The sequence below is a fragment of the Topomyia yanbarensis genome, chromosome 3 (assembly GCF_030247195.1).
Source record: "Topomyia yanbarensis strain Yona2022 chromosome 3, ASM3024719v1, whole genome shotgun sequence".
NCBI lineage: Eukaryota > Metazoa > Arthropoda > Insecta > Diptera > Culicidae > Topomyia > Topomyia yanbarensis.
The window spans coordinates 160,046,503-160,190,681 of NC_080672.1; the positions used below are offsets into that span (position 1 = coordinate 160,046,503).

Sequence of the window (144,179 nt, forward strand, 5' to 3'; positions counted from 1 at the left end):
TGCACCAATTTTTCGCTGTTAGTTATTTAAAAACCACTTCACTCGTCTTTTTGCACTAGTTTGGATCGCGATGGTGAAAACACGCCAAAAGCACCGTGTAAAGTTAGAGAACACGCGCTGTTTAGACCGTACGGAACGGTGTTTCCAACTCAGATGAAGAAAAATTGTGGGATAATGTAATTCAAAGTTAAAAAAAATCTTAAAAATTCACCATTTTCAAATACTTACATACAAAAATTATCATTCGAAAAAACTGTTTTGCCTTTCCCCTACAGAAAGGTTATGCAATCACTCTGAACATCTACAACTTAATCTCGGCCCGGAGGGCCATGTATCATATACCATTCGACTCAGTTCGTCTAATACGACAAATGTCGGTGTGCGTGTGCGTATGTGTGTGTATGTATGTATGTGACCAAAAATGTTCATCGGTTATTCGGAGATGAGATTTTCTCAAAATTTGTCTTAAATGAAAGATACAACGCTCCCATAGGCTGCTATTGAATTTGTATTTAATTCCGACCTCCGGTTCCGGAGTTATGGGTTGAAGAGTGTAGCTACACAGCCATTTTACATTTTTGCCTTTCTCCTATACAAAGGTTATGCAATCACTCTGAACATCTTCAACTTAATCCCGGCTTAATTTTTTTTGACTTATATAGGTTTTCTGTATTTTGACAGGGGCGTAGCCAAGGGTATGCGGCGAGGGTTTGCACATCTCCCCACACATCACATACCACCCTTTCTTAAACCCCCTTCCCCCATCAAATCCCATCCCATCAAGCCTCCCCTAATAAAATTTCCTAGTGCCTCTAGAATAAGCTTGAATTTTGAAATGAACGCATTACGTAATAGGCAATAACCGCATTTAATAAAAACCAGTGAAAAATTTAGTTTGAAATGATTTTGAGTTTGAAACTATGTCAAAACTGAAACTAATTTAAAATTTCTTGGCAAGATGAATATTTTTGGCTGGGTCCGGACCCCTCTAACTCTCCTTCTGGATCCGCCACTGGTTTCATGTGTTTCAGCGTCGACACATAGCATCTCAAGTTCGTGGCTGTCGATCCGTTGTATGTATGTGCAAATCGTACTGAATATGTATTATACATTTCTACCATTATATTGAACCTAACCAGCCATGGAATCACAGTTTGGATAAATGAGAGTGGAACAATTGCACATCTAGGTGGAATAAACAGGTTTTTTCTGAAGTCATTGATTAGATTATGGTTTGAAAAACAGTTTTGTCCAAAAAATGATCAAAAACCCAAAAAATCATTTTTTGCTATTTTGACCAGGATTTGATAGTATTTACGCCTCTGTGCGTCGGGCGGTGACTTATCGGACCCTTGGGGAATCCTCCAAATCGGGTTAGATCTTAATATCGTTTCGGTTCCAATTTTGATGAATGCAGGTACAAAGGTGAGAATGGAGACAATTTCCCTAGTAGCGCTCTGATGCGAGTCAACACCACAAAGCAGTACAGGACACAACGAAGAAAACTAGAAAAAAGAGAAAGAGATGTGCTAAATTATTATATTGATTGATTTTAGGTAGAGATATATGAGGAATATATAGGTGAGATCGCGGCATGGTATAACATCTCGAACCGGGACATTGGGTGGTCTTCCTCGGGCCCGGAGGGTATCCGTTAGCCGAGACCTGACGTAACTGTACTCGGTGCACGCCAAGACAAGTTGTTAGATATCGTGATAGTGGTCGCCACAAGCGCAGATACCACTATCCACGAGTTCTAAAGAACCGCGGTCGGACGGGCTTCAACCATCGCTTATCAGGAATGATCTTCATCGCTGGCTCTACCGGCACATATACTTTTCAATCGTTCCCTTGCTGAAAATAGTTTTCACACTAAGTGGAAAGAGGTTTTGATTTTGCCCTAACCACATAACCATGATGTCACCAATTACTGAGGAATGTTAATTTAAAGCAGCCTTTCAAAAATCTTCGAGAGGTTGTGTTGTTAGATGTTATCTATCCCGCAGTAAAACACATCATCAGTTCGGACCAGCATGATTTTAATAGTGTTTTCGTTTTTTCCTGGTGCTACACCGGTGTAGTGCAAAAAAAGAGACAGACTGATTACACCCAAGTTTGAATGAGTGGCACCGACTACACCAGTGTAGTGCACAGTCAAAAACGAAAACGACATAAGAAACCCGCCGACAACTAGGCTTAACGAAATATTTAATTAATGTTATTGTTGTGTAATTTAATGTAACATCCGTCAGCAGTATTTTAACTTAACTTTAATTTAATTTATAATGTGGATCCCTTAACAGGAAATCTAATTCCACTGGGATTCCACCTTAGTGAATTATCTTAACTAAATTGTACACCAGAAAGATATAAATGTCTGTCTCAGCTCAGTTGCTTTATTTATTTTGTTTTGAAGTAGAATACTTCTAATGTTTCAATATGGGGTCCCGTTTCAAAAATTTCAGTTAACGCCAAAACAAAGATTTTTAGAAAATCCTTCGAAAACAGCGAGGAAACTGCGCAATTTGCAAGTATTTCTCACGCAGAGCCGTCAAAAAGGAGCATGTAAGCGTTTCATTACATACGGGAATGTTATATATACAGGCCACGCGAGCTTGTTTTGTATCAGTGGGTGCTCGCTTACCACACGAGCAGCATCCTCGTCCGGACGGTACAATGAGTGGCATCATGTTTGCGTTTCCGTACCAAGCGTCATCGCAAGGTTCTTCGTGTTAAAAACCAGGGAATCACCAAATCCGTCATTCACGGTGTAAAATGCATCTCCGATTTAATCTACGAATGCTGATGGTGTGCAGGAAAATGTCATCCGAGATGCCGTGACCTACACTGAACACGCCAAGCGCAAAACCGCAATGAATGTCGTCTATACTCTGAAGCGGCAGGGACGCATGGATTTGGAATTTGAAAAGGTAGAACTCACTTGTATCATTATAAAAAAGGCCCTTTTCAGGGCCACCAAAATCATTTTAAAGAATAAGTTTGCATTTTCTGTTTCATGGACTGTTTCTCCCTGGAGAGCAATTTGGGTTAAACCCTAAATTATGATTTATTTCAGTACGCAAATTGCAAATGTGGTCAGAAACAAACTGGAGTGAAGTGGAAAACATTTTTACTAGGCGCATTCAAAAAAGGTTTCAATTCTCAAACATTTTACCAAGGTGCCGTTACATTACTCTCTTTACCCTGAGTGTTAGATAATCTCCGTATTGGAAACACAATTTCAATTTTGTTCTTTATCAAAAATATGTGGTCGACCAACGAAGGGTGGAGCTACGAAGAACACATATTGAGGACAACACAAAAAAGGACGAGCTTACATTGTGCTGTAGTCAGGTATAAAAACTCAGCATGCTGTTGCTCACGCTCAATTCCTTTGCAGCATCAGCATAAAGCAGTTCGTTTGCAGCATCTCCCGCGAAATTCAAACCGCCGTTCGTTTGCTGCTGTCAGAAGAGTTGACCAAGCACGCCGTCTCAGACGGCACCAAAACTGTTACCATATACCCCAGCTCCAACTAAATTTCGAACACTGCCCAAACAAAAGGCCCTTTTCAGGGCCATCAATTTATCGACAAAGAATGAAATTGAAGTTTTGTTATTACAAGCATCAGAAAGTGGCTTGTCAAGAGCGTTGGATGGTAAGTGAGCCACTTGTGAACAATACCGTCGCTTTCACGTAGAATGGCACACAATCAAAAATTATGTGTGATTTGTAGACAGTTTAGTGTAATGATTCAATTTACTAAAATCGAACGTTTTTTAACGTTTCGATATAGGTGCTCCGTTTCAAAATGTTCGGCCAGAATGCTGCCTGTTTTTTTAAACGTGAAAATCTGCTGTTGTACTGAATGAAAACCGTCGATTTTTGCGCTGATTGGAAATAGTTGTGACTAATTCTGTAGAATGTACAATTACTGAAAATAATGGATTTTGTGAAAGCAGTGATTGGTCCGTACAATTCGATTCCAAGCGAGCCAGACTAGTTTTCGTTGGAAGGTCCACCTCTGACAATAGAAGTAAACTATTTTATTTTGAATTCAACTACAACTTCCTTGAAAACAGCACAGCTGAAAAACTTTTGGGAAAAACGCGCAGACCTAAATTTTCCACTATAATGGAAACTGCCTGTGCCCCCGCCGCACAGCATCATCAAGATTGATAATAAATCAAGCCGGGTGGAAAGAGAGAGGGAGGTTGTAAGGCAATGGAAAACGAAAATTTTATTTATATCTAACTGAAATATAATTGTTCAAATTTGCTCGATAGAAATGCAGTTCATCGATTAGCCCATTCAGATTCGCAATTTCAATTTTGTTCATAATCAAAAATGTGTGATCGTCCTGAAAAGGACAGTTTTTACAGCAATATGCATTTCATTTGCGAGTTTCAGCGTTCGATTTATGCTTTCTTTTCAACACTTTAACAACAAGGTATTCCATTACAGCTACTAAGTAAATGGCACTCCGACGCGTTCAACACAATTTGCTTATGTATCGACCAACGAAGGGGAGGAGCTACGAAGAACACATATTGAGGACAACATAAAATAAATCTTCTGATAGGTTGTATTAAAAGCAGTTATTTTGTTATTTCTAATGGAAATACCGAAATATCGATACACGTACATCGAAATCTAAAATATTCGAACATATTTATCTATATGGTAATCCTAAAAAGAGCATTTAATTAATGTTATTGTAAATTGAATCATTGCACGAAACTGTCAACAAATCACACAAATGATAACTTTTTATTTCGTGCCATTCTACGACATGCCGACGATATTGTTCACAAGGGGCTCACTTACTATCCAACGCTCTTTGCAAGCAACTTTCTCATGCTTGTAATAACAAAACTTCAATTCGATTCTTTGTTGATAAATGATGGGCCTGAAAAGGGCCTCTTGTTTGGGCAGTATTCGGAATTTAGTTGGAGCTAGTGTATTTGTGCCATCTGAGACGGCGTGCTCGGTGAACTTTTCTGATAGCTACAAACGGACGGCCGCTTCTTCTTGTGTCCTTTAACAATGTTCGGAAACATTTAGATCGACGTATATGGTACGACGATACAAACAAACTGATATTGGCAAGCAGCATGCTAAGTTTTTATACCTGACTACAGCTCAATGTAAGCTCGTCCTTTTTTGTGTTGTCTTTGTTCTTTGTTTCTTTGTATAACCAGTCTAAAGTGTATTCTACTTCACTCCGGTTATGTCTCTGACATTACCGCCCCATTTTTTTTTTTCTGTTGCCATTGTTCATGGGCTGAGACAAGTTGCGTCCACTACCAGGGGTCTCTTGAATGAGTTCTTTGGTGTGGCGGAGTGTGGTGGACAATTTATTAAAAAAAGCGCTTTCAATCTAACAGTGTGATGAGACATTTCTTATAACTCTTATCACTCTCTTCGGATATTATATCGATTGAGAACATTTAGAACTTCATGCTTCGCGATGTTTTTGATAACACGTACTACATGGGATAGTGGCAGGACTCAGAGTATCGCTCGAATCAGCATAGGACAACATCAGTGCTAGAAATCTCAAAGACTAAACCAAATCAATTGAAAAGTGGAAAAATGGCGTATAAAATAGACATCCACACGAATTATTGCTAATATTCTGTTAATAACATATCTAAATTCTTCAATCAATGCTGTGGTTGTGGGTTTCTCCAACTCTCAATAGCAAAACACGCGATTTTATGTTGTGATGCTTCAAGCTACAAATATATTTGGATAACATTTTGGTTTATGGCTAAAGAAATTGTTTACTTACAAATTTGGTGAAAACCTGGAACGATAGGTTGGGTCGTTTCAGACAACCAAATTCGCGGTGAAGTTCAATCCCTATTAGTACAAATTTGGCGGTTAGGTTAAGTTCAAACATATTCTTAGTTTATGGTGTATTATAAGCTATACTCACAGTAGAGTAGAATCCAATATTTTACCAATAATTCACGTTACAAATTCTTAAGAATTGGCATTTAAGTTTAAGTATAGAATTAGGTAGATCTAGATAGCAATAAGTATAGATTAAGTTTCGTATGTAGGTAATATTAATTTAGTTTTAAATTACTCACTCTCAATAAAGCACTTATTTATAATTATTAGGGAATATTTAAATTATAGAAATGGGATATTTATATGATAAGGTAAGGCACTTGTACCGATAATATTAGAATTGTTGAGATTAAGCACTGTGAACTAGCAACGTAACTGTCCGAGCAAACGTTCAATTTCGCTGTATCATCACCATTTGACGTTTTGGTCTTTCGCTCAGCCATGACAGTGAAGGTCTCGCTAACGGGGCACTCGATCCTCGCCGCGTCGTCTCAACAGGGAGTATCGTCGCAACAAATGCATTGCTTAGAAAAAACTGAATTGTTTAAAGGGGTTATATATGTTGTTCTGAACAAAAAAAAATAGAATTTTTTAAAATCAATTTAAAACTCATACTCTCAGTAGCGTTTACTCTAATTTCCAACGCGACTGAGAACTAAGAACATAAATTGCACGCCACCTCTGAAGTGCATGTGTGCATAGTTAAAACTTTACTTCGATATCGACTTTTTCTAAAAGTAACATCCCAGGCACATTTTCATATAAGGCTGACATAATCGGGGGTACAGAAAATCGGCGGCATATCAATTAGGGGGGTGATTAAATCGGGTCTTCAATGTATTTTAATAGATAGGCAGTTTTCGAAGAAGTTTCTTGTGGACGAGTGTAGAACGATATTGTTTCTACTTACTTGGAGCCAGCGGTGTAGTTAGAAATTCAGTTTGGTGGGGGTTTGGTGAAAATCGAACTCATTGTCCAAATGGTATAATTCCGAAAAGTTTTCTTTTTCCAAGTTTTAAAATTATGGAGAATTTTGTTTTAATAGTAACAGAGTTCGTGTCTTTAGCGAATTTATTGAGACTATCATTTAAAACAACTTTATTGCAGGCATGAATAGTATATCGAGTTTTAAAATGAGATTTCCGAAATGTACCTTAATCTATTTTTTTTTCTAAAATAACTTTCTATTGTAAGCTTCACAAACTTAAGCTTTGGATAAAATGTAAATTTTATTGTTTAGAAACAAGTGAAAAGATGTATCATGTATCATAATAATTTATTTTAAAGGTAATTTACAAATAGCATAAAATATTTGGATACCCTGAACGCATGGAACTTTCATGTATTCAACAAAATGGTTTGTAATAGCACTCCCCCAGATTTTGCTGAAGATATTAAGTTTCGAATTATTTTTTTTATTTTAACTATAGCGGTTTTAACCTTAGATTCATTCGCCTCTTTTTGGGTTAGAGAAATCTCTTTTGGAAAAATCTCTAAACCTTTGTGCGTGGTTGGGAATCGAACCCGCGTGAGCTGCGTACACGGCAATCGATTTACCAACTACGCTATGCCTCTAGAATTAAATTTGTTTGAAGAGTAGATTCTCCATAAATACTTCTGGGTGCCAAAATTATTTTATCAGATGATGGGCTGTTTAAAATTTACTGAAGATACTAAACCTCCGAAATTGGCGGTTACAAAATGATTAAATTGCTGTTTTCGAACATTTATTTTACTATGTTTCATAGACATTAAATCAATTCCAACTTCGCTTCCTATTAATAAAAAGACCCTAATCCATATTTCAAGTGCTTCCCTTCAAAAGTGAGCTCAATATGGAATCTTAGGAGTATGAATGATTTCAGAATTCTGGAATGAGTGTCTATTAGAATGTTTTCAGGCAGGTATTTGATATTGATGTTATTGGACAACTGTGAGATTACGACCAACAGACCAGTTACAGATCAGGATATTATTCCCACAATTTTTGAAAGGTCCTCATGATGTTTAAAACAACATGTTATCAATATACTGATCAGATAAATATTATTGTAATATTGCATTAAATCTGTCAGCATCAATAAATATTCAACTTTAATCCAAATAATTTTTTTGGTCTGGGGGGGGGGGGTGTTAAACCCCAAAGCCTCTTCTTGGCTACGCCGTTGTTTGGAGTTATTTATTTCGCTTTTCAATTTCCAAGATATGTTTCAGATCGATCCGATGGTTATAAGTTAGAAAATTTGCGGTCAGAAGGTTCGTGCAAATGGAAATTTTTACACCGATAAGTGATCAAGTTCCATCTAGACAACTTGAAATTGTTCGGTGGTTATTCTAGCGGTTGTAGATAGCAAAATGAAATACGAAATTCGTTTTATCGAAACAATATTTGGTTTTTTTAAATGGATTATTATCATCTCGATACAACCACTTCCAAGAAAATTTACAAAAATTAATCAGGAAACCCTAAAATACCAAAAGAAAGGGCATATCGCATCCATTAAGGTCTCCGAAGATACTATTCACCTAAAATTAGCCGTTTCGGTGTTAATAATAGATTGCATGTTTTTGGTCGTATTTCTAGCTATGGGAAATGATAAAAATCTTTCATCCTTATTGCATGTTAAATATCTCTTTCAATAATAGTCCGATTTTCACAATCTATAGCTCGTTCGAAAGGTATTCGTATAAGCTCTCTATCTATAAAATGTTTATTTACATTGTCAATTTCGGCAGTTAACCTTCCGGCAGTCGCGCTAGTGCACTGAGTGTACGCTGCTCTGAAAATCTAGCGAAATCGTCGTAGGGCACCAGCGGCTGCTCGTTCAGTGGGCCATATGCGCGACTTCCGGAGGGTTAATTTAAAAAAAAACTGCAAAAAAACCTTTTTTTGAAACCATAAGTTTTTTTTATCTTGAATTCAATAAAACAACTTTATTGTCTCCAGACCAATAGTTTTATTTCTTGAATTTGATCATTTCTATTGAACCTGAAAATCGTGCGTGCAGGTATGGGACAGAAATGCGATCGTATATTCGATTTTTCCTTGCCATCTTGTTACTATAACAAAAGCTAAATGCTCCAAGTTAACTACATATGGCACTTACATACATTATAACAGAAAAAATAGTAATCATATTAGAACGTGAATTGGCTTTGTTATAAAGGTTTTCTCTTCAAAGATCTGAGTTTCGTGGTGCTAGGCTATCATAACGATGTGTACAAATTCAGCGAATGACTGTTATCAGTGATCGCAGAAAAACTCTCTTGAAATCATCCAAGCTAGTTCTTCGTCCTCACTGCTACTACTACTACTACTATTGCTGCTACTGCGATTTACACTGCTCTCTTGCGTGATCATATTTTCATAGATTTGATCTTCAGTTATGTCTATTCCATCGGCGCGTGATTGATGAAGTAATTCATTGTATTTCTTTTTCTTCAATCCACACAGCAGTGCTTCATCTTCCAACTGTAAATTATTTAGTTGGAAGTCGTCAGTCTTTTTCGGTTCCTTAAATTGAAGGAACCACAAATCGTTGGCCAATTGTCGCAAACCAGGAATTGCGTTAACTTGTTCTAGAAGTTTGGGATACTTGGAAATTATCTTCATACAGCTAAACACGAGACTGTCGGCAAACGAAGCCGCGTTGATCAACTTCAGAGATGATTTGGCAGATGTGGAGCAAACCATGGGATATATGAGTACGTTACCGTCCCGGGGAATGTTCAGGTAAGCGTGACCTTGCGAACGACGGTTGAGATAAAACTCCAGTATGCCGCGGTGCAAATCAACGTAAACACCAATTATTCTACCTTGACTGAACTTTTTGCCATAATATTTGAGCTGACCATTGTGTTGGGTAAGGCCTCGATATGAATATCCCCAGGATTGATCATCTAAGCCTAGAACGCTGGAAAACTTGAATAAGTGTGATTGCAGATCTACATTCTCTGTTCCGATTCCAAGCATCTACAATGTAAATATAATTACAAATACAAGGTTTACAAGAACAGCAATATGATACTAACTATATCCGTTCCCGCTAGTGTACTGAGTATTTTAATTTCCCAATAATGGTGTCTTCCAGGCTGCAATGGCTTCATTCCACGAACTACTGCTGTTCCCTGACTGTACACCGGGTGGAAGATAATTTCCGTTCCGTTTATTATTCTGCTTTCTATACGTACTTCCTCTTCTTCCCAGGTCCAATCGAGCCGCGTAGAGGTGTCCTCGCCACACTTACAGCGTTCTACTTTTCGTGCTGTGTGTCGTGATCGTGTCACGGCTGGATACTCGCAGGTGCAAAATGGGACCGAACGGTTTTCATTACCACCAATCACCATCATGTTTAGATGTGTTGCACGTTTCTTGTATGCCATGGGTGCATTAATTGGATCAGATGCGTCTGCGTCTGAAATGTGAATTAAAGAAAGTCACTCAATAAGGTATGAGTGTGATTGCGCCTAAATAGCGATTGATATGAATAGTGACGAGATTGGATAGTGATCTCTTAAATAGAACAGAAATTTACTAAAATGGTAATATGATGGAAGAGTCTCAAAGGGACTATCAAGGGAGCACTACACAAATTTGCATGAGAACCAACATTCATTGATATTGTGCACTAAATGAATTATACCTGTTATATATTTTAGGAATAATAAATGCAAAGGACAAAAAGCACCTTTTCGAGATATTGTCGTACGCAATTAACACATGAATTGAATTGGAAAAAAACGCATTCGGCTTTGGAACAAAAATATAAAACCAAACCAAATATATATGGAAAAACACAGTTCTTTATCTCTTGGAGGCTAACACACAACTACTGTAAAATGTTTGGTTTCAGCTTTCAATCAGATGTTCGGTGAAGCGCATCGAGAGAGACCGAGAGAAACGAGATTTGTTACCTTCTACACTACAACAGTTATATTCATATGTAATCTTTCCATTTCTTGTCCGTTTAATTCTGCCGATTTTAGGACAGTGAAGACCCGATTTTATCAGTCGCAGATGAAATTTTCATCAGTTTTTACCCGACTTTGTCAGCCTAATGAATTCAATCAATTTTGATGCTCATGAATTTACAAAGTCAAGACTTAATAAAATTAGTGTGATCATAGACTGTTATTTCCCGGATAGAAATTTACAACAGCATTTGCCCTACAAACAATCATGAAACGATGGATATTATAGTTATTACTGTTCCACGCAGTAGATTTACAATAAAATCTCATGTAACAATTAATTTCATTGTTAAGCAAAAAATGGTACAGTAAAATTACATTAAATATTACTGTTTTCGAGAAAAAAAATGTATGGGAAAAAACCGATTTTTTTTAATGTTAAGATGCATAACCACCCCCCTTTTTACATTTCTTATAAAAGAAAAGTATAGAATTCGCTCAAACTTCCAAGATTTTTTCCGAGTCTTATATACCAATCGACTCGATTTGGAACAATGTATGTGTGTGTATGTAATGGACATGGTATGGTGTTGTGTTTTTGCTGATTAATCCTCCTAAAAGTGAGATATTTTCATACATTTTCTTGGAAGTGATACTATTGAAATGATGTCTTCAGCAAATTTGTAGCTCTTTTGCGAATAACTTTACTGAAGACATCAAATATCTATTTTGAACACTTTAAAAGTTATGGCTTTTTGTTTGTGGATTATTCTTTCTCGTTCAATATACTGCCGCTAGAAGCATAACTGTCCCATGTGCTATGGGAATCCCTATACACATGGAACAATTATGCTTCTAGCGGCGGTATAGTAATAACCCATTAAAATAAGCCAAATATTATTTCGATAAAAAGAATTTCGTACTTCATTTTTCTATCTACAACCACTGGAAATAACCACTGAACAATTCCAAATTTTCCGGATGGAAGTTGATTACTTATCGGTGCAAAAATGTTCATTTGCGCGAACCATCTGAGTGCAAATTTTCTAACTTATAACCATCGGATCGATCTGAAACATATCTCGGAAAATGAAAAGCGATATAAATAACTCTAAGGAATGGCGTAGCCAAGAGGAGGCTTTGGAGTTTAAAGCACCCCTCCTCTCCCCAACAACATAAAAAAATTGGAATGAACAGAAAAATTCATTGATGCTGACTGACTTCATTCAATATTACAAGAATAATTATCAATTCAGCATATAGATAACCTGCCGTTTGAAACACCATGAGAACTTTTGAAAAGTTGCGGGAATGGGATCATGAACTGGTGTTGATCTCACAGTTGTCTAATCACATCAATATCAAATGCCCGCATAAAAACATTCCAATAGAAACTCATCTCAGAATTCTGAAACCAATCATAATTGTCAGATTTTTTATCATATTGAGCTCACTTTTGAAGGGATGTACTGTAATATGGATTACGTTCCTTTTTTAATACGTAGCGAAGTTGGAATTGATTTATTGTCTATGAAACATAGAACTGCTCACCGAAAAAAGGCACAACCTTCAACATTTCCTGCACATTTTATTTTGGGAATGCGTAGAGTTGAGATGAAAACGTAATATAGTTAATAACGAGTATAACACTTTCTGAAAGTAAAGGGATTTTTATGAAAAATGGCGTTTTCCGTTCGACTCTAGCAGCTCCTGATCGATTTTGATGAGCATTTTATTTTTGTTGTATTACCAATTATATGAATAGCTATAATAAATGTTCGAAAATAGTAATTTAAGGACAAGATCACTGCCAATTTTGGAGGTTTAAACATTAAACAGCACATCATTTGATAAAATAATTTTGGCGTTATATCCCCCAAGAAGTATGTATGGAGAATTTACACTCCAATAAATTTAATTCTTGGAGAACGCGCATAGCGTAGTTGGTAAAACGATTGTTTTGTACGCAGCTCAGCTGGGTTCGATGCCCAACCATGCACATAGGATCAGAGATTTTTCCAAAAGAGATTTCTCAACCCGAAAAGAGGCCATCGACACTATGGTTTAAAGCTCTATAATCAAAATTAAAATAAAAAAATAATTCGAGACTTAATGTCTTCAGCAAAATTTTGAGGAGTGCTATTACAAACCACTTTGTTGAAGACATGAAGACTCCATGTGTTTAGGGTATCAAAGTACTTTAGGCCATTTGTAGTTACCTTTAAAATAAGTTATTATGATTTTACTGTTTATGATAATTCTCTTCCACTGTTTATACTCAATAAAATTTATATTTTATGCAAAGCTTGAGTTTGTAAAGCTTACAATAGAAAGTAATATTAGAGAAAGATAGATTAAGGATCAATTCATAAATATCATTTTATAACTCGATATACTGCCTACACGTAGTATTCATGCCCGGAATATTTTTTTAAATGATAGTCTCAACTAATTCGCTAAAGACAGGAACTTTGTTACAATTTTTTGAAAAATTAATTCTCCATAATTTTAATACTTTAAAGATGACGGTTTCGGTATTATGCCACTTGGATAGTAACTTCGATTTTCACCAAACTGAATTTTTGGCTACGTCGCTGACTCCAAGTAAGTAGAAACTATATCCGTTCCCGCTAGTGTACTGAGTATTTTAATTTCCCAATAATGGTGTCTTCCAGGCTGCAATGGCTTCATTCCACGAACTACTGCTGTTCCCTGACTGTACACCGGGTGGAAGATAATTTCCGTTCCGTTTATTATTCTGCTTTCTATACGTACTTCCTCTTCTTCCCAGGTCCAATCGAGCCGCGTAGAGGTGTCCTCGCCACACTTACAGCGTTCTACTTTTCGTGCTGTGTGTCGTGATCGTGTCACGGCTGGATACTCGCAGGTGCAAAATGGGACCGAACGGTTTTCATTACCACCAATCACCATCATGTTTAGATGTGTTGCACGTTTCTTGTATGCCATGGGTGCATTAATTGGATCGCGTCTGCGTCTGAAATGTGAATTAAAGAAAGTCACTCAATAAGGTATGAGTGTGATTGCGCCTAAATAGCGATTGATATGAATAGTGACGAGATTGGATAGTGATCTCTTAAATAGAACAGAAATTTACTAAAATGGTAATATGATGGAAGAGTCTCAAAGGGACTATCAAGGGAGCACTACACAAATTTGCATGAGAACCAACATTCATTGATATTGTGCACTAAATGAATTATACCTGTTATATATTTTAGGAATAATAAATGCAAAGGACAAAAAGCACCTTTTCGAGATATTGTCGTACGCAATTAACACATGAATTGAATTGGAAAAAAACGCATTCGGCTTTGGAACAAAAATATAAAACCAAACCAAATATATATGGAAAAACACAGTTCTTTATCTCTTGGAGGCTAACACACAACTACTGTAAAATGTTTGGTTTCAGCTTTCAATCAGATGTTCGGTGAAGCGCATCGAGAGAGACCGAGAGAAACGAGATTTGTTACCTTCTACACTACAACAGTTATATTCATATGTAATCTTTCCATTTCTTGTCCGTTTAATTCTGCCGATTTTAGGACAGTGAAGACCCGATTTTATCAGTCGCAGATGAAATTTTCATCAGTTTTTACCCGACTTTGTCAGCCTAATGAATTCAATCAATTTTGATGCTCATGAATTTACAAAGTCAAGACTTAATAAAATTAGTGTGATCATAGACTGTTATTTCCCGGATAGAAATTTACAACAGCATTTGCCCTACAAACAATCATGAAACGATGGATATTATAGTTATTACTGTTCCACGCAGTAGATTTACAATAAAATCTCATGTAACAATTAATTTCATTGTTAAGCAAAAAATGGTACAGTAAAATTACATTAAATATTACTGTTTTCGAGAAAAAAAATGTATGGGAAAAAACCGATTTTTTTTAATGTTAAGATGCATAACCACCCCCCTTTTTACATTTCTTATAAAAGAAAAGTATAGAATTCGCTCAAACTTCCAAGATTTTTTCCGAGTCTTATATACCAATCGACTCAGCTCGACGATTTGGAACAATGTATGTGTGTGTATGTAATGGACATGGTATGGTGTTGTGTTTTTGCTGATTAATCCTCCTAAAAGTGAGATATTTTCATACATTTTCTTGGAAGTGATACTATTGAAATGATGTCTTCAGCAAATTTGTAGCTCTTTTGCGAATAACTTTACTGAAGACATCAAATATCTATTTTGAACACTTTAAAAGTTATGGCTTTTTGTTTGTGGATTATTCTTTCTCGTTCAATATACTGCCGCTAGAAGCATAACTGTCCCATGTGCTATGGGAATCCCTATACACATGGAACAATTATGCTTCTAGCGGCGGTATAGTAATAACCCATTAAAATAAGCCAAATATTATTTCGATAAAAAGAATTTCGTACTTCATTTTTCTATCTACAACCACTGGAAATAACCACTGAACAATTCCAAATTTTCCGGATGGAAGTTGATTACTTATCGGTGCAAAAATGTTCATTTGCGCGAACCATCTGAGTGCAAATTTTCTAACTTATAACCATCGGATCGATCTGAAACATATCTCGGAAAATGAAAAGCGATATAAATAACTCTAAGGAATGGCGTAGCCAAGAGGAGGCTTTGGAGTTTAAAGCACCCCTCCTCTCCCCAACAACATAAAAAAATTGGAATGAACAGAAAAATTCATTGATGCTGACTGACTTCATTCAATATTACAAGAATAATTATCAATTCAGCATATAGATAACCTGCCGTTTGAAACACCATGAGAACTTTTGAAAAGTTGCGGGAATGGGATCATGAACTGGTGTTGATCTCACAGTTGTCTAATCACATCAATATCAAATGCCCGCATAAAAACATTCCAATAGAAACTCATCTCAGAATTCTGAAACCAATCATAATTGTCAGATTTTTTATCATATTGAGCTCACTTTTGAAGGGATGTACTGTAATATGGATTACGTTCCTTTTTTAATACGTAGCGAAGTTGGAATTGATTTATTGTCTATGAAACATAGAACTGCTCACCGAAAAAAGGCACAACCTTCAACATTTCCTGCACATTTTATTTTGGGAATGCGTAGAGTTGAGATGAAAACGTAATATAGTTAATAACGAGTATAACACTTTCTGAAAGTAAAGGGATTTTTATGAAAAATGGCGTTTTCCGTTCGACTCTAGCAGCTCCTGATCGATTTTGATGAGCATTTTATTTTTGTTGTATTACCAATTATATGAATAGCTATAATAAATGTTCGAAAATAGTAATTTAAGGACAAGATCACTGCCAATTTTGGAGGTTTAAACATTAAACAGCACATCATTTGATAAAATAATTTTGGCGTTATATCCCCCAAGAAGTATGTATGGAGAATTTACACTCCAATAAATTTAATTCTTGGAGAACGCGCATAGCGTAGTTGGTAAAACGATTGTTTTGTACGCAGCTCAGCTGGGTTCGATGCCCAACCATGCACATAGGATCAGAGATTTTTCCAAAAGAGATTTCTCAACCCGAAAAGAGGCCATCGACACTATGGTTTAAAGCTCTATAATCAAAATTAAAATAAAAAAATAATTCGAGACTTAATGTCTTCAGCAAAATTTTGAGGAGTGCTATTACAAACCACTTTGTTGAAGACATGAAGACTCCATGTGTTTAGGGTATCAAAGTACTTTAGGCCATTTGTAGTTACCTTTAAAATAAGTTATTATGATTTTACTGTTTATGATAATTCTCTTCCACTGTTTATACTCAATAAAATTTATATTTTATGCAAAGCTTGAGTTTGTAAAGCTTACAATAGAAAGTAATATTAGAGAAAGATAGATTAAGGATCAATTCATAAATATCATTTTATAACTCGATATACTGCCTACACGTAGTATTCATGCCCGGAATATTTTTTTAAATGATAGTCTCAACTAATTCGCTAAAGACAGGAACTTTGTTACAATTTTTTGAAAAATTAATTCTCCATAATTTTAATACTTTAAAGATGACGGTTTCGGTATTATGCCACTTGGATAGTAACTTCGATTTTCACCAAACTGAATTTTTGGCTACGTCGCTGACTCCAAGTAAGTAGAAACAAAGTCGTTCTACACTTGTCCACAAGAAACTTCATCGAATACTGCCTATCTATTATAATACATTGAAGACCCGATTTGTTCAGCCCCCGATTGAGTCTGTCCCCGATTTTGTCAGTCGCATATGAAAATATGTTTGATAGGTTCTAGCAGACGAACAAGACTGAATTCAAGTAAATCTTTTCTTGAGCATGTTTTTCTTACCTTAAAGATGCAAATATGCAAAAAAAAATGTTTTTTAAATTTTGTGCTGATAAAAACGGGTCTTGACTGCATTTATTATTCAAAGTGTCCCACAGGTACATCCAATTGTTTAAGGATATTGCTATCAATTACATCGAATTACAACAATTTTTTGATAGTTTTCAAGGGGTTATTATAACGAATTCTTCCAAAATTTGACAAACCTGTTCCCATTCGTACGATAGTTTATGTTAAAAGGGTATCCTAATCCTACTTAAGAGTTTATATGTTGCAGATTGAGAAAATACAGAAATTTTCAGCTTTTCTCCTGCACAATATTACAAAAGCTTATTGAACAACTTTCCCTAGTAAGGTTGTGAAAATTATAAAGTATTTGAAAGTTTTTAATAGTTTTATTTTGTAATAAACGGACAATGACCGTCGCTCCACAACGCAGTTTTTTCTTTTATGGCTCGCGGTCAGCACTATCTCTCGAATCACTGAACTAAAAATTATGGAATTGAACTTAGTGTTTAGAATTCTTTTCGGATTTACCCCAACGAAAATCGCGCAAATGGATCAGAATGAGACCAGCTGGTGCTCTAAGACGATTTCGTTAGATCTTCAGAGCAACGTGCACCCAGTGCACTATCGTAAGTGACGGAGGGTTACCGGAAAGTTTCGCGAAAAAGAAAATTTCAGTGAATGATGATGATTTTCCCTAACGGGTTTCCAAAGTTTTTATTTGTTCTTTGGCATTAGGATTAGCGATAATAATTCAAATCAAAGATACTACTGGAAAGTCACTTTTAGAAAAAATCGATATCGAAGTAAAGTGAACTATGCACTAGACTGGTTCAATTTTTGACTTTTAGCTCCACCAGGCTCTACTGATTCATTTTGTGGCCCTTAGTGATTGTACAAATTATGGTACCGATCGCTTGTGTCTAAGGACCCTCCAAAAATTTCAAAGTTTTTATGGAAATTAGTGTGGAAAACCGGTTAACATTGAAAATAAATTCTTAAAAAATCACTTCATCGATCAATTCATCAGAACACTATATATTTCTCAAGGTATTCTTCTACTGAACATATTCGGGGTAAGTTTGTAAAAATTCACAGGGAAAAGTTATTAACTAAAGAATCAGCATGACTTCACAACAAGTGGATTTTATTATTAATCATAGCCACCCTGTTTAAATAACTGTATCTGTCATACGAGAGCGGTGGGTGATAAGTCTAGTTTACACCTGTATAACGATAGAGCAATTCAAGCAGGGATGCTATGATTAATAATAAAATCAACTTGTTTTCAAGTCATACTGCTTCTTTAGTTAATAACTTTTCTCATCGAATGTTCACAAACTTACAATGTTACACGAATGTGCTAAGTAGAAGAATACCATTAGTATTTTACAGTGTTCTCATGAATTGATTGATGAGGTGATTCTTTAAGAATTTATTTTCTATGCTCACCGATTTTCCATACTAATTTCCATATAAACTTTGAAATTTTTGGAGGGTCCGTAGGCACAACCGATCGGTACCAAAATTTGAAAAATTACTAAGGGCCATAAAAGGAATCAGTAGAGCCTGGTGGAGCTAAAAGTCAAAAATTGAACCAGTCTACTATGCATGCATGCACTTCAGAGGTTGTGTGATATCAAGTGTTGCAATTTCAGTTCTTAGTTCTCAGTGGCTTGGAAATTTGAGTAAACGCTATTGAGAGCATGAACTTCAAATTGATTAAAATTTCGATTTTTTTTGGCTCAGCACAACATATATATGCCCATCAGGAAAATTCAGCTTTTCCTACACAATGCATTGATTGACGAATTTAGATATGTTATTAACAGAGCATCAGCAATAATTCGTTTGTATATCTGTTTCATGGGCCATTTTTCCGCTTTTTCATTGATTTGGTTAAGCTTTTGAGAATTCTAGCCCTGATGTTGTCCTATGCTGATTTGAGCGATTCTCTGAGTCCTGTCACTGTACCATTTAGTATGTGTCATCAAAAGATCGCGAAGCATCATGTTCCAATTTTTTTTTAACCGAAGCATCATGTTCAAAATATATTTAATCGATATAATATCCGAAGAACGTGATAAGAGTAATAAGTAAGAGTAATAATAATCTCATCACACTGTTAGGTGGATTAAAAGCGTTTTTACTGTAAAAGTCTGTGTCGAACGAAACTTTGAAGTTAAGTTCGGTTTATGAATCACCATTATTTTCTCTGACAATTGCAATATGTTCATACAAGAGCAATATTTCAAAAGGGCGTAAACATTTCTACGTGCAAAAATTTCAATTTTTTTGTTCTATTACTGTAATTTATACTGCAAAATTTTCTGAGAACGAGTTACAGGGAATGAATATTTATGTACTAAAAAATATACACTGAAAAAAATGTTGTGTCATTTTTCACAAAAACAAAAATTTGTGTTAAAAATTTAAATTGCAAAAAACCCATTTTTTATAATTTTTTATATTATATAAACGAAAACCTAAAGAGAAAAGAAATATTTTCAATGTGGTTGTATGATGGAGAACTTATCGGTAAAAAGTTTTTCTAACAATAACTTTATACATGTTTTTAAATTTCATATGAATTGACATACAAAACTGTAATTTCATTGCAGAGTATAATTGTTAGTTTTATTTTAAATCAAAGTGTATTTAACAAAAATCTTCCAAAATACGATAGTTTTCGGGATATTTGGAATGTTGTTCCAACAAAAACAGTTAATTCGTGTGATTATGCCCTTTTTTAAAATTTATAATATCTAATATTTATCGTTTTAAAGAAGTAAAAGAAACTTTTTTAGTGTAATTTGGCTCATGGAGAAGCTTTCAATAAAGAAGTAACAACTTTTTACATATTTTACATACATATTATTCATACTATTTGCAGTCAAAAATACATATTTCTTTGTGAATATGATTCCAAACGCTATTTTAAATCAAAGAAAATTGTATTTTAGACTGCAAATACTATGAATTATAAAAATATGTCAAAAGTTGTTGCTAGAAAATTATTTTTATTGAAAGCTTCTCCATGATCCAAATACACTGAAAAAGTTTCTTTTACGTAATGCGAATAACTTTTAAAAAGGCGAATATTTAGACGAATTAACTGTTTTTGTTGGAACAAAATTCCAAACATCTCGAAAACTATCGCATTTTGGAAGATTTTTGTCAAATACATTTTTATTTAAAATAAGACTAAGAATTATATTCTGTAATAATATTATAGTTTTGTATGTCAATAAGTATGAAATTTAAAAAAATGTATAAAGTTATTGGTAGAAGAACTTTTTTACCGATAAGTTCTCCATCATACAATCACATTGAAAATGTTTCTTTTCTCTTGAGGTTTTTATTGACAAAATATAAAAAAAATAGAAAAAATGGTTTTTTTACAATTTAAATTTTTAACACAAATTTTTGTTATTGTGGAAAATGACACAACATTTTTTCAGTGTATATTTTTTTCGTACATAAATCGTTTTCAGAAAGTTTTGCTGTATAAAATACAGTAATCGAGCAAAATTTTTTTTAAATTAATGCACGTAGAAATGTTCAAGTCCTTTTGAAAAATTGCTCTTGAGGCAAAATAAACTTACTGATTGTGTAAAATGTTTAGTCTTCTATGCCGTAAAGTTTTATAGGAATCTAAGATGGTCGGTCAGGATTTTAATTATTTTCGGACGGATCTTCGTGGAATTCCTCTAATTTCTCTTTTCCTCGATTCAAGTGGCTGCAATGTATGTGATTCGAGTTCCTGCAAAGATACACAACAAAAAACTATAAAGGTAATTGTTTTTGTATTGTGGCATAACATTAGGCTTTACTGTAAATTATTGTAAAATTACTATGTTACAGTGAAAATTATAGTTTTGTTACTGCACATTTCTATACGAAATATATTCTGAGAGTTGTTTATGGTTTTTATGGTAAATCCATCAACTAGGATGGGCTTGAAAGAAGAAGGATTATTTGAGTTTTTTATTGAAAAATGTGGGAAAACCAAAAAGGAAACAACTTTACCATATGATATAATGCAAGGAATCTAATGTAACTTAAGCAAAAAGACTTTCCATCACGTACGGTACGGACTTAAAGTTGTATATGTCTTTAAGGTCTGTAAATTATATCACAGCTTTCATTGATGTTGTCGAGCTGACCGAACCTGATTCGAGTAAATATTTTCTTGAGCATATTCACAGATGAAAAACGCAAAAATAAAAAATGTTGTAAACTTTGCATTGGAAGACCCTCTTAACAGTTATGTGTCCAACAAAAAACACCTTTAACAGGCCAACGAGGGTACCCGGGTACCCACAAATTAAATGCTCATAACTATGGCTTTCTTTAACCGATTTGGACACTTTTAGATATTTTGGATTTGAGAACTCGTCCACTTTTTGATTCTATACAATACAGTAGAACCGGAACAATGAATCTGGTGTTTGGTAATCCGGATTTTCCGGAGTAATGTTCCAGTACTAGGATATGATTTGTAAATTTTAATAATGTACTAGCAATATCAGTATCAAAACTCTTCAAATTGTCTCGGAAGTCTGTTTATTATTGTTACGAGACCCTATGGCAATTTGAAAAATGGAATTGGAATGGAATGGCCACTCACGGCCCCACGGGAACCTGCTACGGAATGTCCGTTCCGGGCTCAAATAATCAAATGGTTCCAAAACCACGAGATACAGCCTACTGATGCAATTCCAAGAATTTTGATACCCATATTGCTAGTATTCCATTGAAGTTCGCAAATAGTACCCCAGCACTGGACCCTGCTTCTGGAAACCCGGATTCCCGGGAACCGAATGAAGTAACCCGATTCATTTTTGCCTAGTCCAAAAGTGGATGAGTTCCTGAATCCAAAACGGCCAAAAGTATCGAAATCGGTTGGATATTACCTTAGTTGCGGGCATTTTAGTTTTGTGGGTACCCGGGTACCCACGTCGGCCTGTTACGTAGTAAAAAAATTCAGGAGCCTCTCCTCACTCCCACCCTTACTATATCAACAATATTATTAACCCAAAAGCTTGACTTAGTGAAGTTCTAAGATGTCACAAAGTTTCAATTTCCAGCTATGGATAAAACATAGGAATTTAATTAATTGAAACTTAAAAAGGTACCCGGGTACCGCGTCGGACACACAACGGTTAAAGAAATTTAAAGAAATAAGAAACATGAGGCTACGTCTAGGAACTAAGGAATATTTCAAATAATTAAACAGATGCCAGATACGCAAAAACTAAAAAACATGTTTTGAACTTTGCACTGGAAGACCCCCTTAATAAAAATTAATGCTAAACAATAAGAAACATGAGGCTACCTTTAGGAACTAAAGAAGAATATTTTAACATCTTGGGCGAATGACATCAATAAACATAATATAACATTTTTACAGCTTCGGTTATTAACAAGAAAGAACTATTGCACTATTTCCCAATTGCCCCCATTTTGTCAGCCTAAAATACGGCATGGAGCATGATCAAAAACCTAACTACTCATAAGAAACTGGTTATAAATAACGTAACGCAGAAACCCCTTCTCTGCAAATGCACAGTGGCGGATTTCCCTAAAAGCCTGGCCAAAAGTCTAAAATGATTTTGATTGACCTGCAAAAATACATACCACGTTTTTTGGGGCGCAGATTACGATTTTGATGTCAGATTTTTGAAATTCAAAATGGCGGATTCATTTTAAACTAAATAAAAGTTTCTAAACTAAAATTTTCGCGAATGAAGATTTAATGGTCCCAGTGTATGCCAATAACGTTTATAATGAATCGACTTTTAAATGGTGTATTGATAGAATTTGTTGATTTGCACACACTAAGATGTTTGGGTGTCTAGATGATGTAGCTATTATGAAAATTGATGTTATTAGTCATTTCAAACTATGTATTTTGAAATATTATACAACATAGTTACAAAACTTTTAAACTCTATACGATTATTATTCAATTTCTGTCCAATGCAAATATTTCTCAAAGAGCGAAAGATAGTATTTTTCTAAATAATAGAAAAGAAGCCGATTCTGCGATGAAATACATGGAGTGAAAACTGAGAACAAATTTGCATATAAATTTCAGTAACTAAATGAATATGACAAAAATACGAAAACACATTGTCATGCTTGCTGACATACTACGACTGACGACCTTCTCACAAACAAATTCGTCAAGCTGGAGTGTACGCCAAAGTGAGTTTTATGGCCAAATCACGGACGGAGATCACAGTATTCTTTTGCATTACTCTACTGATTTTCGTTCGTGTTATCCAGTAATACATTCCACCTCTAGATTTGTTTTGCTTTGCATGATTAACATGCATGTTTCCCCGTAACGTTTCTGCATGATATTCATAATCGATTTTTGACATTTGGAACCTATGGCGACCATTTCTGTTGACCTGGTTGGTTTTAAATATGAGCGACCAAAATTATTTACGTCTTTTGCGTTTCACTTTTAATAACTGTTGAACATGTTCATGAATCTCGATGAAATTTTCACCACTAAATGCACAATTCTTGCTGATCAAAATGCAGTATTGTGCGATTCGCTACGACAACCGGAGGTGCAGCGGTAATTAAAAGTACGAGTCCAAATTTTAAGCTGAAAATCTTATAATCCGTCTCCGTCTCCACTTAATCAAAGATTACTCCAAAACGGGCAAATTCGGGCAAGAATTCTATAATGTTCCAAATGTAGAATTGTTCAAGGAACACAAATTGCTTTGAAACTTAGTGGACATACGTAAACAAAAAAAGTATTTCAATAATTTAGCAAAAATGTGTGCTGAAACTGTCTGCTACAAAAGCATGAAAGTTATCGACATTTTCCATAAACAAACAAAATAATATCTTGTGACATCAATACATATAAATAAAGTACATACCGTCAGCATAACTTTCCACTATTCCAAATTCGAAACCGGCACTTTTATCAAAATCCAGCTACACTTGAATAATACTGATATTTCGAGAGCTCGATAAAAAATATGAGCAAAAAGCGATGTTGGGGTGTGTCAACACCTCAAATATGGAAATTTTGGAGCGTTTTACTTAAAATAGCATGCGGCGGCATCATCTGAAGGACAATATATGTACTAGAACCCAAAGTACTACCATGCAATTTTCGACTTTTGGCCAGGTTTTTAGGCAAATTGGCCACTGTGCAGTGCAGAGGAATAGGACACTGAGCACCACCGTTCTTGTGGATGCCTGCTATGTATAGACGTAAACAGTAGGGTGGGGCATTATTATATGGAAAAACGTAAAAATTCAGTCTACTTTCTACCTCTGCCGCTGTCAGACGTACAATCGAGCCAAGTGAACAACAGGCCTCTCGATATAATGTACATTGTCTCGAGAACAAAGGAAGCATCGGATTATTCTTGTTACCATGAGTAAAGTTGACGAAAAAGCTTTACTCCGTCCCAACGCCGCGGTCATTGACTTGAAATTTCGTTCAACGCGCTGGAGTTTTTGTGAAGTGGAATACCTTTTGAAGGTAAAAACTACAAGGGGCAGCCCTATGGGGTTGCACGAACTGTAGACGTAGCACTATACTACTTAATGTAAAATATTTATTTTCTTAGTAATTAGTGTGTGGGAAAAACACCCGGACCGGTGAAGAAAAATCAAATTTTAGACAATATAATCACATCTCATGTATAGACCAATCTTTCTAGTTGCTCTCAAACAGATCCTAAAAGTTCAAACACCCTTGGATAACCCTAAGTTTGTAGATGTGTTTCGATGCCACAGGATTGTAAAATGGTTAATATTACGTCATGAAAATTCAATTCTTCCGTGACATTTTTTTTGCCTGCAAAATGCTCTGTGTGTATGCAAAGCCCATGATTTGTTGGGATATTAGCATTGATCGAAAAAATGCTTTTCAACGCTGCGCATTGCATACATACAGGACATTTTGCAAGTCACCAGAAGCTGTTCATTTTATCACATGTTCAATTTACCCACTCGCTATAAACATGTCTCATTTTTGGACATGGTTAGAAATCAAGAATCATGTTTGAAAAAATGTGTTTAGTATTTTTACCAGATATATACAAAACATGTCTAACAAGAAACATATAAGGTGATTGTAATATCTCATTCACTTATTAGTTAGAAAATAATGACTTTGCTTAACGTGTTCATTTTACCGCCAGTTCCCCTACCTACCAAGACATTCACCCCAAACATTGATCCCAAGTGCACAATGCAAAACGAGTCAACGCTGAAGATGATGGGAAGAGCGAAAGAGACAACTAGTACCACCACGACACTATTAGCGCATTTCACCAAAATTCAACGCGGCCATTCCCGATTGAAAGGAACGGCCGCGCTTAGCCCATCTGTCATAATATCGTGATTTTGCATAGCGAAGGGCTGAATGATAACACATGTTGTTCCAAAAACAGCCCTGCGTTATGCAACACTTTGTGCAGGTTGATTATACCAGTTGCAAGTGGGGCCAAATTCACCAAGTTCCGTAAAATTCCTTTTAAATTACAGAATTGATAAAATTGCTGGTATGAGCTAAACTAATTAATCAAATCCTGTTTTAAAAACTGTCCTTGCGTTTAAACCAAAATGGGAAGCTTATTACTACCACTACATTACTTGATTTCAAGCGCAAATAGCAAATACATGTGCTAGTTAAACCAAAAATTTACTGGCAACATTACAGCGGCATTTAGGAAGCAGTTGGAGCGGTCGCCTGTGGGACGACACAGTGTAGCGTCACTCCACAGCCAGTGTAACGGACTTCTAACTCAGCTACACTGGCTGCAGCGTTGCCATTATTTATTTTGGAAAATCCGCAAATTTGATATCACTGGCTGACGTAAAAATCCGCAAAAATCCGCAAGCAATAAAAGCCCAATTTTTTTCCACTATTAAGGGCTTTTTAAGCTTTTTTACAATCTATTATCGTTTTGTATGAATAACTTTTATTTTTCAATTTTCAAATGTTTGACTGAAAACTTTTTCCACACTCGCCGCTGAATGTGGGAGAAAATCCACTTTCTCAATGAACTAAAGGAGCTGCGGAAATTCGACCAGATGCATATTTAGTTCTGCGCACCAGAAATTTTCAATAAGGAACATTTAAAAAAAATCATGAATTGGAAATAAAAAATTGAAAATTAAATGATCGAAAAATCACAATTAAAACCTAATAAATTCCAAAAATAAAAAAACAATGAAGATTAAAAAATAAAATCATCGAAAAATTAAAAAAACCTGAACTGAAAAATGACCAAAAAGCACAACAATTTAAGAATGCGTCAATCAAATTCAAAGGGGCGGGCATAGCGTAGATGATAAATCGTTTGCCTCGTTCGCAGCTCACTTGGATTCAATTATCAATCTCGCACATAGAGTTAGAGAGTTTTCTAAAGAGATTTTTCTATCCTGAAAAAGGAGGCAAATGACCCTAAGGCTAAATCGTCTATAATCGAAATAAAAGTAATCTAACTCAGGAACTCACGAATTTAAAAATCAAAATGCTTCAAAATTGCAAGTTTAATGATATAAATTTTAGAAATTAAATATTTTAAAAATCTAAAAACTATGAAATTAAAAAAAAAAGTTATTTAAAACTTCAAAAAGAAAATCATTTCAAAATTCAAAAGTTATCATAAATTGAAAATTGAAAGATATAAAAATATTAAAATCTGAGGATTCAAAAATTTAAAAAGTTAAAAATTTGAAACCCACAAATTTAAAAAATTGAAGATTTAAAAATCTAATAAACAATTAAGATATTATTTTTTTTGCAGGTTCAACTGGAATAGGCCTAAACATTTAATTTGAAATTTCTGATTTTAAAAATTGAAATGCATAAAAATTTTAAAATATTATTGCAAAAAAAAATTAAATTCAAAAGTAAATATATTTAAGAATTCCAGAAGTTAAACATTTAAAAATTTATATATTTTAAAATTTGAAGATTTGTTAATTGAAAATTTTGTGATATAAAGATTATATCAAAATTTGGGAATTAAATAGTTTAAAAACATAAGGTTTAAAGGATTAAACATTAAAAACTTTAAAATTCAAAGATTTTGATGTTCCATTTCTTCTCAAAATTTAAAAATCAGAAATACAAAAATTTGAGAATCCAAGAATTTCGAAATTTAATTAATTGAAAATCAATAAGAAAAATATTCATAAATTTAAAACAAAAAATTAAATATTCATAAATTTGATTTTAAAGCATTATACTTTCAAAATTATAGACTTTTAAATCTGTAAAGTTTTAAAACATTAGCGTTTTTTAATTTTAATGCTTAACAGTTATGTGCCCAACAAAAAAACACCTTTAACAGGCCAACGTGGGTACCCAGGTACCCACAATTTGAAATGCTCATAACTATGGCTTCCTTTAACCGATTTGGACACTTTTAGATGTTTTGGATTCAGAAACTCGTCCACTTTTTGATTCTGTTGAATTGAACCGAATGAATGGATCTGGTTCTTGGTAATCCGGATTTTCCGGGGTAATGTTCCAGTACTAGGGTATGATTTGTAAATTTTAATAATGTCCTAGCAATATTAGTATCAAAACTCTTCAAATTGTCTCGGAAGTCTGTTATTTATTGTTACGGGACCCTATGGCAATTTAAAAAATGGAATTGGAATGGAATGGCCTCTCACGGCCTCACGGGAACCTGCTCCGGAATGTCCGTTCCGGGGTCAAATCACAAAATGGTTCCAAAACCACGAGATACAGCCTACTGATACAATTCCAAGAATTTTGATACCCATATTGCCAGTATTCCATTGAAGTTCACAAATAGTATCCCAGTACTGGAACCTGCTTCCGGAAATCCGGATTTCCGGAAACCGAATGAATTAACCCCATTCATTTTTACCACGTCCAAAAGCGGATGAGTTCCTGAATCCAAAACACCCAAAAGCATCAAAATCGGTTGGAAATTACCTTAGTTATTGGTATTTCAGTTTTGTGGGTACCCGGGTACCCACGTCGGCCTGTTATGTAGTAAAAAAATTCAGGAGCCCCTCCTAACTCCCTCCCTTACTATATCAACAATATTATTAACCCAAAAGCTTGACTTAGTGAAGTTCTAAGATGTCGCAAAGTTTCGATTTCCAGCTATGGATAAAACATGGGAATTTTATTGATTGAAACCTAAAAAGGTACCCGGGTACCGCGTCGGATACACAACGGTTAAAAATTTAAAGTAATACTTAGCTTGAAACAACGAGAAAAGCGGAGTCGAAGAAACAATCTCAGGTTGTAGTATTTTTTTGTCGAACTTCAACACTTGTATTGTATTGTCGACGATTAAAAAAAAGTTACATCGCACACTAACTTAAACCTATTTTTAATTTGAACGAATCTTTACTAATATTAAAATCAAACAAATGATAGACACTGTTGAAGAGTTGACAGCAAACATCCATTGTACTGCGTGCAATGTGTGGAGCGTAGGAAAAAATCAATTCTTCGGAAATTCCAGGAACGTTGAGGTCAAGTTTTACTAGAAGCGCAGGAGAGTCTACGTTGTCTGTCAGAAGGTCGAAAATGAAAAGTCGTTGCAGAAAGATCCTTCTGTTTCGCAACGTAGGGAGATTGATGATGGTACAGCGATCTTCATATGGAGGAAGCTGGAAACGATTTTGCTAGAGTAACCGACGAAGTGCAAACCTGATAAAGTTCTTCTGTACCCGTTCGATACGATTAATATGTATGGTGTGATAAGGAGCCCAAACAGTAACGCCATATTCTAGAATACTGCGTACCAGCGTAATGCATAGTGTTGCGTTTGATGAGTCCAACTCTGTAAAAGTGATTGTGCTGCATTTTTGAATATTCACACTCATTCCGTTTCTGTCACTCCAGTCAATGATCCAATCGACGTCCATTTGCAATGCACAACAGTCTATCATAGTTGTTATGACACGGTAAATTTTCAGATCATCAGCATACATAACTTTAGAAGACGATAATTCACTGCAGAGGTTGTTCACAATGAGCACAAATAGAAGAGGTCCGAGATGACTCCCTTGAGGAACGCCAGATGAAATGTGGAAAGGATTCGAGAGTATAGTTCCAAGTTGCACCGAGGCGCTACGGTTCGCAAGGTACGAGAAGATCCAATTAGTCAGCCAGTCCGGCAGTCTAGTCCGCCTTAGCTTTTCCATAGCAAGCTGATGAGGAACACGGTCGAAAATAATCAACACCTAATGTATTTTTATTGAGTTCTCAATGGTTGCTGAAACTATTTCGCTGAAATTCAGCAACCAAAATTTACTTTGCCATTTCGAAATCAATTGTTTACTCGTTCCGGAAATTTCCTAGCTGAGTTACGAGAGTAGGGGAACATGGGAGACTTGACCAAGCGCAGAATTCTATTATTGGCTATGACGAATTCTATTAGGTTCCAAAATTTTTTCTATGCTTCGTAATTTTAAAAGCCATTTTTAAAAATTTGGAATAAAAAATCCTTTCCTTATAGAAAATATTCCGTAATTAATAAATTTAAGTTAAATTATGTATTTTTTTCATATTTTGTATAGACATATCCACTCGACTAATAATTACATTCAAAGTACTTATATCACATCTTATTCCTTATAGTGAAACGATTTTAAATTAATCGGAACATTGAAATTATTATTATTAAAATTTGCACGACATCGAACGTAAGAACAAATGTTGGGGAGACTTTACCAAGTGACAATAATCTGAAGAAGGATATCAAATTTCTGATATTTACTACGCTGTGGTATCTACTGTTAATGTTAATCACGTCACACAAACATCCCACCTAAAATACCAGTCTACATATTTTAGTATTAGTAGTCAAAGTTAGCAGTAATATGGATAATTTCGTAACGTGTGAACATGCAATGTAAGCAGTACAGATAATCTTTAAAAGGAAATACATTTAAAAATCGAAATTTATGAAACGCAACCCTTTTATATTTTTACTGTTACCTGAGGATCTGGGCAATATGGAAAAAAAGGATTACAGTATGTTTTATGTCTTTATTTTTTGTCCTGGTTTTTCAATTTTTGTTTGGTCAAGTTTCCCCCCCTTGGTTAAGTCTCCCTGCAGTTGACCAGAGAAAACGTTCACAGAAAAACTTTTATATCTTTTGCAAAAATAATTTAAAAATTCTGCAAAAAAATCATGAGCACGCACATTACCTTTCTACATCATATCTCAACGAGTTTTGATGGATTGAAAACTTTTTAGAGAGTTATGCAAGTTTAGCTGAAAACCTGGTCAAGTCTCCCCATGTTCCCCTATATGTCAAAGTCGGTTACATTCCTGTACGCCAATGATTGCATAATTTAATTTATTAAAATAATATAATGTACGTATTGTGATTAAACATACAATTTAAAATTGAAAAATTAAGGCCAATCATTTGATTCATTCATGAAAAATCCGCAAAAAATCCGCAAATGCAGAAAATCCGCAGAAAAATCCGCCACTCTATTTCAAATTGCGGAAAATCCGCAAGATTGCGGAAAAATCCGCAACTATGGCAACGCTGACTGGCTGTAAAAAACACAGCGCAGTGATCTGCTTCGCCAGCCGTTCAACAGGGAACTGAGCGTGTCTGGCCAAGTCCGTTCTTTAAATAGTCGATGATGACGTCATTCATAGAAGCGTAGCGCGCTAGGTATACCAATCTGTCGTACAGGGCTTGGGAAGCGCTATCTTCTGTGTGTTAATGCACGATATTTTGGCAAGGTTGTATATTATTTAATTTTTTAATGCAATAATATCAAAAATCTTTGGGTTTGTCTGTTGGAATCTATTCTTAGATGTATTTCGGGGCGATTTGTGCAAACAATTTGAAAATTTATCGTGAGATGGCTGAATTATATGCGTTTAAAATTGGACCATTTTCATTACATACCATTTTTGTAGAATTTGCAGAGTGCACCCCCATATCGAAAACAAAGACGTAGTCCTACGTCAAAATTCAACCTTAAATATCATCATCTTCGCAGGGCAGTGTTAATATCATTCAACACATTAGCACAAGCTGAGCGTTTCGTTTTGCATTTGTTTGTCGTTGGAATTAAGATTCCCGTTTTTATTGTAAATGGTTATATAGATGTAAAGCTATATGACCTATCACCTCGTACCCCTCCTGAGTAAATTGTAAAATGCATGTCGCAATACGGAGATGTAGAATCCGTTACACCTGATACTTGGAGAAACTTCTTCCCGGGTACTCCTAACGGCGTTTTTGTAGTGAGGATGCGGGTCGAAAGGCCCGTACCCTCCTACTTGACAATAAAACTCAAAACTCACGGAACTACAATTAAACAAACTACGCTATGCACCCATGAGCGGCAAACTACTACATGCAAGTATTGTAATCAGTCAGCACATCATGGACAACCTTGCGCGGAAGATGCAGAGGAAGACGCATCTCAGCCGATTGCCAACTCATCTACGGCAAACCAACCTAAAACAGCGCTTTCAATACCAATGCATGAACCACAAACGGTGGCCAAATTTGTGGCAACAGTTGCTCAGACCATAATGACAACCACAAAAGAAGCATCCAGCACCGCAAAATCAACTGTAAGCAACATCGGCAAGGAAGGTAATAACAATGACGGATTTACATTGATCAACAATAAGTACAAGAAACAGGAAAAAAAACATCTGATCGCGGACACCAAACCGGCATCGACCTGGACGTGAAAAATAAAAAGAATTCAATGACCCCCCCCCCCCCCCAGATGCAGTATGCCAGCAGACCCCGCGAAAGAAGGTTTTCGCTCGCAAAAAAAGTTGCGCGCACGAGATCCAATATTATAATAATAATTGTTTATATTTTTATTTTTACATTTGTAAACATATAAAAGATCCACGGCTCCGTTAAGCTACCGCTATGAGCCGTGTCAAATAAACGAATAATAAATAAAATTGAAAAATTAAATGTGATATCAGTGATTTATATTTAGATGCCTTACAATTTTAGAGATGGCCTCCAATGGAGCTTGTGCGTGGCTTTGTGTTCGTTCGTGTTTTTTGTAAGTTTTTCAATAAAATGTAGTGAATTTGATTAGAATTCAAGACAAGTCGTTTACCAGTTCGTTGCTCACATGGAATACGGTGAAAGTGTAGTGACAATAGTGCGGTATTGTGTAGTGATTTTCAGCTATTTTTAGTTTTGACAAGCATATGTGTGAATCGACCAAAAAGGCGCACGTTAATTCTGCTTAGCGTCTACAGTGACATATGCGCATGACTGTCTGACTCGTCGTCTTGATTGATGCGGTTACTTTAGGAAAAGTAGCAATAATTGAGAACAGGGAATTGTTGAGACATTATTGTTTAATTTAAATCACATTCAAATTGCAGCGGTTAAACATTTTCAACACCCAACAAGCAGTTTATTGTTTTCAATAGCTATTTCCGAATCAAAACTGCATTAATTTGCAATGATTTGGCTGGTAAGGCGAACTTTAAGGTGTACGCTCAAATTTGGCACATTAGGATAGACATATTTTTGAAATTATTCGAAATAAATAACTTCAAGTAAGCTTTTTGTAAACTTTGTCTTTGCTCATAGATAAACGAATGAAAAGGTTATGATACCTACTACAAGAAAATGTTTAATACGTATATGTAAACAATTTCCACCATAAGCGACAAAAAATTTTCATCAACAGTGTAAAATTAACTTTAAGGTTCACTGTATATGTATAAATAACTATTTTATGAATTTTCTAAATCTGAACAAGTAAAATAAATTTGCGATAATTTAATTGTCGTAAACGTAATCCACGTATTGAAGTATTGACATTCTTCAAATCACAGCCACTCATTAAGGCTCAAGTTACCTCAAGGCTTCGTAGTATGCGTAAGAAAAATTGTGTTGAGCTTTGCCACCAGATTATCCATTTAAACCTTTTCAAAACTCTAAAAGAAGAATATCAGTCGATTTATTAGATCATCACGATTCAATTCATGCAAAATACCTGCTGGAAAAACCATCGGCTTAGCTGGATGGTGTTTTTGAAAAAGTGGCTGTGATTTTTTATCACACTACCACACCGAGCTGGGGTACGCAACACAACTGGGCAATGAAAAAACCACAGCCACTTTTTCATAAACACCATTTAGCTAAGCCGATGGTTTTTCCAGCAGGTATTTTGCATGAATTGAATCGTGATGATCTAATAAATCGACTGATATTCTTCTTTTAGAGTTTTGAAAAGGTTTAAATGGATGATCCGGTGGCAAAGCTGAACAGAAATTTTCCTACGCACACTACCAAGCGTTCAATTCTAACACATGCTTAAAAAAGGTAACTTGAACCTTAAGTTTTCAGAGAGTCAACCGAATCCATGGCTTGCGGCCAATAACGTTACCATCCATCAACAGGCTGCCACTCTCACAGATGGAATAATGGACTAAACTGTGGAGCACGTAGGGACCAAGTTTCAGCTGGAGAGCATGTTTTGATAACAAAAACATTTTCCGGGTCACGACGCTGGTTGCTACGACACCAAGGCATGATGTGTAGCTCTCGCAGAGAGCGAAACTTTTCCGGGAGAGTAGTTTTTTCAGCCGCGAGGGCGAGTATGTCGGAAAAGTAACGTTCCTTGTTTTTCACAGTCCTCGCGCATATCGAATATTTTACTCGAACGCCGTGCAAGTAAATCAATTTTCACTCCGTCGCTGTTTGTATCTATGGGTTTAATTTTCTTATTTTTTATTGTTTTCCACTTTGCATGGATTAGTAAATATCAGTAAACGTTTGGAAATTGGTTGGTGTTAGCGGATATATTGTTGACTAGCCTTGTGTGATGCCAAGTGAACTCGAGGGTGTAGTTGGGAATACCCATTTAAGTACACTCGAGCCCAGGACCGAATGTGAATAGTGCCCAGGTCAGTGTTCCAGAGTGCTATCAATACAAGTGGCAGTGGAGAAGAAAGAAAAGTGCTGCGAAAATATCGAATGCTGTGAGGCGTGGAAACATTAATGAAAAAAATATGACACCTTAAATTGAGTATTCACTTCCCATATTCATGATTGCGATATAGGCGATTTTTGATATCGAACCGCTGTGCTATGTGTTGTTTATCTGTGACCCTGATGGTGATAATGGAAGCTGTATAGCTCAGTTCTAAAACCATACGTCGAGGGTGGTACTGGGGATATTAAAGTGCTTCGGAGAAGTGACGAGACAAATATTTGAGGTTAAGGAAATTAGGACGAAGAGAATTTTCACTCGGTGTCAACCAGTATAGTGAGATATGGTTCGTCAGATGAATCGACGGAAGCTGAATATCATATACCTATATTTATGGATAATTAATTGCTCGATGCAATTTCTCATCGTCGTTCACAATCTTGAATAATTGCCTAAATTTATGCAGTGACCCAAATACTAACTGTTCACATTTTAGGATAATTAGTGCTGATATGAAACCATTGTTCCTTTTTGTTGTTGCAGTTGGGTTCTTTCGTAATCTTCCTGTTTTCGAAGGAACCAACTGATAGAATTTGTATATTCCGAAATGCTTATTAAATTTGTTTATATGGACAGTAGGAACAAAATACTTGGAATGGATAAAACATGTTTTTGATTGATCGAGGTTTTCGGATTGGGTACTGTAGAACACCGGAAATACGCGAACCGGCACCACTTTGATGTGGACATAAATAAACATCAGTGATTGTAATTAAAACGATCCGCAACCATATTGGAACTTCAGAGTACTCCGATAGTTCTAAAGGAAGCGGTTCGAATTCAGAATGAACCAGAGAATTGATATTTTTCATAGTTACGTAGACTATGTTTTCCCGAGACAGATTGTTTTCCCGAGACGATCAGATACATATAGAATGAAAAACAATTGATTTTTTTTAAACCGTTAGGGTAGAGGATTCTTTGATATTTCAAATATTGGAAATGGCCACCTGGATTGTTGGTTATACTGAAACTCTCCACAAGATGTAGGGGAATGTGGTCGGTTGTCGGCACACTTGTTTTTGGCTCACAACATTACTCCAATTGCACAATATATAGGAAAGCTAGAGGCTTAGCTTAGGTAAAAAAAGGAACAAAATCATTTATTCTGTTAACATGAAAAAATTTATTGACAATTTAATAAAATGATAATATTTACCGTTTAGAAAAATATTGTCGGTTGTCGGCACCCTGAGAAAATTTACTGGAAATGGAAAAATATGAATGAAAATCGTCAAGATTCAAAGAAAAATTAAATTAATTCATTTCAACGACCGTAAAAGTTATTTGAAATATCATTCTTCATCAGAACCACAATATATGTATGTGAAAAACTGGTGCGAACACAGTGAATACCCGATTTTATCAGCACTAGGGTTCGCAGTACCGACTCTTTTTGGCGAGAATCGGTACTATGGAACTGAAGCCCTCAGTACCGGTAAAGTACCGGTACTCGAATATTTTTTTAAAAAATGGAAAAAAGCTTCAAATAGAAATTGAATGCTTAAACTGATGATCTTATTCTAAGATGATTGATTTGTGCTGATCGAAAAAAACATGTTTACTGTTTTTAATTGCTTCGGTATGGCATGACTCATTTCAGCAGAAGATATTTTTCGTATGCAGCACCTTTTTTATTTCGAAATCTTGGCCACTTTGAAATCAATAACTGCTAAGCGGTGCGACTTTCTTCGATTTCACAGATTGTAAATGTAAGAAACCCTATTAACAACAGTAAATTAAAGTGATCTCCGAGCAGGCTGCTCGCATTTCTCCTCTCGCTTTTCGGAAAATTGGCTTCGACCATTATGTCGTTTGCCTACTGTTCTCTAATGTATACCAACGCACCTTGCTTTCCTGTAAACTATGGAGTTTTGCTGTCATCAATAATTACAAATCGCCCTACGCCCTATTTGAAGCAGTTCACCAAGTCTAAAATTGTTAGCTACTAAATCGCTGTTCGTTCTTTTATAGATAAAGGTTTAAGAGCAAACCAAATACAGACATGACTTAGACCATAGCCTTATTGCGCGCCACCCAGTGAATAATGGAAACCAATTAGAATGTCGCTAATAAAAAAATCATAGCAAATTTTTACGTCTCTGACACTAGATGTGAATATTTTGAAATTTAATACAAGATCGTTAAAATTTAATTTCTCAGCGCATTCGCGAATAGTTTTTTTTCTTCTTGTGTTGCCTTTTTTGTCGTTGAGAACTGATGTATCCACTACCAGGGGGCTCTCTGTGCGAGCCTTTTGGTGTGGGGGTGATAGGCGGGCCTATTTAAAAAAAAGATCGGCAAAATTTAATTTCGACAAAATAGTGCCTGAATTTGAACATTCCGTTTAGTACAACGGGAGCTGGTAATGTGTAACTTCTAGAATTATTATGATCATGGCCCCACCTCATTCCCCCACAAAGGTGTTAGCTCAACGATATATCTAGAAGGTAATTAATATAATTAAAAGTCATCTTGCAGACCGATATTTTGAAACAGGTCCCCCTATAGAGTCCTTATATTTTTCATAAAAAAATTGTATGGTACCGAAAATACCGGTACTGGCTTTTGTTCAGTACCGGTATTACGGTACCAAAAATGGGTCGGTATTCCCGGGATTTTCGGTACCGGTATTACCGGTACCAAAACCCTAATCAGCACCCGGTTTTATCAGCCTCCGATTTCATTTACCCCCGATTTTATAAGCTTTTCGACCCAATTTTATCAGCTTCATATGAAAATTGATAGTTGGTAGTTTGATGGGCTCTAGCAGACGAACCAAGTTGAATACGAGTAAATCCTTTCTTTAGCATACTTTTCATATTTTAGTAATCCGAAATATGCAAAAAAAAAAATGTATTTTTTTTTAAATTTTTCACTGTCAGACTCCCTTAATGGAAGTTTAAGCTAAATAAGCAGGAAAAGTTATGAGGCTATATCTAGGGAATAAGGTAACATATTTTAAGCTCTTCGGTTTTTTTGAAAAGACAGAAAAATATATGTCCCGATTTTATCAATGTCCCCGTTTTATTAGCCTTAAATTTACCAAGAGGCTGATAAAAAAGGGTCTTTACTGTATTACGCACTGCTAATACACTGACGAATCGCATTCACTGCAATTGAGTGTGTTTCAGACAGTCCATTTTTTGACCAAAGCTTCAGATAAATCAGATAGCAGTCCACACTGGCATGTAGCCAAGGGGAGGGGGGGGCAAACCCTGCTCCCCCACCAAGTTTTCTGCAAAAAATCTAAAATTATCACAAATTTTAAAAATCTAAATATTCTAAACAAGCGTGTATCTCGGCGATAGTTTTATGTATCGTGGATAGCCTACAAAATGTTCTAACAAATTGATATGAATATGCCGTAGAATAAGTTTGATAGAAGACTGAGCACTAAAACTTCCACAAGGCAGTGCCTTCTCGTTAGTGATTGTCATGGTTAACGAACAACGTATAAAACAATCCTACCTGATTAGGTGCTCGACACATGTTAAATGGTAGGCTAGGTTCCGTGCTAAACAAACTCAGACACCACAAATAGAGACAAAGTTGTCTCAGTGCTACCTAGCGTTGAAAACACGACCAGGTGGCTTTTCTCCATGTAAATTGCCAACCATGCTAAACCGGACGTCGTCATCTTGGTTTTTAGAATAGTGTCAACAATCCATTTCTGACATCCCATTGTTGTGGGGCATACTCACCGATTGCTGTGGGGCATACCGTCCTCTTGTTGTGGGGCATATTACACTTTCACCGGGGCATTTTGCCCTGGATGAAAGAAAAAACTAGAATTTAGGCATCTTTGAAAAATGTTTAACTGTACTTGTATCAGGATGTTTTCAATAAAAAATGAAACGGATACTAATTTCTAACTAATATAACAATAAATTTGAGTCGTTAGTGAGAAGATCATAGCGTCGAATGGTGAAATATAGCTATTTTTCCTTAAGGGGGCGTATTAGACATGTTTACCCTACTCGTAAAGTCCGTTCCGAAAATACCCATATTGATTAGGTTATAGAGAACTCAATATTTGCCACCAAAAATGGGGTGCCGACAACCGATTTTAGTAGCCGTTTTGAAAACTGAACAAAAAAATGTGGCTAGCATTTCGGTAGCATTCAATTTTTGAATCACAAAATAATTTAATTCACTTCATAAATATGCCACGCGTATACTTCTTCGATAGATGTTCTTCTTTCTACAACACATAGCAAATCATAAAAAAATTAAAGTAGAGTTTCATTTGTTCAAAAAATATATTGGTTGTAGAACAGAACATTCGAGTCGGCACAAAAAGAACGTAATATATCATACAAATAATATTTATCAGAACGTTCATGTTTGCTTTCTGCCAAAAGTTACGTAGGAGTGCCGATAACTGACCACTGTCGGCAACCGACCACTTTCCCCTATATATGATTGGATTTTTCATTCATTCAGTGGTTGATTAAAACCAAAGCGCAAAAGATATTCTTTAAAACATTTATGTTTTTCTCTAATAAGGAACTTCACTGGTAACCTCCCAAGCAACCAAAAGTTCGTATAAGGGAGCTGCATTGCTTCCCGTTTTAAGTAATTTTGCAATACGTTTTATGTTCTAATAGAGGCTTGAGCAGCTTTGAAGTTCCATTAAAGCTTAAGCAGCTTAAAAGTTCGCTAAGAACTTTATGTGAACTTTAAAGTGTGCTTTTTAAGTATTATCCGAACTTCTGGTTGCTTGGGCTATTTATATTGATTCGGCTAATATGTATTCTCAAAAATTGCCCTTAAACTAGTCTCATATAACATTCGAACAGAAATATACGGCCAATTGAATGTGCAAAAGCCCGGTTAATATTTTTTATTGTTATATTTATCATCAAAACTTTTTCCTTCAGTTTAAAATAGTTGATTAAATTTCACGTAAAAAATGATATTTGAAAATCTTTGGAGTATTTTTGTATGTTAAAATCTGATTAGAAATGAGATATTTCCAGTATTCGAGCTCATTTGACATGCCTAACTCAGAATTCAATTTTGAACATGTTCATCTAAACTTAATTTCAAATATCTGTATAATTCATAGATGTAACATCAATATGCAACACAAATAAACATAGAGTTGAAAAAATTCTGGAAGATTTAGAAACGTCTTAACACATAATCTCGAATATTCATCATAACTTTTACTAAGATAGGAAAAATCGTAAAAGAACGCCATCAGTTGCATATTCTAGAAAATTTCATCTTCTTTCAGAATATCACAGTGCACAGTGGTGGATTTCCCGAACATCTTGGCCAAATGTCGAAAATGGTTTTGATTGATTTGCAAAGGTGCATACCACGGTTTTTTGGGGCGCTGATTACGATTTCGATGTCAGATTTTCAAAATTCAAAATGGCGCATGCAAAATGGCCGACATTTTAATCTAAATATAAGTAAATTTTCACGAATGAAAATTTAATGGTTCCAGTGTATGCCACTAACGTTTATAATGTATCGAATTTTAAATGATAGAATTTGTTGATTTGCACGCATTAAGACGTTTGGGTGTCTAGATAATGTAGCTAATATGAGAATTGATGTTATTAGTCATTTCAAACTATGTATTTTGAAATATTATGCAATATACATTAAATTCAACATTAAATTCATGCGTTATACTTGGTCAGAACATGCTAGTACTGATTCCTGTTATAGTTTTGAGCAACCACGTTTTGTTGTCATGCTTGCTGAGATGCTACGACTGTCAACCTTCTCACACACAAATTCGACAAACTTGAGTGTACGCCAAAGTGAGCTCTTTGGCCAAATCACGGCCGGAGATCCCAGTATTCTTTTGCATTACTCTACTCTTTTCGCTTGTAGTAACCAGTCATATATTCCACCTCTAGATTTTTTTTTGTTTTGCATGATCAAAGGTCATAGTTCCCCGATAACGTTTAATCATGGTATTCATAATCGATTTTTGATATTTGGAACCTTTGGCGATTACTTCTGTTGACCTCCTTGGATTTCAATATGAACGACCAAAATTATTTACGTATTTTGCGTTCCACTTTTGATAACTTTTAAACATGTTTATGAATCTCGATGAAATTTTCACTACTGAATTCACAACTCTTCCTGATCAAAATTCAGTGTATGTTTGACTCGCTATGACAACCGGAGGTGCAGCAGTAAGTAAAAGTACGAGTCCAAATTTTAAGTTGAAAATCTTATAATCCATCTACTTTTCCACTTAATCAAAGATTACTCATAAACGGGCAAATTCGGGCCAGAATTCTATTATGTTCCAAATAGAGAATCGTTCAAGGAACACAAATTGCCTTGAAACATAGTGGACATACGTGGACAAAAAAGTATTTCAATAATTTAGCAAAATGTCTGCAGTGGTGTCTTCCTTTGTATAAATTGGCGCTACTATTAGTTGCTTCGGTTCATTTTAGGGTAAGGTATTCGATCGTACCCATAAGCCATTATGCGTTTTAAATTCTAGTATGTTGAAAAGTCCTAAAATAAAGCAATTTAGAAATATTTTCTGGAACGCATCTATGACCCATAATTGTTTTAGAGACTAATCCACGTTTCAAAGCAGCTGAGGAAGTTCATGATAATGTAAGGGTATTTGAAATTAAGCCTTCGTCCATGGACAGATTGAAAGAAACGATAACAACGTCTTGTCTTCTAATTGCCGGTTGTCCGAAAAAGCTCAAGCGGCTTCCAATAAAGAGGTTCGGAGATATAGAAAGGATAACTCGAGGAAATCATCACGTGTATTGACGAACGAAGATATTTTCACTGGAGTGATTGAAACTTTAGACCCTATTTTATCCACCTTGATGCATGAGTGATGAATTAGAATATCCACAGGAAGTACAAGACTTACTAGTTTTCATTACTGTTTATTAGCAAAATAACTAATATAATTAAATAAAACCTAATCAATACACAAAATGTGTTTTAATGCGTCAAATTTATTTGTTTTGAATAATTACCGGATTGCAACAATTAAACCAAAACTGACGTTTTCTAGATTGGTAGGAATTTTTTAAATTGATTTGATTTGATATATCTTGTCTTCGAATAAATAATTTTTGTGCAGACTAAAATACTATACTAACTTAAAGCTATTTTCAAGTTAAACATTTCTCTACTTAAGTTAAAGTCAAAATGATGAAAAACGCTATTGAAGAGCTGACAGCAAACGTCTACTGAGTTATTCTGGCCGTGCTGCGTGCGATGAGTAGAGCGCTGAAAGAAGGCTATTCTCCGCAGAGACCTACCAGGAACGTTGAAGTCCAGCTTAGCGAGAAGCAGAGGGCAGTCAATGTTGTCAGCGAGAGAGACGATCTAACACAAAAAGTCGCTGCAGAAAAAACTCTCCTGTTTCGTAGCGTAGGCAGGATGATAAGAGCACAACGATGTTCATACGATGGTAGTTCAAATCGATTTCGCCAAGGAAGCCGCCAAGGTGGCCCATAGAACAGTTCAACCAAATGATCGACAGGCTCTCGTCCGACCTAGTGGGCCGGAAACCGGTAGTCATAGCGGGAGGTTTTAACGCTTGGGCAGTAGAGTGGAGCAGCCGCTGTACAAATAACAGGGGCCAAGCGCTACTGGAGGCGCTTGAGAAACTCGACGATGTGTTAGCCAATAATGGCTCCGCTAGCACATTCCGTAGAAGCGGGGTGAAGGCATGGATTGACGTATCGTTTGCCAGCCCGGGTCTGGTTCCAGGCATGGAATGGAGGGTAGACGAGGGCTGCACCCATAGCGATCATTTAGCAATTCGCTTTAGGATCAACTATGGTGTGCAGCATCCGAGGGCGAGAGATCCCCGTCGGGTACGCGGGTGGAAGTCCAATCACTTCGACATCGAAGCTTTCACCGCGGCCCTAGGACTGAAGGCTAACACCGACTGTCTAAGCAGGGATGCGCTGGTAGCCGTCTTACCACGCGCGTGCGACGCCACTATGCCGAGGAAAACCCTGCCAAGAAACGGCAGACGCCCGGTATACTGGTGGAGTGCCGAGATTGCAGCTCTACGATCAGCCTGCCTTAGAGGTAGACGTAGGATGCAAAGAGCCCGCACCGAGGATGCAAGAGAGAACCGCCGTGAAGTGTTTCCAGCTGCGAAATTGGCACTTAACAAGGCCATTAAAAGCAGCAGGAGAGCGTGTTTCGAATGGTCTCCGGACCAGTTGGCGACGATTATCGAAGTACTCATCCCGTCCCGAGTCACAAGCCCCTGGCCATCTGCACCACGAGACAGTGTGGGCGCGGCCGAAATGGTGGCTCCGGTGACGAATAAAGAACTACTCGCAGTGGCTAATTCCTTAGCAATGAACAAAGCTCCATGGCCGGATGGAGTTCCAAACATCGCTTTCAAGGCAGCGATCATACCGAACCCGAACATGTTCAGGCTAGCTATGCAGAGATGCCCTAATGAGTGCCGCTTTCCCGATAGATGGAAAAGGCAGAAATTGGTGCTGTTGCCGAAGCCCGGGAAGCCACCAGGCGACCCATCGGCGTACAGACCAATCTGTCTGATCGACACGACTGGCAAATTGCTTGAAAGGATCATCTTCAACAAACTAACCCCGTACTCAGAAGGTACAGACCAGTTTGGTTTTCGAAAGGGTAAGTCCACGGTGGACGCTATCAACTCAGTGATAAAGACTGCCGAGATAGCGATCCAACGGAAAAGGCGAGGCATTCGATACTGCGCGTTAGTGACACATGACGTGAAGAACGTATTCAACAGCGCAAGCTTAGCCTAGCGGTGGGTCTGTACCAGATCCTGAAAAGTTACTTCCAGAACCGCGTACTGCTATGCAAGACCGATGCATGCCAGAAAAGGGTTCCTATTACCGCCGGAGTCCTGCAGGGCTCGATCCTAGGCCCGGTCTTATGGAACCTCATGTACGACGGGGTTTTGAGACTGAAGTTCCCTCATGGGGTCAAGATCGTCGCTTTGCCGACGACGTAATCTTGGAGGTCTATGGGGAGTCAATTCCTGAGGTAGAAATAACTGCAGAACACGCGATCAACACGGTGGAGGAATGGATGAGCGCGAGAGGCCTGGAGCTCGCTCAGCATAAGACGGAGGTAGTTATCGTCAACAACCTCAAGTCGGCACAAAATGCAGTTATCCATGTGGGAGAAGTCGGAGTCTGAAGTCTTTCAAAGTCATCATAGACGACAAGCTGACCTTCGGCAGCCATGTCGACTATACGTGCAAGAGAGCTTCGACTGCTGTTGCGGCATTATCGAGGATGATGTCCAACAGCTCAAAGGTGTGCGCCAGTTGACGTAGGCTACTGGCAGGCGTTACCATATCTATCGTCAGGTACGGTGGCCCATCATGGTCGAGAGCACTGAGGGTAACCAGCTACCTACAGAAACTGGAGAGCACCTACCGCGTGATGTGCCTAAGAGTGACATCTGCTTATCGCACGGAGCGCACCAGAGTGGCTTCAGTCGCCAGATGGTAGCGCGAGTGGGACAACTCCTCGAAAGGTAGGTGGACCCACCGGCTGATATCTAACATATCGAGCTGGGTGGGTAGACCCATGGGGAAGTTCACTTCCATCTGACACAATTTCTGTCAGGCCACGGCTGCTTCCGATAGTACTTACACAGGTTCGAGCACGCGGAGGTCCCCGTCTGCCCTGACTGCCCAGGTGTCGACGAAACTGCCGAGCACATACTGTTTGTATGTCCTCGCTTTGACGTCGAAAGAAGAGCAATGCTTGACGTCTGTGGCTGGGACACGACCCCTGATACCCTTTTTCAGCGGATGTGTCATGCGGTGGAGAAGTGGAACGCAGTCTCGACTGCAACCACCCAGATTGCCTGCAGGCTACAGGGAATCTAGCGCACCGAGCAACATACGACGAGCACGACTAACTAGTGATTGGTTAGTTGGAGCGGCAAAGGCCCATCGCAAAAAAGTGAGTGAATGGTCTATTCATGCTGAGGCAGGTTTGGCGCAGCGACTGGCAACCGCGTAAGGGGTAAGCCCAGCCACCCCGAAGCAAGGCAGAAGAGCGAATGTACATGCGTATATGTGGACTGCCTCATGCCCAGATGGGAGGGTCGTAGCTTAGTATGTTGGGACTTAGCTATTTATGCCTTGTGGAGTGGCAGAGGAGTGAAGGGTGAGCATCCAAGTCAGCCTCACACGGTATGTTAGGGGTGAGCACAAAAGTCAGCCTCACATGGTATGGTAGAGGTGAGCACAAAAGTAAGCCTCACAACGTATGAAAACGGTGAGCACCCTAGTAAGCCTCACATGGTATGTCAGAAGTGGGGCCTAAGAAAAATGTTCCACATGGGATGCCAGGGGAGCGACAGGGGTGTAATAGGGGGGAGCGACTGGGGTGTATGATCGAGAGTGAATCAGGTGATAGGGTGAGCATCCAAGTCAGCCTCACATGGTATGTTAGAGGTGAGCACAAAAGTAAGCCTCGCAAAGTACGAAAAAGGTGAGCACACAAGTAAGCCTCGCATGGCGTGATAGAGGTGAGCACAAAAGTAAGTCTCATGTGGAGTGTTAGAGAGTGAATCAGAGTGTGACAGAGCGAGCACACAAGTAAACCTCAATGCATGAACGCGCGAGCGAGTGTGAGTGAGTACATCAGGTACAGCCATCCCCCCAGAAGTAATACCGAGCGGCAGTCCCTGGGGGGGAGGAGGGAACAATGGTGGTGCCCAATGGAGTTTAATCGGTATTACCTAGTCATGGTGTCACCATGAGAGCCCGACACTCCAGTACACCCCGTGTGGTAGCTTGGCATTTACTAATAGCGCGTGTACTGGGTTAGTGCGTAAATTGCATGCTCCATTGAAAAAAGGGAAGCCGCCGAAGGCCATACCAGATGAAGCTCTTTTGCACCCGTTCTATGCGATTAATATGTACGGTGTGATACGGGGCCCAAACGATAACTCAATGTTCTAGAACGCTGCGTACCAGATATAGTGCCCTCAACCAGTAGACGTCGTTGAAATCTTGGGTGTTTCGTTTGATGAGTGCTAGTACTGCATAGGCATTAGCAGTTGCTGCATTAAAGTGTTTGATGAAATGTAGCTTACGGTCAAATATAACACCAAGGTCCTTGATTGATGAAACACGTTCCACTGGAGAAGCCTTCACTGCATACTCAAATGTAATTGGCGAGAGTATTCGTGTGAATGTGATTATGTTGCATTTCTTAACGTTTACTGTCATTCCGTTTCTATCACACCAACTCATGATCCTATCTATGTCTGAAGTGCACAACAATCTACCAGAGTCGTTAAGATGCGATAAATTTAAGATCATCTGCGTACATCACCTTACACGATGTCAATCGCTGCAAATTCCATTCACAAAGAGCACAAAGAGAAGAGGTCAAATGTGACTCCCGATGTGATGTCGAAAGGGTTAGAAAGTACAGTTCCAAGTCTCACAGATGCACTGCGGTTTGTAAGGTATGAGGAGATCCAATTAGTCAACCAAACCAGAAATCCGATTCGTCTCAGCTTTTCAACAGTGAGCTGATGAGGAAGACGATCGAAGACTTTAGAGAAATCTACATACACTGCATCAAGTTGTTGTCGTTTTTTTCTAATTTATCAATCAGCGTTGACACATAGTTCATTAGGTTCGTCGTTGTTGAGCGCTTTCTAACAAACCCATGCTGGTATGCAGTGATGATGTGCTTTACTGTAGGGTTGATAACATCTAACAGCATACTTTGAAGAATTGAAATTCCCCTGTAATTGATGACGTCATGCACGTTACCGGCTTGATGAATTAGTGTTATTAAAGCTTCCTTCCACTTAACAGGAAAAATACTTTCACCGAAAGAGCGATTGAAAAGCATGGATATCGGTACAGCTAACGAAGAAAAGTATTCCTTGACCAAACACGGTTGAATTCCGTCCGATTCTGGTCCCTTTAAACCGTCAACACCACGTAGATTGGTGTACACTTCGCGTTCGGTGAAAACTGTTACAGTCAAGTTCAAGAAGAACGTCGGCAGACTACTCAGGTATGATTCAGAAAAAGGTGGTGGGTTTTTACTTACCGCAGTCTGCACGAAAGACGAGAATAGATTTGCTGGCTCCACACGTGTCGTTGAGGTCCTGTCACGGTAGTTCACATTTTCAGGAAAACTACGGGTGGATGTTTTGTTCTACAAATAAGCTCAAAATGCTACGGCTAGTCCTTCATGTTACTCTCAAGTCGTGAAACGTATGATCGAAAGCAAGATGCATTCAATGATTGAAATTATCGCTCTAAATCTCGCACAAACGATTTATCATCTTCACTTGTTGTCCGCAAAAATCATTTACGAGCCTTCCTTAACCGATTTCGAAGATTGCGCTGCTCATCATTCCGCCAAGGACGTTTATTTATGCAACGGTGCATTCGGCTTCTCAGAGACACGTGGTGTTGAAAAATTAAGTCCAATTGACAATAAAACCTATATAGCCTCGTCAAGGGTACCCAGTGATAATATTTCAACCCAATTTATGTTTGAAATTCTCGCATTTAGCTCGTCGTATTCGCATTGATTAAAATCATATCACATATCCACACCGTCAATCACTGGTGAACCGTATAGTGTCAATGGTCAATACAAACAGATGATGATGACTACCCTCATTAGCGGTAGGGGTGGTTCTAGGATTTCAAAATCACTGGCACTACTTACAAAGGCTAAAACAAGTAACCTTCCATTGTCATTTGTCAGGTAGTTTACTTGTTGTAAACCAGCAGCGATCATAGTTTCCACTAACAACTCGTGCTTAAAGGATGCATTATTAGGGATAAAGCATCCGACTTCGTCATCAAAGCTCCAGCGTAGCAACGGTAAATTATAATCACCGAGAACAACAACCCTAGTGCGATCATTAATGTGATTATCCACACAGGCGGCATGTTACTCATATAGCAAGATCAATTTGGTGGTAGGTAGATCACACAAATAACGATAGATACAGTCCCACAAGGGACTTGAACGGTACTGTGTGTTGGAATCACCGTAGTCAATCCAAAGTCGTTTTTATGATATCATATATGCCGAAATTGAATTCAGAATACCAGAGGTTAAAATATTCGCTCATTCTCACGGCAAGCAGTTTATAGCACACCTTTTTCATCCTTAGTAGGCACGCACCCAACTTTTCACCTTTCAAGAAATTGCGAGAATTTTCTGACAATGCAGTATGGAAGCGTGATAATTTCGCAACTTCGAACCTCGTGATAAATTAAGTTCAAGAAAAACCATTAATATATTACAAAATAGACTTTATTTCCCCACATTATTGCAGTATTTTCATTCTAAGGATCTGTATCTACTCTTTTTTGTGAAGTTTTTTCGAAACCATTAGTTATTCTGTAGTTTTACATTAGGCGGGAAAATATCATCTCATATTATACAGCGAATAGATGTGATCTAATGCTGTCTTGTCGAGAAAAATTGGAGAGCAAACAATGATACATCATATGTTTGCCTTTTTATTGCTGGTCGAATGCGACAATTGTAAACTCTGAAGTATACTAAAATAACCTAGCTTCGTGATTTGGAAAGTTTTAGAAATTTTGGTCAACTTTTGTTCTGAGCGGCTTTACTGTGCAGTGATACGGTGATAAACCAGTTAGCTCATTTTCCGCGGAACTTATTTATCCGGAGAAATAGTGCTTCATTTTTATCCGGAGAAGTTGTGTGAGTGCTAATAGCTTTTCATGTGAAAATGCTAGATTTAATTGTTGACGTGGTTTATTAACAGGACTCATTTACTTACATGCGTGATAATTCCTGCTCAGGCTGTTTTGGTTATATTGATTTTTAATAACGAAGCAATGATTGTGATGCCAATTTCTACGCATTCCATCGATTATTGGAAGTGTAATTAATAAAATTTTGCGGCACCCTCTTTAATAGGGCCACTTTACCTTTTAAGGGAAGCGTCTGGTGTAATGGGTAAAAAAATCGATTTTTTATTCGCTGTTAGTATTGAATAGTCTCGCTCAATCTCAGTGGCCACATTGACCTCCTATTATTTTCAACAGCCATGTATTCTTCGCGCTTATTTGTTGCCACACACGAAGATCGATCGTTCCACGAAACCATTTTTCAAGTTGGCGGATACGATAACTCCAAAACTATTCAACGGATTGACTTGATTTTTTTGTTTGAGATTGTATAATATACACATAGCCAGTCGATGAATCACGGAAAAATATTTCTCCGCAGTATACTTTAAAATATAAGATTTTTCAGTTTTTTTACACCAATTTCCGAAATTCCTTTCCTGTTTCAGATAATTTCATCAAGAGTTGGTCATTACGCTCCTCGACGTGGAATTGGTTTGATGTCTACTAGACTGGTTCAATTTTTGACTTTTAGCTCCACCAGGCTCTACTGATTCCTTTCATGGCCCTTAGTAATTGTGCAAATTTTGGTACCGATCGGTTGTGTCGACGGATCCTCCAAAAATTTCAAAGTTTATATGGAAATTAGTATGGAAAATCGGTGAAAATTGAAAATAAATTCTTAAAAAATCACCTCATCAATGAATTCATGAGCACACTATATATTTCTAAAGGTATTCTACTACTGAACACATTCGTGGAACAATGTAAGTTTGTGAAAATTCGCTGAGAAAAGTTATTAACTAAAGAAGCATAATGACTTCAAAACAAATGGATTTTATTATTAATCATAGCAACCCTGTTTGAATAGCTCCATCCTTATACAAGTGTAAACTAGGCTTACCACCCACCGCTCCCGTATGGCAGATGCAGTAATTCAAATAGGGTTACTATGATTAATAATAAAATCTATTTATTTTGAAGTCATTATGCTTCTTTAGTTAATAACTTTTCTCAGCGAATTTTCACAAACTATATATATATATATATATATATATATATATATATATATATATATATATATATATATATATATATATATATATATATATATATATATATATATATATATATATATATATATATATATATATATATATATATATATATATATATATATATATATATATATATATATATATATATATATATATATATATATATATATATATATATATATATATATATATATATATATATGTATTCTTTCACATCTGTAAATAAAATTCTGCTTCTGTAATCTACCCAGAAGGCTTTCTACAATAAACATTCAACAACAAATAGAAACGAAATTAAGTATACCCAATACGACCTTCAACATTTTGTTTTATATCGAGCGTTTTCACTTTGACCCACCGTTACTCCCCAAAGTCTGCTCCACTCCGTTACCCGATTGTGCAGATACTCTTCACCGGGAAATCGACACACGCGTTCATGGATCTTCCTTCCATGCCCAGCAAAGTCGTATGTTAAAGTAGAGTAAGCTAGGGTGCGTTGGAGGGCTGGCTGCAAACAGTTTCCATAATCACCATCACTGAGCCCGTGGCAGTATTGAGATACATATCCCATATGCACACGAGAAGATCGCAGTGAAGGAAAACCTAAATCGGAGGAATAGGTATCTTGAAACAGTGGCACATAGTCGGAAAGAAAAAATGGTATATTAAAGGGATTGTAAGCTGTATACCGTGTGTGATGGTTAAAAAAACGATTTGAGAGATGAGTGTCGGGTATACAACTTTGATGTGAAGGTTTCACTTTTGCTGGAAATAATCGAAATATACGCGGGGAAGGGAAATCTAAAGGTTTAGCCATATGACGGTGAACATGCAATTTAGTTCAGCAAAGGATAATGAAGAGTCCTAAAACATGAGACGTAATGTTCCAGTGGGGTGTGTTTGTGTTCATTCGCGAAAAACGATGACAGGATGACAACTAAACGAAACGGTCATTTAAAAAACGGAGGAACGTGGCGTGAAATTTTTGCGAATTATGAATGCTATGCTTGATAGTGAGGTTGAGCATTAATAAGGTAGGCTTCCATTCAAACATCATCATTGTTGTTTTCTTGTTTGTACACGCCAGATTCGATTATCCGTAGTGCTCAGAAAAATTTCACTCCGGATAATCGAATTATACGGATAATCGAAAATTTTTTTGTTGTGTAATACATTTGTTATACATTTAAAAAATAATATTTAAGGTACATTTCGTAATGTTTGGCTTATGGAAACTTATTTTTGGTCAACCACTTCACAGTGGTTTTACCCAAAATCTGCGGTAAATTATTTACGCGAAAACGGTAAAGTGAACGACAATAATTTCTTCTAAGATGTTTCAAAATGATCCAAGACCTGCATTTTGCTGATATAGTAGCAGTGATTAATCCCCTTACAAGCGAGATATTGCAACATTTTTTGAAAAACAAGGTCTTCAGAAATGTTGACCTTTTTTTTAAGATAATTTTTAATTCAGGCCAAAATTCTCTATTCGTAATAGTCCCGAAGCTATAAGCCGTTGTTTGTAAATGACATCTAAAACCCCTTTAACTCTCAAAAAGGCAAGCTGAAATTGTGACTTCAAGATGCATCGCACCTAAGACCCAATGAAATCGAAGGCATTTTTTTTTTGGTTTTACCAGTGAGAGAATCGAAAGCCGGAAAACGCTCGATCATTTGTATTTCAAAATTCAAGATCATTGAAACTAGAGAACTCGGATGCTGGAAACTGAAAGTTAACATCACCCCCCCCCCCATATGTAGGACTTCACCCCCTCCCCATCTCAACCCTTGAATATCTTAACAAAACTTATGTGCCCCCTGTCTTCTAATTTTAATTGATCAATATATAATCTCATTAAGAAATGCGCAACAGTACCACTACTTAAAAATAGCCCTAAATAATCCCCCCTAATCTTTATAAAATTGAACAACTTTTTCTACTTATTTCTAGTTTTAGTATGATCATAAAATGTTACGCTTAGTTAATAATTAATTGCACCAAAACTCTCCCTTCTAAAAATCACAAAGTGCATTGCTATAGAAAAAAACCTGTTCTAATCCACCTAGCGGTGCAATTGTGCCTTTCTCAATCATGAACACGAGAATTTTTAAGTTGTTAAAATTCATTAAGGGCCCATTTCTTCAGCCTCGCTTAACGCTTAAGCCAGGTTTAGGTAAACCTGATTTAAAAGTTAAACGAGGGTGAAGAAATCGGCCCTGAAAGCTTTCAAATATATATATATATATATATATATATATATATATATATATATATATATATATATATATATATATATATATATATATATATATATATATATATATATATATATATATATATATATATATATATATATATATATATATATATATATATATATATATATATATATATATATATATATAACATTTTTATTGTCCACGGCATGACAACTATATACAAGAAAAGAAATCATTATTCGAGTTCTAAGATTTTGTAAAAGAAAAAACAGCTACGGTACTATTAACTCGAAAATTCTGTTTTAATCCACCTAGTGGTGCAATTGTACCTTTCTCATTTATCCAAATTACGATTCTATAGCTGGTTATGTTCAATATAATTGTGGAAATGCCTATTAAATTCTTATTATACTTAGCACGTATCTCACGACTACCACGAAAGTCGATGCTGACTCACTTTAGACAAAAAGTGTAATAATTAGGGTAAAGCGCCTATTTTCATCCTATTTGTAGGGTGCCACATTAATTCATTAATTACTCGGCCTACAATCAATGGAATGTAATTGCAAATTGACTACCAACAGTTTTTCTTCGTTTTTAAGAACCAAGATAATAACACAAACGCAACGAAAACTCTAATTGAGCGCCCCTATTGTTGCCCTACTACTTGACTCCATGAAAATGAATCAGTAATACTCTACCAATGCCCCGAACACATTGATTCATTTTCATGAAGATTTTCCCAATAGTACGAGAAAAAAACTGCTTTTTTCGTTTACCAAGATGGCTGCTTTTTGAGGCATTCTCAGTGGAACCTTAAGCTTTTTGTTTCCCCATCAGTTAGCCGCCGATTTATCCTAATTTCCGGTTAAGATATCGACGATTTATAAGTTTCTTAGAACATTACAAATTCAACGTTAAATAATAGTAAATATAAATGCGGATTGTACTCGCCAGTGATTCGTTTTGCCATAGGCAGATATAACTCAACGCGTATGGTGCTTCTTCAGATTCGAGTAATTCTACTATTCTTAGATGAGCCTAGGGTCCAGCTTGGGTGCCTAAGATTAAAAATCTTCGAGATCTTTGGTTGATTCTCCGTATTAGCAAGTTAGATTCGGATCAGGTTTCTCAAATTTTAAATTTTCGGGTTCGGGTTTCCAAATTTCATAATTCTCGGGCTCGGGTCGGGTTCGGGTTTGACAAAATTTTCATTCTCGGGTACGGGTCGTGCCCGGGTTCTTCAATTTTAAAATTTTCAGGCTCAGGTCGGGTTCGGGTTTTTCAAATTTTATAATTTCGGGCTCGTGTTTTTCAATTTTCGAGCTCTCGGGTTCGGGTTCGAAAAAATTGAAACCCGACCATCTCTAGATCTCAACACGCATCAGCAAGCTGTGTCAACAAGACTCGATGAACAATTGAAAGTTAATTTAAAGTTTTACATATTGTAAAAATCTTAACAAACCGACGTACAGTGGCACCTGTTCATACAATACAAAGTTGTGACAAAATTATAAAAATTGGTCTATGTGGCTAAAGCTTGGGGTTTTAACTAATTTTGGGTCGCTGAATCCATTTCTGCTATTAGTTTTGATATACCATGTTTCATTTTTTCGACTACTTTTTGCATTTGAATGCGTTGGTCGTTAAAGGGTTAATAAAAATATTTATCACAGTAGCCAATCTCATCGGATAGCAGAAATGGTTGACAAAACTAGTAAAAATCACTAGTTTTTCAGTAATATGATGTTGTTTAAGTAATTAGTTTGTTAGGAGATTTATGAGCTACAGGGCGTCTCCATATGGGTATTTTCAAAAACATAGTTATACCAACTTCGGCGCAAAAATGCGCAAGATGAGCCCTATATTTTGAAACTACACTAAATTTTGAGTTAGATTCATGATAAGTGACCCATGGAAGACTATTTCAAAAATTGGAAGACGTATAAAGATAAATTACTGATAAGATATGAAACTTTTTAATTGGATTTTTTTGATGCAGAGTAAACGTAAATCAGTTTTGCACAAAAATCTCCCATCTATAGTTTAGCATATTCATTCTTCTTTTCAATGAACTTAAAATTGCTCCAATCGGCTGTGTAGTTCTTGAGATATCGCCATTTGAAACTCTAAGGTACTAACAATTCTAATGAATTGAATTGAACAGAAATCCTCGACATCACTTGCTTCAACGACATGTTAAAAATTCATTTTTCATCCGATTATAGTAAAATTTTGAGATACCTTTATTCAAACTGAGAGAAGAGATTAAATAAATATTTACAATAGAATTACAAAACATTGATTTTTGGGGTTTTGTCACTCGTCGTGCCACTATGCCACGCCTCAGTTATGCTAACGTATCAAGTAAACGAGAAGAAAAAAAAAAATAGAACAGACTATTTTGTTACAAATTCATAGCTATGTTCGTTATTTTTTATTACATTTCTCTGATCGGGATAACTCCGACAGGAAGCTCTGACCTACTATTGTCATCACAGATTGTGGCAGCTTTCTGTCCATTCCCGAGAGACTATTTTTGATTCATGCACAAACGGCAAATAAATAATGCAATAACACCACACAAGCGCTGCTATTAGATGAATACTGCTGGGTCGAATGGTGCCACCTGGAACATAGCCCTAAGGAGATAGACCGCATTGACGTGTCCTACCGATGCATAGCGTGGGAGATGTAAATTGCATTATCTGCATGGTGGCTTGCGTGACATATAGACGAAGGATGACAATTCGATTGAATTAAGTGCGATGCAATATCTTGTTGTACCTGTGGCCTATAACCATACCTTGCCTTGCAAAAGGATAGAAGGTTTTAAAATGCTGATATGTTCAACAGCTTAAATGCCTTAGACACATCTTGATGGTGGTTTTATGCATTTTTTTGTTTTTTTTTGCCAGGATGAAAGGTTATAACATGCCTCTATCGAATAATTTGGATTTCATCATGAATATGGGAAAATAGAATCTCAAAGAGAGTAGTAGTATCAATACTCGGAATACCAATATCGAAAAAGTGGGAGTGCTTCTTTTTTGTTGGAGGTGAACCACTGCGTCCAGTATTTAGATCTATTGTGAGAACGCTTACCTTGATTATGACCGGCTACATTTTCTGTAGAAACTAAAATTTATATTTCCACAAAAAATTAAAACAACTAGGTAGAAGTATAGAAATTTCATTTATTTGGCAGATTATTTTGGCTTCAAAACTAAGACCTACATATTTTCATACACCAAGCGATTGATTTCGGCTACAATTTGTGAAAGAACGATTTTTAATTTTGACCTTAAAAATCTCCTATGTAACGAAACTATTTAAGGATTGCCCGCTTGAAACTCCGCTATTATTACAAATATTTCATTTGTCTGTACACCAGTCGATTTAGAAATGATATTGGTAATTATTTAATATCTGTGCAATAAAAGTAGTCTATTAAAATCGGTCAAATTGAAAGGTTTGCGAAAAACGGAAGCGTTCATGAAGCAGTTTTTTGAGGTAATAGGAAGCGCCTAAATGGCTTAATCCAATACGAGAGGTTATAAATAGAGGAACCGAGTGTCTGTTTGAATCATTTTCTGCTCGCATGCCAAACGACCAACATCATGGCTAGAACATTTGGACGGTACAATAAAGTAGACACTATGGATTTTCGGAAGTGGTGGCATTAACCTGCACACTGTTATGCTGTGGACGGATTTTTCGGGTGCCAATGCCACTAGCCATCCAGCTAGCGCTGTTGAATGCGTTCTTCACGTCGATCGTAATCACAGTGCAGTAGCGAATACCCCTTCTCCTTTCCTTCAATGCTTTCTCCGCACTTACGATGACTGTGCGGATGGCGTCCACCGTCGAAGTCCCTTTGCGTAACACGAACCGTCTCTGTGATAGTCCGCTCTCACTTTCAGCGTAATTTGTCAGCCTGTTGAGGATGATCCTTTCTAGAAGATTATCAAAAGCATGCAGCAGGCATAGAAGCCAATGCGGTTGGGTCGTGCTTCGGAAAAGACCCTCTACGATAATATTCAGTTTGTCAGCGCACATTTCAGCTGGCGTTGCCCCAGGGGTTAGCGTCTATTTCTCTGCACGGCTCCTTGTAGCAGGAGGACTTACTAAACACTATCTCGCGTTTAACCCTCTAGTTCCCACCACCACCTCTAGGCGGTCTTTACAGAAATCTAAATAAAACAAGTAAAACATGATTGTATGTTGTCGCCCGCACTAGTATTTCTTCCCAACGCTCATACCTTTCATACACACACATTGTTTGAATATTCGTAGCTACCTGTCAAAGGCAAACGAAGCTCAAAGTTGAAAATTCGAGGAAAACGTGGAAAAAAACTATTTTGAGATTAGTGGTAATCTTCGTTAAACAAATTTTAACTATTTGTTGGAAATTTCAATAACTAAAAAAATGTTTTTGAGTAGCCTGTTACTACCATTTCACAGTAGTTGCTAACTGGTTTAGTGGAATTAATCGGAAGTTTAGCTTTTTTGGTAAAATAATTTACCCGCCTAAAGGCGGTGTTGGGCGCCAGAGCGAAAAAATATTCAGTCTTTAGTGATTACTTATCCTACCGAATCTAGCATTATGTGTAATTTTAGCTGAAAAGAAGTATGTTTTGAAAACTTTGGGTGAATGCTGCTGTTAGAATATGGATGCTCTTATCATTTAATAATAATCTGGTGGTAGCAGGCGGATTCTTTTTGCCTTTCTCATATAAAGAAAGGCAATGCAATCACTGTAAAAATCGACTTTTTAACGGAGGCCCGGAGGGCCGAGTGTCATACACCATTCGATTCAGTTCGTCGAGATCGGCAAATGTCTGTGTGTGTATGTATGTGTGTGTGTATGTGTGTGTGTCATTTAAACTCGCACAATTTTCTCAGAGATGGCTGAACCGATTTTCGCAAACTTAGTTTCATATGAAAGGTATAACGCTCCCATAAGCTGCTATTGAATTTTTAGTTGATCCGACTTCCGGTTCCGGAGTTACGGGTTGAAGAGTGCAGTCACACAGCAAATTCCCATATAAACTGGTACCACCATGATGTTCAAATGATGTAAAACATATTAAAATTGATGTAACATTACTCTAGTTTGCGGGTCTGGATCACTAATGATGAATCAAAGCAGCTTTGACCACATTGGCCACCTATGACAGTTCATGACGCCCCCGGGGAACCCGCCAAGTTCCTAAGCTAATATCACACCCATTCCCCAACGAATTCTCTACCGATTTTTACAAACTTGATTTCAAATGAAAGATACAGTAATACCATTGACAGCTGCTGAATTTCATTCTGTTCTGTCCCTTGCTTCCGGAGTTACAGGGGTGTTAGTAAGGATACACTGGAATTTTCCATATAAATCGGTACAATCGTAATACCTCAGAGGCTAAAAACTATTGAAATGGTCACCAAATTACTTCTAATCGCAGATCTAGATCACTGATTGCCAATCAAACATTCTTTGAATATATTGTCCACTATCGACGATTCCGGAAGTCCGGAATTCCGGGCATATTCCCCAAATAAAGTCACATCGGTTCTTCGGTGATGACTGAACCGATTTTCTCAAACCAAGTCTCAAATGGAAGGCAAAATATGCAGCTGAGTATTGCATCAGAGCCCCTCCGCCTTGCCCTTACATCTCCCTCCTTCATCAATACCGTCCCCTTGGACCACCCTCACGCCCGCATTTCCTTCATCCACCCCGTATACCAAAATAAGATGAAGGATTTCTGACGCATCCTCCACTCCCACTCTACTAACCCCCCATTCCCTCCACTTTTAAACCCATTCCACCAACATTTCAAAATATAATCACATGAAGATAATATTGAACTCATGCTGATTAAGCTAATTAAATACTATTCTTTTGCCTTTCTCATATAGAAAGGTTACGCAATTGCTCCAAAAACCGACTTTCTAACCGAGGCCCGAAGGGCCGAGTCTCATATAACATTCGACTCAGTTCGCCGAGATCGCAAAATATCTGTGTGTATGTATGTGTGTATGTGTGTATGTATGTATGTATGTATGTATGTATGTATGTATGTATGTATGTATGTATGTATGTATGTATGTATGTATGTATGTATGTATGTATGTTTTTTTTTTTTTTTTTTTTTTTTTTTGGGAGCAGTAAAAAAAATTTTCAGAAAAACCCTGAGTGAGGAAAAATGTACAAAAACCCCATTGTCAGGGAACGGGTTTGGGCTGCCATCACCCGACCCGCTAAAAACCACTGCTCTTGCCCAGAACCTGATTCCTCCCCGGCACTACCTTACGGCATTACTTCGGGGAGGGGTTTTTATGTGCATAGCACGCACTCTAATTCAACTACTTACTAGTTCGTTTCTTCCGTAGGGTGACAGCCCCACTCCTCTACACACCACCAATTCTCTACTATCCACACAGACTGGCAAGCTCTGCATGGCAGTCGGAAAGCTGGCTGTGAGTCGAGGCTTAGTACTCCTCCCCTACGAGTACAGTCTGAGCGGCAAACTTCTGACTGTCTATTTCACCGAGCCCTGCGGCTCGCTTGTGCCGGTTAGCACCGCAACTCCCTTCTCGCACCATTCAACGCCGTTTACTCTTTGAGCACCAGACTTGTTCGCGAACTACTCGGTCTAGTCCCCGACGATGGACCTAGCCTACTCCGACGGAGAATTCCCCGGCGAGAGAAGTTCTCCCGAAACCGAGCCAACCAACCAGATGTCGAGGTCAGTTCGGCGATTCCGGTGGAGCAGAGCGTCCGGTTCGCTGATGCCCCGACGACCTGCGACTGGTGGTATTTCGTCGCGGTCTACTCAGTCTAGTCCCCGGCGGTGGATCTAGCTTACGCCGACGGAGAGTTCCCCGGCGAAGGAGGCTCCCCCGGTACCGATTCTTCTTTTGTTTTAGCACCACAAATTTCATGAGCTCTTTGGCTTCCTCTCGTTCCGTTTCGTCCGATCTACTCGATCTAGTCCCCGGCGGTGGATCTAGCCTACTCAACGGGCCATACAGTAGGTGCTGAGGTCTATCCGGCGATTCCGGTTGGAGCGTAACTTCCGGTTCACCGGCGCCCCAACGACTCACTGCTAGCTCTGCGACGCGGTCTACTCGGTCCAATCCCCGGCGGTGGATATAGCCTACTCACGAGCTACCCGGAAGGATGTCGAGGTCGGTTCAGCGATTCCGGTGAAGCTTGACGTCCGGTTCTCAGGCGCCCCGACGACCCAACTCGGTGCTACATCACGCACTACTCAACTGGTCCCCGGCGGTGGACCTAGTCTACACAGTTGGAGAGTTCCCCGGCGGCGGAATTTCTCTCGAAACCCGATTTGCGGTTTCTTGTTGGTCTCTACGCCACTTCCTCTGCAACTCGGAGAGTATGCTCGAGACCACTCTGTTGACAGCGTCCCAGGTATGTTCGTCACGGCACATCTCTTCGACGATATTGTCCGCTGTCATACCAGGTATACCCCTACGAACTTCTTCGAATCTAGGGCATTCGAAGACCACGTGTTCCGGTGTCTCCTGCACGGTCGCACAACCCGGGCAAAGGGGTGACGAAGCATGTCCAAACCGATGCAAGTACTTCCGGAAGCATCCGTGCCCGGACAAAAACTGCGTCAAATGGAAGTTCACCTCTCCATGCTTCCTATGTACCCAGGCCGATACATTTGGGATGAGTCGGTGGGTCCACCTTCCTTTCTCCGCGTTGTCCCACTCCTGTTGCCATTTAGCCAACGAGTCCGCTCGAACCTGTCTCCTAGCGTTACGTGCATTTCTCCGCTGATAGCATTCCACGTCCTCCGCCAGGGTAATGCAGATGGGGATCATCCCGGCGATAACGCATACTGCCTCCGACGATATTGTTCTGTAGGCACTCGCGACTCGTACGGCCATCAGTCGGAATGTCCTGTTTAGCTTTTCACGGTTCCGCTTGGTTTTCAGCGCAGCACTCCAGGCAGGAACCCCATATCGGAGTATCGATGACGAAACAGTAGATAGCAGACGTCTCGTGCTGCTTCTCGGACCGCCGACGTTTGGCATGATTCTCGCTATTGCGGTCGTTGCCTTCTCCGACTTTTCACAGGCGTAATCAACGTGGTTGTTGAAGCTCAACCGGTCGTCGATTATAACTCCCAATTGCTTCAATGCACGTTTCGATGCAATCACGTGCCCTCCGACGTCGATCTGCATCCGTTGGACCGATCTGCAGTTACTGACCAACAACACCTCCGTCTTGTGGTGAGCTATTTGCAGCTTGACCCCGTTCATCCAGCTCTCGATCGCGTCTATTGTCTCCGTCACCGACACCTCCACTTCTTCAAGTGTCTCACCCATCACCGTTAGTGACACGTCGTCCGCGAAGCCTACGATTTTCACTTTCCTAGGCAGCTGCAGCGTTAACACCCCATCGTACATCCCGTTCCAAAGGGTTGGACCGAGAATGGATCCCTGAGGAACGCCCGCTGTGACACGCAATGACTTCTGTCCTTCGCTCGTCTCGTACAGTAGCACTCTGCTCTCAAAGTAGCTCTTCAGGATCTGGCACAGATAGTCGGGAACCCTCATTCTATGCAGCGCTGTAGCGATGGCTTCCCAGCTGGCACTGTTGAACGCGTTCTTCACATCTATCGTGACCACAGCGCAGTATCGATCTCCTCTTCGCTTCTGTTTAGATGACTTCTCGGCACTCTCGAGCACTATCCGAATTGCATCCACTGTCGATGCTCCTTTGCGGAAACCAAACTGCATCTTGGACAGTCCGCGCTCACCTTCCGTGAATTTCGTCAACCTGTTAAGAATGATCCTTTCCAGGAGTTTTCCGAGTGTATCCAGCAGGCATATGGGTCTGTACGAGGTCGGGTCGCCAGGTGGCTTCCCTGGCTTCGGCAGCAACACCAGCTTCTGGACCTTCCACATTTCGGGGAAGTTGCCTTCATTTAGGCACTTCTGCATCACTATCCTGAACATGTCCGGATATGCCAGGATCGCAGCTTTCAGTACCACGTTTGGTATTCCATCCGGACCAGGGGCTTTCTTTGGTTTTAGGCGCTTCGATGCTTCTGCTAGCTCGTCGTTAGTCACTTGCCGATCCATGTTTGTTCCTTCTTCCTCGCCGTGCGGTGACGGTGGCCATATAGTTGGATCGTGCTTCGGGAAAAGACCCTCGACGATTATCTTCAGCTTGCTCGGACACATTTCGGCTGGCGTCGTCGGACCCTTCATTTTCGCCATCACGACTCGGTATGCGTCACCCCAGGGATTGGCGTCTACTTCTCGGCATAGCTCCTTGTGGCACTCTGACTTGCTAAGTCTGATCTCCCGTTTTAGAGCGGCCCTAGCTTCCCGAAACGATGCCTTATGCTCTTCTCTATCTGGTTCCGACCTTGCTCTTTGGGCCCGCCTTCTGGCTCTGAGACAAGCAGCGCGTAACGTACTAAGCGTCTCGTTCCACCAGTAAGCTGGACGCCGTTTGTTGCGTGGTTCCAGTTTTCGCGGCATTGTGGCGTCACAAGCCGCCACAATCCTTCTTGTTAGGTCAGCCGCATCCACGTTCTCGATCCCGCCGTTCGGCCGAAGTGCCTCAACAAAGAGGTCTTTGTTGAAGGCTTTCGTCTTCCACTTTCGTTCGCCGGTCACCCTTCTCTGTACTGCCGCGGGGTTCCGTTGGCCGATACGGTAGCGAATCTCCTGGTGGTCACTATGCGTATACGTTTCGCATACTCTCCAATCCATGTTCGCCGTCAATGAGAGACTACAGAATGTGACGTCTATGATGGACTCCCTCCCGTCTCTCCAAAATGTACTAACAGAGCCTTCATTGCACAATCGTACGTCTAACTTCGCTAGAGCTTCCTGCAGGATACACCCTCTTGTGTTGGTTACTCTACTGCCCCATTCCACAGCCCAGGCGTTGAAGTCACCACCAATGACTACCGGCTTCCGATCGATCAACTGCTCGGTTAACTGCTCCAGCATTAGGCTGAACTGCTCTACTGTCCACCTTGGGGGAGCGTAACAGCTACATACGAAGATGCCGTTGATTTTGGCTATCACGAAACCCTCATAGGAACGTTCTACCACTTCTTGGATAGGGAATCTTCCCATTACTTGTATCGCTGCGGTTCCTGATCTATCCGCCACCCAGTTACCGTTATTAGGGGGACTTGATAAGGCTCTGCGATCAAAGCGACATCGCACATAGTTTCTGTCGTAGACTGCCACAACAGTTGCTGTGCGGTATCACAGTGATTCAGGTTTATCTGGGTCATCTCCATCACCGTTGGCCTGCAGTCGCCTTCTTGTACGCTAGGCATTTAAAGCCACCCGTCTGATGGTCGTTTCCTTCCGCTGGGGTGCAAAGCAAGCACTTCGGCCTCTGCGTGCAGTCTCTCGCAAGATGGCCCGTCTCTCCGCATTTCCAGCACATCCCGGATCTGTCCGGGCCTTTGCAAGCCCCTGCTAAATGTCCAAAGCCTAAACATTTGAAGCATTTCTCTGCTTGTTTGTTTACTCGTGGGGCGGCTCTCAGTAGGCATCTCGACCATCCAACTGCAACCTTACCTACCTCCAGTGCCTTGTCTGCAGCGGTTACCGGTAAACGTATCATCGCTATCTGCGTTCCTCCGTATCCCTTCCTTAACCGGATCGTCATGTGCACCTCGCCCAGTTTGCACTGCTGCTTCATAGCACCTCTCAGCTCGTCTTCCGTCGTTATTTCGTCGAGGTCTTTGCACACGATTACCATCTCCGGGCTTAAGGCTTTAACTTCTGCCTTTCCACCCATTGATTTAGTTATAGTCTCCTGCAAGGCAGAGCTACTAGTCGTAGTATTCTTTTTAAGCTCGAGGAGCATCTCATTTTTTTGGGTACGCCTGACTCTTAACACGTTTTCCCCCAAATCTTTCAGCTCCGGGTCCTCTCTGACCTTTTTGAGCAGTGCGGCGTACGTAGTCTCGTCATTTGCTTTGACGAGCACGGCTTCTCCCTTAGGCGCCTTCTGACGAGCCGAGGGTTCTGATTTCCTCTTCTGCTCCCCTTTTCGCTCCTCCTTCTTTTTTTGCTGTTTCCCGCGTTTCTCCTTCCGACCTACAACGGTGCTCCAGCTTTCACCCTGTAAGGTGGCGTCCTTTTCTTCGGCAGCAACAGCATCCTCGAGCGTCTGCCTCTTTGACCCGCCTGGTCTTTCTTCTCCTGGTGAGGATCTTGTCCTCTTTGGAGTTATGGGAACTGGCGTGTTCTCCACTCCAATCTGCCTCTCCTTACCCTGTTTCGGAGGGGCTAGGAGGACAGTGGCCTTAGCCGACGCGGATGCTCGCTCAGCTGAATCTGCTCTCTGCGTTGCCGTATCGTACTCTTTCACGGCAGACAGTAGCGCCTTCCGGATTTTGATGACCATCTCCTTAATGTCTTTGTGGACATTGTTTCTCATGTCCACGAACTTGTGGAGCTCCTCCACCAAGTGCCTCGCTACCACTACCTTTGGCGTTTGTGGAGTGTAGCTCCTTCCGCTCTGCTCCGGCTGTTTTTGTTGCTGCTGTTGCTGTTGCTTCGGCTTCCCCTCCTCCTGCTCTTGCTGGGTGACTTCAGCTACTATTGGTGGTGGTGACCTCACCAACCCACCTCTGGCAAACGGATTTGCCGTGCCTGCTCCATTTATATCGGTTGCTTGTTGTTTCTCCATTTTATTTTATTGGGTCCCAACTCCGGGCCGCTATCTCCACTCGCTGCACATAGTCGCCTCTCGCGATCCCATGATTATCTATGCTGCCGAAAAGCAGCAGTGAGGTCATGCAAGGGTTGACACCATCTCTCATGGGGAGTAGTGTTCAGAGCCGGATCGGCGTAAATCGGGAATGCTTCAACCGAACCTAGTACCACCAACCAAATGATGGCGAGTTTCGAACGTACCCGGAGACCTGCCAGGGTTTTGTTGGAACGGAGGCAGCCATGCTGTTAGCCCACTCGCCATTTCACGTCGGTGTCATCCTTCCTTACTCAGGGAGTAGAACAGCACGCCTGTCAGCCCTAAGTCGCCATCCTTTTCGTCATCCGTGTCCTGTCCGTTGCCGTTCGCCATGGCCAGTATACCATAATCAAGATGTTACTGGCGTCGATCCTGATGTGCCGGTTGGCACTCCGGTTGGGCTAGAGTGCTTTTATTGCCCAGATCTTAGATTATTGGAATCTTAGGATCTTAGCAGAAGCGGCACAGACTCGCTTCGTCGGAGCTGCTTTCGGAGTTATGGCTTTTTTTAGAGGTTCAGAAGAGCCCAATCTTAGCCCCACCATATCCTAGCAAAACTCCCCAACTCGCAGTAGGGCTGTGGGGGGGGGGGGTTCGTTAGGCCCCTAGACTCCTGTCCTTCCTGTCCCTGCTGCCCCCGTGTATGTATGTATGTATGTATGTATGTATGTATGTATGTATGTATGTATGTATGTATGTATGTATGTATGTATGTATGTATGTATGTATGTATGTATGTATGTATGTATGTATGTATGTATGTACGTATGTATGTATGTATGTATGTATGTATGTATGTATGTATGTATGTATGTATGTATGTATGTATGTATGTATGTATGTATGTATGTATGTATGTATGTATGTATGTATGTATGTATGTATGTATGTATGTATGTATGTATGTATGTATGTATGTATGTATGTATGTATGTATGTATGTATGTATGTATGTATGTATGTATGTATGTATGTATGTATGTATGTATGTATGTATGTATGTATGTATGTATGTATGTATGTATGTATGTATGTATGTATGTATGTATGTATGTATGTATGTATGTATGTATGTATGTATGTATGTATGTATGTATGTATGTATGTATGTATGTATGTATGTATGTATGTGTGTATGTGCGGATTTCTTAACAAAATGTCCACATCGGTTTTTTGGAGATGGCTGAACAGATTTTTACAAACTAAGATTCAAATGAAAGGTATACTATTCCCATAGGTTGCTATTGAATTTGATTTTCAACCGACATCTTGTCCCGGATTACGAGTTGAAGTGTATGGTTACAAAACAAAATTTGTTGATTTGTCCACATCAGTTTCTCGGAATTTTCTGAACCGATTTTGACAACTTGATTTTAAATGAAAGGTCCATCAGCTGCTGTTGAATTTTGTGTGGATCCGAGTTCTGGTTCCTGAATTACAGGGTGATACGTACGATCACGCAGCAAATCTCGATTCTAACGAATTCTGCGATGAATCTAAAAAGGTGAAATTTTTGCCTTTCTCAATAGAAAGGTATTGCAATTGCTCTGAAAACCGACTTTCTAACGGAGGCCCGGAGGGCCGAGTGACATATACCATTCGATTCAATTCGTCGAGTTCGGCAAATGTCTGTGTGTGTGTATGTATGTATGTGTGTGTATGTGCGTATGTGTGTGTATGTTACCAAAAATGTCACTCATTTTTCTCAGAGATGGCTGAACCGATTTTGACAAACTTAGTCTCAAATGAAAGGTGCAACGTTCCCATAGGCTGCTATTGAATTTCTAATGGATCCGACTTCCGGCTACGGAATTACAGGGTGATGAGTACGAACACGCAGAAAATGTCGATTTTAATAAATTCTGCAATGAATGCATAAAGGTGAAATTTTTTCGAAAATATGACCACAACTGCTTCGATTTGTAGTATTAGGTTACTAACATCCATTCAAAGTCTATTTGGTCACATTGGCCACCATCATCGGTTCCGGAAGCCCCGGCGGAAGAATCTAAATTCAGAATAACAGTCACATCGGTTTCTCGGAGATGGCTAAACCGATTCGACTAAACTTGGCCTCAAATGAAAAGTATTGCGTCCCCGTAAATGGCTATTTAATTTCATCCCGATCCGACTTCCGGTTCCGGAGTAATAGGTTGTGGCGTGCGATCACATAGCAAATTTGGATTCAAACCGATACTCCGATGAAAGCAAAAAAGGTAAAAATTTCGCTAAAATGTCTCTCAAACAACTTCAATTTGCTGTTCTAGGTCACCGGCGGCCAACCAAACTTTCGTTCACTACATTGACCACCATAGACGGTTCCGGAAGTGCCCGGGAAAAGCGGCCATCTTTAAAAATTTACGAACTCACATCAGTTTCCCGGAAATGGTTGGGCCGATTTTCACAAACTTAGTCCCAAATGATAGCTATAATATCCTAACAGATGTCTATAAAATTTCGTACGGATCGCTTATATGGGTCCGGAAATATAGACTAAATCGTCCGGTCACATATGAAATTCCCATATAAGCCGGAACTCAAATTTTTTTTCGCCTGGTAGCCGCTATGTGTGTACTGCTCACTAACTCGCCAATTCATGTTATCCATCAGCGACGCACTGCAGAATATTACGTCGATGATGGATTCCAGACCATCTTTATGGAATGTGCTAGCGGAACCTTCAGAGCTTCCAACCTGTAACCTCTTGCATTAGTCAATCTGCTACCCCACTCCACGGCCCAAGCGTTAAAAGCTCCTCATATAACATTTTCTTTCTAGAGTTAATTATGTTATCATACGTCTCCCAACCTTTGAACAGAACGGATCGTTATATTTCACAGTGGTGTTCGGTGTGTAAATTTCAGTGAGTGAAGGTCATCCTTTGTTCGTTCGTTAGCTGCCGTTCTGCTGGTGCCGGCAGTAAATCCAGTACATTGTTTTCGCTGGTGCGGAACAATCGATGTTGTTTGCAGATAAGTTTTGCTTGATTTTTTTTCCTCGTTTGCTTTCTTTCCTTTTCCCTACTTTTACTCTACCTTGTAATCAAATAATAAGACACATTCCCGTTTATATAACGCTCTGCCCTCGTGCTTAAATGGCCGAGGGCGAAATAACATCTGATGTAATCATAGAAATCCCTGATCCCCCTACACTCGCATTGCTCCCCGTATAAAGCAGTACCCAGAAGGTTCCTCTGGGCCATGGGTGGTATATTTTCGGACCAGAGAGAAACCGGTTAATATATTAAAACTTTCTCGAGATCTGACTGCTAATTACCCGGCCATAACTCAGATAACACGTGTTCGGGCAAACAAGATACGTGTTCTAGTGAATGATCTCGGCCAGGCAAACGCGATTGCTTGCTGTGAGCGCTTTACGCGGGAATTTAAAGCGTACGTGCCTTGTGTGGCCGTAGAAATCGATGGGGTAGTGTCCGAACCGGGCCTGAAATGCGAAGAACTGTTGGAGCACGGGGTTGGCTGCTTTAAGGACCCTTCACTTGAATAGATTAAGATCTTGGAATGCAAACAATTGTATACCGCAAACACCGAGGGAGGTAAGACTACCTACTCTCTATCAGGCTCGCTTCGGGTGACATTCGCCGGGTCCTCTCTTCCCAATTACATCCTCCTTGACAAGGTTCGCCTACCAGTTCACCTGTTTGTACCGCGGGTCATGAGCTGCAGCAATTGCAAGCAGTTGGGCCACACAGCCACATATTGTGGAAATAAGAAACGATGCGGCAAATGCGAAGGAGAGCATGAGGATGACTCTTGCGACAAAGAAACTGAAAAGTGTATTTGGTGCGGGGGCTCTTCACATGCTCTTAAATCATGCCCTGCGTTCAAGCAGCGCGGGGATAAAATTAAGCGCTCCCTTAAGGAACGCTCGAGGCGTTCTTATGCAGAAATGCTAAAGAATGCTTCGCCATCTGTCCTGTCCGAAAATCCCTATGCTGGTTTGGCTAACGTTGAGCAAGAATCTGACGACCCACGAGAGGGAACATCTTTGGTTAACCCAGGGGAATCCAGCAAGAGGAAAAATCTAGCCTCCCCTGAATTGCCTCGTAAGGGTGCCAAGGTGTCGTCCCCTCAGAGTGCGTCAACTACAACAATAAATCCAACGGAAGTGATGCACTAGTGCCGAAGCAATTTGCTCCAGGGCTTGGAAATATTAATTCTAACAAGGAGTATCCACCACTTCCAGGGACACCAAAAACCCCAAGTGTCCCTTTTTTTCCAACCGACACTCAGTCCAGTAACGGACTTAATTTTCACAACTTTCAATGTTACTGATCCTCTTAAAAGCATTCTGATACATTTTCTCTCTATAGTGCAAACATTTTTGAAGCAGTTGACTACTAAATGGCCCCTCCTTGCAGCGATCGTATCCTTCGATGGCTAAGTCATCAAACGAGGTCACTGATGTCTTACAGTGGAATTGCAGAAGTATCCTCCCGAAAATCGATTCCTTCAATTTTTTACTAAACTGTTTAAAATGTGATGTTTTCGCATTATGTGAAACTTGGTTAACTTTCGACATAAATATCAACTTCCACGACTTTAATATAATTCGTCTGGATCGAGAAAACCCTTACGGAGGAGTACTTTTGGGGATTAAAAGTGCTATTCTTTCAACCGAATTAACCTCCCTTCGACACCAGGCATTGAAATTGTCGCTTGTCAAATTCTAATCAAAGGCCTTTGCATTGCTTCCATCTACATTCCTCCTAGAGCCTCGGTAGGGCACCGAACGCTTTGTAATATCACGGAATCCTTACCGGCACCGCGGCTAGTTCTAGGAGACTTTAACTCGCACGGTACGGTATGGGGTTGTCTTCACGATGATAATAGATCAACATTAATCCAAGATCTTTGCGACAATTTCAACATGACCATCTTAAACACGGGAAAAATGACGCGGATTCCTATACCACCAGCACGCGCGAGCGCGTTGGATTTATCACTATGCTCGACATCGCTACAGTTAGATTGCATGTGGAAGGTGATCCCTGATCCCCACGGTAGCGATCATTTGCCTATCGTAATTTCAATTGGTAACGGTTCAAGACCATCGGAAACAATCAATGTCTCGTATGACCTCACACGGAACATCGATTGGAAGAGTTACGTTAAAATCGAATCCACCCAAGAGCTTCCTCCGGAGGAAGAGTACAGGTTTTTGGCTGGCTTGATTCTCGACAGTGCGAATCAAGCTCAGACTAAACCAGTACCCAGCGCGAATACCCATGGACGGTCTCCCACCCTGTCGTGGGATAAAGAGTGCTCAGAGCTGTACGCGGAGAAGTCCACTGCATATAAGGCCTTCCGGGAAGACGAGTTACCCGCTAGCTATCAGCAGTACGCGAACGCTAGAAAGGCGAATGAAGAGTTTAGTGAAAGCCAAAAAACGCAGTTATTGGCGCCGGTTCGTCGACGGGTTAACGAGAGAAACAGCGATGAGCACTCTTTGGGGTACGGCTCGACGTATGCGTAACCGAAACAGTACCAACGAGAACGTGGAATATTCAAACCGTTGGATATTCGCTTTCGCCGAAAAGATCTGTCCGGACTTTGTCCCGGTACAGAAAACGTACTGCGCCGCGTCTCCTCACGATACCGCGGACGAAACACCGTTTTCGATGGTGGAGTTCTCACTTGCTCTCTTATCATGCAACAATAACGCCCCAGGGTTAGACAGAATCAAATTCAACTTGCTGAAGAATCTGCCTGACACTGCAAAAAGGCGCTTGCTGAACTTATTTAACAAGTTTCTTGAGGGTAACATTGTCCCTCATGACTGGAGGCAAGTGAAGGTCATCGCCATTCAAAAACCAGGAAATCCAGCCTCCGACCACAACTCGTATCGACCGATTGCAATGCTGTCCTGTATTAGGAAGTTGTTCGAGAAAATGATCTTGTTTCGCCTCGACAATTGGGTTGAAGCAAATGGCTTACTGTCAGATACACAATTTGGCTTTCGCAAAGGCAAAGGGACGAACGATTGCCTTGCGTTGCTTTCTACAGAAATCCAAATGGCCTATGCTAACAAAGAGCAGATGGCATCAGTCTTCTTGGATATTAAGGGGGCTTTTGATTCAGTTTTTATCAATATTCTGTCAGAGAAGCTGCACCAGCATGGTCTTTCACCAATTTTAAATAACTTTTTGCTAAACCTGTTGTCTGAAAAGCACATGCACTTTTCGCATGGCGATTTAACAACATTGCGATTTAGCTACATGGGTCTTCTCCAGGGCTCATGTCTAAGTCCCCTACTCTACAATTTTTACGTGAATGACATTGACGATTGTCTTACCAATTCATGCACGCTAAGGCAACTTGCAGACGACGGGGTGGTCTCTGTTACAGGGCCCAAAGCTGCCGACTTGCAAGGACCATTACAAGATACCTTGGACAATTTGTCTGCTGGGGCTCTTCAGCTGGGTATTGAGTTCTCCACGGAGAAAACTGAGTTGGTTGTTTTTTCTAGGAAGCGTGAGCCGGCGCAACTCCAGCTTCTATTAATGGGTGCAACGATCAATCAGGTTTTCACATTTAAATATCTCGGGGTCTGGTTCGACTCTAAAGGTACCTGGGGATGTCACATTAGGTATCTGAAACAGAAATGCCAACAAAGGATCAATTTTCTCCGAACAATAACTGTAACATGGTGGGGTGCTCACCCAGGAGACCTGATCAGGTTGTACCAAACAACGATATTGTCGGTGATGGAATACGGGTGTTTCTGTTTCCGCTCCGCTGCGAACATACACTTCATCAAACTGGAAAGAATCCAGTATCGTTGCTTGCGCATTGCCTTGGGTTGCATGCACTCGACCCATACGATGAGTCTCGAAGTGCTGGCGGGCGTTCTTTCACTAAAAAATCGATTTTGGGAACTCTCATATCGATTGCTCATCCGATGCGACATTCTGAACCCGTTGGTGATTCAAAATTTCGAGAGGCTCGTCGAGCTTAATACTCAAACCCATTTCATGTCCTCGTACTTCGACTACATGGCACAGAGCATCAATCCTTCTTCGTACAATCCCAACCGTGTCCGTTTCCTAGATACTTCTGATTCTACTGTATTCTTCGACACATCCATAAAGGAAGAGATTCGTGGAATCCCAGACCATATACGCCCGCAAGTGATCCCCAATATATTTTATAATAAATTCCGAGAAGTCGACTGCGACAAAATGCTTTACATTGACGGATCAAACCTCGATGGGTCCACTGGCTTCGGTATCTTCAGTAATACTATCACCGCTTCATTCAAGCTCAATGATCCTGCTTCAGTTTACGTCGCAGAGTTAGCTGCAATTCAGTACACCCTTGGGATCATCGACACTCTGCCCACAGATCACTACTTCATCGTTTCGGACAGCCTCAGCTCCATCGAGGCTCTTCGTGCGGTGAAGCCTAAAAAGCAATTCCCGTATTTTCTGGGGAAGATACAGGAGTCCTTGTGTACGTTATCTGAAAAATCTTATCAGATTACCTTTGTTTGGGTCCCCTCTCATTGCTCTATCCCGGGCAATGAAAAGGCCGACTCATTAGCAAAGGTGGGCGCATTAAATGGTGACATATACGAAAGACCAACAAAGCAAAGGCTTCAACGAATTTTTTAGTATTTGTCGTCAGAGGACGCTCAACAGTTGGAAAACCTCGTGGAGCAATGGGGAACTTGGACGATGGCTACATTCGATTATCCCAAAGGTATCAACGAAGCCTTGGTTCAGGGGGATTGATGTGGGTCGGGATTTTATTCGTGTAATGTCCCGACTTATGTCCAATCACTACACCATGGATGCGCATTTGCGGCGTATTGGGCTTGCGGAAAGTAGTCTGTGCGCTTGTGACGAGGGCTATCACGACATCGAGCACGTTGTCTGGGTATGCGCCGGGTATTGTGACGCCAGGTCTCAGTTAAAGGATTCCCTTCAGGCCCGAGGTAGACCACCCAATGTACCAGTCCGAGATATGCTGGCAACTCGTGATTTCCCCTATATGTCCCTTATTTATACTTTCATAAAAACGATAAATATCCCAATTTAACCCCTCTCTTTTTATTTCTCGTTTTTAGAGTTTCCTCCTGCCTTGTGGAACCGATCAGCTCCAGAGTACCACTATGTAACCGCCGTCGCCCTTACCACTACGCCTGCATAGAAGGAAACTGAAGCGAGAGCGACTCGAGGACTTTTGAAGGATTCCCCGCGGGTCCGAAGAATACCATCCGCCAATCCGGTACTCGACGACATACTAGACTGAGGCGCAAATTTGTTTCGCTGATCTACCTCCCCCCGTTCGAGCGAAAGCTGCAAGTTTTGCTCTTCTTTCCCTGTCACCATACGCCTTCTCTCCCCTGTCCTTGATACAACTGCTGCTTATTAATATTTCGTAAAATACTATTACTCCCCCTCTTGTATATCAAACTGAATCCCTTGCTTTAAAATTTTTCATAAAAAAATCTTCTGGCCCTCTCTTGTATATTGAATCTTATTTCTAGTCTTAAGATAGCTGTAAACTTTCTTTTCTTTTGTAAAAAAAAATATTTCAACATTGTAACCTCCTAGTTTAAAGATATCCAAAATGTAAAAACAAAAGAATTTGGCACCGCCAAGCTAACGCATTTGTGCCTATCAAATAAACGAAATGAATAAAAAAAAATATGTTATCTCAAGTTGTTACGATTGTGTTATATTGCTATCAACATTTGTTATAAATGTGATATCTAAAGAGAATTTTTTGTTAGAATTTTTGTTATTTTAACACCTAACGATTTCTACCTTATAACAATATTTGATAGGAAATTTTTCGCAACAAAGTATCAGTATGAGTTATAATGGTGCTATTCCTTTCTGATCGGGTATCCTCTACCCGGTTACCGTTATCGGGATGAAAACGATACGGCTCTGCAATATTTACAACGTTGCACTTCGTTTCTGTTGTTGACTGCCACAATAGTTGCTGTGTAATGTCTCAATGTTTGAGATTGGCCTGGGTCATTTGGCTTCGTCTTTTTATAATCTGGGCATAAGAATCCCCCCGTCATGTGGTCCTTCCGTCCTCCTTTGTGCAGAAAAGCACTTAGGTTGCTTTGTGTAGTCTCTGGCAATGTTTCCCTTCTCGTCACATTTTATATTTATATTTATATTTATGTTTATTATATTATATTATTATATTTATGTTTATTACCTTCACCCTTGGCCCCAATTGTGGTTGCTTAAATTAATTACATTTCAAAATAGACAATATTTTCGCTTCCATTGAATTCCTCGCTCCTTCATCACTCCTCTCCCTTTGGACCACCCTCACATCCGCATTTCCTTCATCCACCCCGTATACCGAAATAAGATGAAGGATTTCTGACACATCCTCCACTCCCACTCTACTAAACCACCACCAGCTCCGCATTCAAACCCATTCCACCAATATAATCACATGAAGATGATAACATTGAACTCATATTGATTAAGTTAATTAAATATTAGGGGTGCCCGGGGCTAGTTGGTGGTTGGGGTAAGTTGGCGGAATCCCGTTGTCTTTGTTTCAGCGCTGCCTCTCACGTACCTCAAGTTATGTGAAACCCATTATCCAATGTGATTTTGTTAAAAAAAATTTGTTTTGTAAAAGTTGTGGGCGATATTGTGTTTTCGAGCAAACCAAGTAAGTGTTTCAAATTTTAAACACTTTGTTATTTAGGGTGATTTTAAATCTATTTCCCAATTGATTTTATTTTTCGATAGTGCGTAAAAAGAGCTTTCAGTATCCGTATAGATATTAAATCTATCCATGAATTAAAGTTATTTTTAAATAGTTTTTTTTTTTAAAATATGCGGTTGAAGTAACACACGCGGGGCAAGTTGGCGCTACTATGTACAGTGCAAATATAGTCATCAAATATTTTTATTTTTGGAATTCACTCCAAAGTAAAACTTTGTGTATCACGTTAATGCAGGGAATATTTACTTCGGCCAATCGTCTGAAGAATTTCGAAAATATGCTTTTGAATATGGAATACGCGTCATAGTAAAATGCCGGGGTATTGAGTCTGAAATATATTGGCAATTGTTGGTTAATATACAATTGAAAAGACATTCAGCACGAACCTTTGATATAATTTGAATCTTCAATTTCTGGCGTATTCATACAAACCGCCAACTTACCCCGGGGCCGGGATAAATTGGCGGGATTTCCGCTTCACGCATTTTTGTCTTGAAAAACAAAGACAATGCAACAAACACTGTGGTAAAATTCAGGGATGTTGGCTACAGCCGCATGTTCTATTTTGCAAGATCTATCTACGTCAAAGCGGTAAAAAATGTACACTGAAAACACCGCAAACTAGCCCCCACTCCCCAAAACTTTTTTGTTTAAAGTGAGTCTGCGTCTACTTTCGTGGCAGTCGTGTGATGCGAGCTAAGTGAAATAAGAATATAATAGACATTTTCACAATTCTATTGAACAAAACCAGCTTATGAATCATAGTTTAGATAAATGGGAAAGGCGCAATTGCACCACTAGGTGGATTAAAACAGTTTTTTTTGAAATGTTCGTGGAAATTCGATGATTTTTTTTTTCATTACAAAAACCATTTCAGTGTATTTTAGATACTTGTCGTAATTGATCAAAATGATTTTATTGAGTATTTTATTGTTTTACTTTGATGCAGCATTGATTTTTATAAATGTGCGGCATCTCACCCCAAATTACCCTATGTTTAGGGGGCAGTACAAAAAACTACAAAGTCATCAGTGCTACTGACGACGAAGATTGCGATCATTTCATAATTAAGTTTTACACAATGCGAGTAATTGCTACAAGTTAACTTCTTTGTGGTATAACAGATAGTCACCTATATATTGTTACTGGTTAAGAATGTTATGAATTATTTACATTGCGAGGTTTTCGGTTACATTCAATATTACATTCAACTGATAAACATTTCATAACAGCAATAAATTCAACATATCAGTTTATAACCTTTTATCTATTTTTTTCGCAGCGATCCACGAGTTGCACACCAGAGATGAAACATTATTCTTATGTTGGTGAATGTTAGATATTGACCAACGATAAACTTGGGCATCCACACTGACAACGAAGATGTGGGCCAGTGCTGCCTAGTAAAAATACGGATATCTACTTCATTCGTGAGCAATGGACGCTTAGTGCAGAGCTAGGATACGTATCGGTGTGAAATTTAGAGTTTTGCCCAGGACCCAAACCAGTCCTCCAGTAGTACGCCGAGGAGATGCATTTTTGGATCGATAAGCGCTCGCAAGCTTGTGGTTTCGGTAGAGCACGGGTGGCAGCGTCTCTTTCTAGTGGTGGCGGGCTTGGATTTGGGTATCCCCGGCGAATACCCAGGAAATCAATGGTTACCCCAATTCATAGGTTTCAAACGGTCGACTGTACCAGACCACATCCATATCGGCACCAGCCGCATCAGTTGCAACAACAACCGCAGTCACAGAACAGCACCAGTAACCATCAACATTATCACCCACAGCAGCAGTCTAGCAATAATCAGTCGCACATTCAGCATCATCAGGCTCAGTTGCATAGCAGTGGGCACTATAATCAGAATAATAGCATACTTCCAGCATCGACGCTTCATTCGCAGCAGCCATCTCAAAATCACCATCTGCTGCAACAATCGCAGCATCAGCAGCAGGCAAACAACTACCATGTGCCAGTCGGAGTAAATCATATTTATAGGTACTGCGCTCCTCATAATATTTCTATAGTAAAGTGAAATTTAACCTGACCTATCTATGAATAACGAAATCAAAATAAGTTCCTATGCAGAATTATTTAGTTTTACAGAATTACTATTTAGTTTTATAGCGCGATCAGATCTTATTTGCAATAATCTTTCAACATTATTTACACCTAGAGACCGTGGTTGATTGAAACAATGTCATTAGGTAATGCTTTATAGGGTGACCATATCAGCCAAGTAAAACCCCAGGATAGTTGAAGGAATAAGCCCTCCCCCGGTTATTTTAGCTGGTGACAGGCAGAATGTCAATCGAATTTTTACTACACCACAATCAGCGAAGGTTTCAAGCTATTGTTGGAGACCTTTGCAATCCTCAATTGAACGGATGAATATTTTGAGATCGCCTGCGAAGCACAGAAGAGGAGTCTTCAGCACTAAGTATACGTTATTAAAGTAAAGCAGAAACATCAATGGTCCCTGGGCTATTCCTGACCTAGTCTGACAATCATCTCAATTACAATTATCTCTCGATCTGTGGTGATGGTCAACCGGTGAATTTTCAATGAATGCAACTAGGCTATGTGTACAGAAAAAAAATGACAGTTCTATTCAATACTTTACGCTAACGTCACAAATGAACAGAGTGTTCATTTGTGACAGTTCGCTTGTACTGTTTACATGGACTTAGAAAAATACTTTACGATTTTCTTCGAGCGAATCTAGTCGTCCACAAATTTTTCTAATTCCATGTAAACAGTACAAGCGAACTGTCAAGATAAGTGAGGTTAACTGTGCCAGTAAAGAACCTAATTATTAGGTCTTACACCAACCGACATAACCCCACAAACTGAGACGGATGAACATCCCTTGACAATTCTCCGTGGTTTGTTTACATGGCAGTTACGTGAGTTCGAATGTAACAGATGAGCACTAAAGAGACTAGAATAACGAAGAGACGCCAAGTTTCGTTTGGAATTCCAATTTAACTGTCAATGTCATTCCAAACGAACAAGAGAGTTGTCAATCGTAAATGTTTAGCATTATGTGGCATTGTTTTTAAGGAAGTATTGTTATCCAATTCATTAAAATTACTAAATAATTTAAAAATAAAAGTGATATATTCAAACCAAATTTATTACAATACCCTCGTGTTTAGAGACAATGGCTTGATTTGATGGGAGGACGAAATTCAGCCTGAGGGTAACGAATATCAAATGATACACAAAACAAATTTTGTGAGGTTTGCACATTTGCAGAGTTGCATGTGACGCGTAACTTGATGACTAATTGAATTGTTTTCACTGAATTAAGATGGCGTCTCTTTGTTATTCTACACTGCAAATAATCTACACTTTTTTTCAAAGAGATTTGACACATAAGTTTTAAGTTTCGAGCCACACTGAGAAATCAAGAACTTTCCTTTTGCCCTTAAAGGAAATTACACTTAAAACTTAAGTGTGCCACTCGATGACACGATCGACTGTAATCACTTTTAAATTTTAAGTGTCAACGTATTAAACCATAAATGTTTTGACCATGACATCCAAGTTTTTGACAATTGCGGCTACATTAAGTGTCATCGCAATTAAAATTTAAAAGTCAGCGTACTAGATCATAAATGTTTTGCCCATAACAGTGAATAATGCACACTTTTTTTCGAATAGATTCGACTCATAAGATTTGACTTTCAAACCACACTGAAAACTCAAGTATTTTCCTTTTGCTCTTCAATAAAATAACACTTAAAATATAAGTCTCGACAAACATATGATTACGGCCTAAAAGCCAACTGTCAAAATCCACTTTGAATGGAAATTCCGGACAAACCGTTACACGCCAATCACAGATGTTGATAATAAACGAAAGAGAAAAGTTTTCTCTTTCATAAACTGTTGTGAACTGTGTTCGACTAGTAACGGTTTGTCTGGAATTTCCATTCAAAGTGGATTTTGACAGTTGGCTTTTAGGCCGTAATCATATGTTTGTCGAGAAGTGTGTCACCTGATGGCAAGGGCGTATATTATCGCATTTAAATAGTAAGTGTAAGCTTATTAAATAGTAAATGTTTCGCCCATGTAAACCATGCTTTTGACAATTTCGGTGACATTTAGTGTAAAAACATGCAGAAATATCTAATTCAATGCATGGCAAATTTGGAAGGTTTTATGGATGGTAAGTTAATGCTTGAAAATATTTATTTGCATAATTAGATATATTAAGTGTGTACAGATAATGTAATCAATGTTCCTTGTTTTTTTGCAGCTGTATGATTTATATCGGATGCAAAAAGAGACGCGGTAATGATGAATTTGTTTAATTCGTATATGTAAGAATAATATTTTATTATCTTATTTTACAGAATGTATATCATTATAATATATTTTTACATTCAAATAAAAAAATACTTAATCAAACCAAAGAATCTTTATTGTCATTGATATACAAATGTTCTCCCATTTAAAAATTAATATTTTTGCACATGGCTTTTATAGGAAATGATTTAATATTCAAGTTGATGCCAACTTAAATTCGATATGAATTTCATGCAATATTTATTTGTCGCACACTTAATTTGAATACGTCATGCATTTTAAACTTAAGTGTGCCGTTTATTGGATCTAACGTGTTTTCAAAGAAGTGCGTTATTAAGTGTCTGACACATGAATTCTAAGTGTCAAGACAGTTGCGGCAAAATTAAGTGTTAAACACTTGAATCTAATGCGCGGATTATTTGCAGTGTAGTCTCTTTAATGAGCACTAGTTGCAATCGCATTCACGCAACTGACAAAGTAAACAAACCACCCAGAATTATCAAACATGAACTTCATTCAACATGAGTTCATTTGTGTCGTCATCTTGTAGAACTCAATTTCGTTCACGGCAACCATGCCGAAAGTAGTGAAGCAACCACATTCGATGGTTTGAGATCACCGCCGGCTTCACCCCGGAACGAAGAAGTCCATCAGCGTGTCGGTCGCATACAGCCGAGCACTCATATCCTGGCGCTCCTGGATAAAAGTGAAAGCAAAAGCCGGTTCCTGTAATCCATCGCTTTTTCGTGACCGGAAGGTGCAGTACAGCACCCCAAAAATACCCTAAAATGGGATTTTCAGTCAGATTAAGCAATATTTTTGGTTTTCCGAATTTTGTTCGAAGACATACCAAGGTGCGACCGACCATTGGTCATTAAAACCATATTTATGGTCTTTTCAGGCGGCTGCCATTTTTGTGAAAATATGATTAAAATTTAGTATAGGAATCAATGGTTTTTTTTGTTTTTCCCCCATTCATTCGAATTGTTTCTTTTTTAATGCCAGCGTCGTACCCAGTTTGAGACAGCATTTAATGAAGTCATTCCGCGATAATTATTGATGTCTGGCTCATTCCCCTGCTTATGCACTGGAAACATGTTTGCTGATTTCCAGCAAATGGAAAAATGCCACAGGCAAAAGATGATAGAAAATTGTTAAGAGGCCGTGTCGCAAACGTGCCTTTTGAGAAGCGTCAGATGGAATCTGAGAGTGAGTTTGCGTTGCCGTTATTGTTGCGGTCGACTTTTACTGCAAACTGGACCAGAGTAAATAAAACCCAACGAAAACAAGTATTTTAGGCTTATTTAATAGAACCAGGACAAGTCAAGTTGAGTATTTTTTACTGTGCAAAAATCGTCATCAATTTTTTTTTTGACGTAGGACTACGTCTTTGTTTTCGATATGGGGGTGCGCTTTGCAAATTCAACAAAAATGGTATGTAACTCAAAGTGGTCCAATTTTATACGCTTATAATTCAGCCATCTTACGGTAAATTTTCAATTTTTTTGCGCATATCGCTCAAAAATACATCTAATAATAGATTCCAATAAATAAACCCAAAGATTTTTGTTATCATGGCATTAAAATTTTAAATAATTTTCAACATAGTCAAAACACCACGCATTTGCACACAGAAGGTTGCGCTTCCCTAGTCTGTTCACGACAGATTTATGTACCTAATGCGCAACGCTTCTATGAATGACGTCATCATCGACTATTTAAAGAGCAGATTTGGTTGGGCAAGCTCAGTTGCCTCTTGGACGGCAGGCAGAGCAGAGCACTGCGCTGCATGCTCCCACAGCCAGTGTAGCAGAGGCTAGCATCGTGATACTATTTGTCTCTTTCGCTCCACCCATCATCACCCGCGTTAACTCATTTTGCTTGGTGCGTATCATCCATTCGTGTACGGATACGATGTAATGGCACAGCTTTTTGATTCAAGCACGGTACACCGTTCGCTTGGGTTTATTGTTTGAGGCGAATGTGTAGGTATATTCAAGTGTTGCGTGTATGATAGAAATCTGAGCTTTCGTTGCGCGAAGCGAAAGCTTTCGTTTTTTCTTTGTGTTGTTATCTCCATGACAGGCTAAGGAGACGAAAACTTTCTTAGCAGCAAATTCACGCGAATGGATAGAAGAAAGTGCAACGAAGGTTTATTATTTACGTTTCATCAATTTATTGATTCCACGAGCTTCATTTCCACTCAACCTAAACCACTTTGCTTCTACCAATACATAGGTACTACAAAGCCTATTTATGAATGGAGGTACTGTTAGTTAAAAAATCGCTGCAAAAATACATCTAAGTCCATCCATAAAACTATTTTCGATTCTTGTATATGTTTTGCTTCGGTATATGATTAAGACCACTGCATTCGCTACATTTATGTGTACTTTAGAAAAAATTACAATAGGGGCAAAATAAAACTATAAAGCTTGTCCTATACAAGAACTGTGACTGTATTGCCTAAAACATGATTTTTAAGCATCGGTCTGGTTGTTTACCGCTCACAAAAGAAAACCTTTTAAAATTTTAAAGCAGTTCCAGATATTAGTTCGGTTTTCCATCGCAGTTTTCTCTCTGCTTTCTTTAATCGGATTCAATCGCCCATTGTAAATAAAATGACCTGATGAGCAAGATGGTTTGATTCATGAAGTGAACTGTAGAAAGAAATATGTTTGATTAATTATTAATCCAAATGTAATAAGAAATTAAATATTTCACGTATTGCAGTCCTACGTCTGCCATTCGTACAACTCCTTAAGGCTGTCCCTTGTAGTTTTCATTTCTGAAATTCACTCCAAAGTAGGAGAATCTTTTTCTTATGTTTCTCGTCAAAGAAGGAAATATTTATTTCGGCCAATCACCTGAACAATTTCGAAAATTTGCTTTTGAATATGGAGTACGCATCGAAGTAAAAGTGCCGGGTTATTGAGACTGAAGTATAATGGAAAGTGTCGAATAGTGTACAGATTTATTGAAAAGACAATCGTCACATTTCATACGGACCACTGATGTAATTGAATTTCCATTTGATTGCTTATTTTCTGGCATTCCGCCAACTTAACCCACATATACCGCCAACTAAACTCGGGGCTGGGGTAAATTGGCGGCTTTTCCGCGTCACATATTTTTGTCTCTAGAAACAAGGAAAATGTATCAAATATTTTAATAAAATTTAAAAATGTTGCCAACAGTCCGCACTTTTTGTGCTACGTGTTCTATTTTGCAAGGTCTACAAAAAAACGAAGCGGTAAAAAATTAAAACTGAAAACACCACCACGTAGCCCTGGTCTCCCCTATTCATATGTAGGATACAAAAAGCTAGTATTTTACTAGTTTGATTACGGAACGAATCAATTGTTGCAATTCCCGTAAAATATTACTGTACCCAGGATTCAAACATGCCTGTGATCTGCGTTGAAATCTACTGGAGTAATAATTGAGACTATAACTTAGGGTGACCATACGTTCTGCATTCCTAATTTTTAAGTGGCTGTCTGGGTAACCTGGAAAGTCGAGGAAAAAGGTCTGAATTGTCCTGGTTTTGAAATTGAAAATGTCCTAGTGCACTATCTGGGACTGCGTGTCATTCTAAAAATCTATCGATGTCAGGTTTTTGTGTCACTATTTTTAACAGTTATAACTTTTATTCATGGATGGGTTTCCGCCTTTTTACCATCAAATGATTCGGAATCAGCTGCAATCATGTTTTATTGCTATATTGTTTATGTATTTCAATAGTACTCTATTTGTTTATTTGTTCAATACATCAACAGGCATATCAAAGCCCCAATGATGTCGACTTAAATACTAATTTCTAACAATCAAGTACACAAAAACAATGGTCATACAATAATTAAAAACAAATAAAACGGTCAAGTGTTGTTAGCTAATTGATTAAATAGTCTGGAAAAACGTATACGCAGATTTTGTCGAGAAACGTTGAAATCAAATGCCGTAGCTGCCTGTTTAAAAATTCGTTGCAGACCAGTGATGGCTCCATACATACTATAGTTAGTGCGTCGGAATGGTAATCTGAGCATAATGTTGTTGCGTAGTGTTCGAGGAGCGACGTTTATGTTGATTTGTTCCAGAATAGCTGGGGCATCTATACGACCTTGCAGAGTGTCAGCGATGAACAAGGCTCTTGCAGTATTCCTTCGAACATGTAGGGGCTCTAGTTGAATTAGCTGACACCGGCTTTCATAGCGAGGTAGTCGGGAAAGATCTCTCCACGGCAATCTACGAAGCGCGAAACGTAAAAAGCGACGCTGAACGGACTCTATTCTCTCAATGCCATTATTGTAGTTTGGACTCCAAACTTCAGAGCAATATTCTAGAATTGATCGCGATAAAGAACAGTAGAGCGATCTGAGACAATAGATATCCGTAAAATTTTTGGCTATTCTGAAGATGCATCCCAGTGCTCGAGATGCTTTACCAACTGCATAGGAGACGTGCTGTTTAAACGTAAGTTGAGGATCCAGAATCACTCCCAGATCTTTAACGTGACTGACGCGTTCAATGTCTGTTTCTAGTAGACGGTAGTTAAAATGAATCGAATCTTTTTTCCGTGAAAACGATATTACCGAACACTTCTTCGGGCTCACGCACATGCGGTTCGTGTTACACCAATCAGCACAGACATCAAGCTACTGTTGGAGAAATCTGCAATCTTCAATTGACCGAATTAGGCGGAATATCTTGAGGTCATCTGCGAAGGACAGTCGTGGAGTCTTCAAACCTAGATGTACATCATTGAAGTATAGCAGAAACATCAACGGTCCCAAGTGGCTTCCTTGAGGTATTCCTGACGTAGAAATAAAGGTGGGGGCCTGACAATCTCCTATGATAACCGCTATCTCTCGGTCTGTGAGGTAGGATCGAAACAACTGCAAAACACTACCATTTATTCCAAATCTCTCCATTTTTGCGATTGCGATATCGTGATTTATCTTATCGAAAGCGGCAGATAAGTCGGTGTAAACAACCTCGGTTTGAGCACGATGTTCCATACTCTCTGTTATGTAGGATGTTAAACACAGCAGGTTCGACGCTGTTGACCGCCCGGACGTGAAGCCGTGTTGATCGTCACTTAGGTACTGCTTACAATGAGCCTGAAGAGGTTCCATAATCACCAGCTCGAACAACTTTGAAACTGCACTCAATGAAGTTATTCCACGGTAGTTATTGACGTCTCGCTTATTACCCTTCTTGTGGACAGGGAACATGTTCGCGTATTTCCAGCAAGACGGGAAAACTCCTCTAGCAATAGATGCTCGAAAAATATGAAGAAGCGGAGTAATCAAAGCTTCAATGTGCCTTTTCAGGATAACGGAGAGGAACCCGTCGAGACCCGGATTGAAAGATGACTTAAGCCGAGATGAAGCTCTGGTAATCATCGTTTCATCGACATCGATAGCACCCAAAGCTTGGCCTACAAGTGGAGCTCTGCTAGCGGCGAGTTCGATTTGATCAATAGTTAGTGCCTCATCTGTGAATACATTCGCGAATTTTTCCAAAAAAAGTGCACATATGTCTCAAGATGTGGTAGCTGTATTCCCATTGAAAGTCATAGACGACGGCAGGCCTGATTCCTTGCGCTGCTCGTTCACATATTTCCAGAAACGTTTACGCTGAATATTTTGCTGATATCGATAGAAATAGTGTTGGCTGGCTCATTTGTATGTATGGTTGAGACTGACGTAATAGTCTCTGAGTGATATTGTGCGATACTTGGTAAACCTCCGCAGGGCAGCTCTCTTTATAAACTTCAGCCGTCGCAGTGTACTCGTTTTCCATGAAAGGCCGGTTTGTCGATGGTGAACTTTCTTTGGAACGTGCCTGTCAATAGCATACACCAGAACGTTTGAAATGGTTTGAACTGCGGTTTCTACATTTTCGGGGTCCAGAATATTTTCCCAATCGATGGTGGAAAGAAGGTCTGCGATACTGCGATGATCAGCTTTACGGAAATTGTAGGAGACAGAAAGCGGTAATATATCGAAGTCATGCACCACAGAGCTATCAATCGTGGCGATCAGTGGAGGATGATGTGTCACTGGTTTTACTAGGGGAGAGGGAGCCGTCACTATTGATGTGGCAGAAACCTGATCACTGACAAAACAAAGATCGAGATGGCGGCTATTCTCATTGGCAATAGGATTGATTTGTAGTAACGTGGCTGAGCTATAGCTGAGTAAAGCCATGTCAAGTGATCCTCAAATTTTTCGCAAAATCACCGATTTTCATGAGATATGTTTTATTGTATAGGGATTATGGTAAATAGTTTTTGGTATAAATATTTCGTTAAAACTCCTTTTTTCCTTTGAGATATTAACCCTTAAACTTTATTGCATGATAAAATTGTAAATTTTATATCTCAAAACCTACTGAAGATAATTGAATGAATTTTTGTACACTTATGAAATGATATTTACACTATCTCATGAAAATAATTTTGCAATATAATTATGTGAATAACGGTACTTTTCATCTACTTAAAAATTTTAATTGTATTTTTTCTTGTGTTCTTCACGCTAAAAAATTTCAAAAGGTATGTCAAATTACGCGTCGATCTCTCACCTTCAATAATCTGTATTATTAATTTTTCATTTTTGTTTCTATCGAGAGTTATGGATGATTTTGTAACGGTGCGTACCTTCAACGCACGACCCACTTTGATGCAGCCCGCGAGAACTTACATATTGGCAACGCCGCATGTAGCAACGTCCTACTGCGTATCGCTTTGGCAGAGCATACCTTATGTCCAAAATTGCCATCTTCGATATTAGAGCAAAAAGATAAGCTTTTCTGTGCGGATGTTTAAAGGTGAACATATTCCGAGTAATTTGCATGGTTTTTAGTGTTATATTTTTCAGGAATTATTTAATTTTCTGTCATTCAAACTCTCATGTTGGCAGTTGCTGTGCAAACTTGAGCAATGGGCATGTTTGAATCTGCATGTAGGGTGATGTGCCTATTATGGCAGTAGAGCCTATTGTGACCCTATTTCGTACCCCTTGGTTTCGAACCAAGCATATGAGATAATGACACTATCGATTTGGCTAAAACAGGTGAGAAAAAATAAGCTCAAGTTATATTCTTTATTTGTTGTGCACATATGTATCTAGAACTATCCTCTAAATCCAACTTTTAATTAAAACAAAATCACCTTATTAAAATATCTACTAATCCGCCTCACTCACGTAGTGAACCGAAACTGGATGCATCGGCGCTTAGCAAAATAAACACTTACGAGCCAGCATTTATCGCCTCATATCTCGTTATTCCGGAACAAATATACTAAACATTGCACTGATACATACCTTTATTTTAGCTGGAGAACCTTTTTACGATAATTTCACTTTAAAATCACTCGTCAAACACTAGAATAGGCCTAGTGTTATAATAGGATAAAATTAAATACGGGGATTCCTATTATTGACATGTTTTGCTGATACACTACCACAATCAAAACCAACTTTTTGCATCCATCATACAGAAAAGAATCACCAGTGCGGCCAAACCAAAACATGAACTTGTAAATATAATGTAATGCAATTTCTGGTATAAGTAATCAATTATTTCAAGTTATTCAACTAATTGTTGATTGCAGATATTTTATTTTCATCTGCACATAAAATTCGGATCGGGAGAAAGCAATGTGTTGTGAAACTTGTCGTTCCAGTTGCTAACCTTCGAATAGTTTTTTTCTGCGTGCGCAATTCTGGGCGCTCTTCTACTAACAGCTGATGAGTTTCATTGATGTGCGTGATGTTTACGTTTGTTTTGATCGGCTGAAAAAAGCAGAATGATTCGTTTTACAAATCACACGTTGGCGTCCATGATCTGGATACCTAGTTAGAATCGACGCAAATGGAATATGAGGCATTGCGTTTCAACTAGATTGTTTTTCGATGAGGTGGAAATTGGCACACCCATGAGGCGATATTTGGATCGTTGAGGTGGGAATAGATGCACAGAATCGAACATTTATTTTTATTTATGCTGAAAATTGAGGCAATTCTGCTAAATAAGCATTATATAGATGTTTAAGAAACAGTACACTGATACTTTATTCTGAGAAAGGTTATAGATAATATGGCTTCTTTTAAAGTTGTTCAAAAAATAGTGCGACCCTCTCCCTAATGGTGCCAAAATAGGCTCATCACCCTATATGACTTTTTTTGCAAATTGACATATTTTACCACTTTTTATCGTCAGTTGGTTCTGTCTAGGTGTTAGCACAGTATATTTGCTCAAAAAGCATTCGTTTGTTTTTATGTTATAAATATGGTTCGACCAACCGAGTACTGTATTTCGTTGAAAAAGTAATGAAGATTTTGAATTAAAAATCGTTGATGATTTACTGAAATTTTGATGAAGTAAATAATATCTTACTAGAACTTGGAGAACCACTAATTAACAGAATTGACAGAAGCAATAGCGATAAAGAAAACACGCCAATGCGATTGAAAACAGATTCAAAGTAATTTTTTTTTCGCAAGACACTTCGTTGTTTATAAGTAAGATCACTCAGTGGACATAAACAAGCGAAGTAAAATGCTGTTTTCATAAAATGTTCCATTTTGCTGCATAATGTTGTAGACTAGTAATGAATTTGGATGAAACATCGACTAATAACGTTTTCGTTTTTAACCTGGTATACACCGGTATAGTGAAAAAAAGAGATAGACTGAAGTTTGAATGAGTATAGCCCCGACAATACTGGTGTACACTGTCAAAAACGAAAATGCCATAACAAAAGTGTCTTCGAAGATGGCAATAACATAAGCGTATTATATGAGTTATGTTTCGGTTCTTTGCGATACAGTTTAATTCCTAGAAACGTTAAATTATAATAAAAAAGTATTCATTAAACAAAATTGTTTTTGTTGTGCACCTCGGTCAAAAAAATCTAAAAGTATCTCAAAATATCCAGAAAACCTTAACCTTTGATAATCTGTATATAAAAGTTTGTTCTTTTGCACCAATCTAGAGATGTGGTTTCATTTACTCATGCGATGCACGTTTCCTACGCGATGCGCAGTAGGACGTTGGGACATGCGGCGTTGCCAATGTGTAAGTTCCTCCTGGCTGCATCAAAGTGGGCGGTGCGTTGATGGTACGCACCGTTACAAAATCATCCATAACTCTCGATAGAAACAAAAATGAAAAATTATCAATACAGATTATTGAAGGTGAGAGATTGACGCGTAATTTGAAATACCTTTTGAAATTTTTTAGCGTGAAGAACGCAAGAAAAAATACAATTAACATTTTTAAGTAGATGCAAAGTACCGTTATTCACATAACTATACTATAAAATTATTTTTATGAGATAGTGTAAATATCATTCCATAAGTGTACAAAAATTCATTCAATTATCTTCAGTAGGTTTTGAGATATAAATTTTACAATTTTATCATGCAATAAAGTTTAAGGGTTAATATCTCAAAGGAAAAAAAGAGTTTTAACGAAATATTTATACCAAAAGCTATTTACCATAATCCCTATACAATAAAACATATCTCATGAAAATCGGTGATTTTGCGAAAAATTCGAGGATCACTTGACATGGCTTTACTCAGCTGTCAAGTAGCCTCACTGCACATGGGTGGAGAACGGAATGGTCCGAATCCGGATAAAGAAATCCATTAGGGGAAGATTTTCATGAAATGGCAGGAAGATTAAAATCTCCTAGTACCATGATCTCATCAACAGCGTTAGCATCTTCGAGGATAGTAAAAACTGAGCTGCAGTGTGCTTCAACGTATTCGGTATCACGAGCGCGGTCGGGTGGAACATACAAAGTACACAAGTACAACTTACGGTCGCCAAGCTCGATAAGTGTCCAAACCTGCTCTAGACAAACCCAAGAAGTGTTCTCAACGATTCTTGCCTTCAAGCTGGTTTTAACCACTACTAATACGTCGCCTCCGGTGGATTCTCGGCTGTTGCTAGTCACAGCGAAACACCTCGTATTCAGTACCGAACACCTGACTGGAAAGCATGTCATCGTTCAACCATGTTTCGACGAAGACAATGATGTCAAAACTCTTATCGCAGACTGCAAGACGGTATTGCTCAACGATTGAATTAATACCACCAACATTTTGGTAATATAGCAGCAGCTTAGCCCGTCGTTGACCAATGCTGGAAATCGAAGAGCTTTGAGGCAAGGAAGAGCTCACAGATGCATTGTACTTGCCTGAGGTAGGTTTGCGGAAGACCCCTCGTCCTATCTCCACCACAGGACCGGGACGGCTGCAGGTCGCTGGCAGGAAAGGCTCGACTGTGGTGAGGGGACTAAGAGCGTCCTCACGGCTGGCGGCAAGTGTGCGTCCCAGTGACCGAAGAGACGACATTACGTGGGATGTATGCAATGCAGCTGGACTAGGTGTCTCTCGTAAACAGCTGCGGTTCGCAGGCAGGAAGAACGGCATCTGGTGCTGATACGGTGCAATTAAAGAAGAACTGGAATCGGGGAACATTTCAGCGCTTGAATTATTCAGAAAGGATAGGTACTTGCCGCAGGGGAAGTTTGGAAGCCTTTTCTCCACTCCCGCACACAGGACCGAGACGACTGGTGAACGTTGGCTGCAGTAGCTGGACTGTGGCGGGGGGATCGTGGGCTTCCATAATACAAGCTGCGGTGCATCTCGGTATCCCATTAGCGAAATCTATCCTGCTTTGGCTGGTCGAAATTAAATTCCCGAACGAGTACTCCAGTCGGCCAAGTAGACGCTTTGAGTGCAGTGTCCTTTAGTTCGCTCGGAAGCTCAACTCGGAAAGAAACAAAGTTGAGTTTCGTGAGATTGGTGTCCTTCTTGACCAACAAAATTGCTTTGGGTGCATCGCTTATTCCAAGGCATTCTTGGGTCATGGCAACGATTTCCTCAACTGTATGGCTCGAGTCAAGACGGCTCAAATAGACCCAAAACTGCTCCCGCTCATCCGCAACTGTTCTGATTTCCCGCTGAATGGCTCTAGTACCACAGACAGCGGCTGCAGTGACGCGAATTTTAGCATTATTCGACATCGTTTCGGAGTGGGCAGATCATCCGGATGTCGCTTGACAAACAGCCCTCTTTGAGTTACAGAGCCACAATCGGCTGGAAAATGATTTTCAATACGGCTCGAGAGATTTGAGACGAACGTGTTCATATTATCTACAGCCACACATAATTTTTTTGTGTCCACAATGGGAGTAGCGGAAACGGATTGCTGCACCCACTCGTTGAAACAGCGAGCACAATCGTCACAGAGCCAGTATAGGTTGTTGTTGAAACTAGACAACATGTCTAGTGCGGATCGCTGCATACCGGGAATACAGGTTCGGTGGAAAATCGATTCGCAATGGCCGCAACATGCAATTTTCTTTCCACTTTCCACTACTCGCGAAGTGAGCGCGTAAGTTTTTTTGTGGGGAATTTCACACAGGTTGCAGCCTCACAATTTCACCGTAGACTCACAAAGTTTTCACACGGCGAAATAAAGCACTTTAGCACAAGGATTTCACTGGTGAGCAGTACACGAAACAAAACAGAACGTCCGTCAAGCAACTGGAAACTTTTTCGCCGAAAAACGGTAAGTAAAACACAGATAAAATGGAACTTTCTCCAGAGCAAAAAAGCAAACACGATGTAAACAAACTGATAAAGTTAAGAAAAATTGAAAACAAGTAGAAATGAATGAATCTCGGAAAACGTGAAAACTCCCATATATGAGTCAATCTGTTCAGGTCAGAGGCGTCAATAGGGAGCACCTAGCGACTCAATAAAATACCATCAGATTATAAATAGAGGTACCGCGTGTCTGTTTGAGTCAGTAGGTACTCGCTTTACAAACGAGCAGCACCCTGACAATAACATCTGAGTGTTACGAACAGTGGGACACGCCATGACAAACCTTACATACACGCAACGAACCCATTCGTGTATGCAATGTTTCAAGTCGTACGGTACGCTGAAGAACACGCCATAAACTTTGCACACAGCATGAAAATGGGTGCAAGTTGTAGTAGCACCCAAAACAGTGTGCGATAAGTTCAAGTTGTGTACACACGAATGTTTTCAGAGTGGGTGGGTACACCCAAAACGGCGCACTCAGATTTTCTGTTTTTAGGCATGACTTCGTGTAACTCTGGTTGCCAGAGCATTGTTAACGGACTCCAGCGAATTTCCAACAGTGTAGCGATGGCCTTTGATTTCAACCGGACGAGGAATTCGATAAAAGCGAAAATATTAAATATTTTGAAATGTAATTAATTCAAGCAACCACCATTGGACCAAGGGGTCTGGTGGTGAAAGTAATTAACAAAACAAACAAAATTGTAAATGTAAAAAATAACATCTAAATTCGTTTTTTACAGTAATGCATCCTCGCAGCCGAATGCAATCGAAATCGATCATAATGCTGGAACGCACGGAATTGGAACACTCAGCCGGCAGGTATCGCACGTAGGCCAAGATGCTCAATTACTACCAGCACATCTCAAATGTGGCATGTGGGCGTCGCTTGCACTGGCTGCTGTCTTCGTGGCGGGAGCAAAGTTCTATTTCGACCATCAAGTGAGCTGAATTATGGTATAGACTCGGGACGAGACTGCGGATAGATATTTTGTTTTCCTTTTTTATGTTCGTTGTATCTTTTTTCTCACATAGCCTTTCATTTCGCTTAACAATAGACAATGTACCCTGACTGCATTTGGCTTAGTGTTTTCGCATCCGCATGTTTCGTCTCAGGTATAGACAGATATGATATTATATTGTTTCTCTTTTTAGGGCACTGGTTTGGAAGTGCTTATATTTTGTGCGTTTTCTGCGACTTTTTTCCTAGCAGCATGCACCGTATCGCTCTGTCGACGCCCAAGGGACCTACAAATACCGGGAAACAATGTGATATCGGAGACGATCTCCATTGGGGAGCAGAATTCCCTACAGGTGCGTGTAAAATTATAATATGTTACGCCACAATATCAATACAAAATTATAATATGTACAATAACTGAGTTAAGAACTTAACTTTTTTCATCATGCTTAATGTTGCAGAATAATCCGGACCTAGTGAATAGCAATCCCTCGCCATTATTAAACGGCAGTGTGGGTGTAGCACAGCAAACTTCTCTCTCCGTAATGGCACCACCACCGCCATACCACATTGCCATATTGCTGCCGGAAAATACGAAAGAACCGGATGAATCACCGCCACCGTCGTATGATAAAATAGTAATATAATAATAATATGAATTAAAAACTGAATATCGCACAAGTTACAAGTACACATCCGAAAGCTTAGCAATCGATTCTGTACTAGTTCATGATAGATCAGTGATCAGCATCCAAACCCATAGTATGTAGTTGCTTAATCCAAGTGATGCCAAACCATCAACCCAGGAACTAGGGCCAAAACCTGCATCGAGTGAATATTTCCTCATGTCAGATGGGTATTCAGCAAGAACAAGGATTTAAAAAAAATCATAGCAATTGCGCTGAGACAGAGAGTTTAATATAGCTCAATGTTACATCTAGATAAGACTTAGGCTAAGCCTTCTAGGATAGAAACCGCCGATGCGAGAAACAAAATGCTCACAATCTGAATATGTATTTAATTGACAAAGAAGAGTTGATCGATATTATTTAGCATCCCTATCCGATTACATATTCATAGCTAAAAGCAGCACACAAGTGTGAACATCGTGTAATTAAGCTACTTGCGCTCCGAACAATCTGTAATATATTTGAACTGAACAGGTATTGGGGTATAGGGCTTAAGTATCCGCATCTCCGCTCGAGGTGAAAACGCGAAGACAGTTCGTGATAGGAAGACATACCTAATTATAGTTTCGTGCTGCTGTACCGCGTACGTCACAGCGGTAATACAGTTGTATTAGCATTAGAGTCGAGTAATTAAAATTTTAATAAATTTTATGATCGATAAAAAACTGTTGACTTGTAAAATGAGAACACACCTTATTTGTGGTTTCAATATTTTGTTTCAATATGTTAACTCCACTGGGTGGGTCTTTTAGGCGAGGGGTAAGCAATAAATCTATAATACTACTCAGTACCAAAAGTCGTACGTAATTAATTAAAGCAAATACAAATATGTTAATACGGAATGCTCTGATGATTTTTCGAGGACACGTTTTACACTACCCTGTACCTGGAAAGGTACACTGTCTAAGTGGCAATGTACTTTGATGAAATAGTGCTAAATCTGGCAGCACTGTGAATCGAAAAAAAATCGTATGCGTCACCATGGCCATTGTTAATTATTCTGAAAAGTTTCATTTCTGATGTCTTGTGTAACGGAATCGAAGACGCGGGGGATGAGAGCAATACTACAACCTGGAAGGAGAAGTTTATTGACGGCCGTACTGTCGGTTTTAAGTGATTAGGTAGTAATAGATGATCAACCAATTGATTAATGTTACTTCCAACAGGTTGACACAGTTGATGCTGCTAATAAAATATCCTGGTGTCTTATATTCAATGCGTCAATCCCGGACGAAACCAAACACGCTTCTCTTCCAGGAGTTTTCCTAAGTTTGCAAGGTCGTAGCACCGAGAGCTTCGCGGTGGCCTGTAAAGCCCGACAAATGTGGTAGTAACTTGGGTCTGGTTCACGTATTTTTCTGACTCGTGATGTCACCAACTGTGACCCCCACGTAAGAAATTTTCTGGGAAATCGGTGGGTCCTATTTTGAGTAGGAGACATTAGAGTTCTTATATGGGTTCTTGTTCAGGTTATGTTACCTGATTCAAACTACTCTAAACTCGCAGAACCTCTCCCACAACACTGTTAGCTAATAAAGATGAAACGTGTAACTATCTATTACTGTAACGTGTAACGGTGAAATTAATGAGCTGATGTGATAACTATATTAACACTTCTGGAGTGCTTGGTGTCTCAAATGAAAAGAACTGACTTAATCCCAATCCATTAATAGCAAATCCAATTTCATGCCTCACCCCCCCCCCCCCCCCCCTCCTCTAACACTTCATTTTCCGCGCCCTTCGCTCACATTTCCTATTTCCATCCGTTAATGCAATATCCCATTACTTCTGTTCCAATATCTTTCTATGTGATGTGTCGTGTGTTATGTGCGTTACACAATTAAATAATCATTTAGTTTTACAATTGGTAAAGGGAGTGGAATGAATATTTTCTTTTATCGTGCACACAATATTGCTTACAATTTATAATTACAATTTTTCACAAAAAATTTTTTCTGGGAAATCGGTGGGTCCTATTTTGAGTAGGAGACATTAGAGTTCTTATATGGGTTCTTGTTCAGGTTATGTTACCTGATTCAAACTACTCTAAACTCGCAGAACCTCTCCCATAACACTGTTAGCTAATAAAGATGAAACGTGTAACTATCTATTACTGTAACGTGTAACGGTGAAATTACTGAGCTGATTTGATAACTATATTAACACTTCTGGAGTGCTTGGTGTCTCAAATGAAAAGAACTGACTTAATCCCAATCCATTAATAGCAAATCCAATTTCATGCCTCACCCCCCCCCCCTCCTCTAACACTTCATTTTCCGCGCCCTTCGCTCACATTTCCTATTTCCATCCGTTAATGCAATATCCCATTACTTCTGTTCCAATATCTTTCTATGTGATGTGTCGTGTGTTATGTGCGTTACACAATTAAATAATCATTTAGTTTTACAATTGGTAAAGGGAGTGGAATGAATATTTTCTTTTATCGTGCACACAATATTGCTTACAATTTATAATTACAATTTTTCACAAAAATTTTTTTCTGGGAAATCGGTGGGTCCTATTTTGAGTAGGAGACATTAGAGTTCTTATATGGGTTCTTGTTCAGGTTATGTTACCTGATTCAAACTACTCTAAACTCGCAGAACCTCTCCCACAACACTGTTAGCTAATAAAGATGAAACGTGTAACTATCTATTACTGTAACGTGTAACGGTGAAATTACTGAGCTGATTTGATAACTATATTAACACTTCTGGAGTGCTTGGTGTCTCAAATGAAAAGAACTGACTCAATTCCAATCCATTAATAGCATATCCAATTTCATGCCTCACCCCCCCCCCCCCCTCCTCTCACACTTCATTTTCCGCGCCCTTCGCTCCACATTTCCTATTTCCATCCGTTAATGCAATATCCCATTACTTCTGTTCCAATATCTTTCTATGTGATGTGTCGTGTGTTATGTGCGTTACACAATTTAATAATCATTTAGTTTTACAATTGGTAAAGGGAGTAGAATGAATATTTTCTTTTATCGTGCACACAATATTGCTTACAATTTATAATTACAATTTTTCACAAAAAATTTTGGAATTTTTTTTTATCGATTATAGAGGTTTTAACTCGGGTTAGAAAAATCTGTTATGAAAATTTCCAACCCTATGTGCGGGGTCGGGACTCGAACCAAGGTGCGCTGCGTACAAGGCAATCGATTTACCAACTGCGCTACACCCACCCCTCGAAAATATTCTTCAATGATAGTTAATACAAGCAGCAAGGATGTATTAAACCAACACCTTTACACTTCATAATGATTTTCAAAAAGAAGTATAGATACGCTTTTTTACTGGATCACTTTCCGGTTGAATAGGATGAGGACGTGCCCCCTCATACCTCCCCCTGGAGCTGCCAGTGCGGCTGATCATATTTCATTATTCGTTAATTTTTCAAAAGATTCAAGGCACACGTAATACTTTAGCTTTGGAATAAAAGATTTCTGCTGGACGACAGGAACTGTCAACAAACTAGTACAAAAAACTTTTGTATCATATTGCACGTACACTGAATGTTCGTATAAAGTTTAAAATAACGCGGTTAATTCAAATCAAAAGTATCGAATAAAAATTTAAGACTGTCGCCAACTTTATCGCAAAGCAATTTTTAGTAGCATGCAGCCTCTCGCTTCTTTCATCAAACCTTTGACGAGGCATGAAGTTTGTTCCAATACTGGATTCTTGATATAAATTGCTTCGGAGCAAATAGGAGCAAAAAACTTGCTCTAGTTTATTCTGGGTTGCTACCAGAAGAGTAACGATTTTCATCCTATTTGTTCCGGAGTGGTTCCAGTTGCCGCGGGTATTGAAACTATCCTATGCTTTGTTTCTATTTTTTGTAGAACTAGTTCAGTCAGCCTACAAACTTGGTGATTCAAGCCCAATATACAATAGCATGGAGTGTTTTCTGCGGATTTCAGTGCTGTCTTAATACTTTCGAAATGAACCCATTCCGCCTGGAACATTCGATTAGTGGAAACCAGTAATAAACTATGCCAGGGTGTTGACTGCTCACTGATCTACACACCAAATTTTTTTCGCCAAGTGCCAGTAAAATTTTACCGAATTTTCATCAGCTGAAAGTTTCAGCAAAACAAGATGCCGAAAAATCGGCAATTTGAATTGAACGTGTTTGACAGATTCGCTTTGCTGAAAATTCAGTAATTCAAATTGTCAAATTGACAGCGCAATTGCCGAATTCTCAGTATTCCGGGCTGGATTACTGTAAATCTAGTAATTGCGCTGTCAATTTGACAATTTGAATTACTGAATTTTCAGCAAAGCGAATCTGTCAAACACGTTCGATTCAATTTGCCGATTTTTCGGCATCTTGTATTGCTGAAACTTTCAGCTGATGAAAATTCAGTAAAATTTTGCTGAAATCGACAACCAAATTTTAGTGTGTAAATTGTTAGAAAGATCAATTTGTATTGCTGCTTAAAAGGCGAGCGAAATTAATACAGCAGGATACTAACCGAATTTTTATAATGGAACGATATAGCAACAGGTGGATTTGCAGTGCACCCCCGAAAAATCCCATCGGGATAATTGATTCGGAATGCTGCATTATTTTCTTAAGAAATCGAGCTCAAGAGTAACAATCGATTCCGATTGGGTTTTGAAATCGTTTGTTGCTTTTCAGCTGGTACCTATACAGAAACTATTCGGAATCCCGTTTGCAGGAAATTTTTCGGAACTGGGCAGGGTGATGAGCCTATTATCGCTTTGTTTCTATTATCACGCTACCCATTTGAAGCCGTTGGTTAGAGCAGTGTCTGCCATCTTTGTTTAACGCATTGATTAAAATGGTAGCGCAACAATAGGGACACTCGATTCGTGTTTTCGTTGCGCTCAAACACGAGAATTTCACTGTTTTCAGCGCATGTATGTTATTATCTTGATACTTAACAACGAAGCAAAGCTGTTGATACCAATTTGTACGCATTCCATTGTTTGTAGGCCGAGTAATTAATGGATCAGTGAGGCGCCCTCCTTAGTATGGCGAAAATAGGCACTTCACCCTAGTTTGTTTTAATCACTTTTAAACGGTTTCAAAAAAGATGTATAACGCCAAGCTCTGACCAAAGGCAAACAAAACAAAAGTTCGTGTCATGGCAACTAACGACGCTGAATCCTTCTGGATAAAAACACGCACGTCTATCGTTTGTTTACCATGTATCTGTCAGTGTCATTCCAATCGAGCACGGGACCTTTTAAATGTCATTTCAATCGAGCAGTCAAATGTTGAAATCTGATGAATAAATTTTGGAAAGTATTGTGATAGTGAGTTAAAATATTTTGAATGAATTTCTGTATCGAATCTCTAAGGCAAGATAAAACATATAACTTTTATCATTACGGTGTCTTCCAAAAGTTGCATCAACCATTGCATCTATCCGTAATGTTGTAATTTTCTGGTAAACCACAGAACTGGAAGAAAAAAGAAACGCAAACAGCGGCATCCGGGGAAGGGTGGTATTTGTGTATCCTCACAACATATACACAACATATATTTCTCATATTAAAATGCATTTTTATATAACTTACAATCAACATAGCAAGTGATTTGCTTTCGTTTACTATACCTTTACCTGTGAATCACATAAGAATTTTCAAATTAATCTACAAACCCGCAGGTTTTTGGAAATCCTTCAAGAAAATCAGTGAATGTGTCAACCCTGCCACTAAGCGAAAGCTACACCAAAAATAAGTATGAAAATATTTTCATTTATCGCACAAAAGGATGGTCTTCCATCTGCACTAAAAAGTTGATAAAAGGGATCGGCTTGATCCAAAGAATGCTCATTCGACATGAGCTGCGAAAAGGGATGTTCGTATGTGTGTACGCAGCAGACACGAATCACCAGCAAGGTCGTTTCAAAAGATTCTCGTCTTGTATCACATCTGCAAACCGTCTTTATTTGTACGAATATATGCTGGAAAAAGAATTTAATTAGGAAGCTCCTTTTATTAACTTGTATAATGTTGTGCTTCCTAATTCTGTACCTTTACCATATAATCATATAAAAAATATTTTACAAGCAAATCTGAAAACCCGAAATCCGAAGTTTTTTGCAAATCCTTCAAGAAAATTAGTGAATGTGGCAACCCGCCACATGATGAATGATGAAAATATTTTCATTTATCGCACAACAGAATGGTCTTCCATCTGCATTAAAACAGTTGATAAGTGAGATCGTCCTGATCCAAAGAGTGCTCATTTGACATAAGCTGCGAAAGGGGAATGTTCGTATATGTGTACGCAGCAGAAATGAATCGCTGGCAAGGTTCGAATGGTTTCAGAAGATTCTTGTCTTGTATCCCCATAGTTATCTGCAAATCGTCTTTATTAGGACGAACACAAAATGGAAAAACTAGTGGTGGGTAATGTCCGGGGCATAACCGCGGTGTCGATGTACACCCAGCCAAATCATACAGCGAAATTCATAAGAATTATCTTATGATGTATAGAAAAATAACAAAACTATGTTTTCATAAGATGATTATGAAAAAATAAGACTTTATTGGGTATTGCATACGTTACTCGCTTGAGTTTCATACGAGCATCTTATGATTTACATAAACATAAGAGAAATATATAATTTTGTCTTATGAAAAATCGAAGATGCGTTATGGAAAATTAAATCATAAGATAGTCTAATGATTTACATACGTCCTGCTTGGTGCTAAAAATATACGAAATACTTATGAAGTTCACTGTATTTTTTTGGCTGAATGTAGGACTATTTGTTGGCATATCATGTTATTAAAATTCTGCATCTAATTACTATTTCTAGTGTAAAAACGCTCAGAAATCACATTTTAGATATTTCATTACAGTAAAAATACGGGAAGTATTAGGGCATTTGATGAAAAAATGTGGTTTCCAGACTAAATGTTAAAAAATCTGAAGTTTCTGAAATTTACCGATAACGAATCTATTTCCATTTTGTTCCTGAGAATTTTCCTTGTTCAATAAGGTGAATTTAGTAATGACTGATTGAAGAATAATATAGAAATATGCACGAGAAACTGATAAAATATAATATGAATGACAAAATGCGCTAGACCCCAACTTATCGTATTCTAACACAGGCCGCAAAGATACCTTTCTATTGCATAAAATTTTTAACATTAGAAAAACTGCAAAGTATGTATGATGTGTAGCATAGAGTAGAATTTTTATCTAAAATATGGGATTTTTAGGATAATATGTCCAAAAACTCCCACTTCTCGTATTTTTCGAGAAACGTAAATATTTCCATTAAAATTCTAAGAATGTTCAAAAAAAGTTAGGAACTCACATTTTCCGAATGCTTCTTCAAAAGTTATAGTATTTAACATATTTTTCCTCGTATTTTCGCATAGTGGCCGAAGTGGCCAATGTCAAAAACATCAAGCGAAGTGGGCGGGGGTCTAAAATTGGCGAAATAATGTTAAATTTTGCTTCAGAGCATACTTTGACATTTACCACAATATTAAAGGAGAGATTGAGATTTCAAAAATGAGTGTCTTTTTTCAATGCCCTAATGGAGGTCCTGTAGGAATCTAATGAAGCTGATGCATATGTCCAGTTAGACTGCTGGACATATGCATCACAACAATGAGAGCTGACTCGTTGACCAAGTGGCAGCAGAACTAAGATTTGGCGTAAGTAAAAGGTAGATGGATACACATGCACTGATGGCAGTTGTCTCGATCTGGTTGAGCAGGAACCACGTAAGTGTAACCATCTAACACAGATCCTGTCTGGTCACTTTCCTTTCGGACAAGCGTGTAAAAGGCGTGCGAATTTAGAGAGAATGTCTTCTCGTAGCTTGTAAACAACGGTATCTAAGTCTAATTGGTTCAAGGAAATAAAAAAGAGAAAAGTGAGTAGCGGAAAATGGGATAAAACGCATCCCCTAAGGAAATAGGATCATAACTCAGCTATACAACATCAATGGGGAGAATTTCATTAATGATATCGTTTAGCCAACATTTTCCTTTGCAAAATATTCAAAAACATGAAAAATATTCAATTTTTCAAAATCATTACAAACTCTTTGCAAAATGCACCTGTGCGAGGGTAAAATGCACCACAACAACGGGGCATAATGCACCACAAAAACGGGTCAGAATGCACCGCAACAACAGGGCAGAATGCTCGGCGAACAAGCAAGTAGTTTTGTTTTCTGACGGGATTTCACAAAAGTGTGCCGTTAAATAGCCTTAGGTTATGCAATTAGTAGGTTTTCAGAACGATTTTTCTGTTTTCGATTAAAAGCCAGCAAAATCAAAGAAGTGGGCATTTTGCCCCCGATGGAACAAAGATATAAATTTAGCAAAAAGTAAAATATTTTGTAGATTTTTCAAATATATTGCGAAAGAATAATGAACAGCGGTATAAATAGAACTGGAATGCATTGATATAATAGTAAAACAGCATTTATAAGAGCTGAATGTCCTTGTTGCACAAGTCACACTAATTACATGAGAAGAGCACGTTATTGTTTTTAGTTTATTTCTCGAACTGCTATTGATGAACGGCTAACAAACTTGGACAGTGTATGTTTACTATGGCGGACTTCCGACTGTTACCCTTTTCTAGAAATTTGCAGCTGTTTTCGATATAAGCAAGGGGTATATTTTGCCCCGGGGTTCGTTTTACCCCATCTGCACCTATCAGTGTTTTCGTACGCTTAGAATCACCCTGTCAGGGTAGGGTAACACGCATGGCTGGATGAAGTAAATCCTGATAGCTTAAAAGAGGAAAGACACGAGCTGAATGGCTGATAGAACGGGCATTCAAGCGATTCAAGCGAAGCTCCGAATTATTTGCGACAAATTAAATTTGACAGTAACACAAAAGGATAATCAACCTCCCCAAGTCCATAAGGATTCTCCAACCTGTACAAAAACACGTACATTTTCTGATCTCGATGCACTGAGTTGAATAGTATGCAATGTCCGGTTCTCCGGACCTCGGCTAGAAAGTTGAGTTTTATATTCACGGTACAATACAGCACTTAAACGAGCAAAAACACATCCATATCATAACGTAAAAATGTTTCAAATGGCAATTTTCGTCTTTGGATTGGTGTGCCATATCTTACTGCGCCACGACTTTTATCGGAACCGCGTCTAGAATAATTCCGACCTGTAACTCAACTATATCTTCTTGCTTCATTGATATGCTTTACCTGATAATTTTTCTTTACGGATTAACTTTTGATCACAAGATAATTGAAATGCAGTGTATAAATGTATAATCAACTGGATTTATTTAAATACCACAAATATCCACCAATATAACAAAACTCTCATTCCAGACACAAGTTACAAATCCTAGATCAACACTTGACTGAATCCTCAAGATTGCATTGGCCCAGAGCGATATCGAAATTTAGTCCATTTGGACATTCGCGATCCGTTGCTGTACCGTGGTAGCATTGAATGAACTTGTTGCAGGAACCATCCACGGCTAGATTACGGAAGCCGGTAGAGGGACACTTTATGCATCCAGCTTTGCTGGGGTAATCACACTGCTTGCGAACTGGGTTGTAGTGATACCCACTAGGGCAGGTCAACGGAATGGCTAATCCTCCTGTACAAGAGTAATAGTAGTCACAGCGTTTGGAATTGGGTTCGAAACTGCCATCCGGGCGCCCGGAACAGTTCTGGGCTGAAACGGTTCCAATTCCGACCAGACTAATTAAGGCAATGAGCGCTGTTGGAAATAGAAAACTTATATTAATTAGCAGTAGTTCAAAGCTCTGACTCGTTTATTCGACTGAAAGACTCACATTTCATTCTAATTGAGGTTTTTACTCTGACTGGCTTCGAATGAAGGCTTCAACTGTTTTCCAGTGGTATACTTATATCTTTCAGCAAACATTTACAGAGGAAGTTAACTGTGTTTTAACGGAAATGATAAAACTAGATAATGTTTTTTTAGACACGATGTTCAGTATATTTATCAGTTTTTATCACTAAATGATAACCGTTTTGGGAATACCATTCCGATGATAGTATTGAATTTATTTGGACAAATGCCCTCATTTGTATGCGGTAAGACTTCATATTCCGTCATCGGTAGTATTCATTACCTTGTTTTTGTGAGATCAAAACTTATCGAAAATATATTGATACGTATCAGACAAAGTAAAGCAATATCAGATAAACGGGTTGCCTTCGCAGAGTTTGCGAATAATAAAGAAAAGTTTGAAATGAAGACAACAAGGAGCACTTAAAAATATCAATATTGAGAAACAACTAATTGATTACATGTTAAAATAATGCTGTAAGTTCTGGAAAATATAACTCTTATATTTCACAAACTATTAGAAAACACAGCAACCATGGCGAAACATAAAACAAATATCAAAAACCTGTGTTTATCCACCTAGTGGTGCAATTGCTTCTTTCTCACTTCTCAAAACTAAGATTCCACAGCTGGTCATGTTCAATTTAATTTTGGAAATGTCTATTACATTCAGAGCCGTAGCGTGCGGTTGCCCAGGTTGCGCCAGCCTTAAAGGGAGACACTAAAATCTTGATCTGCTTTATAAAATAAGTGAAGCTAAATCATAAAAAAAGTCAGGGTAGGACTATCATTCCCAAGTACACACAAAATTACTGTTTGAAAGTCGAACTGGAAAAGAAAGCCAAAGCAGACAGCAAAAAGGCACATGACTGAGACTCTACCAAAGGCGCTAGAGGAATACGCTACGGTCCTGTTAGTCAAGAATAAACAACGAAAAAGACAACGACATCAAATTTCAACAAAAATAGCGAAAATTATTGTAAATTTTTTTTGCTCGTTTTCTCAGTTTCATAGGAACAACGGGAACGGAAATATGGGTAGTAAAGAAGGCCACCTTTTTAAGGATCGTAGAGTAAGCTAGATTAATTATCATCGAGAAGATAACTTCATGCCGTACCACAAAAACTGAAGTCTCCTCGATGACGGGAGGAGTGCCGCAATATCACAAATTGAACTAAATTGAATAAACTGAATCTCTGGTTGACATTTTTGGTGTGCCTGGAAGTGCCTTCAACTACCTTTTTCATGAAAATGGACTTGATCGGAAGGTAAATATTGATCAGCTTCTAGCACTGCGAAAGAAGCACCTATCTTTATAAAACGAGGTTTTTCATGTTTCATGGTGCCAACAGTTCCAAGAAAAAATAGTTTTGGGACCCTATATACGATAAAAAAAAGTTGATCGAGAAATGGTTTACAAGATTCTGATAAGACATCCGGCAGTCACTGGAGGCAAATCTTGGGTAGCTCAAGCAAAAATGGATGTTAGGTTATCTAAAGAGGGTGCCACTATAAAAACTCTAGTAAGAGAACTGCGGATAGAAAAACAGCATTTTTGCCCTGGCATTATATGGCAACACGTCCAATGTTATAAGGATAGGCAATGTTCGATTGGATTCGTTTTTTGACAGCTAAACGCGAATCCAATCGATCCAAAATGGAGTCTCCGCAGTTCTCTTTCTAGAGTTTTTCTAGGTGCCACCAGTATTTCTCGCTGAGGCCGCCGGGAATCCATTATCTACGTAAGCTTCTGTAGTTCTTCGCTGGTGACAGACATGAGTGGGAGAGTTTGCGAAGACTACATGCGTAATGATCAGCTGATCCAGTACGACATTGGTCAACTAAATGATGTCACAAAGACAAGGATCTCTTTTTGGATGCACAATGCGCACTCTTCGAACTAAAATGAGTGTTAAAAGAAACGTTAGCTGTTATATGAGACACCACCACATAAATTATACGATTTATCCTTATAAAGCATTCATTGAACTCTAAAAGAAGAAAATCAGTCGATTTATAAGACTATCAGGATTCAAATTATGCAACGTTGGTGGAAAAACAATTGACCGGGTGGGATGGTGCTTTTGAAAAAAGTGGCTGTGGTTTTTTCACTACGCAGTTGTGGTGGGGTGGTGTGACAAAAAAATCACCATCACTTTTTCAAAAGCACCATTCCGCCCGGTCAATTGTTTTTCCACCAACCAAGGAAGACGTGCCCTTATTCATCTCATTAGTCACGATGTCACACTATTTCGCTGATAACTCGGCTTACGCGGGTTAGATTGCGCTTAAATAGGTATCAACATCTTTGCTTTGTTCTTAATAAGACGATCAATAAAAAATCTGGCTTGAAAAATGTAAAATACTCTCGTTAGATCGAAGCGAAAACTCGAGTACAACGCACCCTTATTCATCCTACCATTTGATCTGATGCGTTGAATAGAGATAGCAGACACTGCTCTAACTAATGTGTTCAAATGGGTGGGATGAATAGAGGTGCTAAGATGAATTAGGGCACAGTAACTTTATTTTGCATGATTTTAATCGTGATAATCTAATAAATCGCACGATTCTCTTCTTTTAGAGCTAAATAAATGCTTTATATGGATAAACCAGTGACAAAGTTTCGCATTTTTTCCACGCATACTAACAAGCGTTCAATTCGTGTAGACGCTCACCGAAAGTGCTTTGAACCTTGAACATCCACAGAGAACAGACGTCCATCTTCTGCATTCAACTTGTGTAAAAATCTCTAACAAAACAAAAATAGCAATGCTTGTGGATCAAATTTCTATTAATTTCAATTCCAGTGAGGTGATTCCAATTGTAAAACCTATGTCCTATAATATACGTTATGATCAACAATGCTTTTATTTGTGCCTATCTCTGTAAACAGTAACAATGCTATCGACGGTACTTCGAATTTATTCCGGTGCTTTTCAATGACTTAACAATTGACAATGACAATTGACTTTAAATCATGGGAATTCGTTTGTTTCCACGAAGCATCGCTACATTCATATTCTCCAGTGTGAATAGTGCCTCATACACGTTACTTATCAGCTCTCTCGCCGCTATTTTAAATGCATATAAGCAAGGTTTGTCATAAAAAAGAACTTTTTAACAGAAAAGCACCGTCGCGGAAAAACAGGACCCAATAGCACATCAATGACATTTTAAAACATAATTACATATAATGACAAACTATGCAAACAATCCTAAACTAAAAATGTCCCATTTGCAGAAATAGGTACATTAAGAAAATGTTAATATTTTGCGATCCTGCTAAAGAATATTTCACAGAAAATAATGCGACAATCAAAGAAATCCGTCATGTCGTTCTTGAGTTATGCGATGACACACGGAAACCATTTCATTTTTATAAATAGAGATATCCAGCAAAAGGTGCATATATGAGAAAAACACAATTGCACTAATAGGTGGATTAGGAAAATTTCAATATTTGATTTTTATATCAAAGAACCTTCCACAGAAAATAACCAACAAAATAATGCAAAATCCAAAGAAATCCGAAACCATTTCATTTTTAGATATAGATTTTTGTTTAGTTTTATTTACGTGACTTAGATATAGAGATATCCAGCAAAAGCTGCATGTATGACAAAACCACAATAGCACTAATAGGTGGATTAGGAAAATTTCAATATTTTATTTTTATGTCAAAGAAAATATCCAACAAAATAATGCAAAAATCAAAGAAATCCGATAATTCGTTCTTGAGTTATGCGATGACACACGGAAACCATTTCATTTTTATATATAGAGATATCCAGCAACAGGTGCATATATGAGAAAAACTCAATTGCACTAATAGGTGTATTAGGAAAATTTCAATATTTGATTTTTATGTCAAAGAACTTTCCACAGAAAATAACCAACAAAATAATGCAAAAATGAAAAAAAAAACGCGATGCGATGACACACAGAAACCATTTCATTTTTATACTATATGTATATAGAAATTTGTTCGATCATGGATGTCTGTTCTCCGTGCTATATCCAATTTTTATATTGGTGGTCAACCAGCGAATAATACTATGTTTTGCTTTCGTCCAGTGGTGATTGATGAAAATAGCGAAAACCTAGAGGAAAAGAAAACCATGAGTGTCAGGTTCATACTTATTTTGATTGGGAGGCGAAGGTAGAGTGGTTCACTTTCCCTAGCAACGTCGTGTAAGTCATTGCGTTTCAAACACGATTTTATGCGATTCGGCGCACCAGTGAGACGACAATTGGATTGTTGCGGCGAGAATAGATGCGCAAAATAGAACATTTATTTTCATTTGATGATTTCTGTTAAATAAGTATTACATATATGTTTAAGAATTGATACTAAATAGATACTTTTCGGTGAAAAGATTAAGCAGTACAGTCCACAATACTGTATTGCGTGTAAATGTATTACGTCATTGTGCAGTCGACCAGTTCTGCCAGATTACAGGCTTGCTTTACTTCGTCGAAGAACAAACCTGGCTGACACTGCCGAGGGAAAATATTTCCCCGAACGCACCTATAGTATACGTTGCATAGCTCTGGATGCCTAAGGTTCTGCAATTGTACAGATTCTTCGCATTCAACCATCACTTCTGGTGGTGCCGGAGGAATATCTGGAATCTAGCGCAGCAGATAATTTTATAAATAGAAAGGTGTTTGAATGAAATGTTACGTAGATCATACATTACAAGTATTGCTTTCGTCTTCCTGCACACACACCAATTGCGAAGGGTCAAACACCAGCCCATCTCCACAAGATCGCAAAAGTGCGCTCTCCAAAAGGCACACAAAGTAACTGAAAAAAAACGGAAAAATACTATTAGCGAATTATAATTTTACAGAAAGTGACAAGAAATGCAGTGACCCTCCATCGGACCATCTCTCACCCTTTAAACGTTAGTGTTGACGCCCTTTATTAGGCGAAAAAAGTAAGTAAAACTTTCTTGTCAAAAGATGACTCATATCGTGTAGTTAAATATTTATAAACATACTATTCTGTTAAACCCATATATTATTTCGCAAAAAATTAAATTCGTGATCGTGATACACCATTATTAGAGTGACAAGACAAGAAAAAAATGATCCCTGTCGGCCCATCCCTGAGTCGATTCCTAGTCCCACCAGGAGTAATTGATCCAAATTTGAAGCAAATCGGACAAGTCTAGTTTCCGGACCAACGTGTCTGAAGTTTGTTCGGGAATTTTTGACAATTTACATGGAGAAAACAGACTATCTCGCCTTTTCACCGATTGCTGAGACTATATACATCAGATTACCACTGCAAGCGTATATCGTCGCTGTTGTGCTACCATATTACAAGAGCCATTTAGCACATTTCTAGAAAAACGATTTTTAAAGTTTGAAATTGAATATCTTGAAACCTATAAATGGTAGAAACAATTCAGAGAAGACAATTGATGCTTCTATCTATTCTGTATTAATCTTTCAAATATTACTAAGATCGGTTGGCTATATTGCGAGATTTTACTAAACATGTAAATAAAGGTCGCACTCACACGTGTCATGGGTGTATATTGATGACAAAATTTGTATGGCGTGTCATTTACTAGTAACGGATCTATTTTTATTTTGTTCCTAAGAATTTTTCACGTTCAACAAGGTACTCTTTATGAAAATTGGTTGACGAATAATAGAGATATATGCACGTGGAAATGATTAAATTTAATACGGATGATAAAAGGCCCTGAAAACCCCAACTTCTTGTATTCGGACAAAATCGCAAAAGCTCCGGTAGATTTCTGAGATATTTTCACGTTAGATAAACTGAAAAATATGTATGATTTACTTCACGAAACAGAAAAATTGTCGAAAATGGGAGAATCTGGGGACAAAGTGACCCAGTACCCCACTTTTTCCTATTTTTCTAGAAACGAGCGTATCTCCATTCAAATACTAATTATTTATTATTTTATTTAAAAAAGGCATGAATTGTAATTTTTTGAGTGCTACCACAAAAGTATCCCAAGCATTTGGTATATTTTTTCTCCATATTTTCCCATAGTACCAATTTCAAAAACTTCAAGAAAAGTGGGCGGGGGTCTAAAATTGTCCAAATGGTAATTATTTGGCATCTTAGCTAACTTTGAAATTTGCCACATTTTGAAGGGGTGGGACTTTGAGAATTCTAAAATGAGTAATTTCTAGCAATGCCTTAATAGCCATGTTCTATCTCTCTTTCTTGAAAAGTTAGTGTTAGCGACCTCTACTATCCTAATCCTACTATTGAGATAATCCTAACCATTGTTTCATCAAAATGTATATTTAATAGGAAGTAAGTACTGTTGCATAGTCATGTGCTGCCAGGCCCCACGCCCCCAGGAGTAATACCGAGAGGTAGTCCCTGGGGGGAACAATGGCGGAGCCCAATGGAGTTTAGTCGGTATTAATGGCAACGTCACCATTCGAGCCCGATTTGCCCCCAGTACACCCCGTGTGGTAGCTTGGACACCTACTAATAGCACGTGTACTGGGTTAGTACGTAAACGTCTTCCCCATTGTAAAAAAAGGCCCCATGCAAAACTGACTTCGTTAAAAAGTTAATAACTTCTTCGAGCAAAGTCGGATAGACGTGCAGTCTTCGACAAAGTTGTAGACAATTAATTTATCTTTATTTTCACTTGCAGTGATAATCTAATGCATACAATGCCACCTATCGACGAACTAGTAAGTTTGCACCATCTAAATTGTCTAAATAATCCATACAATCTTCAGGCATGTTGCTCCGGTAGCTACACTTTCTTTTCTAATATATTTGGTCAATGCGTTAGCACAACCGAGCCGTGGATCTTTCGTGTTTTTACAATATGAAAAAATAAAAAAATAACGTTACAGCATGCCCGTCCGGTCTTGTTGACGCAGCTTGCTGCTGCGTGTTGAGATCCTCTTTCTTGGTGATGAAACACTAGATGCGTTGCCTGTCGCACCTTGGGGGTCATTCGGTCCGTCTTCTCTCGCGTTTTCTTTCACGTCCATGTCGTCATCGGTACTGCATTTATGATGCTCACGGTTGGATGTTCTTATTTGTTGTTTGTGCTTACGGGTCACTGTTGTAAATTCTTCTTCATCGGTATCTGATTCCTTATCGGCGGTTGTTTGTTTGTAAACATTTGGTGTAATCGTTGTTACTTCAATGTTTTCCGTGGTGTAACGGCTAATCACAATATTGGCATGTAGGAATCTACCCTGGGTGCGTGACGTTCGTTGAGAATGATCAATAACTTGAGCTGATTTGCATGAGAAGATCAAGTAGGAGGGAATAGGTTTTGTCGGACGCATTCTCACCACACGAACATCGTTGCGAAGTCCTGAGAATAAGATCCTCCAAGTATCTTCCATAACACTATTCATCTGTCCGTTTTTTTGACATGAGTTGCTTGATAGCGGAGGAACTAGTACGTGGTACCAGGTCATGTAGCTTTATTTAAATACTGTCATCGTCTATATACGTTGGGATACTGTATAAACTATCATTAAATTCGACGACGTGTTTCAAGTTGTCCTGCCAAGCGAATGATTCTGCTAGACTAATGTTTTTGAACATAATTAGTACCACATGACGTAAATGATGGAATTGCACCGCCTTAACTTCTGCTACGTTGAGCTTCATGTTCACCTTCAACATTTGCTCCATTTCACGAATTGAAGGTCTTACCGAGTAGTCAACAGCAACACAGATTGCCTGCAACGGGATATTAACTTGCTTTGCATTGTCACTCATTGTTTGTTCACGTTTCACACACTAGATAGAAGGAATCAATTTTTGCTTTAGCAAATAGACCAAGCGGCACGCGGGTAAATTTGATTACTTGCCCTGCTATAGCAGCGGAGCGATTTCTAGCTTCTGAACTGAGCAAGATGAGAAACCTGACTGAGCTGGCTGGACTTGTCCGATTTGCTTTAAATTTGGAACAAGCATTCCTGGTAGAACTAGAAATCAGTTCAGGAGTAGGCTGCTTGAGTCCATAAATTTATTATTTTTCTTAGCAGTCTAACCACTATGTGTTGTTAGGCCCCATGAAAAACTGCTTCAGACAGTACTATCACCAAAGTCTAATAACTTCTTATAAAGTAGTACGATTGATTTGCAGTTTGCGACAAAGGTTTAGGTAATAAAATTATTCTTCTTATTTTCACTTGCAGAGATAAACTGATGCATATAGCACCACCTAGTGGTGAAAATGCAACTTAGTGGGTAATATCTCACATAATCTCCAAACCCTTTGGTCCGATAGCAAGACTTGTCCTATTTGGCACAAGTTTGGATAAGAGACTCCTGGAGTCCTGGTGCGGCTAGGAATTAGCTCAGAGGTTGGACGATTGAGTCTTCAAAAATTCGTGTTTTTTCTAGGTAGCCTACTGAACACGTTTGCAAGGAAGCGCTCCAGTTTTTGAAATTTTGATTAGCTCTTAGTTACGGATGAGTTATTTTTTTGTTAAACAGAAAGTACTTACTGTCGGCAGCTGTTGACACTGGCCAGTGTTCCAGTCTCTTTACCAACACAAACTTCTAATATACACTCCGCTCTTTCCGAAATATCACACACTGACATAAAGTGGTTGAAGAGTAAGCTCGCCGGACAAAAACTTGTGGCTCCGTCGCATGAATTAACGCAGCTAATGTACCGTTCGCAATATTCTGGATGGGCAACCTCTCCGCCATACATGGGTAATACTGTACACAATGGCTCACATATTTCCTCAGTAACAGTAGTTGTACTGGTTTCTTCATCAACAGTAGTACTCGTTGTCGTTTCAATTGAGGTCTCCCCATTCGTTGTCTGATCGACTGTAGTACTGGATGTTGTTCCCTCAACTGTAGTGTCTTCGTCGGTGGGTTCATCACTGGTCGTCGGAGCGATTGTAGTACCTTCAACAGTAGTTTCTCCGTTTGTGGGGTCTTCGCTGGTTATCGTTTCGACCGATGTTTCCCCATTCGTTGTCTGATCGACTGTAGTACTGGATGTTGTTTCCTCAACTGTAGTGTCTTCGTCTGTGGGTTCATCACTGGTCGTCGGAGCGATTGTAGTACCTTCAACCGTAGTGTCTCCGTTTGTGGGTTCTTCGATGGTTGTCGTTTCGACCGAAGTTTCTCCATTTGTTGTCTGATCGACTGTAGTGCTGGATGTTGTGCCTTCAATTGTAGTGTCTTCGTTTGTGGGTTCATCATTTGTTGTCTGATCGGCTGTAGTGGTAGATGTTGTGCCTTCAACTGTAGTGTTTTCGATTGTGGGTTCATCACTGGTCGTCGTATCGATTGAAGTCTCTCCATTCGTCGTCTGGTCACCTGTAGTGCTGGGTATTCCTTCTTCCGTTGTTTCGGTGGTGTTACCGGTCTCTGTAGTAGATCCTTCCCCATTTTCATCAGTAGTAGTTTCGGTTGGATCTTCGCAGTCTACGTTTTCTGGTAAATCACATAATTTCTCTACTGGGTTGAAGTATAGCCCGTTGGGACACTCTCGTACTATCCCTACATCATTCATACAAAATATGAATAAACGACAATTATTGGGATATTTCTGGAGTTTCCCATACGTGATCTTCACTGATCTAAACACGCAGGTAACTGTTTCGATGACATCGCGAATGTAAGGACCGTAGTTGTTTGGAGTTTTAACTACAGCACATAAAGCAATCCCCATAGAAAAGGCCAGCACAAGAAGTTTGACCATTTTCGCAGGCAATCAGATTCATACTAATTAATACTACGCTATATCTCTAAAAGATTGCGAGGAATGCTAATCTAATCTACAGGCTGCTTCGAAACTTGCTGAAAAAACAACATCAGGGCTATCATTAAAATCCGAGAAATATGCTCAATATCATAAACTGTTTTATAATACATATATCCGGTTTCACTTTAGCTGGATATGATAGATCTTATTCAGTACTGACCAATTGTGAGCAAATTTTTTATTCATCTATCTTATCTTTTTTTTTCGAAAACCTCTGTTGAAGGCGGTGAATAAATTAATGTAACAAGAGAGTTAAGGGAGATTATCATAAAAAAGATCATAATCATACTGAATTTTTGGAATGGCTAAAAAAATTTCCATATTAAACGCATAGACATTTGTATCACTGTGGATTATGAGTGAAAGCTCATTTCGACCACAGTATGATACAATCCGTCGGTTATCGTTTTTTGACAAATATGCCCAGCAATGGACGTATTTTCTGTTTATGTTATTGACTGTGATTGTACAAATGTCGCGAAAGGTGAAGTCGGCACGAAACATTTCAAGTGGATTTGTGATAACATTTTTGCTGAAAGTTATGAGAACACAGGCAAGTATCTTTCCTCCAGAATTTGTCTTTATGTCAATTTGGTTCTTGAACCAAAGCTGTGGAAATTTTCCTTCATGCACAAGGTGGGATATATTCATAGTTGCTGTATGATTATGTTTTTTCATTTTTTATTTCGACAATGTTAGTCGCATTTTCTTTTTTACATTTTAACGACATTCAATTAGCTAGAGATTACTGGGTAGGGAAAGTTATGAAAATTAGAGCCGTAGTACTCAAGTAAGACCAAGGATGTGAATTATACGGCGCGAAAAACTAGAAGTGACAGGGTCATTGGAACAGGCCTAATATCCTATGGGCTTAATTTTTGTCTTCTGCTAATGAGGGTCGAGCTTAGGCAGCATAACTACGAATCACTCGAGTTCACAGCATGTCTCCTGGCATAGACAGACTTGTCCATATTTACCGTGAGAACTGGTGACTAATGAGATGAATAATGGCTCAGCTACCCTATGGTTGTACAAAATAAATGAATAACACTAGTTTACAGCATTTCTGAACTCAATAAGCTGGTGGTCATTTTCAATGTAAAATCGTGTGGTGAATCCGAAAATGAAGTACAAAAAATGTACAGTAAAACAGTTTCCAAGTTACAGTACAGTGAATTTAACCTTTAAAAAAAGTACGTTCGGTAAAATCCAGATATCTTCGGTTGTAGTGGATCGATATGAAAGATTATTATGTTGACTTAAAAGTAATTAAATTAACGCACGGTCGTTTGAACATATCGTTTAAATGCGACTACTGGTCCTGACGTTATTTACGAGTTTATTTAATTTTTTCTTAATTTTCCCTCACTTTTTAAAGAAAAATGAGCGTTTGGTCAATATTTTGGGCAAAATAAGGGAATCCTGAAAATTATATTTTTATGAGAAATTAAAAACTGCTGATAACCAATGAAAATAAGCACTTATTAGTTTAAATCGGACGGAAATTGTGAAAGTTGTTCAATTTTTTGTAGAATGAGAATTTGTGAGTTTCCCAGGGTCAACTTATTGAACCGTCTCGATTCCAATTTTCCTAGAGCTTGTTAGTTAAAATAAAGAGTTTTAAAAGAATTTAATCGGGGGTAATATTCGAACTCGTTTATCCAAATGATTCAAGACTTATGATAACAATAACTTCAGGCTCAGTGGACTAATGCCATCAAAATATTGTCATTAAAAATACGCACAATATTTACATGTGACATACAGAATCGTATATGTACAGAATACGTTGTAAACTGCACGCTCCACAACGCCTTGATACACATATCGGAAATTTATGACGCTGCAAAATGTTAAATGGTGGCCTAGCTTCACAAATGATGACTTATACACCTATTTCATCACGCTTTGTTCTACTAACAATTTATTTTGAGTTATTAAAACATCTAGAAGTTTGTAATTTGAAATTATATTGGATTCACATTGGCTTCTACGACGTACCGATTTTACTGTACTGTCCACAAAACTTCAATATACTACAATACATTGCGTAATCAAAGTACAATTAGAAAATATTCTACGTTCTTCAAATGATTTTGAAGTTCAGATTTCCTAAAATAAGTCTTGTTCGATGTCCTACATAGTTTCAAACATGAACTGTCAGATGTTGTTAGAAGGAAAATAAATTAATAGTTTTACGAATTATTGATTTTATAATACTTGGCGTATATAGTATCACATATATCTACGGGCTCGTATAGTTTGTATTAACATTGTACAAAACACAGTTGAGCAGCTAGCGTTTCAAAACACGAATTCAATGACGTGTTTTATATCATAAGAGTGTTATTTTATGTTACACACTCGTAAATATTACACGCAGTATTGCATACCAATCATTCAATGACTTATAACATCATTGAGCCTGAAATTATTGTTATCAAAAGTCGAGAATCGTTTGACTAAACGAGGTCGAATATTACTCCGGATTAAATTCTCAAAATATTATTCATTTTATTTTTTAAACAGAGTTCTTACAGAGAATTCCTCATATATTGTTAAACAAGCCCAAGAAAAAATTGGGATCGAGGCAGTATAATAAATTGGCCCAGAGAAACTCAAAAATTCCCATTCTACAAAAAAATTGAATAACTTTCACAAAATCCATCCGATTTAAACTAATAAGTGCTTATTTTCATTGGTTATTACCGGGCTTTAATTTCCCATAAAAGTATATTTTTTTTGGATTGCTTTATCTTGCTCAAAATCTTGCCAAACGCTCATTTTTTTAATTAAGCAAAAGTTCAATAAACTCGTAAATAACGTCAGAACAAGTATTCACACTAAAAGATAAAAGCACTGCGGTTGCGGTAAGTGGTGCGGTTTTATTGTTTTTTTTTGCGGTTGCAGTGCGGACAATCTATTTACCGCCCACATCCGCACCGCGACGATCCCTATCCGGTAGTAATGTGTGTGTTTTAATAATGGCGTCAATTTTATCTTCTGCTCTTGGTAAGTATATCAATGTAGAATCTCTTTTTATATTAAACATTCATTATTTTTTCAGGTAAAATCCACCTGACGCGACTAATTACCAGCGACAACAATCATCCGCATCCATCTCACACAGTTCCACTAGTTCGACTCAAACCAATGGACTTCATCAATTCCACATGTCGATCTATTCTGGAAATAATTTCGAGCAAAACGCTGAGGCATCGTCACAGTCAATGAAACATCACTGGTATAGAGTAGACGTTCTAACAGGGCATTTTCGTGTTTGGTGCCATATTTTGCATCTATATGAATATATTGTTCAGCGATTAATTTACCTATAAGTTGTACTAAATTTATTTTCTGAACGAATTAAGATAGAATACTTGTGTTTTCGGCCCAACTTTAAAAAACTCAATTTCTTTATAAAAATTGCAGAATACATAAGTTATATAACAAACAAAACTTTTTTCGTGAATTTTTCCGGTAAGATCATGCAAAACCCAACTTTTTTAATATTTTTTCTATACATCGAATAGTTTTTGAGTTATCAATTATTGAAAAATTTTCAATTTTATAAACTTCAAAAACTTATAACTTGACAAAAAATAAAATTCAGCCAAAACAAAAAATGCGTGTCAATTATTTTTATCTAAGGAATGCAAGAAATATTTTTGGAAGGGATTAAAATTTGGGTTGTAAATTTGACGTGGAATGACCCTTAAGTAGATTCATATTGTAAAGTGCTTCAGCAATAATGTTTCTAATATAGACAAGAAAAAACACTAAAAAACAACAAAGAGCCAGCTGGATCGAGTTTGACCAATCCCGGAATTTATTAGTGAACAATTTTTAAAACAACAGCATTTAGTCTTTATCTAATCACACAGTAATATTTTATTGGTGTATACTCGCGAACCTATAGATCATTTTTCGTCGATTAGATAACTCTTTTGTGCAATAATAACGGTCAATTATAGATTTTGGCTTTAGTTTTGATTTCAGCGCAAATCCGTTATGGTCAAATTATTGATTACTTTTCTATCGGTCCTAGGAGTGATATCTCTCGAAAGCCGTAGCACGCACGCAGTGGAGGTACCATGTGAAAGTTCTGGAAGTTCAATAGAACTGCAGAGTGTGGATAACGATTGCCAAAAATTCATCGTCTGTGTTTTAAACGTCGGGACTGAAATCAGTTGTCCGAATGAGACCTATTTCGATATTCGGACGCAAAAATGTGGCACCGACAACAGTCAGTGTGATCCTAAACATTGTCACCCTGCTTGTAAGCATATTACTGAAAAGGTAGCACATGAAGACGACTGCACAAAATACGTGCAGTGTAACGCCGATTGTACTGGTGAAACGGAAACATGCCCTGCGGGTTTACATTTTAATCCGTTTTTGGAAGTATGTGATTCGCCGAATTTCGCCGAATGCATGATGCAGATTTGCTCGCATAATGTCGTCAACGATTGGGCGATTGTAGCAAGCGTCAACAGTTGCCAAACGTATCATAATTCGACAAAGAAAAAGTTAAACCATTAATTGCGTTTGTCCTATTTACAGGTATTATTTATGTTTTGGAACTTACGTGTCGCCGCAACACTGCGCAGCTGATACATTTTTCGATCCTGAAAAAGGTCGATGTGAGCTGATCTCTGCTGAAAACTCATGCGAGGTATGTAAAGGCAGTATTTATTTTGACAAGTTAGACTATTATACTTAACTCCTAAACAGATGAATCGACCTCCTTCGCCTCCTAACTCTGTGATTGAGCAGTGTCAACCGAATACGGAACTATTGTACATACCATACCCGGACGATGCATCTATATACTTCCGATGTCTGAATGGTAATCTAATGGTACTTCAATGTCCTGATGGATTGATATTTGATTTTGTAAATCAGGTATGTTCATTACCTATTGATAAATCCATTGAAATTTATTGATTAATAAAGACCTGGATAAACCAATTGTGTTTGTTATTTGTAGAAATAACAAAATGTTTCTACAATTGAAGGGTGGATATTGAAAGGTTGTATAACCGCCAGTTTTTTTTAAATTTGTTTTATTTTATAAAACCCTAACTTGATGCCGTAATTTTGGCGACAAGAGCAAGTCGAAATTAGCTATAGTGTATTGTAACAATGTTTAGGTCCGGTTTTTCGGGAAAAAGTCATGGTTTATTGCATAGCGAAAAACAAGAAACGTCGCATCAGCGACAAGGAGTACACGACGGAAGGGGCTTCGCGAAAATAAGACGGAATATACCATACTAACTAGTGATTGGTTAGCTGGAGCGAAAAAGGCCAAGCGCAAAATAAGAGAGTGAATGGTCTGTTCATGCCGAGGTAGGTTGGCGCAGCGAATGGCAACCGCGTAAGGGGTAAACCCAGCCACCCCGAAGCAAGACAGAAGAGTGAGTGTATAGGCGTATAAGTGGACTGCCTCATGCCAAGACGGGAGGGTCGTAGCGTAGTATGTTGGAACTAAGCTATCGATGCCTCATGGCGTGGCAGAGGAGTGAAAGGGTGAGCATCCAAGTCAGTCTCACACTGCATGTTAAGGGTGAGCATAAAAGTCAGCCTCACAGGTTGGTAGCAAGCAAGGAATGAAAAAGGTGAGCACAAAAGTCAGCCTCGCATGGTATGTCAGAAGTGGGGCCTAAGAAAAATGTCCCACATGGGATGCCAGAGGGAGTGACAAAGGTACAATAGAGTGGCACGATTGAGAGTGAATCAGGTGATAGGGTGAGCACCCAAGTCAGCCTCACATGTATGGGTAGGGCGAGCACAAAAGTAAGCCTAGCAAGGAATGAGTAAGGTGAGCACACAAGTCAGCCTCGCATGGAACGTAAAAGGTGAGCACAAAAGTCAGCCTCATGTGGGAGTGTTTGAGAGTGAATCAAAGTGTGATTTAGAGAGCACCCAAGTAAGCCTCATACAGGATGTATGATCGCGTGAGTGAGAGTGAATGAGTACATTCAGTACAGCCATCCCCCCAGAAGTAATACCGAGAGGTAGTTCCTGGGAGGAATGATGGCGGAGCCCAATGGAGTTTAGTCGGTATTAATGGCTGGTCACCATTCGAGTCCGACACGCCCCCAGTGCACCCCGTGTGGTAGATTGGACCCTACCGTTAGCACGTGTACTGGGCTAGGACATAAAGGTCTTCTCCATTGTAAAAAAAAAAAAAAAAAAAAAAACATCAGATCATTTAATGACATTCTGACGTCAACAATATATTTTAGTTACACGTCTTCAGCCATCCAATGCGGCATCTCACCTAATTGTCGAGTAGAGATGTCACACGACGACATTTTCCGTGTTCGTGAGCAGAATGCCTTCTAAAACAGTTCAACTATGCAACTGACACATGATTTATCAAAAAACCGAACGATTTACAAAAGACGAAATTTTTACGTGATCGTGCAAGATTTTTGGCACTCCGCGATGCAACTGGACGTACATAATCATTAGTACTATTATTGTTCGGGGATAATAAGGATTATTTTACTACTCCAGTGTGGTAATTCTCCAGAGGACAAACTCACAGTATCACATTATCATAAATTAGTTAGTGTAGAGACGTTTCGAGTTCTTCTCTTCAGAATCCGACATTAACTTAGTGACAGGACTAAGCTAGCGCCGGATTGACGCTAGCTCCAAAAAATGAATCAGTTTTGATCAAATCCCAAGTCCTACGTGATGTCTCGCAAATACCAGGAGTTCTGATTTAAGCAAATGAGAATTAATGAACCGAAACTTGGTTTGGCTTAGCAAACCAATGCAATATGCTCAATGCTATATTTCTCCTCAGTGAAGAAAGTTTAGGTAAAAACTAATTTTATCCACTAAGAAGAATATTGTTTTGAACCACATTTGCGCGTGAAGAGCACAAAATCTTTAACTAAACTAACTGACCCGGCAAACTTAGTCTTGCCCAAAATAGTAATCAAGATTGAAATTATTTCGAGCATTCACGATATCAAAAACCTGTTTAATCCACCTAGCGGTGTAATTGTGCCTTTCTCAATAACGAATACTAAGATTTCATCGTAGTTTATATTCATTGTAAACTTTCTAATGCTTTTTTCAGAGAAAGGTCCAAACGAAATCACAACCAATATTCGGTGGTCTGAGACTTAGTTTAGTGGTCTTGAGCTTGTGGGGAAGAAGGGGTGTATTAGCAAAATGTGAAGGAATGAATTGTTAATTGAATTAATTGAGAGACATTTTAGCGTTTTTTTTCCTTTTTTGCTTTCATCGGAGTATCGGAGTATCGTAATAAATCTGTCCATCTTTTCCCACCATGCTGTGTCCGTCGTACCCAACATGATTCCAAATTTTAAAAATGTTGTTAGATCATGAACGCCTCACTGAAATTTCTGTTTTTTCTGTTTCAGTAGTCAAGTGCTAAATAACCAGTACGTCATGTCAACCTAAAAATATTTTCCGAGATCAACAGCTTTCAGGTTTAAATCGTTATTTTCTGGTGTCAAAACATTATATACTTTGGCGTGCTTTAGAGAGAAAAAAAGATGGGTGCGTAATGTCAGAGACATAACCGAAGTGAAGAAGTATACACTTTAGGCTGTTAATGCGAATGCTACAATTTTGACTATCTTCTGATAGGTTATATTAACACTAGCTATTTCGTTATTTTGAATGAAAATACCGAAATATCGGTACACGTACATCGAAACCTAAAATATTCTAACATATTTGTTGTTGTTTATTTGTGGCTTTAACCTCTGTGGGTCATTCGCCATTTCCAACATATTTATCCTCATATGATAACCCTGAAAAGAGCATTTAATGAAAGTGAAACAATTCATTTGGCAACAGTAAAGATATACTTGTACCGTTATTTCGCTATTTCCTCTTTAGAAATATCGAAATAACTTATTTTAATAAAACCTTTCAGAAATTAGTAAAAATAGCAGCATTCGTATTTACAGCGTAAAGTGCATGCTACTTCATTACGGTAATGTCTCTAACATTACGTACCCATATTTCTAATCTAAAACAGAAAAACTGTTCTGAAAACCTAATAAATGCATAACCTAAGGCGAGGTACACTTTTGTGAAATCTCGAAAAAAAAAACAAAATTACAACAAATATAGCAAAAAATAACGTGTTTGTCCAACGAGCATTCTATCCCATTGTTGTAGTAAATTATGGCTCCTTGTTGTGGTGACGTATACCCACCGACAATCTGGCATGACACTCTATTTTTAGATTTGGTAAGGGACCATTAATAAATTACGTAACGCATTTAAGAGGGGGGGGGGGGCGGAGGTCCGACAAGGTGACATGTTGTTACATGTGGGGTAGGGGAGTAAGCTAGAACGTTATGTAACATGTTTGTACTGAAGAGAAAAAAATTCAAAGAAATTGTTACGTAATAGGTTAGGGGGGGATACAGAAATTTGTGACAATTTATTACATGGGGGAGGGGTGTCAAGCTTGGGCAATTTTTGCGTTATGTAAGAGATTATAAGGGAGATGGCGCAAAAATTGGTAACTCGTACTGTCAAACGGACATTTGTATTTGACAGTACGAGCTACAAAATTTTGCTTCAACTCTTCAATAATCGACAAAACTGTCATATATTGTTTAGAGTTCCTACAATAAAAATCTGGTCAAGAGAAAGTTGACAGCCATAGCTTCAAGAAATATGGCTCAAAAAGTTGGACTAAACTTGAAATTGTTGAAGCGCGCAATAATCTTAGAAATATATGTTTCCGGTTTGTTGGAGAGTTATCAATTATCTAATATTTTATGAAGATAGAACGATATTTGACAAAATACCTGGGAATATGCAAAATTCAGAGTAAGGGGCCGTACACAAAGGACGTAAGTTTTCTTCGACGATTTTACCCCTCCCTCCCCCCTCGTAGCATTTGCTCAAAAAATTCTAACCTCCCCCTCGTAAATAACGTAGCATTTATCTACCCCCCTCTCATCCTGTGCAACGCGGCCGGGGATGAAAAAATTACATATGTTAATTATTTACAATACATGTCCTTTCAGAATTTTAAATACATGTCCTTTCAATTATAACAGCAAATTGCGTACAAAATAAGTCCATTTCATGACAAACATAGTGTTGATAGTTTTGGGCATGAAGAGAAGTTATCTAAGTTAACAATCCTGCAATTGCCAATGACTCTAAGAAGCATACGTTAATCTAAATTACTAAATTTTGTTTGGTTGAATCCGAAGAGAAAATTTAATTCAGCTTATAAACTAAGTCTACTAGTTAGCAACGTTAGCTAACTAATGTAGCAAGTAAGCCGGCGCAACTTCAGTTTCTATTAATAAGTGTAATGATCAATCAAATCTTCACATTCAAATATCTCGGGGTCTGGTTCGGCTCCAAAGGTACCTGTGGATGTCACATTAGGTATCTGAAACAGAAATGCCAACAAAGGATCAATTTTCTCCGGATCTTGTCGGTGATGGAGTACGGGTGTTTCTGTTTCCGTTCCGCTGCCAACATACACTTCATCAAACTGTAAAGAATCCAGTATCGTTGCTTGCGCATTGTACTCGACCCATACGATGAGTTTCGAAGTGCTGGCGGGCGTTCTCCCGCTAAAAAATCGATTTTGGGAGCTCTCATATCGATTGCTCATCCGATGCGATATTCTGAACCCGTTGGTGATTGAAAACTTCGAGAGGCTCGTCGAGCTTAATTCTCAAACCCGATTTATGTCCTTGTACTTCGACTACATGGCACAGAGCATCAATCGTTCTTCGTACAATCCCAACCGTGTCCATTTCCTAGATACTTCTGATTCTACTGTGTTCTTTGACACAACCATGGAGGAAGAGATTCGTGGAATCCCGGATAATATACGCCCACAAGTGATCCCCAATATATTTTATGATAAATTCCGAGAAGTCGACTGTGTTCTACACTGACAGATCAAATCTCGATGGGTCCACTGGCTTCGGTATCTTCCATAATACTATCATCATTCATTCAAGCTCAATGATCACGTCGCAGAATTAGCTGCTATTCAGTACAGTCTTGGCATCATCGAGACTCTGCCCACAGATCACTACTTCATCATTTCTATCGAGGCTCTTCGTGCGGTGAAGCCTAACACTGAAAGCCATTCGATGAAGAAAATAACAAAACAAATTTTTGTTTTCCTAATTAGTTGATTTCAACAGAAAAATGAACAACGTAACTAAATTTTCTCTTAATTTTGAGAGATTCTCAAATAATAGTTATTGAAAATTATTATTGATTTTGATTCAAGACGCACATCATACGAAATGACAGCAAGTAGCTAAGATGCACACCTTACTGAAATACATCAAGGTAGCGACAGCAACTATGTTCATACACGCTGGGCATAACGGTTAAGCACGTAGGTAGTTGTCTCAGCTTGGAAAGCTTGTTTTATCCTGGACGCAACTACCTGAACCAGTACACAAAAAAAAACAGAAATTCAACTGACCTCATTTTGGTTTTACCTAGTTTTTCTTTAAAAACATTTCAATAAAGGGATGATTTTTATTGACATTTTTTTCAATACATGTGCACTGAAAATTGAAAGTATTGTCGAAAATTGTCAAAATCATTCTATTTCGGATTTAGTCGATTATATAGTAACATTTCAATTATTAACCAATGTAATATGCAATATGATAATTATTTTTCATTGTTTGAGATTCCAAACTAGATGTGGAATAAGTATGAAGTTTTTTTTTGTAGTGCTGGATAGTGTTTGTGACTAAATAGAAAAAAAATATACCTTTTTTCTAAAATTCAAATCAATCAATTTCCAACAATCCTTAAATATCTTTGGCTATTTCGTCTCATTTAAGATTGCAGTTTATAAAAAGATAACATTATGAGAAACATAACTCTGTATTATATTTACGTGTTAATTACTGACATACGGAATTTTTCAACAATTTAATTCCATACCTTTCATCCGTCGGTCGGTGAAACAAAACGTTTGAAATATCCTATGTTGTATTTTACGATGAAGCAGTTTAATTCAACAATGAGATTAGTTGAATTCTAGTCGTTTGTGTCTTGGCTGAAAAGGTAGTGTAACGGCATATGCAATTGTGTCTGGACTAAAACAAGCGTTAGAAGCTGAGACAAGCGTTTCAAGCTTTAGCTCATGTAGCTTTTCAAGTTTTGTGCTTTAGCTTTTTAAGTTTTGTGCTAGGATGAAACGTTCGTGTCCAGACTGAAACTGACAGCATCAAACCAACAACGTTGGATTATTGTTTTCAACAAAAATTTAGTTCGCCCAAATATTAACTAGACGAAACCAAAAACTCAACTAATTTTTTAGTTGAAATTGTGATGAATCGGTTTTCCGTGAAAAAGCAATTCCCGTATTTTCTGGGGAAGATACGGGAGTCTCTGCGCAAGTTATCTGAAAAATCTTACCAGATTACCTTTGTTTGGGTCCCCTCTTATTGCCCTTTTGCGGGTAATGAAAAGGCCGACTCTTTAGCAATGGTGGGCGCATTAGAAGGTGACATCTACGAAAGACCAATTTGCTTAAACGATTTTTTCAGTATTTGTCATCAGAGGACACTCGACAGTTGGCAAAACTCGTGGAGCAATGGCGAACTTGGACGATGGTTACATTCAATTATCCCGAAGGTATCAACGAAACCATGTTGGTCGGGATTTCATACGTGTAATGTCCCGGTTTATGTCCAACTACTACACCTTGGATGCGCATTTGCGGCGTATTGGGCTCACAGAGAGTTGTCGATGCGCTTGTAATGAAGCTTATCACGACATCGATCACGTTGTCTGGGCGTGCGCTGGGTATTGTGGCGCCAGATCACAGTTAAAGGATTCCCTCCGGGCCCGAGATAGACCGCCCGATGTTCCATTTCGGGATATCCTGGCAAGTCTAAATCTTCCCTATATGTCTCTCATCTACCATTTTATTAAAACGACAAATATCCTAATCTAGCCCATATCCTTTATTTCTCGTTTCTAGAAGTTCCCTGTCCTTCCTTTTGTAGCACCAGAGTGCCACTATGTGACTGCCGTCGCCTTTACCACGCCTGCATAAAATGAATTCAAAGCGAGAGCTGGTCGACGGTCTGATCATTCTTGAAGCATTCTCCGCCGTCAACCCGATTCTAGGCATCTACCGTCTACCAGCCTGAGGCTCTAACTAATGTCACCGATCTTCTCTTTGCCTGAAAGATTTGTACTTCTTTCCCTGTCATCGTGCTCGCCTTTTCCTCCCTGTTACTGATACAACTTCTGCTGCTGTTACAAAATCCAATTTGTATTATATTCCTAGTTTTAAGATAGCCTTGAACCTTTTAATTTTTTTCATTTCCCATCTTATATATTTAATTGTATTCCTAGTTTTAAGATAGCTGTGAACCTTCTCACAAAAATTTGTTCCCCTTCTTGTAAATTAATCTACATTCCTAGTCTTAAGATAGCTGTAATTTTTTTTGTAAAAAATAACTATTGTTCAATCTTGTATATAGAATCATATTTTTAGTTTAAGATGGTTGTAAAAAATGTTCCTTTCAATATTAAAAAAATATTTGTGCATTGAAACCTTTTAGTTTTAAGATATTCAAAATGTAAAAAAAAAGAATTTGGCACCGCCAAGCTAACGCATCTGTGCCTATTAAATAAACGAACTGAATTAAAAAAACTAATGTAGCAAGTTAAATCCGCATACAAAATCTTTTCGTATTTTTGCGAGCTTGTAATTCCGCGAATCGTAAAATTTACCTCATGAAAAATCATATGAAAAGTAACTTGTGTGAATTTAAGTTTATTTTTCTTTGGAATGGAAGAACTATAAAATGTTTTCTCTAATCAGTGGGTTTTATATGCCCGTTAAAAAAATTACACTTATTTCTACGTCGCACAACTTCTGGTCCTACCCTGCCCCTCGTCACACTTCGTCACAAATTTGATATACCCTCCCTACCCCCCAAAATGATACGTCATTTATGCGTGGTCCCTAAAAGATATATACTGCATTTTTGACGAAAAATCTTTGCAATCTGATAGTAAATCGTTTCATTCTCGAACAACGAAAATGGAATGGGTTATCAATGTGTTTGAAAAATGTTTTTTAGATAAGCCTTTCATGAAGTCAACCGGAGCACAAAGTTAGTCAATGGTGTTGACTCAATACCATTAAACTTTCTACCTAAAACGTTAATATAAGATGGTCATTTGAATACGAAAAGCTTCTGTTCGTACATTAGTATTCTATTATGAGAGACACTTTACGTAATGATGTGTAACTCATTATACGGATGGAGGTACTGTTCCGACGTAATTTAGTTTAAATTATTTGCTAAAAACTTTCAACGAAATCGTTCTAGTTGTCATGTCGGTTTGTCGGTGGTTTGCCCCCGCACAAGTGCGTTTTGCCTTGACTATTTTCCAAAGTGTAATTTATGATTTTAAAAAAATTCATATTTTATATGTTTTTGAAAATTTTGCATAGCGTTATGATTGCGACTACAGGAGAAAATGTTGGTTGAATGATATTTGTTAAATTCTCCTAATTAATGTTCTATAGCTAAGCTATTATCTTACATCTTTTCCCTCATCTTTACCTAATAATATTATACTCAAATCCTAAATAAAATAAGTAAAATGCTCATTGCGTCATCTAGCCGCACATAAACTAAGCAGGTATTAATGTGGATATAAAATCCCGTCATGCGGCAACATCTTGTACAATACGGATCATTATTTAACTGTGTTTAAACATTGATGATTCGTAAAACTTTTTCCGTTTGCTCCCGGAGCAATGCTCCGAGAACCGTGTATTTTAAGTTTTCCCGGGTAGAGTACAAAAGCCGTACAAACTCGTAATTAAGATTTACGAAGTAACTTTAACTTTAACTTCACACAACGAAAAACAGTGCTTATCTAATCGTCAATCACATTTATCTGTACACGGCGTATAATTTAAAGAGCAAGAGAGCGCGGTTCTCTTGCACCAAAAGAAAGAGTTTTCTGCTTTTTCTGTGGTGTGTCATCGTTGTATCTTCCGTGTATGCATGAAAGTGGCACGTCAGTGCATCATTAGAACGAACCACCGATTTTTTTACTCGAATAATCGATTAATTTTATAAATAATCCAAAAATTCATAATCGATTAGAAGCTTTCGGTAGAATACCCAGCTACCTACCTACCACCCAATCATGGATCAGATAATTACTGCTTTCATAAAATCCATTATTTCCGTTATTTTTAGTAATTGTATATCATACGTAGTCGGATACAAAATTGTTGTACATATTTCCAATCAGATTGCGCAATAATCTTATTTTTCATTCAGTACAACGGCATATATTATGGAAAATTGAAAAAAGCACTATTTTATTGTTTTCAAAAGTTTAAAAGCCTATAATTTAAACAAAAAACTATTTTGAAAAAAAATTCATACCAAACTTTTGGTATTCACTTTATACAAAAAAAAATATTTTTCATGAAAATCGGTGAATTTGTGAAAATTTACTATAGTTTGTAGCTGATATCAATTGCCATCGATTTTTGTATTAAATATATAGGTTATCCCAATAAACAAAAAGTTTTTGGCTAACTAAGCGAAATTTCTATATTCCTGAGGAGAATGACCCTTAGGGTTAAATCCTCTATTATAAACAACATCTAACATCTATATTTATTTTTTTTCGTAATTTTGCGATTGTTTTAAAGAATGTTAAATTGTATTCTAAAAATTGTAGCTGGTATCAATTGAAATACATTTGTGTAAAAAAGTATGTTTCACTTCGCATTGAATTCAAAATTATTTGCTAAATAATTGAAATTTATGTGCTTTACGAAGTTCTGTTTTTTTTAGAAAATATCGCTTCTTCCAGAAATTATTGCTGAAATAAAATAAAAATGATAGGAGCGTAATGTAGATCCCAAACTATAAAAAATGCTCAAATAATCGAGTTAATGTCGCCCTCTAATCGGACTACGGATAATCGTGACTACGGATAATCGAATATGGCCTGTATATGAATTGGTCCCATTATCTTTACTTCGATCCTTAAAATTCGCCTTATAATGAAAGTGGGCTGAAATACGCATGGATGAATATAACTATAACTTGAAACGAGCTCCCCAATTTTATCAGAATATATTTGCTCAACACGATGGTCAAAGATGGAATACATAAAAAAATGAAAGTAGGCCTATCTTGTAGGCTTGTATTTTATTTCATCCATTTTTATCATTAAGTATGGCTATCTGGCCAATAGTTTTTCATGTAAAATTCAGTGTCCCGTGGTGGGAAAATTGGTCACAGAGCATAGTTTATTTTCCATGCTCAGAACTCAGTCTTATCATCGTCGACAAATTTCGCTACCAGTTTGTCTAGAAAAACTCCGAATTCCGACCAATTGGCGTTGGTCGCTGATTACTGATACCACTCATCTACGCAATACTCCTCCGGAAGCTCAGTTGAAACGGAAATCGTAAAACGAACAGTCGTCGAAAGTGTTCGCGTGCATATTATCAATCACCGGTTCCATTGTGACATTTGTATGCCTGAAGATAAGAAATACCTTATCAGAGAATGACACGTGATGATGGTCGTCATGAGTAAATATGGCAAACAAGTCATAAAGCCGAAAGGCCGGCCAGTCTAGATTCTTCCAAATGGTCTGATCAAACTGATATTTGGGCAGATTAAATTACGAATTCTTGGATGGTTTACCGTCAAGGTGAAACGCATAAGTCGTGCTACACAGCATGTACCATGGGATTTTTTGGAAGCGACGTAGCGGAAACCGTGACTGAAATCCTAAAAACAGAAATCTTTACAAGTTGCAGCATTATGCAGACTTTACGGAAAAAAAATCAATAAAATCATGATTGTTCTGTTTTCGTAATGTTCCAGGATTTAAAAGAATGGGTTTTTCAAAGAGAAGTTGAAAATTCTGCACTGATTTTTTGTAGTACGTACCACGACTTTGTGGTTAGACTTCGTGCAAACTCTGTAACAAATAATGATGATGTACTCTGCTCGTATTTTTTAGCGACCGTTGATGTTTTGGTGAAAATATTTAACATCGATCAATGTTTGATAGTAAGTCTAATAACTATTTTGATAACAATTCTATCCTGTGATGAGATTGATAAAGAAATGTATACATACATTGGAAACAGCACTTGTATTCGTGTATTTATATGGATGGTATCATATGCCGACATCGTCCCCATAAAACGTTATTCAACGCGCATGAGATCATCGAGAAATCTGTACCTCCAATTGACCGAATGCCTGAAAATGCGTATGTTTTTTGAGAAGGGCCAATAAGCAATGCTGTCAAAATCCATTTTGAGAGAAAATTCCGGAAAAACCGTAACTCGCCAAGAATGGATGTTAACATTTTATGAAAAGAAAAGTTTTCTTTTTCATCTGTCACTGATTTATAATCGGCGATTAATGGTTTGTCAAGAATTTCTTTCCAAATAAATTTTGACAGTATGCTCATTGGCCCCTCTCAAAAAACACGCGAGGTATGAACAGAACCTGTTTTGATTCACTTAATAATGCAATTGTGCCTTTCTCATTTATCAAAACTATGATTCGATAGGTTGTAACCTTCTAGCATGTTCCAATACCTTGAATAAATAATCTCAAACTTATCTTAATTACTTAATTAAATTAAATGCTAAACTTAATTACTTAATTAAATTAAAGGCCTTTAATTACCAAATATAATATCCATTCACATAGCGTAAATTAAATCATCCTTTATTCGCAATGTACATCCCTATAAATTAAAAATTAGAATCCCTGCCCAACACCCCTCGATACCAAAATCCATCAAATCCTACGCACGACCTTAATAGCAATGGAGTGCGTTTCTCAAAACCGTGCGTCTCGACACTGGTTTCCTCTGACATCTCCAAGCCGAGACGTCAAAGGAGATAAAATCTTTTGGTAACTTGAATTCGATAACAACTATTAAAAGTTTATAGTTTTCACCATTTTAAAGGTAACACCTATTTGAAGCAACGGTGTAGTGCATACGGTGAAGGCCGTCAGTGTAGTTTGGCCACACTGAAATCAGGAAAAAAGTTCCGCGGGTGAAAGGTCCCACGCATCGATATGCGGGTGTCGGCCATAGTGAACGGGACTCTATCGAATCGACGAAGGAGTCGGTAAGCAGTGAAAGTGCCTGCAATCTATGAGCGAAAAATCATCCATGTCGATATTCCGGCGGCTACGCAGGTAGTCCGTTGGTCCACGGGTGTCGCCCACCAGTACCGCTGCAACGACGAAGACACCAGACGCTGCGCACAAACGATGTTTCCAGACGGCTATCATCGGAATGAAATCGCGCGTGTTGATATTTCAGTGGCTACTTAGCCATCGGTCCACGTGTGCGTCCGGATTAAGCGAATCGGCCCGGGATACGACATCGACGATCGGAGGAATCGCCCAACGTGCTAATGGTTCGTAAACCCCACCAATCGAAATACCTTGTCCTAACCCGTGTGAATAAACTTGCTATATGTTTCAATTTGGCCATATTAAACGATCGTTTTTCTTTAATCGTCATTTTTAATTAATCTTTAATCGTGAGCCCTTTTCGCTTTGCCTTATTAAATTCGAATCGGTAAGTTACAATTCCTCCTGGTAGTTTGTCCGCCCTGAGATAGCATATATAAAGAGAAACTTACAAGGTAATAATCTGCCCATAATCGCATATCAGTCCCATAAAGATAGGAAATCCCATAGAAAACGGGACAAATACGCGATCATGGGCAGTAATGTTCAATGTAATTGTGGAAATGTCTATTACATTCTTATTCCACTTGGCAAATACATAAACAGTGCTCGACCAGGACCTTGCCTCTTATGTTTATTTTTGGATTCATGATGGATACGCCAGTTACTACTCACGCTCTTTCGAAATTTCAAACTCAACAATGATGTATTACTTTTGGTACACACTAAAATTGTATTTCGCTGTTCGGCAATTTTTTTGACGGAAATTTCGGTAAAGTCCGAAAGATGTCAAACTTTACCGAACGGTCTGTTGTATACAAATGGTTTTACCAAAATCTGTAACTAAAAGTACAATTCGTACAGTAATATATCATTATTCCTGTATCCGGTAAAAAAATACTGAATGAATGGTAAAAAATTACTGTTCATTACCGAATTTCGGCAAATTCGATTATCCATGAAAATTAACTGTCAAACCGCAGTCATTTGCAATTTTGAAAGTGTTCTGCACAGCGTAGATCTTTATTGATCGCAGCTAAAAAAAACTTTCAGGTTCTTTCCCGTTATGTGTTATCACTACCGGATAGCTGCGCTGCTTTTTAAATAGAATGAAAGTTCCAAAGATTAAAACCATAATAAAAGTATAAAAATTATACATTTGTTGTTTTTATATACAAATCCGAAATATTTTTATATAATTTATTAAAAAATGAAAGTACCGAAAATGTCCGGAAACATCTGTATTAAAATTACCGAACTATTTGGTAATTTTTGACAGATCAGAAAAAAAATTGATTACCGAACGATATGTAACTTGTTCAATTACCGAACTGGCTACCGAACGTTCAACTGTTGAAAGTTCGGTAAAAAAATTACCGAATACTGCAAATATTTCTAAGTGTGTAGATGGTACGGGCATTCATTATTCAAAGCTCTTATTCATTCAACATACAAACATACACCCAATTAAGGAAAAAAAAGTAATGATTAAAACGATGTGAGAATATTGTTTTCGACCGAAAAATTTAACCCTAGAACGTTGCACTGGGGTATAAATTTACCCCACTCCATCTCTGGAGCCGGATGAAAACGGGAGTTCGGCATTTACCGACCTGGGACAATCCAATTATTGCGTTTGTGACTCTATCCGCAAAGGAAAGTGCAAGACTAACGATTGAGGCTGCTTCAATATTTTGGCACCGAGCGCGAAAACCAACTCGCGAATAGTATAAATGTGCTGGTAAGTTTGTCAAAATGTACAAAGATTAGAAATCCTTCAAACTCCTTCTCTAGGACAAACCATCAACCGAATATGCATCAAAAATGCTGTTATGCTTTCATAAAATTCGAAGCTGAAAGCTTCTAGTTCCCCGGGCCCTGATGATGTTCTCTAAATTTTTGTTGAAAAATACATTAGAGGACTTCTTGAACCACTTCGGCGAGTCTTCGTGCTACCACTCACTACTAGAATATTCCCTTCCTGCTGGAAAACAGCACACATATTTTCAGTTCATAAAAAGAAAACCAATCGAACATTGACAATTATCGGTAAATCTCATGTTTAAGTGCCGTATCAAAACTATTTGAGCTGGTTGTTTTAGATCATATTTTCTTTCACTGCAAACACAGCATTGCAACCATGGTTTTATGCCTAAACGATCGACAACACCAACTTGCTCTCGTTCGCAACATATGTACTCAATGGATTCTCTGACGGATTGCAAACCGACCATAATTACGACGAATTAATCATGATAATGCTATCGCGAAGCAAACTCGGTATTCACGATCAACTTCTGCGCTGGTTTCGTTCCTACCTCGATGGAAGGCAACTCCAAATCAGCATTAAGGACTATCTTCACTATTCTTCGCTACATCCGGTATTCCACATGGAAGCCATCTCGGTCCAGTAATATTCCTCCTCTATTTTAAAATCGTCAATATCAAATTACAAGGACTCTGCGTTTGTTTGGCCGACTACATGAAATTTTTTCGACAAATGCGGGAAAGAATCGATGCCGAGTTTCTTCAGAGTTAACTGGAGAGCTTTAGCACGTTGTGTGGTCTAAACAGAATGGTTTTAAACTTGAGTAAATGCTCAATCGTAACGTCACGCGGAAACGCCATCCAATTTAATTTAACTACCATTTATTCGACTCGAGCATTCCAAGACACTCTGACGTGAAGGATCTTGGAGATATCATGGATTCAGCACTTACGTTCAAGCCACATACTTCATACATCGTGAATAAGGCATCAAGACAGCTTGGGTTAATTTTCCGAATAGTGAAAAACTTTAGGGACGTATACTGTGTAAAATCACTATATTGCGCACTTGTTCGCTCAACACTGAAGTATTGTTCTGCTGTTTGGAATCCGTACTACCAGACCGGCGTTGACAGAATCGAGGCCGTCCAACGCCGGTTCATACCCTTTGAACTTCGACATCTTCCTTGGCAAAATAGATTTGAGCTGCCGAGCTACGAAAACCGTTGTCAGTTAATACAACTCAACACGCTAGGCATCCGGAGGGACTGCTCACGAGTCCTGTTCGTCTCGGACTTACTGTCTGCCAGGGTGGATTGCCTTACAATCTTCGGATATCTGAATCTACAAGCCCGCGTTCGAGTTCTATGTAATAACTCTCTTCTGCGAATTCCATTCAGGCGAACCAACTATGGTCGCAAGCGTTCTGTTACCGGACTCCAGCGTATTGGCGACGGCATTTGAATTGAACCGGACGAGGAAAACGATTATAGCTAAAATTCCATCTATTCTGAAATGTGAAGCTACAACAAATAATCAATAAACAACAATAAACAACAATAAACATCTCCCTTCGTTAAAATTAAAACAACCCGATGAAATAGCATGGAAGCATGGGTCTAGAAGCGGATGGGCCCATCATACGTTGACTACTGTCAACGTCTGTACATCAACATAGAGATAACACTCCCTGGTTAGGAATAATCGACCCAGCGAGGAAATTTAAATTTTATAATTTATTTCTCGCATTAATAGAAATATTATATATGCAATTTTATATTAATTTTAGTGGTTTTAAAATAGTTTATCTACACAGAAAAAAATATTTTGTAATTTTAAGTTTATTTTCATGCATATATTTGGAGCATGAATATAAATGTAAAATTAAGTCCCACCACAAATACACACGACTTGTCGTGCTTTCTTCAACGAATTTTACTATAATTTTACACGTGGATTGAAAATTACAGTTTCTTTAAACAGAAAACCAATGCACTTCAATGTATTTTTATTCGAATACTGCTGTAAAATGAATGACATGTAGTATTACACGAATGAAAGTGTAAAATTGTATGCTGTTTGATGCTCCAATTGATTTTAGCGTAATTTTCAATCAAATTTTTGATTCAATCGTTGTATGTTTATATTCGTATTGATTTACATGTCGTTTAAACTTCATTATTTTTTGGTGTGTAACGAAAAAAGCGAAATTTCAATAAAATTGCCTTTGGTTCACTTCAATCCATGTTAGGGTTCATTAATTTTTCTTGGATTGGTTTCAAATTTTTCAGGTGTTTTTGTTAAGTTAAATGAAAGCTTCTTCAGACCGACACTCGTTGATATGGCTATTTTGAATTTTTTCTAACAAATCGCGGCCAAGCTAATACGTATGGCATGTAATCCGTCAGACCAACCAAGCAGATCGCTGCTATCTGAGCACGTTATCGCTTTGCTGACAATAATGATGTGTTTGTTGTCCTGTTACACTGACTTTATTATTTTTTTGCCCAATTTACTTCGGCCTAGTGAGCTGCACGACAAATTTAAATTGTATATGTATTCCTCCCAAGTAACATTTGAAGTTTTATAGCACTCTACAAGTGCAATCTAAGTTTTATCAGTGACTAAAAAACTACCATAAAACCTGAATTGTTACTATGGCTAGCAGTCATGCAAACTATAAACGGATTCTTTATTTGAGTTCTTTTAATCAGAATTATTTGTAATCAATTAAATTATCCATGATTTCCAGATTAAAGCATCAAATCGTAAAAAATAATCTGAAAACATGCTGGATTGCACATAGCTTAAATAGGGTGGTTGCTCCTATAGTTGAGGTGTATCAATAGTTGCAGCAGTGGGTTATACGATTAATTAAGGTACGAACCGTCACCAAATATTTTTTGATTGGTAAATCATACTAAAATCAATAACGGCAATAAAAGTTTTATACGCTAAATTTGCTCAAATAGCAATGAAAAAAAAAATGATTTGCTTTGAATTTTCCGCTCCCTTGCTCAAATGGTTTAGCTAATGTACCTATAGTTGCATGGGCCATAAAAAAGCAATCTATTTAGAACTTGCAACAATAGGAATCAAAATTAGCAATTGCACCACTGTTGGTACATGTGTTCCTATAATGGCACAAGCAGTTTTAAACACATAAATTGGCGAATAAGCAAACTTTATATTTTTATATATCCATAAAAGGAATTGGAAGCTTTTGTTTAATATTTTAACACCCCCGTGGGTCTCATAATCAATTTTTTTTAAAAGTTTTCCTTTAGTATACGACTATTGGTACATCGACCATACACAGGGAGAACTCAATTATGTCGATTTCAAATCACCAGAAAGCGATGTCGGTATTTGATAAAAATCCTTTCGTATTCCAGTTTAATCTTTCGAAACTCACGCCGAATAGCACTTTCTTATCAAATACAACCAGATTATCGGCATTAATATGATTTACAATATACTGTTAAATGATTATTATTTAAGCAATAACAGCCAGTTGTTCTCCGATCATATTTTGTTACTGTTTTCATCGATACACAAGTAAACACAAAAGTGATGTTAAAATCATTTATCTTAGTCCTGGTTGCCGCGTGTTTCGTGGCACCATCTGCAGCAAATAGGTGCTTTGGACGGCCCGACGGTACGTTCATCAACGATTTTACTGCTTGCGATACGTACTTTGTCTGCACTCGTCAGACACCTGTGTTGGGTCGCTGTCCACAAGGTTTCTACTTCAACGAGGCAGCGCAGAAGTGCGATCATCCTTGGAATGTGATCTGTCTTCTATGTGTCGGTGATAATGGTGGCGATGAGCCTGATGAAACTGAGCCGACAAACGATTTGCCGGTGAATTACCCTATCGATCACGAGTGCCGAATGTATACAGCATGTGCGGACGATGAAGGTTTCCTGAGGGAATGCGCTCCAGATCTTATGTTCAATCCTGCTACGGGTCAATGTGATCTTGAAGAAAATGTGGATTGCGAGCAAAGTGTATGTCCAAGTAACGTTAACCCATCGGTACCAACGTTCGTTCCGGATCTTAGGGACTGTGCGCGTTACTACATCTGCTTCAATCGTACTGCTACTGGGGATTCGCAGAGGTGTGCTGGCGATCTGCTATTCAACCCGGAAACTCGCATGTGTGATCTACCGGAAAATGTGGAATGTGATGTAAGTAACACTGATATCACTAGATTCGAACATTTTTCATTGCATTTTGCACTATTTTCTAACAATGGCGTAATTCTTTAAGCATATTGTACTTCCACCAATTGGAGAGTGTCCGCCGACGGGAATGCAATACATTCCAGTGGAAGATTCATGCACTTCATATTACGTTTGCGTTAATGGTGATCAACGGGGTCCAGTGGAATGCGCGGATGGTTTGATATTTGATATCCTAACAAGAAGTTGTAGAATACCGTCCGACGAAACCCAATGCATGACGGATGAGGCCGTGAAATTAAGATTTATCATTTAAGCTGTATTGTTCACGTCATTTCATTTCTATATAACCTAACGTTAATGAATTAATCGATGACATACCCTGAGTATTTCATATTATTTATTGAAATAGAAAAAAAGCTGCTGAAATACCTTTGTTCAAATTTGTCGTTTGTCTTAATGCCACTTGACATCTGCTTGTACTTTGATTCTAAACATTGGGTAACCATTAGAGTTTCAGAAATACCTATTAATATCGTATCCTTTCCTCTCTTGCAGTCAACAGAGCGTCTCTCTTGCGCTATATTTAGACAAATTCCATCTTGGGTGTAAACTGTGTCAGATTTGCAATGTCAGTCGCTTTGGAAAATACTACAAAGTGGAGTCTTAAATTTTTTAATTTCAGTTTCATTGCTGAGATATAGCGAAATACGTTTGTGACAAGCGCTAAATACTCAATTGAACGAGCTATCTCGTGACAGCAAAAACTCAGACAACAAACGTATTATCAACTGTTGAGTGTATAGAATGACAATAGATGTCTCTGATAACAGGAAATAAATTAAATCATTTCACCATAATAATCAACTAGGATCATGCCTTGGAAGAAAGAGGTGTTCCACCAAATTTTTCTCTGCTCCTGAGGGTAACTTGATTTTCCAAATTGTCAAAATTATTTCCATCCATTAATTTTTGTAATGTTTGTAGTATTATTCATACTGACGTTAAATGCCGCGTAGATTGGTTGCTTCCAGTTAGGCCTCGTATCAGCAGCACTTGTTTAAATATGTAGTATATTTCCAGTTAGTTCTGTATTTTTGATAACTTACCTGCATTTTTGAATGTAGACCGAGTACATAGACGTGTATTCTATTGTATACTTGCACCTCGCTGTACATGTCGTCGTACTGCAGTACGCCTACGCGGTCAATTTCGGATATGTTAGATGACTTCATCCCAAAGAATTTTCAACACTTCTTCAAAACATCTTTGTGAAATTTCCTTATTATGATTTTTTTTAAGCCCAAAAACAAATCAATATAATTGGCGGTGAACTTTTTCGACAGCTGAGATTTTTATTTTTCCATCACCTGAACCTTTCCTAAATCCGACATGACCTTTTCGAGTTCTGTGTTTTATTTACACATTTCCTCGTTCTACGTGCGCAAGCGTTATTTTACTGCGTGAATCATGCAGTGCATGCTTCAATTCTGCTGTCTCTGTCAACGAATGGGCTTTGCCTTTCTAAAATAACTTTGGATGAGACTGTTGTACCAAAAGGTTGTACTCCTGAAGATTTTTATTACTCTGTTGATTCGCAAAACCCGCCAATGAGTCATGAAGCGTTTTTGTGTACTCCATTCTGTCCGGTTGTCGCTTCCGTTTTAAGGTTTTGGTCAGTTTGTAGATGCCGGGGATAACTGTAAATAATAAAAGATTAACTCAAATTTACAAAGATGAAGAATTTGTTGTTTTTGTTTATCATTGGATTTTAAACGACGCCGGTAATGACCCTTATGATGCTAGCTCGGCTCTCGAAAGCTTTCAGGATGTAATATAAAAATGTTAGATGTTTTCAGCGTTATGCCATGTCCAAGGTACAGAAGCCATTTCTTTCTGCGCTTTTATATAAGGAAAGTGATGGAATGAAAGTTTGTCAATCGCTCTTTCTATTAGGGTTTGTCTAGGTTAAGGTAATTAAATTAGCGCAGTTTCAGTGCGAGAAACAAACATTTACTGCGCCATATTACCGGAATCACATTTTTCAATGTTCGTGTAGTTAAAATGTAAAAGGTCTTTTGTCGTGCCTACGACTAACGTTTAACCACAGACAAACAGACGTAACAGCTCGAAGAAAATTTAAAAAAAATCATCGCCCACGGTATACTAGCGACATCTGTTGAACACATTGCACAAAATAAGATTCTGGCAACCATGGGACAATTTTTTTTTTCAACCGAAGTACTGGCAACAATGCCCACAACGATTGTCAACTGCAAGATAGTAGATGAAAGGTAGGGGCATTGTTGCAGTTGCTAAATTTGAAGAGTGAAATAAAAAAATCGCCTGTCACGTACTTCAATTTTCCATGGCATAATTATTGCTATTGACAAATTTAAAAAATGCAGAGCTACCACTACATTTTTAAACCCACACAACCATTATTGTTACGGGAAATTAAGCAACGCCAAAATTGTTTTTCTTTTCGTGTGAAGAAATCAATTGTTGTCGTCAATTGGGCGTATGATTGATTTTTGTCTCTATTTATTCTTTCTGGTCGTCGCTCTTTTGGAATCCCGGAGACATCACGTACTCTTAATTTTATTTAGTCTATTTTTAAAGAGTCGGCTGTGCTATCGAGGTCATCATTGGACCAAGATCACGGAATCACAACCCCTAAAATTTCCTTGCCAATATCAGGATCAATTCACATCAACGATTTCATTTTTAACGTTTTCCGTAAGTGAAAACTCATTATGTAGGCTATGGGAGAATTTAATTTTATAAAATTCTAAACGGATGGTTCGCCACGATGAGTACATGGCACTACTTTCCCTTTCAACGAAATCTTTGCTTCTGTTTTGAGTGCAAAGTATGTTCGATGTGTTGGTCTTCTATATATATACGCAATCTAAATATGTAGTGATTATCATTCATAATAATCCCACGACTTGATAGTTGGGTTGCCGCGGATCGTTAAATATATCTAGATTGAATATGGTCCAAGCGTATCTTCAATTTTCGTAACTCCTGCACCCCGCCAAAGTTGAATTTCTCCGTAAGTCTCCGGGGACCAACAAATTCGAATCCGTTGCATACATCCGGTTAGATTTGTTACACCGAACCAGTTAAATTAGGAAGATCCTAAAATGTATCTGCTCACCGATCAGCATCGTGCAGGAAACTACGAAATGATTTTGAACAATTCTTACCTTGAAAACTTCGACAGGAATGCATTTCACATTTCTGGACCATTTTGTTTGTTTTGGTTTGCATAAAATGAAAATGGCGGTTATGTTTTCGGGCAAGATGGTACAGGATGTCACATTGTTTCAGCTATACATACTGTTGCCATATTTCTTCGTTAAAATCGATAAAACAAATGGATATGAAGAAGAAAAACATAAACAAATAACGTAGTGGGCAAAGGTTTTGATTCGGTTCAGTCATAATTATTTTTATCGCTAGTTTCGAAATTAAAAAGTGTTTCTAAGTGCTCGAATCGGAAGATTCATGGTGATGTTCGGCCTTTTCTCTCCTTCCATCGTGCGCCAGGATGGAATCAGGATGCTCGTTCCGATCATTATGTTTACTTATTTTATGGGTCGTAGAAGCCTTGCTCAATTTGACATGTATAAAACTAATACACTCAAAAGTGACGAAAGTTCCCACCTTTCTTTCCCTTCATCTTAGTTTTCGGGTTCTTGTGGTAACAAAGTGACACATTATGGCTATGTGTCAAAATCGCTTCACAAGCGCCACGCTCGGTGAGATGGCGCATTTTACATAATTTAAATCGACCGTTTTTTCTGTGGGCGATGAAAATTCTTCTAGTGTTACGTCTGTTTGTCTGTGGTTTAACGTTTTTGAAGGTAACTTTCATTGTACTGAACGGAATTTCACAATGTTTATACTAATCAATCAGATAAAGTGCATGAGACTTTTATTGGATTTATAAGCTTGTATAACATAAATATAGAATAATTGGATCGACTTTTTTATGACGTTAAGGGGGGGGGCGGTGAGGTGTTAAGGATTTCACCGTAAAAAAATCAGTTTTTTGTCAATTTTTTTAGAAAGATGGGTGAAGCGAATTGATCGAAACTTTTGTAAATTTCAATATCATTCTGCAATTTTTAGTGGGAAAATATTTGCAAGCCACTCGCTGATGAAGCTTTTTGTGAAACGTCTCTGGAAAAACACGATTTGCGGTGCTAACTGCCATTCAAACACGACTTAATTGATTTATTTCAAACTTTGCATACATATTCTATGTAAAAATACCTAACCCCCACGTTGAGTTTTTGAGATAATTTTTCATAAAGAAGTTTCCTTCTTGGGACATTCAGACGAGTAATACCCGATCAAAAAAAAATTGAGGGCAAAAAAATTGGTCCACACCCAAAAAAGAAAAGGAATTCTTCGAGGCTTTAGGCTATTATCGAAATTGTATCCGCGACTTTGCTCGAATCGCAAAATGTCTTAGGAAGGATTAAAAAAATGTCAAAATGTCTTAGGGCGCCAAATGCAAAATGTCTTGCTGCGCTATTCAGCATAGAGAACAATTCATTGAAACCTTTGAGAAGTGCAAAAATATTTAAAAAGTAGCACTGTTCTGCAATACCCATATCTCGATAAAGACTAAACCACGGATTCTCCGAATCAAGCAGTAGGTGGCGTATATCGCATAGACCCATAGCCTTTTCTTCAAGAACGTTGACAAAATCCGTCACCTTAGAGAAAAAGCTACTCGCTATCGTAAGGACATGCAAATATTTTCGTACATGCCGCTGTGGAAGAAAATTCGTGCTCTACATTGATCACCAGCCATTGAAATATGGATTGAATCTCAAAAATCCAAACAGAAAACTAACCCGCTGGAGATTCGTATTGAAAGAGTACAATTATGAATTAAGGTACAGACCAGGGTAACAAAATATAGAAGCAGACACTCTCTCTCGCTTAGAGAACAACGCCAACGAAGCTGGAGAAGAAAATAGCACAGACGGTACCACAGTACATTTAACTGATATCGATGACAGCGAACAATACGCAAAAGAAAATTTGTTCCTCTTGTTGTTAGTATGTTCCAAAAAAATTCTAAGAGGCGCCTGTTCATGAGACACTGATGAGGAGGCTTCCTTAATACAATAAAAATATTGATAACTATTCCAAAATTATCATTAAAAATAGTTATGTTAATACAATGATCCATTCGGCGAAATACTCATTTGGCGAAATACATTCGGCGAAACAACTTTTGGCGAAATGGCCTGCGGCAAAACGGCATTCGGCAAAATGATCTTTAGCGAAATGATTTTCGGTGAATAGTCTCGCCCCCGTTAGAGATATATTACGAGTTACCATGGTCAGGAACTTTCCTGCCAATGTATCAGCTCAGCATACATAATCAGTTGTGTTGTTCGTATAGCTTATTTTTGTGTACTTTTCAATGAAGTAGGGCTGAGGAAACAAATCTATATAATCAAAATGACAACGTAAGCAGTACTATGGAAATTTAAAAGCTGTGGATATAATATCAATGCAAGATATTTTGAAATAAAGTTTCAGCAAAAATCTACGTGTATAATCATAGTTTTGATATTTGATGAGGGCACAATAGCGCCACTAGATGGATTACAACAGGTTTTATTATCCATGACTATCGCAATTTAAATATAAATGGATATACAAAGCTAACCAAACACCAATGCATTGCAAATTCCGCGAATAGATTAGCCATGGATACTGATACTGATACAAAAGAGGCAAGCAAGAACAGTGCAGTCAACCTCAACCAAGTAAACTCACGGTGTCTCTGGTCGAAAATATTACCACAAAAAATCAGTATCGCTCAAGTACTCACTAATTGAAAGCTTAGATGCTCCTCTACCATAGGGAGGGGGTGTCCAGAACATGTTTTTTAACATTTTGATGGTCTATTTTTACGTTGTTAAACGATTAGTTCTCAATATATATCTCAAATTTGGGAAGTTTCATTAGTTGACACAAACTATCAGAAGAAAGAAGTTATTTATGTTAATAAAATTCTTCGAAGACACCATTTACACAATTTTACCAGTTTCGCGTTGTTAAGGGAGGGGAAGGGTTTCAGTGTAAAAAAAACACTTTCCTTATGATTTTCTAAAAAATTTAGGTGAAGCGAATTAATCAAAAATTTGGCACATTATAATGTTTCTTACTCCAAAACATTCTGTAATTTTTCAATGCCATTATATCGACATGAGACTCGGTGACGAAGTTTTTTGTAGAACATCTCAGGAAAAAATACGATTTGCGGTGTTAATTGCAATTCAAAAGCTACTTTACCGATTTATTTCAAATGTTGCGTACACATTTTATGTAAAAATACCTAACCCCTACGTTGAGTTTTTGAGATCATTTTTTACTTTGGGGTTACACCACTGTATATACTGTACAAGCATATTTCGGGATTTTTTCTTGGCGCAATAAAGAGATGAATCGAGATCTTGTTAAGTGGGATTTATAACATAAGTAGTGAATCCCACAAAATAATTTCGAGCTATTTCATCACAAGATGGCGGCTGTGCAACAAAACGATATTTTGGTTTTACGCGAAATGGCGCACTCGAGTGAAATAAACTCATTCAAGAATCATTTGTTCGAGTTACATTTTCGGCCAGCTCAAAAAAGGTAGTATCGAGAAAAACGCGGTCAAAGTTTTCAATACACACGTTGCGGCAGAATTGAAAATTTGAACATTTTTGTATTGTTTTCGTCTTTCATTTTTTGGGATACAATTTTTAAAGCACATTTTAGACTAATAAATAGAAAATCTATTTTTTTAATTCTACGGTAGTGTAACCTCTTAAGGAGTTATATACAAAGTTGGAACTCAAAAAATCGGAATTTTTTTTAATTGAATATTCTGAAAATACATGATTTTGAAAATATCTGTGCGAAATTTCATCCAGATCGGAGCACTACATTTCAAACTACAGCCGTTCGCAGTGCGCTGGTTCTTCCGCGTATAAAGTTAACACAAAACGTTAAACGCTATTATCTCGGATTTAAGATGTTTGAAAAGTACCGTTGCGGTGAACGTGATATCGCAAAAACTATTCATCCGATTTTCATAATTTTTTTTAAATTGTTTATATTTACATTCTTGTGTACTTGGACGGTTCTTTTTTTATCCAAAAATTTTTGATTCTTTGCCATGAATTTGTTTAAAACACCACAAAACTCAATTTTTTGGTTAACATGTTTTTTTTGAAGGAAAATTTTTTTTATTAAAAAACCAATCCGTTTAAGTACACCACAATACATGTTTCTTCAATAAACTTTTTACTTTTTTGATTTCAGTTGAGCGGTTCGGCTTGGAGAGCGTTCACCGCAAACCTCTGCCAAAAAAACTCGCTACTGGGGTTGGGCCATAACTCCGCCAACCTTCAATGTTTTTTTTTGTTCAACTTGTTTTTACGAACTTCGATAGTACTACCAACGAGCTGTCTTTTGCTTTTTCAAAAAAAAAAATGCATGAAGCGCTTTAAAAAATCACGAACTTAGCTCACCTTTTTCGCCACAACTTTGTATATAACCCCTTACGGTGCTTCTGAACTAGCTCTATACTGGCACACCATTTCGCATTTTCCTGCACTTAATGTGCTTTAATGATATCTATAGCACTACGAAGCCGTAAAGAATATGTTTTGTATGCGAATATAGAACATATCTAAAGTCATTAAATTATGCTTCGTGGTTACTTGGGAATGTCCCGCAAGAAAAGGTGTTTATTTTTAAGCTGATGAGAACTAGCGAAATTGAAACATTTGTTTTTGGCTTAGCAACCCAATGCAAGATGCGCTATGCTATATTTCTCCACCCCTCCGGATTTGACCCGGAGACTCCGGTTTTCGGGAGCGATCTCCGGGCCTCCGAGTTTTACCTCAATTTCTCCGGGTTTGGTGGGAAAATTCACAATCTTAACTTTTTTGAAATTGATTCTTTAAAATATTTAAAAAGTCTAAACTTAAAACTTACTCTGGTTCAGATTTATTTTCCCGACTAACCCCTCGTTTTAAGGTGGCGAAGATGCGTTTACCAAACATCGCTGATTTCGTTTGCAAACCAATGAAAATGAAAAACAAATTAAATTTTCAACAAATTAAGGAAAATAATATTTCGCTATGTGCTACAATTGAAATTTTGAATCCCATTACGTCACTCAAAATGGTCTAATAAGTTATTTTGCTGCAATTTTATTAAATCGCTTCACTGTTGGTGATGCTTATCGGCCACTGCACCAAGGTATGGCGGATTTTTTTTTAATTCAACTGGCTAGGTCAACATCAAACGAATTTTTCCGGTGTTGTTGCTACTCCTGCAGCGAACCTAAACTGTTGGCTAGGGAGGTGAGTTTTGCCCCTTTGCTGGAACCTTTGGTGATGAAAATCCATAACCCATGTGATGCCGCCCTGCCTCCTTTGCTTTCGCTGTGGTGGATAAATCGAATGAGCAATGCTTGTTCGATTTATCCACCACAGCGAGAGTAACTGGTGCTTTTGTATTCTGGGTACTTAGTCGGGGAAGTGAAATACTACACCTAATTAAATCGACAAACCGTTCTCAAATGTAAAAAATGTATAGCTTTCTTTTAAGGACATGGAAGAGTGGTGCGCAATAAGTTTGCGAAAACATAACACTCTACAGCAATTGTGAGATACTTTTGGTAATGAAGAAGTACATATTTGACTCTTTTTAGATCATTACATAATAAAAAGCAAATAAAGTGCTCCAAAATGTCGAGCAATCGCTTTGATTCCAACTTCTGTCTAGTTTCACTCATAATTCACCATCCCTCAGGTCAGTGAATATCTCCGGGTCAAAGCCAGTCCAGAAGTGGCCACTCTAGTGGAGAAAACTTAGGGTAAAAACTAATTTTATTCAACCATGGAGAAAATGTCTAAACCCACATTTGCGCGAGAACGCAATTAGTGTGTCCGATTTCGGAGCTAACGTCAATTCAACGCTAGCTTAGTCCTGTCACTAAGCGAGACGAAGTCGAAACATAAATTTCACAACTAATTTAGTTATTATAATTTAGTTGTGCTCTTTACACGTGGTTTTAAACAATTTGCTCCTTAGGGACCATTCATAAAATACGTAACGCAAAGATTGCCCAAAATTGACTCCCCCGATGTAACAAAATGTCACAAATTTGTGCGTAATGTCCCTTATTGCGTAACAAATTCCGGGAATTCTTTTTCTTCAGTGAAAACATGTTACGTAACGATCTAGCTTACTCCCCCTCCCCCATATGTCACAATATGTCACAATTTGTCTTACCTCCTCCCCCTAAAACTGATACGAAATTTATGAATGGTCCCTTAGTGGAGGAGAAATATACTGCCCATAAACGTATAAGAGTCCCATGTGGATTTTTGTCGAAAATGAGTTATCCGTTGGATTGTATTCTATATCACCACTGAATCACACTGCACAAATAAGATTACCGGGTTTGTTCAGAAAATATAAAAAAAAAATACCAAAACATGGTTGTCCCATCCATTTGGCTCAATGGATGGGACAATCTTGAACAGCGTTTTTCTCGGCTTGCTGTTTTTCAACATGGGACTCTTATGCTGTTATGGGCAGTATACCTAGTATATAATTTTAATCATTTCATTCATTTTGTTTTTTTTTTCATTTTATTGATTTTAATAATTGTGTCGATTTTATGATTTTGATGTTTATATAGAGTTTATTAGTTTTATTGATTTTGATTGATTTCATTAATTTTGTTCATTTTATTAATTTAATTCATTATTTTTTTCCAGTTCATACATTTTATTCAGTTTATTCAATTTATCAACCTTTAATTCAAATTAATTCTGTTCAGTCATTCCTTTTATTTATTGTATCCATTTAATCAATTTAGCTCAACTCAGTTTAATATTCTTTCACTTTTATATTTTTTTTAAAATATCATCTGATTTTTCGTTTAATGAGCTGATCAAAATTGGTGATTTTTTATTTTTTTATTAATTTGAATTTGAAATTACAAAATGCATATTTCTCACCTTCCAGTCCCTTACTAATTCAATGTCGTTAAAAACATAAAAAAAAGAAAGTTGACTCACTCTTAATCGTTGATAAGAAAGGAAAAAATGTACCATGATGGCGATCCACCCAGCAGCTTTGGGTGAAATCTGTCGACACCGTGTTCAATCAGCACACAGTTACCATACGACAACTGTTGATGCAAACACAAATGCCGATCAAATAAAACACCCCGGCAGGAAATTAGTGAGGGCAAAAATTAGCTCATTCAATGAGTTTCAACGTCATAAAAAGCTTAGTGTGGAAGATTACCGTGACGTAATTTTTTGCCGGTTCCGACTGCATAAAGTACAAAGTTACTTTACGCTCGTCCAGGCTATGCCGCACACTCAGGTGATTCGCATTTCAAATGTCAAAATATCCTGACTCCTGCGGTAGTAGACAAAGGGTTAAGTCGCCGGGAAACTCTAAGCTTGCTCATATGACCCTACTCCACGCTTTTCTAAACTTTCTTTCTTCAATTCCTTGCTCTCCCTTGAGTAGTATGGATCGTAATATTGAAAAATATTTCACACCTTCCAGGTCCTTGGTAGTTAAATGTCGTTAAAACATAAAAAATAAAATAACAAATGCATAAAATGAGTTGAATGATAATATAATCATTCAACTCATTTTATGCATTTGGTATTTTTTTAATTTTTTTGCTTTAGTAGTTTTTTAATTTCATTTGATTTGTAATTTTTCTATAATTTATTCAGTTTATTTGAGTTTTTTCGTGCAGGAATCGAAACTATGTTCCCAGCCTACCTCTAGTTGGGTGCCTACTTCGTCCGAGTTCTGCAAACTAATGAATGATCCAACCGTGATTTGTGTGAGAAATGTCTCATCTCACTGCACAGCGGTTCGGGAAGCGAAATTAGCGGGAAGCAATTGATTACGCTTTCATCTTTGGATTTAGAGATTCGGTTTCTTAAAAATATTTATTGTGCGTGACAAACTGCATCTTTTGGCTGAAATAGTTTTAGGGTGGTGCGTAAAATGTCAAAG

General features: G+C 38.1%; 6 protein-coding genes across 17 annotated transcripts; 3 read left to right on the forward strand and 3 right to left on the reverse strand.

Moving 5' to 3' along the window:
* Nucleotides 1–8,792: 8,792 nt before the first annotated feature.
* LOC131690358 (SPRY domain-containing SOCS box protein 3) lies at nucleotides 8,793–14,167 on the reverse strand. 3 transcript variants are annotated; one of them, XM_058976069.1, is made up of 4 exons: nucleotides 14,039–14,167; nucleotides 13,546–13,765; nucleotides 9,892–10,274; nucleotides 8,793–9,832 (listed from the first exon to the last, which is right to left on the reverse strand). In XM_058976069.1, the coding sequence occupies exons 3-4, from the start codon at nucleotides 10,240–10,242 to the stop codon at nucleotides 9,104–9,106; spliced, it is 1,080 nt and encodes a 359-aa protein (XP_058832052.1). In that variant the 5' UTR covers nucleotides 10,243–10,274; nucleotides 13,546–13,765; nucleotides 14,039–14,167; the 3' UTR covers nucleotides 8,793–9,103. The 3 variants fall into 3 exon arrangements, with proteins under 3 accessions (XP_058832052.1, XP_058832050.1, XP_058832049.1); XM_058976067.1 differs by lacking the exons at nucleotides 13,546–13,765; nucleotides 14,039–14,167 and adding an exon at nucleotides 10,548–10,683; XM_058976066.1 differs by lacking the exons at nucleotides 13,546–13,765; nucleotides 14,039–14,167 and adding an exon at nucleotides 10,503–10,677.
* Nucleotides 14,168–33,726: 19,559 nt separating this feature from the next.
* Nucleotides 33,727–90,959, forward strand: LOC131693645 (uncharacterized). 10 transcript variants are annotated; one of them, XM_058981639.1, is made up of 7 exons: nucleotides 33,727–34,002; nucleotides 48,390–48,674; nucleotides 49,250–50,032; nucleotides 73,996–74,711; nucleotides 89,407–89,605; nucleotides 89,819–89,977; nucleotides 90,086–90,959. In XM_058981639.1, the coding sequence occupies exons 4-7, from the start codon at nucleotides 74,245–74,247 to the stop codon at nucleotides 90,269–90,271; spliced, it is 1,011 nt and encodes a 336-aa protein (XP_058837622.1). In that variant the 5' UTR covers nucleotides 33,727–34,002; nucleotides 48,390–48,674; nucleotides 49,250–50,032; nucleotides 73,996–74,244; the 3' UTR covers nucleotides 90,272–90,959. The 10 variants fall into 10 exon arrangements, with proteins under 10 accessions (XP_058837622.1, XP_058837628.1, XP_058837624.1 ...); XM_058981645.1 differs by lacking the exon at nucleotides 48,390–48,674 and having other exon boundaries at nucleotides 33,727–34,124; nucleotides 49,619–50,032; XM_058981641.1 differs by lacking the exon at nucleotides 48,390–48,674 and having other exon boundaries at nucleotides 33,727–34,077; nucleotides 49,584–50,032.
* An 8,605-nt stretch (nucleotides 90,960–99,564) lies between these two features.
* LOC131690928 (probable endochitinase) lies at nucleotides 99,565–100,262 on the reverse strand. The gene is made up of 2 exons (XM_058977014.1): nucleotides 100,110–100,262; nucleotides 99,565–100,033 (listed from the first exon to the last, which is right to left on the reverse strand). The coding sequence occupies exons 1-2, from the start codon at nucleotides 100,114–100,116 to the stop codon at nucleotides 99,657–99,659; spliced, it is 384 nt and encodes a 127-aa protein (XP_058832997.1). The 5' UTR covers nucleotides 100,117–100,262; the 3' UTR covers nucleotides 99,565–99,656.
* Nucleotides 100,263–104,410: 4,148 nt separating this feature from the next.
* On the reverse strand, nucleotides 104,411–109,833 carry LOC131687339 (uncharacterized). Its single transcript, XM_058971417.1, has 3 exons — nucleotides 108,617–109,833; nucleotides 104,828–104,939; nucleotides 104,411–104,764 (listed from the first exon to the last, which is right to left on the reverse strand). The coding sequence occupies exons 1-3, from the start codon at nucleotides 109,831–109,833 to the stop codon at nucleotides 104,552–104,554; spliced, it is 1,542 nt and encodes a 513-aa protein (XP_058827400.1). The 3' UTR covers nucleotides 104,411–104,551.
* Nucleotides 109,834–113,899: 4,066 nt separating this feature from the next.
* Nucleotides 113,900–114,853, forward strand: LOC131694178 (probable chitinase 10). Its single transcript, XM_058982658.1, has 3 exons — nucleotides 113,900–114,401; nucleotides 114,460–114,571; nucleotides 114,631–114,853. Exons 1-3 carry the CDS (start codon nucleotides 113,908–113,910, stop codon nucleotides 114,841–114,843), a joined length of 819 nt encoding a protein of 272 aa, XP_058838641.1. The 5' UTR covers nucleotides 113,900–113,907; the 3' UTR covers nucleotides 114,844–114,853.
* A 17,568-nt stretch (nucleotides 114,854–132,421) lies between these two features.
* Nucleotides 132,422–133,468, forward strand: LOC131694177 (protein obstructor-E-like). The gene is made up of 2 exons (XM_058982657.1): nucleotides 132,422–133,094; nucleotides 133,177–133,468. The coding sequence occupies exons 1-2, from the start codon at nucleotides 132,477–132,479 to the stop codon at nucleotides 133,402–133,404; spliced, it is 846 nt and encodes a 281-aa protein (XP_058838640.1). The 5' UTR covers nucleotides 132,422–132,476; the 3' UTR covers nucleotides 133,405–133,468.
* The last annotated feature ends 10,711 nt before the right edge of the window (nucleotides 133,469–144,179 follow it).

Coding starts and splice junctions, on each gene's coding strand:
- LOC131693645 (XM_058981645.1), top strand. CDS start 74,245: ATGCATTTTTGGATCGATAAGCGCTCGCAAGCTTGTGGTTTCGGTAGA. Junction 89,606..89,818: donor AGTTCTATTTCGACCATCAA/GTGAGCTGAATT, acceptor TTCTCTTTTTAG/GGCACTGGTTTGGAAGTGCT. Junction 89,978..90,085: donor GGGAGCAGAATTCCCTACAG/GTGCGTGTAAAA, acceptor TTAATGTTGCAG/AATAATCCGGACCTAGTGAA.
- LOC131694178 (XM_058982658.1), top strand. CDS start 113,908: ATGGTCAAATTATTGATTACTTTTCTATCGGTCCTAGGAGTGATATCT. Junction 114,402..114,459: donor AGCGTCAACAGTTGCCAAAC/GTATCATAATTC, acceptor TCCTATTTACAG/GTATTATTTATGTTTTGGAA. Junction 114,572..114,630: donor CTGCTGAAAACTCATGCGAG/GTATGTAAAGGC, acceptor ACTCCTAAACAG/ATGAATCGACCTCCTTCGCC.
- LOC131687339 (XM_058971417.1), bottom strand. CDS start 109,833: ATGGTCAAACTTCTTGTGCTGGCCTTTTCTATGGGGATTGCTTTATGT. Junction 104,940..108,616: donor AGTGTCAACAGCTGCCGACA/GTAAGTACTTTC, acceptor GTTTTTTTTCAG/TTACTTTGTGTGCCTTTTGG. Junction 104,765..104,827: donor ACGAAAGCAATACTTGTAAT/GTATGATCTACG, acceptor CTGCTGCGCTAG/ATTCCAGATATTCCTCCGGC.
- LOC131690358 (XM_058976069.1), bottom strand. CDS start 10,242: ATGGCATACAAGAAACGTGCAACACATCTAAACATGATGGTGATTGGT. Junction 9,833..9,891: donor CACTAGCGGGAACGGATATA/GTTAGTATCATA, acceptor TTTACATTGTAG/ATGCTTGGAATCGGAACAGA.
- LOC131694177 (XM_058982657.1), top strand. CDS start 132,477: ATGTTAAAATCATTTATCTTAGTCCTGGTTGCCGCGTGTTTCGTGGCA. Junction 133,095..133,176: donor CGGAAAATGTGGAATGTGAT/GTAAGTAACACT, acceptor TAATTCTTTAAG/CATATTGTACTTCCACCAAT.